Source organism: Neolamprologus brichardi, chromosome 13, assembly GCF_056152115.1.
Source record: "Neolamprologus brichardi isolate AB-2024 chromosome 13, ASM5615211v1, whole genome shotgun sequence".
In the NCBI taxonomy this organism is placed as follows: Eukaryota; Metazoa; Chordata; class Actinopteri; order Cichliformes; family Cichlidae; genus Neolamprologus; species Neolamprologus brichardi.
In genome coordinates, this window is record NC_142116.1 from 18,825,217 (window position 1) to 18,969,395 (window position 144,179).

The following is a 144,179-nucleotide window of genomic DNA, read 5'->3' on the forward strand; positions in this document are numbered from 1 at the left end:
TATTCAGTGAAATACCTTCTTGCAATGGTAAGTGGCATTAGCACCACACACAAGGTTCTGATTGGGCCAGCCATCCAAATCAGAGTCTTCACCACAAATGAAGCCATCTCCAGCGTAACCCGTCCTACACTCACACTTGTACATTGGATCACTGAAGTGGCTGATGTAGATGCATTCGGCATATTTGTGACAGTTGTGCGTCCTGTCCTTACATGGGTTCTCAGGCTCACATACCTAGATTAAGAAAAACAGAGAGGTTAGATGGAATTTCTTACAAGACACAGTTTTCTAACATATTTTCCATTTTGCTGTTTTTTAAATGTGAAGAGTATTTATTTTACCACTAGTCCAGGCAGCTTGTTTTAGGGACTAGCCCTCCAAACAGGGACACCTCAAACTGAGGTGACTGCTTAAAGAAATTTATTTTTCAAAAAAAGTGTGGAGCACTTGTGATTTTATGACATGGGTAGAGCATATATTCCAAAACAACCTACTGCTCTCCATTTTTTCTTCACAAACTATTCACAGCTGCCACTTATTACCAGATGATGAACCTAAAGTTTGAATGCCACTGCATGAGCTCATAGAGCCAAAAGAGACAGGGAGGCCTTTGATCAGAACTGTGAAATGGAGCCTCTTAATGCCAGCAATGAGACAATTCCCCTTTTCCCAAATCAATTACTGTCAATTGGGGCATCAAATCAAAGACAGGCAGCTGCAGAGGCCAAGAAGTGACAAAATGCCCAATGAGGAATGTTATGCAAGTAGTGGTCAAAGTGACACGTTTTTCAGTTTTCCAGGGACTCATTGATCAGAAAAGAGATGAAAACCGTTGTGTTCCAATCATGTAGTTAATGTGGCATATTTGACAAGTCATATTAAAACTTGTAGTAGTTTTGACAGGGTTGGAAAGAGACATATGTGGGCCACAGAGACAAAAGAAAAACATAGCTTTATGACAATGAACTGATACAGTGCAAGGAAGGAAAAAGAACCATTCATATACACCTCTCATTTTAAAAGTTTAAAGCTACTCACGCTGTCATTTTACTTACAAATAGTGGGTCAAGGTCAACCCCATTCATTCATTCCTATATACACAAACTCTCTTTTAAATCCCCTGAAGTGCTGCTTCAGTCATTTATAAATGTGACATCCAGAAATCCACACATGTGCTTATCCAAATCTCCCTGGAGCTAAATCCACATTATATGCTTTATTGTTGTTTGAGTGGTTTCATACCAGTGGTCTATTAAGAGCACTGAAAAAAAAAGCTAACATCAACTCACTTGTTTGTTCTTCTTGGCAGCCTCCACACCCATACCAAAAGGCTGGGTGCCCTTGTAGCGCTTTGGACAGGGCAAGCAATGGAAACCTGGATCAGTGTTGACACAACGCTGCATTCCATTCACTTTGTAGCAAACATCAGACACCATGTCACACTAGAGGAGAGAAAAAAAAATCATCAGCAAAATTCAAGCAGGTCTTTTTATGGATAAAGTGCAGCTAGGTTATGAAAAATAGTAACTTTTACCTCATTAATGTCTTCACAGTGGGTACCATTTCCACGAAATCCAGCAGGGCACGGGCCACACTCCCACGAGCCATCGGCAGAGCTGCTGCAGTCCACTCCCGCAAAGCATGGGTTGGACAGACAGCCATCTGCAAGAGGTTTAGATGATGAGAATGGATACATACAAGGGAAAACTTTTAATTTTTACTTTTAATTTGTAATGCTTATCTTAAGTTAATGCTTAATCACCTTTCCAAAATCTACAGTAGCAACACAGACAGTATAAAAATTGGAAGTAGCAACCGTGACATCATCCATTGGTTTCTGAAGGCGTGGGCGTGTCTAACTATGATATAATAAGCCATTAACTAATCATCTATGGTTAATCATCATATTTGAACTATAATAATATCACGATTTACAAAATAAGAGTCAATTTTTTTTAATATGACCCAAAGTGAGACCATAAACTCATCAGGAAAGTTTTCACTGAGGTCAATCAGACAGCCATTTTCCCATATACGTCTATTGGACCAGAAGTTTCTTTTGCAACCACAGCTACTGCCATCTGGTGGCTTTTAGGTAGAATGGAGGTTCAAAGCGCTTCCACATTGGCTTAATTTTTCTGAACTGGAAACTATATTCTGGTTTTATGCAGGTTTTGAAACCAACTCACAAAAACTTTCCTTTTATATTAAAATAAGGGTAAGGTTTTTGAATTTTCTTTTGCCAGATTTTTCACTTTAATGCAGTCGAGGTAATCAGTATGGTGCTGGTTATTGTTAACACAGAATTATTACTAGTAAGGTAATCTTTTTTTTTTTTCCAGTGTAGCTGGCAGAACCTAGATTTCCTCTTCCATCTGCCAGTCATTGTTTACAGGTGAAGTCACATCGTTAAACAAGCTCAGAAAAAAAATTTAATCTGTTTATAAAGACACACATATGGCAGCACAGCAAAATGGCTGTGCAAAACAGATGTTTGGATGTTTTTTCCATCATAAAGACTAAAACAATCAAGCTGATCATTACAGTCAACAGCTGACAGCAACTTGCACAGTACACATTAGGACATTCCAAGTACCTCAGCTGCATTACAGGAGAAATCCTAAAATCACTACAAATGCCAGAACATATGTCAGTGCAATCCCTATGCTACATAAAAATGTTTCAGTGTGGGCCTGTGGATCTGTGAACCCAGTCACCTAAGTAGCTAAAACCATAATGCAGAGTGACTAATGCTCACCAATAGGGCAGTCATTCTTGTTACAGCTGTCTCTGTCGACCGCTTCTCCAAAACATTTCTTGCCGCCGTATTGAGGTTCAGGGCTGTTGCACTCACGGGAACGACTTTTGTGCCCCCCTCCGCAGGTCGCTGAACAGGTTGCCCATGGAGACCATGGTCCCCAGCCACCATCAACTAGAAAAACAGGGGAGACAGATGCTTAGCAGCAAGTCACTTTGACATAAAGTGTTTTATTCATGCCACATTTTTATTCTGTTGTTTCTAAACAAGAAATAAAAAGTTCAGAAGCCTGGAACTTAATACTGCATGAGCGAACATACTGAACCGATCTGGACCAACGTTTGCACCAAGACTGACATGATGACAGTCCGAAACACATGGGGAATGTTGCCTTAGGGGAACCACGAGGCACGAGGGAAGTCCGGCTGCTGGGCACAGATGCTGGCCACTGTAACGGAGATGCTGCTTTTGGGTGTTTCCCTTCACAAGATGAAATACTCACTGGGACATGGCTTGGCAGTGCAGCTCTGGGTCTCTCTTCCACTGCCCTCACAGTCTCTGCCTCCCAGCTGTGGCACAGGAGCATTGCAGTGTCGTATTCTCGTGATCTGCCCCTCGCCACAGGTCACCGAGCACGACGACCACGGGGACCACAAACTCCACCCTCCGTCCTGGCGAACTGGGCATCAACAATCAGACATGTCACGCAGCAGTCAAACACATATGTGTTGCGTTATCCTCCAGATTTCCATTATAGTACTTACAGACATGTATAATTTGCCAGAGTTAGGAAAAAAAGAGAGCAAAGAGCACCATATTTTCTACAACATTATGCGATGCTGGCGATGACGGCTCACTTTCAAAGATGTTCTAAGACACTTGAGCCAGTATTTTTGTCATTGTGGGTAAACTATCTTCTAGTGGTTAGGCTGATTCAGTCACTCACACAGATGGAGTGTACTGCTAGCTTCAAGCAATGACACATGCTGATTCTATAACTTCTCAAAAAAAAAAAAAAACACACAACACAAAAAAACCCGTTCAGCAGTTTTTGTTTCCAGCACAAATCTACCAAAATCACCACACCTCACTTAATAGGACATTAATTATCAGATTCATTAATATTTTATAATATTGCATGGAAAGCTGCAGTGAGTCACTGCACTGTGGAACACCCTTTTAGCCAGTGATTTATTTGGAGTTAACTGTGACTGGGCACACCCTGCAGCCCAACCGTGAGATCCAGCTCTTCACTTAGATTCATCCACTCAAAGACGGATCCAGATTTATGAAGGAGAAAACTTTTGCAATTCTGAGGCTCTCATCTCATATTTAACTCACTGCTCGGTTTTTCCACAGTTTCATCATCTCCTCCCCCCACTCCTCTCACTTATCATAACGCTATTTGTTTTAGATTACTGCCAGTGGTGCATACTGTGGTTGAGATAATATCGGTGCAACAGTTACTACTGGATGCCACAGTTCAAATAAAAACTGAGTGAGTCAAGACAAAGCGTTGAAAAAAGAAGAAAGAACAAATCCTCACCACGGCTGTCGCATTTGCCCAGACTGCACTTGCGGGTCTGGATAGAAGGTCCCGTGCAAGGATTGCTGGTTGCGTCGCAAGAGCGGCCCCTCTGTTGAGTTCCTATCCCACAGGTCACTGTGCACTCTGTCCACTCTGACCACGGGGACCATCCATCGTCACTGTCCATAGCTGGAACATGTAAATGCAACACTTTTATGCTCCATCTTTTTGCACACTCACACATATGCTCACTGAACAGAACTGTGAAAAGTTAACAACTGCAGTTTTTAATCTTTATATCAACTCGTTTATCACATGACATCATCTAAAGAACCCACACTGGACATTTTGAGTGCCTGCTAATAAATATGTGGTTCGCGTCCAAAGACATACTGGCTGCAATAGTCCTGTAGCATTAAACTTTAATATGCATGAAATGCTGTGGTTATAGCACATTGCACCATTAATTTAGAATAGCGTGTATAAAATTGCGTGTTTATGTTGTGAAAGGTCCTGTCTACTTACGCAAACACGCGGGGCAACACTCGCCATCGATAAAGGACGGGCTGGCACAGGCCACCGGAGGACAGGTGATTTGGTGGCACACGATCTTGGATTCCTGCCACAAATGAACATTAATGATATGTGAGGCTCTTTAACATCCACAGTAAATCTGCATATATTTCCAGATGACTTGGCACTACCTGACAGGTGCATTTGGTGCAGCTGTCTACAACCCAGTCTTCCTTATCGTCAAACAGGCGGCCATCCTGCCAGCACATGTTTTTCTCTGAGGAGTTCTTCATCCTCCCAAGGGCCTCTTTCATGACTGAGTTTTCTTCTGTCTGAACATACAACAAGTGAGGAAAGAACAGTCAGAAATCTTTAAGACACACTCAAGATCAAAGGTACAAAGCCACTGACTGGGGGAAAGATAGTCCTGCTGATGAGCTGATTCATTGAAAATAGCGTGTTTGAGGTTAGTTTCACCAGGTGGGAAGAGGAAACGCGTGTGTTGCTTTTGCAAATGTTATTCTAATAAAAAAAAGATGACATTTGTTTAAAATCAAGCTTGATCAGAACCATTTCTTTTTGAGATAAAACAACACTACGCTAATAAAAACAAAATCAGTACCAACTGTAGCAACCTTGTAACTTTTCTTGGATTCCTTTGTACCAAGCTATTTCCCCGTCCAGCTCAGCTCATGCTTAGATGCTTTACTTTACTTCATCTAGTCATTGAAAAAAAAAATCTGACAACTTAAATGGATGAGAAACAACAGAAAAAGACTAAAAAGTTACACCCACTTAAAGAATCTACTCAGTTTTTCCCTTGTTGCTGCAGATTAGAAAACTCTGAACTTCTTTACATGCTCACTACTTCTTTGAAAACAGCTTACTGAAAAGTGCTGCTTAGTTACGCACATTACCTCCTATCCAATTGGAGACCAGGCTGAGCTCCTCAACACTTGGGAACTATCGGTGGATAAAGTACTGCCAAAGATTTTCGGGGGGATATGAGTGCGTATGTGTGTGTTCATCCTCCTCTTGGAAAAGGGGAGTAAGCAGTGTGCAGCACTAGAATCTAAGACACCACTTGGTCTGGAAGAGCCTCAGGGACCCTTCTCATACCAGCCGTTTCTTTTTTCCCCCTCAAGGTTTATGCCCAGACTCTCTTATTGCTGGGAGGCTCCCAGAGGAAACACATGAGCTGTTTAAACAAAGCCAGACATTAGACTGGACCCCATCACTGCCAGGGGAACACTTCCTATATCCACATGTAACATGTCATAAAATCTGTCTGACTCACGCTGCCACAGATAGCAGGAGTCATATGGGTTCAGCTGTCACAGGCGACTCTATAAACACTCCTGTGGCTACTCACTGTTTACTTTAAAACCAATGTGGGTTACCTAGTAACCTAATTCAGGCCTCTTTACCTTCAGGCTAACACGCGGAGGGCTGAGTCATCTATTTTCCTAAAATGTTGTTTTTTTTTAAAGAGTTAAATATTTCTTCCATCACACCAGAGCCACCAATTTTACATTTACTGGCCTGTAAAGTTCAACAAAACAGACAGTAACCCTCTCTAAGACAAATGCAAGTGTTTGCTAGGGTTGATTTATGTGATTTAACTCACCACTTTTTGCAATCCGTCAATAAGGTTGCTGACGACAATGCGCAGGCCATTGAGCTCCTGGAACATGGTGCTGAGCTCCTCGCAGGAGCGTTCACACATTTCTGCGCCCACATCATCCGTCTTCTGACCTATAACGTTTGTAGTGATGGAAGGACTCACGTCCACAATTTCCGCGCTCTCAATCACAATATTGGCATCATCTGGAAGAGCAAATAACAGATACCAGGGCAAATGGAGGAAAAATAACGCAGGCTGTTGATGGAAAACATGTTTGAGAGATATGACGGTTGAAACGCAAGGACTCAAACAATTTCCTGTTTTTCTGTAGCTGTCCAAAAGATCACAACAATGGCGTAATTGAAATGTTTATTATGTTCTTAAAACCAGATGTCCAGTCGGTGTCATTCAATTTGGAAAACAAAAAAAATAAAGTGTGTCTGTTTGAAATGGTGATGGTAAATCTGTCAGCCCGAGATGACGGCAGAGCTGGCTGTGGGAGAACAGGACAGGATGGCACTGCAGAGCAGAAATCTCTGGAGTTCCCCGTGTGATGCAAAAACCATATTGTGGACCATAAACCTCGCTAACCTTTCAAATATGTGACCACTTGTGATATGTACTTAAGAGACTGGGGGTGGCCACACAGATTTATACTTGTTATACTCTTGTCTTGATATCAGCACAAAAGAATTATGTGAAGAAGTATGTGGGCTGCAGCATTTATCAGTCATTATTAAGGCTGAGAACTTTGTAATAAAACCAAGTGTATGTTGAGATATTGAGAAAGGGACCTAACTTTAAACTGCAGTGCTATTAGAAGAACAAATATGAAGTTCTTTTGCAGTCTACATCTGACTGCTGTGATCTCGGTAGTCAGAAAATCCTACTGAACTTTAATCACATCACAGCTAGCTATACGAATATTCGATGCCCAAAACAAACACACGAGAGACAAATGGAAGCTCCGCAGAACGCCTGTCCTTCAGCCAAGGCACAACGCGTATCTGCAACTGGTTTGGATCACGCTATGTAAATTGGCGAAGATTAATAGCAGAGCGGGGACTCTAAATCAAGAAGTCATCCAAATTACCCGGTGGTGTCCTACTGTAGCCAACGCAATGTTTTCTTTCCTCTTCAGTCTGCTGGATTCATTCAAATCTCAGGAGGGCTTCACACTGTGTGCGCGTGAGAATGCGTGAAAGCTCGTCTGTGAAAGCAGTTACACATTCTTCTCTCCCCGATGGACGCTCTCGATTTTGTTAGAGTAGAAAGAGGAAATAACAAAGAGCAAAAACTGGGGCAATTTTAATACTGTCCAAGTTATAGGGTTGCCTGGATTTATGGGTGACTTTCGGCATGAATTTTCCTAATGGTGCCGAACCCTCTCTGGTACCAGCCAACCAGCGGAAAACTTCCAGGCGCTGGTGACATTTGTTAAACAAATAAACTCATTCAGCTGGAATTCAACAGTGCATGTGGTGACAGAAAAGCATCAACTGCATACCGCATGGTGATTTTCTCTGTCACAGCAAAACCAAAAGGCTCAATTTCCAAATCTGGTGGTTCTTCAGGATCTCTATCTTTTGAGCTGAAGCCAGTCTTTTGTGTGAGCCCCGCTGAGGATTGCGAGGTCCTTCAGCTGAGAAAAGCAACCCAATCAGCCAATTCGTGACTTCATCCTGTATGTTTGTGTGTACGTCTGTGTGTGTGCAGCTGGAGGTGGAAGCTCCGCACTTTGCAGTATAACATTCACTTTGTCTTTTCTATTTTCTTTCCCAGGGTATTATCCCAAATCCACTGCCAGTGGAAACAAATGTAAGCATCTGTATCTCCTTTTGTTCACCCTGCACGCTGCTCAACCTCAAGCCACTGCAGTGAAAAGCCTGTTGCTGTAAACATGAAGTAATACTGGGATATCTTGCCACATTTCGGATCTGTAAGCTTTTTGATCCATTAAAAAGGAGATAAATTCATGCAAATGGAGTTGACAGAGAATGCTAAATTGTTTGCCGTGGTCCAAGCTTAACAAAACACAGATACTGGGTGCAGGAGAGTTGCATGTGAAAGAGCTTTTAGATCACATCTGCTAGGTATCAGGCATCAAACACTTTGCAAATATAATTATTTTGACTCATCTGTTGGGTTATGAAAAAAAAAAATCACACAAAAGAGAAAGGGTTTGCCATTCATCCTGGATAGCAGGGCCTTCATAGACCTTAAAAACTAAAACAGACACATTCTTACCTTGCTTGGTAATCTCACAGTCTCTACTCAGCAGGATGTCTTCTATTGAGGTGTCAAAGATGAAGCGCACACTCTGAAGAAGGCCCTGTTTGGTGAGAAAATATGTGTCTCAATCACTTTGACATATTTCAGGCAGGACATTTTCTATACCTAGTGCAAGCATGAGCTGGGAATTGGAGCAAACATTTCATGGAAACTCTCTTTTTACCTAATAACATACGTCCCCCCTCATTTCTACACACAAGGGGCAAATTTAGAGTCTAAATTTAGAGTCCTTTCCACACAGAGAAACCAGGGCAACACAGGGAATATGTCAGTCTGTATTTTTGGAAACAGTTGTTTAAACTTTTATTGCAGGGTTAGTGAAGACCACAATTTTGTTTCTTGGACACTGCGAGAGTTGACAAATGCTGGACAAGTAAGGAGTTCCTAGATCCTGGGAAATCGTTCGAATCCACATCCGCTGTCTTACCCTAAAGTGGTTCTCTCGAATGGATCCCTTTGCCACATACATGCGGCTCCCTTCGGCCTTCAGGTGCTCGTAAAATGGCTCATCCAGGATGAAGCTGTCTATGAGGCTGCAGCCGACAAACAGGTTGGCGTTCTCCCCATGAACGTGAAGGGTGATGTTCTTCCACTGCGAGTCGGACAGGTCCACGTCCTCGAATGAAACCACGTTCTGCGAGCCGTCTGCCCAGTAGACCAGGTCCAGAGTGTTGGCGCGTCCGTTGGACACGATCTCAAACTGGCGCCGGCCATCGGGACCCTCCAAACCAATCAGGGTGCCTCGTGAGGAACGGTCCTGGCGTATGCTGGCCACAAATACAAAGCCCTCATTGTTTTGGATCTGACGCAGCATTTGCTTCAGTATGGGTGGGCTAACTGGGGGCAGGTGGTCAAAGCGGATGAAGCGGTAGGCAGGGGCATCTAAGTTCTGGCCCCTGAACTGTTTGGCCCCCAGTGTCCTGCGTGTGATGTCGCTGATTTCAAACAAGTCGAATGATGTCTCATCCTCCTGCTCACCATCTATACATCAGACAAGAGGAAATGTAACTGGAAAGCTAGAAGAAGAGTTCATGAACTTAAAAGCAGAATGGGAGCAACTGGCAGAGTTTTCGCTAAAACAAAAAACAAAACACTGGAATTGGTGACTCAAATGGAATAATAATAATAATTATTAGACAGCAATACCACAATCAATCCATTTACAACTCACCTTCAGTTAAAGCTTGAAGGTAATTAAATGACAACAGCAACAAGAAGAGACTTCTCCTGAGTATCATATCTGCTTCAAAAACAAAGACATAGTTTTTGTTAGATTTGTGCCTCTTTTGTCTTTTTTCCCATCCTTGGTCCATCTCAAATGCTGCACTCAAGTCTCTCAGTCACAGAATGACTGGAAAAAAGAAGAGAAAAAGCCACATGCAAATACAGGAATAAAATGATAAAAACAATAACTCCAGCCAACGAGTTGTTACACAGTTTACAGCTGATTAAACTTTGCAACATTGCACATTAGGTTTTATACCCTGTTATGTAGGAAAGAGTCTTTCAGCAGTCCAGCAAGTTTTTCACATTTATTTATCTGTTTTCACTCTGCAGGTAATGAATCACTTACAGCAGCCCTGGTAAATTTGCCCTGTACTGATTTCTCCTCACATAACATTTCAATGATAAGCAGTGTATGCATTCCTAACCTACTTACTTACCTGACGAATTCAGTATCTTAAAAAAAGAAATCCGTCAGAGATCCAGCGACAAGAGTAAAAACAAAAAGAGCCGAGGGTAAAAATGAATGAGCAGTGGTATCTCCTGTAAAAGCCCGTAAAGAAAAAAAAACAAAAAAAAACAAAACAAAAGTGTACAGTCCACTTTGGTTCACTACATCCACAGTCTGGAGGACCTGAGGCACAACAGTGACCGAGGCGCCCTCCTCCCTCCTCTTATATAGAAGCTCGCACAAAGTCTGTCAATCAAGTGTTTCGGGTCTGAGCAAGTTTGAGGTCGGCTGTTTAAGAGACACAGTTACATAATTATCTTCCGATTGCGTAATTTTCTTAGCCGCGATCACACGCGGAGGCTGCTAGGGGGATTCGTGACCCCTCCCCTCCCGTTTTTCGCCGAGATACCCGCGAGCCCCTCCCTTCCTAACAAACCCACCTTCCCACCGTGTCCGGTGCGGGCTTTCTCAGGGTAACACACGCAGGGATGTGGGCTGTTTTCCTCTAGAGGGACGAGACACCAAAGCTTCATTAAATGGATGCACTAACAGCAGGTGGACTTGATAAGTGTATTGATGTGCAGTTAAGGAGAGCAGAATTGGAATTCAGTCGTGAGGTGGAAAGCCGTTGCGCACTTTCCTCAATAATACTGATCTGTGGTAGATTTTAAAACACCTTTTCATCCACACTCATAAACTTAAAGGTATGCCTCATTTCTGCCTTTCAAGTGTGAAAACCTCAACGCTTGCCAAATGTCAATAATTCAAATTGTGAATCCCAGCTATGTCTGCAATGTGAGACAAAAAGAAAATAAAAATGACCCTTTAATACAACAGATTCCCTGGAAGCTTCAATTTTAGCTGGCGAGCAATGGCTTGCGTCTGGAAATTATCTGGTATTGCCAAAGCTTCCCCCTCTGTGTCCGGGAGAGAAACGCTGATACAACGGCTCATTCCTGGAGGCTTTGGAGGGGTCTTGTGGGTAGACCTTTGTGTACCAAAAAGACACAACTGGGGCATTTGGTTTTGGAGTTGGAGACGCGCATTCCGTTCAGGGCTGAAGAACACAAAGTTTCATACCACATGGAATCACTGCCTTTCAACAACATGGATTCACTTGACCTGAAAGATATTAGAAACTGCAGCTCCGAGTCAGACACTCAAGAGTATGGTAAGGATGGTGGATGAAGTGACCAGAAGAAACCTCTTAGGAGTAGAAAATACACCACAGACTTATTAATTGTGGTTCAAAAAATGTTTTAGTGGCTTCTGTGAAGAACTATATAGTTAGTTATACTGAAGCTGTATCTAAATTGCTAAACATTTTATTCCATTTACTTTTCTAAGTGATACCACCTTTAATTTCTAAAACCTGGATTCCCTCTTTTATTGGTAGTAGGCTTAAAAAGTAATGAGGTTTTACTAGGGTGGTGGGAAATGGCACAAAAAAAGTTTACTGGCATTCTAGGCATCTCTTTAATAAGTACAGAGCTACTGCAGGGCAGATTTAAACAGCGGAAATTAAATTGCAAAATTCTGTATTCACAAGGGAGAAGAGAAGAATAGGTAGCGTGTCCGTATCCATGCCATATTTGTTTGGACGAAATTGGCATGAAGAAAGAAACGAAGAAAAAGAAGGGTGAGAGGTTTTTCATCAGTGGTTCTTTTTTCAACATTTTTGCATCATTTTCTGGGTCAGTTGGACCACATTAACATCCAGTGCTTACTTAGTAAACAACAGAGATCAAACATTAATGCAGATTCGTCTATTAAGGCTATAAACACCTAAGATCTGGAAGGAAAGAAGAAATGAAGGTGATGGATGTCAGTTAGGCTGATAAACAACAATAGTTTCCAGTTCTCTTCTCCAAGCTGTGACTTCACCATGGAGGTTTTAAAAAAAAAAAAGAAAGAAAGAAAGAAAGAGTTCAGAGTGACTCAGGATCATAGTCTTAAAAGGAAATCTGGCACCCAAAATGTTTAAAGTACTGAGAACTGGAGAAAGTGACACATGTAACATGCTCAAATTTTCTGTCAAATCTCAAAATCTCAAAATTTCTGTAAAATACAACAGTTTTAGGAATGCTGAAGGTAGATTGCGCCCTTTTTTCTTCATAAGATTTACTTTAAATATCCCCTTTAGCACAATCGCGCCAAAAAGCTGAGTAATCCCAATGAAACACATTTGGCTGGAATGACTGGCATTGTAAAATAAGCTTGCATAATCTCCCAAATGCAATGAGGGCTCTGTTTGCATGACAGTTGCACTATAATGTATAGTGTGTCTTTCAATATCTGAGAGATGGGGGGGTGGGGGTGGGGGTGAGATGCTACTATCATTATTATGCATTTAATGTGCACTTCAAAGATTTCTATTAGTAGTTGGGGCTGCTCACATTTCCAGTAAGGTATGCCTGATCTAGAGCTGCATTTCAGCTGCAGACTCTTGAATGAAACTTTATACTTAAATATAGAATCAAACAGATTTAGTGCAGGACAGATAGCACACACCCTTCTTAGTGAAACAAGCTGGAAAACCACATTTACCTTAAAATGAAGCGAGTTCAGGCAGAGCTCGGAAGTTGCGCTTTTATAGGCTAATTAGCTTTATCTGGCTCAGTCACAACTGAGTGGCAAGCATGATCCAGTCATAAATATGCAGGTGTACACAATTATACTGTCTGACTGCACTGTCTGACTACACTGTCTGCTGACTGCACTTCAGGAAGAGGCTGTAGTTTAAGATCAGGATATAAGTGGTGTGACTGGGAGGCTGTTAGTATTTAGCCAAAAGCACTAATATCGCTGCTCAAAGCAATTCAGCGGCACAGCGTAAATGTGCAGTTGCATTTGTTTTCTTCAAGAGTTCACACAATAGCAGTTTCCAGTCTTTCTTTGCCAAACACGGTTCAGTGACTGTCACTGACTTCATTTGTTTTTTGCCCGTATAAACATTTGTGAGCTCTGCTTTATTTTCTTTCCTTACACTTCAGACAAAACGTGTCTTCCTACTTGACCTGATGAAAAGCTTTACGGTTTACACCATTGGCGACGTATAGGGCCACAACACAGCAACCCACCAATCAAACATCTGGGCAACAGAAAAGCTATGGAAAATGCAGGTCCTGTACAGAAATAGATCCTAACTCTTAAAAATGATAAACTTTTGGGTTTCTAAAAATGTCCTCGCTTCAGATCTCATCCTTAAAGGAAAAGAAAAAAGCTTTTTCTCACACTGAGATGAATTTTAACATGTAGTAATTTACAACGTTTGAGTTGCCCAACAGGGAGTTGGGCAACAAAACAAAGCTCTATGAAGGTTTTGTGAAGCAATTCAGAAGTCAACAGGAGAGCAAGAAGACTGTGGAAAACACTCAAAGACATGTGTGCACACCATTAATCACTGTATTATAATGTCACAAGACTTCCAGTTTTGACTTTTGGGCTTTGAGGGAAATTCGAACTGTGCAGTGACATGCTAATGCTGCCTGCTGGTCACCCTGTATCTCTGAGCAAACAGGGACTGATACTACAACGAGCATGGCTTATGCAGTCATCGCTTGAAAGGCCAGCAGCTGCAAAGAATCCGACATGACAAGACAAAAAACAGAGTTGGTTTCATTACGTGACACCACAAGTTTGCTTTCAAAGCATTTTAATAGCCAGTTTTCAAGCAAGAATGGCTCACATACCTTGGCTTAGAGCAGACATTGCATCAAAGTGAGATAGCCAGTGTTTGACTTGTTCTCCTCCCAAAGGTTTACGTGTGACCTGTGTGGGTGGGATTTGTTGACACACAATTTGTAAATCCTGCACAACAGAATGTTTCCTGCATGATATTATGCTTGGGATCATAAGTGGATCCGGGCAACTTTTAAATTGTATTGAAACAATAAGAGCAAAATCAGATGGTTCTGGCCTTTGTTTGTGTGCTCAGCCAACATCCTAAGCGGAAGGATGAACAGAGGGAATCTTGTTTACTTCTTTTGTTGCCTGCAGGACCGTTGAAGGATGGCAGGCTGTGACGGCCCCATTAATCGCCTGTTGGTTGCTCATGTTTATCGAGCGCCGAGCGCTGCCAGCTTTACGCAGCGTTGCTTGTCGCAGTGATGTAACCCGGCCTCGGTCAACTCAGCGGGTTAAGACTTATTCCCAGATGTGTATTTGAACCGTTGGACTCGAACGCAGGCAAAACGTCCCCAAATTGCAGGTCTCAAATACAAGTTTGGCGTTGAGTACTGAACTTCAAATAAACATGACATCCTTTCAAAGAATGAAAGAAAAAAGAGGGGGAAAGAGAAAGTAATAGCAGTGTTTCCCTAAATTTACTTTGACTCACACTTCCCTACATTTAGGTTAATAATCGAGTGATTACAAGAACAATCCCCATTTTGCTTTCACTCTCTTTTCTCACAAATGCATTTTCATTACTTAGATGCAATCATTTGGTAATGACTTCCAGATTCCCATTTTCCTCTTTGAGCTGATGGGATGTGTGGAGTCATAGCAGAACAGTAAGATCTCTTACTGGAAATTTATGAGAGCCTAAGAACTGTGAGAATTATGGGTTCTTTTTACAGAAGACTTGTGCAAGAGTGACTAAGAAATCTACAGGGAACAGCAATGTAAAACCTACAAAAAAAAAAAGATTGTAGGTATGGACAGTTAATGCAAGAACTAAGAGGAGTGTTGTGTGAGAGAGTGAACAAAGTGAGAGTGAGATCTCTTCAGCGGAGAGGAAAGGAGGAGGAGCTTTGGCCTTGGGTCCCTGGGCACAGAAGGTGCTGCAGCATAGCTGAAGCTTCGGTGCCGATACAAACTCATCCTGCATTTTAGTTGCTCAGGGACGTAAAATATAGGTAAAGGTTTGAGTTTTTGAGTACTGTAAAGTACATACATCACAACAAGGCATCCTGCAGAAGTGTTGGAGAGTAGATAGCACAATATTTCATGGCTTCCATTTTTCATTTATATCGCTCCATGGTTTTACTTCCTTACAGTTTAAAAGTATTGTTTTATATTATACTTTTCATTTTGATGCTTTGACAGTTACAGTCTCATGACACAAAAAAGAAACCTGCTTTTATGTACCCACGGAACATTTAATAACTACAATTTAAAAAAATCCACCCCTTGACCAGTAATTTAAAAGTTTGAGAAATCAAAAACTGGACTACACAATATTTTCTCCATTTGCAAAGGAAGGTGGTAAACGTGCCACACAGAAAAACAGGAACATGAGCACCACGCAGGGTTTTATTGTCTTTTTTGGTTGTTACAGTACAGGTCACTGCTCACCGCTGTTCTTCTTTCAGTAGCAATTTTCACACATGCACAGTAGCCTTGAACCTCTCTAGACTTCAGGCTATATCCAAAAAGATGTGTTCATCTTTCAGATCTGACAATTGAAGCCAACCGGAGACATTATAACCAGAATTCTGAATGTAAATCTATGGAAAAAATCCCCAAATGCTAAAAACTGACGATTGTCACACTCCTGTCACCAAGGAGCAAATAAACTGCTGGAACAGGAAACATATTAGTCGACCATGTTGTTTGCACTAATACAGGCATGCAGCAGAGATTTCAGAAGTTGTAACTGTACTTCATACCTTCTCTTGGCATACCGTATACATAGGGTCAATTAGGATGGCAGTCTGTTAAGTGCTCTGCTGGAATGAGCCAAACATATTGATTGTGGTGGCACTCCTAACTGGCCTTTGCGCATGTGTAGTAGAAGTAGTGTACTTGTGGAGGAAATATGAGCCTTTTAAAGCTTACTTTGGCCCACGTTGCCAAACTTGATGGATTTGAGAAGCAGTTTGTGCAGTTTCTATCCATTTATTTAGATAGTGGTTTTATAATATAGACAACAAAGTGGTGTACAGGAGGCCTCCTTGTGACAGTCTTATGAGCACTAATTGTCCTTGGTTTTTCATCAAGAGGGCAGCACAGAAAATGCTCCAGTCAAGTAATCTTTTACAAACAGTCAGTTTTTTCGGACATTACGGGAACATGCTGTATGTGACCAGGCAAAATGTAGGAACATCAACAGCGCCGTGAGTCCTGACTCCTGCACGCTGTGCTGAGGCAGCATCCTCACCTAAACCAGAGGGACTACTTCCAGGAATGAAACTGTATCTCATGCTATTACCTGTTGTGTGCTGCGTGTAAAAATGAGGAATTACGAGCAATGTCAAGGTCCGAGTTCACCAACAAAGATGTTTGAAAGGTATGGAAAACTTGCATATATTGCTCATTATTCAAAGTGAATTGCTTTATGAGCCACAGGTAATAAATCTATTTGGTATTTGAGCGGGGAAACACGGAGTTGAATTTGATTTATGAAAAAGGCAACAAACGTATGTGGTTTTAAACAATAACCTCATTGTTTTAACACCTAATTTGAAAGCAACAAATCCGTCAAGTGGAGGGGAGAATGTGCTGCATGCTGGTTTTTGATATAACAGAGAAAAAATAATCACTGAATCATACACCGAGGGTCGGTGCAGTTAGAAGGAATGTTCCAGAAGAGAATTTCCTGCTCATTATTGACTCCAGGTTTCATCGCTGGCAACCTGACTCTGTCTGTACACCGAAAGCTTTAAACATTTGAAGTGAGTTAGTGTGACGCAGCTATAGTTTCCTTCAAAAACCATCTAAAATTCAGTTCTGAGATGTTTTCACTTCTGCTGAACCAGAGTTCATTCGAGGGTATGAAAACCTTATGAAATGGAGTTCTGCCATATACTTACTTTCTTCCACAGATTTAAGTTACCCGGACAGGTGAAAGCCACGGCTAGTTGGCAACCACATAAGCTTAAAACTAGGCTCGCAAGGATGACACATGATGTATGTGTGTTTTTTAATATCTCTCACTTTGATGTGTTTTCAAACACTGCCGGCACACTAAATTGGTGCAGAAATATTGATCACATCTTCCTCTTCAAAGCTCTCCCATTGTTTGTTTTATGGCAAGAGTAAAACTCTAAGAACCAGAGCTTAATGTTATGTAACAATAGTAATATTTAAAAAAAATGACAGATTATCAGGCTACACAGAGACACGTGCACTGAAATGGAGCTCAAGCACATGTGCTGGTAATTTCCCAGCTTACTTAAACATGATTAAAGAGGAAAACATAAAATTGCCTCTTTAAGGAAATAAATTCAGCCATAAAAACAAAGGAATTCACTAATGGTAGAGGTTAATGTTCAAATGCTATCTTTGTTCAGTGAAAGGTTAGTTTAGTTTGATGAACCTGAGAAATGGGCAGAGACTTGATGGTTTATACTTACTTGCCAAACTACCATCTTATCTCACCCTTGCGCCTCGGCTTAATGGAGCTGACGAAGTGCCTTAACCTTATAAATACTGTGCGCTCAGTGAGGAGGTTCTTGTTTTAAGGTTATTATGACACCTCTGGATTTCATGTTACGTTTACCTTTTCGAACGATCAACAGTATTTGAATGCATTTTACCTCAACAGGGTTTGTTCACGGATCTGGAATCCTGTGTTACGTGCTCCTGTTTTTCCCATTTATCCCCCTAACTCCGCAAGGGTCTCGTGTTGATTTATCAGAGTGTTAAGGGTTTCAATGTTTATGCCTCGTACCCTGGATGACACCATCTGGTAATAATCTGTATTTCCGTTGTTGTCTGCACAACGCAGCCCAGAGCTGCTCAGGACAGAGTCAAGTACACTAAAGACGCTAATTGCTTGTCTGTCTTCCTGTGTGGCTCCATTGGGATATTTCACCAATATTTATTAGTGACTTTAAACCTTATCTTTCATGGTCATTATTTACAGTTACCTTGAATGTTGCAGGCAGAAGGGGTTAGGCTGGGACATGCGCTGCACCGTTCAAAATAGAATCTGTAATTTGTGGACCACAAAAGGAGAAGCAGAGGGCAGCGACTACACAGCATGTTATATCTGATGCATGAACTAATGTATGTACTCAGGGCCTCATACTAGATGGTTTTCAGGAAGGGTGGTGTCAAAGTCAAAAATGTTCTTGACTTGGCTGAGTGACAGATTTAATGTGAACTGGACTCCGAACAGCCATAGCTTGTTGTTTTACACAAAGTACCGTACACGGCTGATCAAAAACAAGCCTTCTAGCATTGACACCATTAGCAATAATCTTCCCTCTTTTCCCTCCCCCATGTTAATGAGCATTGATTGGCTCACTTTGATAAGACTTCAGAGTTTGTCAATGTGGTGGGGTGACTCACAAATAGGTTACGCCGTGCTAGTCAGAGGTCTCCCTTAGAGGAAGGATGAGAAGTTTGGCCATTTTGGAGAGTGTCAGATCAGAGCTCCAACTCCTCCACATGGAAAGGAGCCAGTTGGATGGTTTGGGCATCTGTCAGATGACTCCTGGGCACCTTTTAGGTGAAGTGTTTCAATCATGTCCTACCAGAAGGAGACCAAGGACATGCTGGTGAAGTTACGACTGTTGACTAGCTTGGGAACACCTTGGTGTTCTGGGTGTCCCACCAGAACTGCTGGTGAGATAGCCGGGAGGAGTGAGATCTAGGCATTTTGTTGCCATGGTGATCTGGACCCACATAAGTAGGAAAAATGGATGTATGGATGTTGTCCCCACAGGCTAAAAAGCAATGGAAGTAACATGCTGGTCCAAGTATAGCCAATCAAGTGTCACGAACCTGCTTGTCCTTATAATGGTCAACAGCAGGTGATAAAGAGGTCTACTTGAAAAGAATTATATGAGAAACTGACCCTACTTCTCGCTTGATTTATCTCCTCAGTAAACATTTTCCTAGTGAGTTGTTGATCTAAATTGCGAGTTGCGCGTCTTATTTAATAGAGAATTATGTTTATTTTGTAAATTATAATCACACTCAGAGTAAACTACAAGATAAATTGGGTTATGTTTCCAGACGTAGCTATTTGTGATTCCCAAATTGCTTCTGTATGAGAATCCTCTGTTGCTGGCTTCTCAGTCTGAGCCACCTCTGGTTTCAAGAAGATGCCAAAATGCCATCATCAGGTGGAACAAACTAAGATGGAAGTAGCTACCATAATGCATAAAGGTCACGTTAGCTACTTCCATCTTTTATGTACAGCTTATGGTTGTATGGTTGCTTCCACTGTAGCATACTGATGCTCGATGACTGATACCATCATTAGTGTCTGAACATTTGAAGACTCTCATTAAATAGATTGCGTATGAGCTGAATCTCAGTTATTTTTCCTGTAATTTATGTACAGAATATAAATCATTACAGATATCATCAGTTTGGATTTCTTTGGCACAATTTATAGAACATTATACGTTGTTCCGTTAGCTTTGCTTATACTAGAATGAACTGAGAGAGCAGAACAGCAGTTTTTGACACGTGTCCACTCCCTTAGCTTTGAACTCTTGAGAACAAAAGAGCAGAAATCCTCACGAGTCTGTAGATCATCAGTAAAGTTCACTTGCCTCATTATGACCCAAGGGAAATGTGTTCAGAGTGCTGATGAGACTGTGACCAGCGAGCCAAAAGACCACCAAACCACATAGCGGGGAACGACATCTACATATTTGTATATTATGCTGAGGGCTCTGCATATCTTCCTCCAGCGTTACACCATGTTCAGTGCTGTCATATCCAGCATCTAATAATTCCAAAGCTGGAGACAAAGTTCTTCTTTCTGTCAGTTTCAATGACAAAAGACTGTGAGAGATTGAATGTTGGACACTCATAATGTTTGGGTGTGGATATCATTGAAGTCCTTTTTATTTTCAAGTGTACTTCATTCTTTAGTGGTGAGCTCAATGAAGGGAGTGGACCCAAAATGACCTCACACAGACAAAGGATTTGCACATATGGCAATATATTACTTTGTTTTGAGAGCACATGCTCCCTGAATTCAGGTTAATTCAAGGAAAGACACTGAATACACACATTCCAGGACGAAAATGGAGAAAGAACATGGCTCCGTAAATTTACCCCAAAGACAATTTATCATTCTGCTCCGATAACAAGTGTCTCCTACTTGCAGGAACACTAAAGCTCACCGTGACAGGGAAAACGCAGCGTTGCCAGTACATACCTGTCTTTGTGGCATAAACACATGCACCTACACACACGCACACACACAGTACATACATAATGTAATGCATGACAAAGCAAGAGGTACCACCCTATAAATCCTATCCTATCCATATCTGGCAGCTGATACTGTGCAACTTCAAAGCTATACTTCATGATCTAGCTGAGGATCGCGCTGCACATCTTCACAGACAGCCTGCCTTGGTATCAATTAAAGTAAGCAGTCCAAAAAGGGCAGAGTAAATCAAATACAGAATACCGGACAGGGGACAAGACACAGATGAGCAGTTTTTGGAAAACAGTCTGAGGACGTTAAGACTGAGCAGACTATCAGTGGATTTAGCACCATCACATAATGCGTCAACTATGATATCTTTTCCTAATGGACAGGGGATGAGTGATGCTTGAAATTATGTCCCCCTGCAGATAGGGGATGAGCGTTCCTCCTTTCTGTCTGAAGACTGAGTTAAGGCTTACAATATGGTGGGGGTGACAGGAGCAGCAGAGCAGGAGATAGTAACTGTTTTTCCAAAGAAAATTAAACATCACCAGGAAACGTTACTTAGCAATAAACTGTGGTATTAAACTTGAGATAGAAAGAATATCTTAATGTTGAACCTAAGAGGACATGCGATATAGGATTGATGAGTTTGTGACTTCAAAAATAATTTTTGATTTTATTTCCAAATCAATGTAAGAGAAAACATATTAATCTGTCACCTTGTTTGGAGATATAAGAATGACACAAAAGAATAGAGACTTAGTGGCCTCTGGCTGGGCCATTTAAGGACATTCACAGAGTGGTCCTGAAGCCTCTACTTTGTTATATTGACTGTGTGCTTAGGTTTGTTGTCCTGTTTGGAGCTGAACCTTCAGCCAAGTCTGAGGTCCAGAGTGCTCTGGAGCAGGTTATCATCAAGGATGTCTCTGTACATTGTTGCATTCATCGTTCCCTTGATCTTGACTGGTCTCCCAGTTCCTGCTGCTGAAAAACATCCCCACAGCATGATGCTGCCACCACCATGCTCTGCAGTAGTGGCTGGTTTCCTCCCGACATGATGTTTGGCATTCAAGCCGAAGGGTTTAATCTTTGTTTCAGAGAATTTTGTTTCTCTGGTCTGAGAGTCCTTTGGGTGCCTTTTGGCAGACCTTTTGGCTGTCATGTGCCTTTTACTGAGGAGGGGCTTTTGTTTGGCTGTTCTGCCACACAGGTCTGATTACTGGAGTGCTGCAGAAATGGTCCTTCTGGACCCTCTCCTCTGTCTACAGACAATTCCTTAAACGTCATGGCTTGGTTAGTGCTCTGACATGCACTGTCAACTATGGGACCTTATGTAGACAGGTGTGTACCTTCATGTCGAATCAAATGAATTTACCACAGGTGGACTCCAATCAAGCTGATCAGCAGAAACAGGATGCCCCTGAGTTCAGTTCAGAGTGTCATGGCCAAGGCTCAGAATATACATGTTATATTTTAATTTATTATTTTTAATAGATTTAAATTGTTTTGTAGAATTTTGAGGTGAAGAATGAATTGAATCTATTTTGGCATAAGACTGTAACATCACAAATGTGGAATAAGTGAAGAGTTTTAAAAAAGATCACAGAAAATAATAAGGAATCTTGCATCAAACAGGAAACATTAGAAATTTAAGCTTGCCAGCTTTTTTGTAAATAGTATTGTTGCAAACCAAGAGGAAACCTAAAAGAGGTTAAAATAAAGCTAATTTATTGGTGCAGTTCCTTAACCGGCCACTTGAGGTTTGCTTCAAAATTGAGTCAGTCCTACAGGCTTCATGCGAAAATGTTTACAGCTGAAATAAGCATGTTTACAGTGTTGTGCAAAAAACCGTTTTGGTCCCTGCAGCTAATTTAATCTTTATACTGAACTGTGCTATGGAAACTATTTTATATAGGATTCACTGATTTATTTTATAATACATCTCAAAGGTATGTACAAATAGTTTGTGTGCCAACACAGGTGGCTACAGCTGGTAGCAGGTTCAAATGTCACTTCTTAACTGAGCAACAATCTTTGTGTTGTTATTGAGTTTTGGAACATTTTAAATGTTTTTAATAATCTGATTCATAACCAGAGGTAGGAAGTAAAATAGTACAAATAATTAATTATTGTACTTTATCTGTACGTGAGTACAAACTGGTTCATTGAACATGACAGTGAGTTTACTGACCAAAATCTCTGAGGAATGTTTACAGCACCTTGTTAAATGTATGCCACAAAGAATTAAGGCAAAAATAAGTCTGACCCAGTACTGATGTCTCCTGAGTGTAACATCAGAGTATCAGAGCAACATATTATTAAACACAACAATAAAAATGAGTAAATATAATACACACAACCAGGATGAAACAGTGTATTCATACGCCACACTCACATTAACTTCAGCAATGTAACCATGTCAAATGTAAATTTCACATTGAGCCTTTACATCCTCTACTATGTATTAGAGTACCTGACAGTTTGTTGTGACTAAGGTAGAAAGGACTAAACATCCAGCACAAACAATGGAGATGGGTGTATCAGTATGAACAGTAGGAGCATTTGTGTGTCTGGCAGCCAAAGAGGTTGCACCCAGTTGATGTCATAGCTCTACGTGCTGATCTGCTAAGTGGAGGTCACAGCCAGCGATATAAGAAGTACATCTGTTCCACATACTGAACAAACTAAACGTTATGCTTGACCATTCAGAATGTGCAACAGATGTGAATAACTGCTAATAATAATTGTTTTTGGCAAATTTTGCGATATTATGTTTAATTGACTAAATGTTGCATCACAAAAATGCGGCTAAATGAGTTCAAAGAAAGCACTGCGCTCCCTTTAAATAAGAAATGCACTGGAAGCATGGGCAGGAAGTTTAACAAAGACGAATGATCTGAAATAGCTGGTTTCTACTGACAATTCTAAGCACTGAGGAAGAACACACAAGAGCACATTTTTATATAACTCTACCTGTTTTTCATTAAACCAAGAGCAAAAAAAGAAAACGTTTAAATTCTTCTTTCCCAATGAAAATCCCACTTGGAACTGCATTAATAAAACCTGCATGGGCTCTGCAGGGGCCAGCTGTAATTACACAGTCTTGTTGAGGACACTGTGCACGGCAGCGCTGGTGTCACAGGACAAAGAAGAGCCACTGCTAGACTTAAACAGCCTGAGCTTCCCATCCAGGGTCCCAGTTAGCAGCTGTGAAGAAAAGAGAAAAAGCATGACATCATATTACGCTTTTATTTTTGCACTTTTTTTCTAAAACCGTGTCAGACATCACTCTTCTTTTTACCACCTCTCTATTTAGAATACAGAGTTTCATAATGGCACACCTAGATCCCCGAAGAAGAAGAGCACCACTGAGGTCAAGACCCTTCTGTGTTCCCCACCAAAATTCTTGATTTTCCATACCTGCCATTTATCACCAACCCCCCCCCCCCCCAAAAAAAACCCATCATACTGCCAGGCCTTAACTCTGTTATATAACTTTGTTTATTCAAACAAGGAGATTGAGGTTCCTGCCAGCAATACTCTCAGTGAGTCAAACATTTGGAGATTAATAAGGCACCCACACAAAAACACAACAATAAACTAGCATTAATCCACACCCTGCAGGCAAACACACACGCACACACTACACACTTAATGACATGTGCAGGCTGCACACAGACGAGCACAAATACAGACGATCAATGCTTGACTATAATTTTTAGTGAGACGTACACAGTGAATCATATGTCTCTATCAGCCAAGAGAGCAGATGAGGCTGAGGAAGCATTACCTCAGCACTCTGACAGTCCGTCAGAAGCAGTGGGAAACCCTCTATGTGGGCTTTGCAGTGAGACTTATAGCACATTTTTACATGTGCAATTGTTCAGAATTTAAAAGTATACCATATTATGGAAAAATAACTCAAGATAACTCACAAACAGCTGTTATAACCTCTATTTCATGCCACTTCAACCCAAGTGTATTTTTACCACCCAGTCTTAAAGTGATTATAGACTTTATATAAAGTAACGGCCTCCGGGGCCTGAAAAGTGAAAGTGAATGCTGAGGTGCCTGACGCCTCTGGCTTGACAAAAAAAAGAAAAGAAAGAGATCTTGTTGTATAGAAGTCAGGGGTAAAACAAACCTTAGGCTCACATTGACCTTTGACCCTCAGTAAACATCTACATGATGAGTTGATGTTCTTAATTGTTCAGTTCTCTTTCATTTTTTTAGTTCAGTTCTTTCTGACCTCGGTGTTAATTTAGTAAATGATGGTGTCCTCTAGAGTCTTAAAGGGCAATAAGATAATGACTCATATGTGATTGACAAATAGCTACCATGTGAGCGTGTCCAGTAAGATCCACCAGTTACTTTCCATGTTTCAAAAACCTCAATGATGACACTCAAAACACTCAGACTTCCCTAACCAATGGATGATGTCACAGTATGTCCATCTTCTATATGACACCTTTGTAGGTAAGTGGAGAAAAACAAAGAACCAATCAAAAAAACCCAACATTTTACAAAATGGGAATACCCCATCAGGGAGTTTTACCTATGGTGATTATCTAGACCTGAGGTGGCTGTAAAGACAGCATGTTTTTTAAAACCATGATAACATCAGGAATCTTGGCAAACAATGATTTGCCAAGTTGTGATAAAAAACACATTTGGTACAACAATGGTCCAACATTTTTTCCCTTGTACTAAAAAGGTTTTATGCGGGAGAAATAATCCTTTACCAGCAAGCAGATGCCTGTGCTGGGAAAGGGAGTCACAATAGCTGAGGTCTGAGGATGACTCAAACACACTAAACTGGGCTGGATGCATTCTTCCTTTGAAGGGTGAAAGTTGCAGTTTCTCTTCTATAGACACATTAAAGAATTCCTGGCGATTGTGAATCCCAGAGACAAGTTAACTTCCTCATAAAGGCAACCCAGTGAGCACAAACATATTACATCTAAATATGCATAGTATTGTCACGAGGAAACAGGGAGGACTCGGCGCAGACTGAAATCACAGAAAACTTAATTTTATTTACACACTCCCGGTGCACTATATACAGGTGAAGGAGAAGGGGGCCAAGGTTCCCAGGGGTACAGGGAAGAATCGGGAAAAGTGTCCTCTCTTGCTCCGCTCCACACGAACAGAACAATGCACTTGGAAAGGTCCTTTCCTCACACACGCCACTCTCACTGCGGCACTCACGAACAGGCTTCAGTGTCCAAACTTCCAAACCGAGCACGAAGAATCTGTATACAGAGATCAGGAATTAACACGGAAAACTTTCACGAAGAGAGCTCAAAACTGGCTTAGGCTAAAGTAGCACTGACAAGCGTTACTCAATAGTCCAGTGGAGAGGTGCTCTCAGTCACTGCCTTAAGTAGCGAGAGCAAACAAGGTGAGGAGCCACAGGTGATTGCTTGCAGGTGGTGAAGGCCAGGGGCGGGAGCCCACAATGAGCTCTGCCCAGGCAGCAAGTAGAGAGAGAGAGGAGAGAGAGAGGAGAGAGACAAAAGCAACACACGTAGCCACACAGGGCCAGCCGGGCAGGCACGGGGACCATGACAAGTATGTGATCGTGAGTCTTTGTACACCATGACGTCCACCTCAATGACCTTAATCAACAACAGCCAGGCTGTCTGGTTCTTGCTCCCAGGCAGCTGAAAAGCCTAAAACAGGGATGTCTAACATAAGTCCCGGGGGCCAGAATCTGGAAGGCTTTGGAAAATGTGAACTGTATTTTTATAGGTTTTATAGCTTTTCCTAAAAAAAAAAAAAAAACCTCCACCATGGCCATTCATATTGCACAAAAGTAAAGCAAAAAAAAGAAAGAAGAATTCCTGATTTTTATTTTTTGTTCACAACTGTAGACATTTCCAACTTTTCCAGTTGGGTCACAGTTAACAGTTAAAGTTAAAAAAGTCAGTTAACAACTTTCTACTTTATTATTACAGGACTTAACTGGGGAATGAACAACTAGAACATTTACTGCCATTTTACACATTTATTCCTGACATATTTCTTTAATATGGCAGATTTGTGGCACAATTAGGCAAGATTTTGTACTTATATAGAAAAACTGAGACTTATTGTTAAAATTGCACTTCATTTTAATTTTCTTAGGGATTAAATGTGTAGTTAGGTTTCTTTACACTAACAGAAAGGGGAGTTATACTGGTCCAGCCCACTTAAGAGCTAAGTGGGCTGTATACAGTCCACAATGTAAAATGAGTTTGACATCCTTGACCTAAAACTACAGCTACAGTAGCAACCATGGTTTTGGATCAACTCTGATCCAAAACCACTGTTACTGTGATAATACACCAATGTAAGCATGTAGTGTTAAGAGATAAACACAGAAAAGTCCAAAGGAATCCAACACATTACATCTTTGCAACCATAAACTTTTATTTTGCCCCAAACAAGCCCACATAATAAGGGTAGCTGAAGGTTTTATGTGACCTTTGGTATCAGATGTTTTTGTTAAAAATACTGACTTACTACAGAAACACAGAAAGGAGTCATTGTGGGTCATGACAGGTTTGGCTGACATTACAGCTTCATTTTCAAGACAGACACAGTTTTCATCAAATTTGATTTCTGTGGAATTTTAGATAACCTTATGCACATAACCTGAGGCTCCATTTGTGAGTTTTGTTCATTTGTTTTGAGGTTTGGTTGAACAAAGTCCAAGTCCAAACTTTTTAGGAATTCTGAGTAAGATCAGAAAATCCATTGCATGGTTTGTCACGCATGTTGCATAATTTATTGTTAGCAACTGGCTCAACACCACGGAAAAGAGACCACAAATCAACAGTTCAAAGCCAGAATAAAAATGCCGATTGAGAAAGCAATGTGGATTAGATTTTCAATGGTGAGTCAAATTTTGGCACTCTGGATGACAGAAAGTATATGTCTATAGAAACCGGTATGAACAAATGCTAAGGATTTGATAATATGGCGAACAATGTGTTTTCTCCTCCCAGAGGATGCCATTCATCAGCTGTGGAGCCCAACGTAGCAAGATGTTCTGTAGTGACCATGCTGAGAGTTGAAGGAGGATCCAGATGACAGATGGAAAAAGGGGCAGATGGTCACCACGGTTATCTCAGTCTTGACTTTACATAGACATGGGATCAATAAAAGAAATGTATAGTCTGTTGCTCGTGGTGATAAATAGTTGGTAACTTATGGATATATTCACACTCAGAACCTTTTAGACATTAGACAACAGACAATACCATCTGGGTGAATATAAGAAAGTAGTTATATAAAATATAATGTTTTATATCCTCTGCTTACCCTTATATTTTTTAAATGTAAATCTTTATATCTGTGTATCTTTAAAACATTACAATTGCATGAAATGAGGGAAAATAGAAGAAATTAAGAAATCTGATTGTACTTACGGATCTGTACTTAACATTTTGAGTACTGGGACAAAGGAAGTTCACCATTATTACCTAAGACCACAGCCAACTGAAGAAGTTCTGTCTAATGCATGTGAAAGGTTTTGATACTTAAAAATGTCTCTTGTGACTTTGAAACTTCCTGTTCATTGCAGTTCCAGCTGTGCTGAACACAGGCCAGGCTGTCTCAGCTCAGTCTGTGTCTCACTGTAATGTGACATTCTGGAGTAGACAGCAGTCCACCTCTGTATTTATTCTCTGGCTGCGACAGTACGAAGGGGGTAATGTCTGAGGTCAAGAGGAAACATATCTATCTATCTATCTATCTATCTATCTATCTATCTATCTATCTATCTATCTATCTATCTATCTATCTATCTATCTATCTATCTATCTATCTATCTATCTATCTATCTATCTATCTATCGTAATCAGCCAATCAAATGGGCAGCTCAATGGGCAAGTAGAAACAACACAACATTAAAGTTGACTTGAACATGTCTACTTGAATGAGGCATGGTTGTTGGTGCCAGATGTTTTGGTCTGAGTATTTGAGAAACTGCTGAATACCACACCCAGACCACACTGGGTAGCACTTGTGTCAGCTAACAATAGGAAGCTGAGGCGACACACAGGCTCACAAAAACTGGAGAACCGGAGACTGTAAAAATGTTGCTTCCTCAATTTATGCTGCAAGGTTTGAATGGTAGGGTCAAAATTTGAAGTAAACATCATGAAAGGAGAGCTCCATTCCACCTTGTATCAACAAATTAGTGGTGTTATAGCATTGAACATCACTGAATTGCCACAGTTTTCCTGCTAACTTTGTCATCCCTTTTATGCTCATTGTACTCATCTTCTGATGGCTGCTTCCAGCAAGATTATGCACCATATCACGAAGCTTCAAACAAACTTCATCCAACAGAGTACCTTTGGAATGTGACAGAATGGGAGATTTGCATTTGGATATGCAGCTGGCAAATCTGCAGCAACTGTGCTATTGTGTCAAACTCCCAGGAAAGTTTACAGCATCTTGTTTAATCTGCCTGCAGTAGTTCTAACGGCAAAATAATGGTCAACCCACTGCTAGAAGAGTGTGCCTAATAAAGTGGCTGTGAGTGTACAATGTACATGAATCAAAGTGTTGCGCTGACATCACTGGTATTCGTGATACACCAAAATTACTCATATATTGGTTTGTGTGGTGCTGTTAGGTAAAATAGGTAGCAACAACCAATGATTTTTACTGTTAAATAACCTAAAAACCATTGTAAACTAATAAAATAATAATGTAACAGCATCAGAAAGTGCATCTTATTTCACTGGAGTCCTCAAATGTGCTACTTTTTCCAACCAGCAGTTGCAACCACGAAGATATAAAATTGAATTGCTATTCATTACAGCTGTAATTGTGCTGATCGCACTGTGCTGCATCTCAGGGAAAAACTCCAGGGATCCTTTTATATCCTAGTCCATCCCTGCTGTGTGAGTAACAGCTGCCAAATGGCCACGAATTAAAAATGATACAGTAAAAATGTCTACTGGGACAACAGCTGGGTTTTTTTTTTGCCCGGCTGCGAAAAGTAAAGATAATAAAAGCTGACATAGAGAGACAAGAAAAGCACTTAGCATGAAAAGTCACAGATATGACTCACTCTTTGTTCATCTTAGTTTGGATGATTGTACGTGTTAAAGTTTTGCAGACAACTGATTGTGTCAGCAAGTGGTCATGGTTCTGCGCTACCTCCAACACACTAAGTGCAAATAAGAACCAAGTACCTCGGAGTTCAAAAACGTACACTTAGTCCAAAGACTCTAAAAGAAGACAGTAGATTATAACAAAAAACAAAACAAAAACAGATGTATGACTCAGAAACTGACCAGACGTGTAGCAAGGTGGTCCAGTAACTTACAGTAAGATACAGTGGTGTGAAAAAGTATTTGAGCCATTAGTGATTTTTTTAGTTTTTTTGCACATTTGTTACATTTAAATGTTTCAGATCATCAAACAAAGTGTAAAATTAGATACATTTTAAATTTTAAATTATGGTTTTATTTACTAAAGAAAAAAGCTATCCAAATCTACCTGGCTATATGTGGAAAAGTAATCGACCCCTAAATCTAATAACTGAATTGCACTGAATAAAAACAATTTGGCAAAGAAGAGTGGGCCAAAATTCCTCCACAGTGATGTGAAAGACTCATTGCCAGCTATTGCAAATGCTTGATTACAGTTTTTGCTGCCAAAGTGGTTAACCAGTTATTATGTTTAGGGGGCAGGGCTGGACTGGTAATCTAGCATACTACGCATTTGCCTGGTGGGCCAACGTACTTGTGGGCTGATGGGTCAATATTTCTTTTTTCCTTGTTGATAATTATACAGGCTACAAGCCGGCTTGTGGGGCTGCTGCACCCCGGCCATGCAAGCACTAACAGAAGCCCATTTGTTCATTAGTGACACTGGATTGCCCAATCAAATCTGGCCCCTACGTTCCCATTGCACTCATGCACCTTGTAGAGTTTATTGTTGAAGACGCTGATAATGATGGACAAACAAAAGTGAAATGGTGCAATATATGTCAAATTAAGTAAATTAAATTAATCATATAAGCAGCAATAGTACCAGCAACAACCAGCAACAACCCCTCATAGTCACAAGAGGCGTTAAACAGAGAAGTGCAGGAGAAGGGATAGCAGTCTCAACAACAGAGTGAGAAAGAGATGGAGGAAGGTCTAAATAACATGGGAAGAAAATGGATGGAAAGTAGAGATGTAAGTAAAAAAGTAAAATTAATGACTTCGAGTGATGTGTGATACCACAAATTTCAGTACGATACCAAGTAAATACAGGATCACTTTTGCCAATACTAATACTGATATAAATACTTAACCCATGAAGACAGCCTATGTAGAGGAGTGCAATATGTCATGAATTATGAGATGAGTCATCATGAAATGCATATTCTGAACACATTTTAATGACCACAAAACCACTGTGATTTTTACCTTTCACAATAGTTACCTATCAGAACAAAAGAGATCCAATCCCAGTGCGAGCATCAATACTATCAATATTTTGATCGATCTGTCTCCCGCTAATAACTGCTTTGACTAACAGTTAAAGAGTAGTTTTTCATTGTCGCATGCATGCACTGCTAAAAAGATGTCCGAATCCAACAACAACTTTACAACCTGATTGAAAAGAAAAACTTTCAATATCAATAATCCAACAAATTGAAATTGAAACATAATACAGTATGTGTATGAATATTATATATACATACAGTTGCACTGCAGTTTCTACAGTATGTGACAATTAAAAGCTACACTTTATATTTAACTAGTATCAGCTAAGATGTGCTAATCCAACGACTGTACCAACCAGATAAAAAAAAAAACCTGATACACATAATGATAGTTTCAAATATTTTTATGTGCGTATATTTAACTGGACCATTTGCGACCAATCATGGTGGCCTGCTTGGACCAAAAATGCTAGGGCTGATTTTTTTGTCTCAGTCCATACCTGTAAAGGGCCACTTATTATTTTACATACGACGAGATAGGCTGGTGGCTGATTTTTCCCTTGATAAATGAAATCATCATTTAAAAACGTTTGTATTTTCGTCTAATAATAAGCTGGAGCCAGGCCTGGGGAGGGAGCCAGAGGGGGAGCATCCAATGACTGAGCTGTAGCAGCCTTGGGGTCTGGCTGGGTGCAGCCCGAAGGAGCAAATTGGGCCCACCCTCCTGTAGGCCCAGCACCTGCAGGAGGCGCCATATGGGTCGGGTGCAATGTGTGCCGAGCAGCAGTCAGGGGCAGAGGCACCATGACGATCTGATCCCCAACTATCAAGGCTGGCTATTGAGAAATAGAACGTCACCTCACTGGTGGGGAAAGACCCTAAGATGGTGTGTGTGGTTAAGTTATAGTTGGGTTCACCTCAACGCAAGCCTTTGGAATTGCCTTCATTGAGAATTGGCGGCAGAGGAGGGTATTCTTATATCCCCTCAGCTTACTCAGTATATGGCACTAACTTTTTGGGGTCCCTGAGTGAGGTTCTTGAGGGTCCTCCTTCCGGTGACACCGTTATTCTTCTGGGAGACTTCAATGCTCATGTGGGCAATGACAGTGATACCTGAAGGAGTGTAAGGGAGGAATGGCCTTTCTGATCTGAACCCAGGTGGTGTTTTGCTATTAGACTTCTGTGGAACTCATAGTTTGTCCAAAATAAACACCATGTTTGCACATAAATATGTCCTTAAGTGCATGTGGCATCAAGCCACTGATCGATTATGTAATGGCATCATACATAGCCATATGTTCTGGACACTTGGGTGAAGGGAGGAGCTGAGCTGTCAACTGATGATCACCTATCGAGGGTTAGGAGAGGATGCTGGAAAGACCTGGCGCACCTAACTATATACTAACAGTGAGCTGGGAACGTCTGGGAAAGGCCTTGGTCTGGGAGATCTTTAACTCCCATCTCTGGCAGAATTTCGACAGCATTCCGAGGGAGGCTGGGGACATTCAGTCCAAATGGATCATGTTCTGCGCCTCCATTGCCGAGGCAGCTGCTAGGAGTTTTGGCCGCAAGGTGTCATGGTGGTAATCCCTGAACCTGATGGTGCACACTGTAGGTGAAGTGAGTAATCAAGCTGAAGACGGAGTCCTATTGGGCTTGGTTAGCCTGTGGGACTTTGGAGGCAGCTGATGGGTACTGGCAGCCGAAACTCCACTCACAGGGTGTACAGTGTAAGTGTGGTGCTGCTGAATTCAACTGAGGATATAGTCAGGCAGTCAGGGAATACTTTTAGGATCTCCCTAAACCCACTGACATGCCTTCTATAGGGGAGTCTGGGGACTAGGGGAACTTTAATTTTCGTAATTAAAATGAAAACTTTATGTCTACAGAAACAAAATTATCTACAACTGATACTAACAACTTTTATAGGAAAAAAATTCCAATGAGGAGCACAGAATTAGATGCAGGCTTTCAATATTCATCTATATTCAGTGCTAAACCAAATTACTGATAAGGCATCAGTAGGCAAAAAAACAACACAAACAAAAACACTTTAAGTATCAGCTGGCTTCAGTTTGTTTGCTAAATTACTCACTGAGGTTTAGATGAACAAGGTCCTTAACTTAAAGATCAAGTGTCAGAAAGAAGAGGGACATGTCTGTAAAGGTTCTCAGTCATCCAGGTCATCGTGGTCTAAAGAGCTTGGAAAGAAAAGCGTCTGGACTTCTTTTAGTTTCTTGAAGATGTTTCACCTCTCATCCGAGAAGCTTCTTCAGTTCTAAAAACTGAAGAAGATGAACCATTTTCTTTCCAAGCTCTTTAGACAAAGAAGAGGGACATTTTCACAAAGAGAGTAACAACTGGTTCAACAGATGCTTAGAAGAGCTCATCTACACCAATAATGAACCGTCTTTTGAAGTGAACTGCTGATAGTTAAGCTATCAGCAGGTCAGGATGACACAGCACAGAAATATGAGTAATCCAAACAGTGTGCAGCGCCATGAAATCTGTGCCCCTCATCTGACCCAGTGACCCGTTTCTTCACTTCTGGCTAAAGCATTTTTCTTTACATATGAATCCAAAATTCCAAATTCAGTGGAAAAAGTACCTGTGGATACAGTAGCATGATTGCCTTGTTTAAAGGCACTACTAAATTGTAATCTCAAAAAAGAAAAAAAGAACATCCTATTTTGTATTATATGCAAGGAATGACAAGAACACCCCTGTTGCATGTGAAAATCCTTCTGCTCTAATTTTCACAGTAGCACATTAAGGTTCAACACAGAAAAAAGCAAACAAATTGCAAACAAATTTACAGCTGCATACAATGCAACTCCCACACGATTTTATAAGACAGCATTGTGAAGTGACAATAAAAGCTAAAACCCCTAATTACAGACTAAAGTACAGGAATAAACCTAAGGGAATAAACCCTGAGGTGGATCTGTCTGCTTGATTCTCTTTTAAGTATTCAGGTGGAAAACATGAGTGATAAATGAGTGGAAAATATGCATTGCATTATCTGTCTGTGTCTCCCATCAGAAGTTTCTCACAGCTGTAAATATGGAGAACATCTGGCCCTCAAATGTAGATCAACAGCAAGGTGAACACAGGTTAGGGACATTTTTTGCCAGCACTTTGTCTTAGGAGAAAGCATGAGCACAGCATATTTCCAATATATCACATGGTTAACTTTAGAACTAACCGGCCATTTCTCAGGACTTCTTGAACTTAAAATGACTTTTGACTTATTGCTTTTGGCTCACAAAAATTAAACCACAGATAAGTAAGCATGCAATTCCACACACGCAAACAAAACTAGATAAACTGAGTAAAGTATAAGTTAGCAACAGGTGAACAGGCACTTCTGCAGGGTTAAAATAAACTATCTGCTTCACAAGTAAGCAAACAAGATTTGCTAATGATCACATCTGGCAAAATTATGGACAAAGGGAGTTACTGAACTTTTGAGAAACTGAGGAAAAATTAAAGAACCAGTAAATAAAGTCATACCAGTGCTATGGATGGAATCATAACATTTACTGAGCTTTTATGTCATCAGACCCATCTCCAATCACAACTGAGCAAAACTGCCTCCCTAAACGGGTTTTGTCAAACCACCCTGAAATCATTTTGGGAACAGCAATCTGTGGTGGATGCATGCAACTGTGCCCAGCTGTGTACTAACCGCAATCAGATAATTGGTTGACAAAATGCAGAAGACAATTTACCAGTAAGCTAAAACTCCACTAAAATTCAACAAAACAGGCAAAATGACTTGACTAATCCACAAGACTCAGATAAATTACCTAACTAAACATTTAGATGCCTGTACGTCTTAACATCAACATAATTCTTATATCAACTTTCAGCCTAGTTTGACGTAGTTTGTGGCAAGGCTGTACTGGTTTTTACAGCAAAACCCTCATTTTTTATAATGTATTCTGTATGCAAAGGCCTGTTACATGAATGTGAGAATTTAAATACTACTAGAGTATATGTTCATCATTAATACATTATATACATTTACTTTCTGATAAGATATATATCACTATTTCAATCTACAACCTGACACCTGTGGTGGAAAGTAAGATAAAGATCCAGTCTATTAATTCAACATGTCTTGTTTCTGAATTTCTAATTTGTCCCATCAAATAAAACAAAATGTACAGAAGTACTAATGTTGAGCAAGCACGCCCTGACTGATGAAGTGTGTCTTCAAACTCTGCAGATCACTGTACTTCAGCCAGATAATGGCTATGAACCAAGCTTTCCACTTTCAAGCTGGGAAATCTGAATGTATCATTGTGCTCCAAAGTTTCGCTGAATTGAGTTACAAAAATGGACATGCAGATTTAAAACATGTGCCTTGAGTTGACAACACAGTCAACAAATCTTAAAAGATGTTCAGCAAAGGCTGTGATATTATAACATAGAATCTATATTTTAGATTTTATTTTTTATAAGTATTCTTGCTTTGGATATTTTAAAAGGAATGCGTTGCTTTATTAAAAAGGCACTAGATATGTTGTTAGTCACTAAAAGCATGTTGGTATAAAGCACCACTGTAATGGCAATTCAAAGTAAACACATATCTTTTCTGTTTTCTTTGGTGCAACTCCCCACATTCCATGAATTGTTTTCTTCTAGATTGATGGCAGGCCAGGCAAAGATAACAAACAGTTTTAAATCCTTGTGGATAACTTTTAATAATTCATAGATCACAGAACAACCCCTGCAACACATTGGCAATCTGGGTAGGGTGTACTCTGCATCTCGATCCGTGATAACTTTGATAAGCTCCAGCCTAACCATTAGCAAAAGAAGATGGGTGGATGACAGCACAAACTAAACCCTTTCAATAATTTTTTTAATTGAAAGCAGCTTTGAGTCACAGGTGAGTAAAGTTATCACAGGTCACATGATTTTTCATTACTGAGGCATTTTGACCGGTTATAAAACTGTGGGTGATGTAACTTAGCATTAAACGATTCACGCTATCGAGTACAGAGCTCACAGTGTCTATGATCTGAAGATTCCTGCATACATATGCACCTATGCCGTGGCTCCAAGGATTGGATTCTGTAAGGTTTTATCCCAGTCAAACAAATGCAGGATCAGGAAGTTCTAGTTTCAGAGTTTTGCTGACTTATGATCACTTCAATGGGAGAAGCTTGCCCCAATAATAAAACTGGCTGAAGTGCCATTATAGTAATTCCAGTCTTCGGTGTGGTACTAGAATCCAGACTGAACACTTAGATCTATCAGACATGAAAATGTGGCTACCGGAAGCAAAGATAAAAAAACGAATGACAAAAGATCCTGTAGCAATTTGTCTTGATGTGTTACATTGTGTACAGCAATCAACCAGCTCGGAAACCAGCTTGTTTGCTTTTGCTTATTTAGGTCTGATGGCTGCAGTGTTTTGGTTCCCTGCTGTGTGTAGTCTTTCGTTGGCTCATTTTCATTCATCTTCAGTCCTGAAAGCCCTTGAACCTAACCACCAGAGGAATGTTTTTTCTTTGTTTGTTAAGCAACTTAACACAGGCCTATGAATCATTTAACCAAAGAAATACCAAACCCCCAAACTCGAGGGATGAACCAGTGTTGTATCTATGCATCACAGACAATTTAACCGGAACCAGTTTTAAACTTTAAATCAGGGAGAAAAGGATGAGTTATGCCAACTTACAAAAGAACTGGACTAAAAATCAGTGCCAACAGGTCTTGTGGAATGATAAATCCAATATTTTTATGGGGGCTTTTTAGCCTTTATTGTGATAGGAAAGTGCAGAAAAGACAGGAAAGCTGGGTGAAAGACTAGGGGAAGAATGCATAAAATGGCCTTGGGGCAAATTTGAAACCAGACCTCTGCATTAGCCTTATAATATATGGGAGGCTTGCTGAACTTACTGAGCTAAACTGGCACCGCAATGAATTGTTGTTCTATGTATGAAGGAGGTAAAGAGAGAGGTACAGCCATCTGTAAGACACAGAAGGCTCTGTCATGGCTCGGTGCTGGATTTCAGCCAGTAGCATTAGGGATATTGTCAAAACTGATGGAATTATGGATGTAGAAAATTACCATCAATGGAACACTTTCAGTCATGAATAGGCTTTCCCAGAGCTTGGACCTCCACACTATTGAAGCAGTTTGCGTCCATCTTTACGGAATCAAAGGAATCAAAGACAGCCAACATCCAAAGAAGAAGAGCTTTGGATGTTTTTAAGAAGCCTGGAGAACTATTCCTGAATACTACATAAAGAGGAGTTCAAGATGTGTTGAAGAATAATGATTGTCATACCAAAAATTTACTTTCAATCACTGGAATTATAGAATCTGTACTTTTGGCTTGCATGAATTCACATGTTTCAAAAAAATGCTGCACCTGTTTCTTATTTTCATAGCATAATGTAAAGAAATGAACAGTACCTCAAGATTTTTGTATAGCATTGTAGATATCGCACTATAAACTGCATGGTTACACAGGCTACCTTGCTCAGTAACCTAGCTAGGGTTAGCTCCCTACAAAAAAAAATGTGAATATTGCTAAAATGTTAAACTCAGTTCATTCCACAAAATGATAGGTGACATCAAGTCAATCATTTGTCACATTTAAAGTATTGTGTTGACTATACTACGCAGTGAGTACAGACAAAGACACCTTAATAAGTCGTGGCATGTCATGTTACCCAGAGGAGATCATTCAGTTTTCATTGGAATATGAAGCAAAGATATTTTATCGAGGCACATCATTGCATATTTATCTATACACAAAAACAAACAGTAATCAGAGTCTTACCTGTGGTGTAGCAGGGTTGAAGGCCACATTAAGCACAGTGTCTGAGTGGTTTTGTAATCTGTGGAGATAGTTGCTGCTACGGATGTCATACACATAGGCCTGCAATTAAGGACACAATGAATGTATACAGAAGCTTAGTGTGTACTATTGTACTTACAGCACACAATTATGTTCTGAGCGAGCATGATGATAATGCAGATCAACTTGAGTATCATTTCAGCTTCAAGGGTAAATGTTTATCTTTTTTTGTACTTCCAGACACAAATGACATTTAATATACAGTGCATGTATATAGTAAAATGTCCAGCCAAGATTGATTGCTAGGGGTAAATGTCCAAAGACCAAATTTCTTGTAAACAGGAGTATTAAAGTGATTAAAGCTTGTCCAGAAATCAGACATGTATAGCAACACTAAAAATCATGCCAAAGTCAATCATCCTTCGTGCTGGACTAATCTCAAAATAACTGAAGTTCAATAGAGTAAATAAACATGGAATTTTAGCAGTTTTTCAGTAATTAACAAAATCTGTAATTTATCAAAAAACGGTTTGCATTGTTTTTATGTCCTATGCTTCTTCTTATATTTACTGAGTAGTTTCCTGATTCCCGAGTGCTCGGATAACCTGTGATATAAATAATGGTAAACAGTGATGAAGAAGGTCACTTTAAACATCTGAGTGTTGGATGCTGATTTTCAGCTTTAAAAACTGTGTAAGCGTAAATTTTAATGTCAAAACATAAATACTCATACTGAAGTTTGTTGCACAGACAGATCTCAAAATAGTGAACATCTCAAAATCAAGCTGCCATTACCAATTATAACAAAGCCTTTCAGATACTGCGTGTTACTAGTGTATTTTGCTTTGAGGTAGTTAGGAATTGTTAATCACCCCTGTGGGAGTTGTGGATTTTATACTTCCTCTCGTTGATTTAAAAAAAGAAAACCCCCAAAAATCGTTAGTGTACTGAGTGGCTCCATCTGTTTCATTTGAGACCTTAGAACAGAAAGTTTGTTATTGTATACTTTTTCTAAATATAATCAGTAAGTTTTTAGAAAAATGCATTAACCTCAGTGCCATAAGGACAGATAAAAACAGATGTGGGGATGTCTGCTACAAGATGAAGACTCATCAAATTCCTGCAGCTGTTTTGTATCATGTTTCCCCGAAAAAAAGAAAAAAAAAAACCCTGCTTCAATTGAATCCTGTCAAAAGAGTGACTCCTGTCTAAGGCTTATGAAGTGTGTGATGCCTGAAAGGGATTTAGGTATATGGAAGAAAAAAGTTCTCTTAGGAATGTTTTAATATCACATGGATCACATGATGTATCAGTTTATGTCAATAGTAACTGAAACGGAGCAGAGCCCAGGGTCAGGAGGGTTTGCAATATATCACTGAGCATATATTCTGATTAATAAATTGATAATTAAGTCACAGTTTCATGATAAGAAATAATACATATTTCATCTGTATACAGAAAAGCTTAATATCAGCCATGCTAAAATGATATTCCACTTCGGTTACTTTTGGGCTAAGATTTTTGGAAAATGTGTAATATGATCTAGGGAGTCTTTTTTAGACCATTCAGGTTACTTTTTTTCCATGATTGCTTTTTGATATATTAAGACAAGTACAAATGTGTCTGGCTCATATAAGTCTCAAGGCAGCTACAAATAAATACGATGTAGCTCACTACCGTATACTCTCCCAGTTTCCAAGAAACGCTGGAAATGACCGATCTCAACAGAGATGCAAAAGTCTGTGCTGTGCTGAGTCCCCATAATTAATAAGAATCGGCAGCATGCATATATTATTCCACTGCTTTCAACAAGCACGTATACGAGAAGAACAGAGAGATGGATAAGGAAAAGGGAGGCTGTCTTCTGGAAACGTCTTGAAAGTAAGGCAAGTTCTGGAAAAGCAATTAAACAGTTGTGCTTCAACATGAATGTTGACTTCTTTGGAAAAAGGGTTGAATCCAAATACAAATCTCTGAGTCAAGCACAAACAGTCCTTTCCTTAAATGGAAGTAAAACTGATAAAGATATTAATCATTTTTGCTGCTATTTTTACCTTCCTAAGGTCAGTTATGTTGTAGTTTTAACTTGGGTGACAACATTTATTAGCCAAACATTAGCAGGTAGAGAACTCTAAAACTAGGGTGCCACATGTGAGACAGCTCTGGCATCCATGTGAGCAAGTCTGAGACTGAAAGTGAATCTATAGGAAGGAGGATCAGGGAGCAGGAGGTGAGGAGATACGGCATCTTGGGAGATATGAGAAGGTTAGGGTTTGGGAATTAATTTTTAAAGTTAATCTTGTAGGTCTCAGTGATTTTGCAATGAGTAGAGGTATTATATAATTAGTGGATTTAGAATCAGTCTTGTTGAAGCCATCACATTTTGCCAAACCAAGGCCATAGCTTTTTTTCTTTGTCCCGAACTGAACCACTTGGTTCTACAGTGCACAAGTCACGTGTTTGGTTTGCTTTCCTTCTTCACACCAGTTTGAGTGATCTTACCTGTAGTGTCCTGTAATGGTACAATTTAAATTTCCATTTCTACCAACTCCTCCAAAAGCCATTCTGAATACCTGTGCCATGGGCATTTCGCCAAGCAGGATCATATAACATAAATGTTTTACAACCAGGACATGTATATCTATTTTATGTCTAAAATACTTGGCCATCTCTCAGGTGCTGTGCCAGGTCTTTGCTGGATTATTCCTGTTTCTTAAGGACATGAGACTGTCTGACACTATACAATATACTATACACTGACACGATAACATTTTTTTTTATCTGTTTGCAATGTATACAGGTGGCTTTGATGGACCCAGTGAGACTGCTTACACAGTTATCCTCAGAGCCCGTGGCAATGAAGCGTCCACATGGCGAAATGGCTGAAGAGCAGGGCTGGCAGCGATTTACATGGTTCTCATAACGCCGTACACACCTGGTGAGAAGAAGCACACAGTGGTAAGAAATCACTGATGTTAATAAATTCAAACAACTTTATGTGACGTACAGACTTGATGCTTGACCAGTGATCCTTTATATTAGTTTGTATGTTATAAGGCAATCTAAAAGGTTTTACTGGGTCTAGTAAACTTAAAATAAATGTTTGGGAAATGGGATATCTTTGGTACGCATGCTATTTCACAGTGCACACATTACGATGCTGAAGCGTTGAGCTGAAGGTGCAAAATATATGGAACAGAAGGAGAACGGCACTCCATGGACTGCTTTACAAACAACTGAACCAGCTGAGCACAGGGAGTTGAGCATGACTCAAGGAAAACACAGGAAAGAGACTTCGTTAATGAAAAATGTTTCCCTCATGCAACTTCTGTGCTGTTTCATTTGGTTTGCAAAGGCATGTAATGTCTTTGCAATGCCACTAACAGGTAACTAAGCTAGTGCCTCTATATGAGCTGGCATAGTGGCAGGCCAGTGCTTTGACAGCATCTGGTGAGAGCATGTCTTTGACATTCATATGCTAATGTCATTAAGTTGGGCTAAAAGTAGGGCATATTCACCGACCATAAAGAAATCTGATATACCCAGTACCAGAACTTTATGGAACTTATAATGTTGAGTTGGTGCTAAACTGTGCCAGAAAACTGTTTGATCAGTTTAATGGCATGCTTTCTTTCATTGCTCTTCTCTCGTATTCAATGGGATTACTTAATTATCTATTTTTTTCAGGATGACGACATTGTCAGCTGACTATGACATTTGCTCATGTAGCCCTCAATAAAAAGGCCATATGATAGAACAGAAGCAACAAGATGGGACAGTCCATAGGTTTTCCTCTTCAGATTTTGGAAAGATTTCGAACAGTTATTTCTTAAATAATGAACTTTTTCGTCACAAAAAAACTTCTTTTCTTTTATAATACACAAACTTTCTGTCTGTGTTTGCTTCATTTTTCATCAACTCTGACAAGATCAGGAGTTTAGCAGCCAAACTTGACATGCAGTTACATTTTAGGCCCATGAAGGTTCTTATCTATATCAGCAATGGGGTAAAATGACCCTTCAGTTACAGGTGCATCTTCACCATATAAAAGTGTTTTATCAGTTTAAATTTACAACGATAAAGTCTTATTTATATCCACAAAAGCTATTTTAAAATCATACATTATATCTATATAGTGTTGCCTAGCAACAACCTAGCAACAAAACCAATTTTTGTTTGTATGCACTGAAAATTATGAAAGAGGATTAGGGCTACTGGGGAAAAAAGTGGTCACGTCTTTATTTTCTTCTTTTCCAGACTGACTTTTTTCTTGGAATTCTGACTTTTTCCTCTGAATTATTTTTTCTCAGAATTCTGACTTTTTTCCCAGAATTTTGAGATTAAAGTCAGAATTCTGACTTTTTTTCTCCTAATTCTGACTTTTTTCTCAGAATTCTGACTTTAATCTCAGAATAATTTTTTCTCAGAGTTCTGGAAAGAAAGAAAAAAAAAAGACTTGCCCACTTTTTTTTTTTTTTCGGTGGCCCTAATCCTCTTTCGTGGAAAATACCTCATAGAAACATCATTTGAATTTCAACAGCACAAACAGGCCAAACAATACTGTAGCACATACAAGTTATTACCTGTTCTGATTTCTAGGGCAACATTACTACATCTTAACATTTCTGCGCTGCAACAGTACTTACACAAATTGTCACTACTGCACTTTAAAAAACACTTTAGCAGTTCACAGTAAGCACTCATCTGGTTTTCTAGGCCAGAGCGTGAAGCTAATGTTTTGACTGAAGAAGGGAAGATGAGTTACACACATACACACTCTATGTTGCGTAAGTGATAACTATCTGGCATTTTACAGATCACTACACCAGAGGGTATGATCCTCTTGAGTGAGAGGCGATACAGTTATTGAATCCACTTGGGTATTCGGTGTCAGTCATCAAGGTAATCAGCAGGGTAATCCTAGCTCATTATATTCTGCCAATACATTTCAGAATATTATCAGATAAGAGCTGGCTTTTTCTTAATATTACTTCATGTAAATACATTGTTTATGTATTTCTTCACATAGATTCAGACTGATTAAATTATGGAAAGTGAAGCACATCACCATCTGTTCTCTATTTTTAGAATCAGCATGTCATCAATTTTGAATCATGCTTAATGCTGGTGTGTACACCCTTCAACTGGAACATTGCATACATATCAAAATACAAGTGGTGACTGAAAGGTTATGGCTTTAAAAGTACTTTAACCAATATAGTGGATCTATACAGTATACTAAACTAATTGTTTGGCAAAGTGGCCATGGTCATCACGTGCTGACGGACAACAGCTGTCCTGGCAATCCTGCAGCTGTCAAACGAAACATGACCACTTATTTAATCAGAACCTTCTAAGAAAATGCCTGGTCTGATTGAGTTCCTGAGTAATCTTATTCTCTGCTTGTCAGCACAAATTCAGTGCATCATCGTATAACATTTTTCGATGAAAAGACATTTCCATTTTAACTATTGTGCATTTCCTTTGAAAAAATTTAACGCCATTACAATTATCATGGGATAGAGACAACATTTGCGTCACATATCTGAAATGTCCCGGTACATATAAGGGTCAGTTCATCAAACTTACACACACGCACACAGTCGTGTCTTCATATCCTTGTGCGGACATCTAATTGACAAAATGCTTTCCCTAGCCACTTACCCTAACCATCAAAAGTGAATGCAAAGCCCTAACCCTTACCCTATTCTGAACCCATAACCTAATTGTATCCCTGACACTAAAACCACATTTTGAGTCTCAAAAATGTCTTCAAACTTATGGGCTGATAGATTTTGTCCCCATAAGGGACTTGTTGGGCCCCACAAGTTTAGTAAACTTCAAATTTTGGGTCCCTGCAAAGATATTTGATAAACAATTTTAACACTGATTTGATTACTTTGATTAGCAGTAAACAAGACTGAAATATTTATTTAGTGGCCTGGTGCCATGTTTTGTGGTTAATAGTCGTTAATTGTTTTCATCCATGCGTATGTTTCACCTCCAAAGAACTCTGCGTACTGAGGGATGTTTGATAAAACCTCTTAAAATGAGGGGTTGACCTAGAAACGAGCCACAAATATTTATCAGATAGCATTAAGATTTGATGGAGGGACGGAAGAGGAGTTACACATGGAAGCAGCTTCAGGCATGAAAGAATGAAATACTCAATAATGCCATTGAACTCGGCCCAAAAAAAAAGAAGAAAGGGAAAAAAAATCCAAATCACTGAGGAATGTTTGTGTAAGAAAATGTTGAAGTTAGTCGAATATAAGGTCATCTTCTTAGTCTCAACAAAAGAAGTGTAATAAAAATGATTTCTTTCCTAACGTTCTTGGACTTATGAGAATCTGGAGGATTTGGTGAAATAACACTAGACTCAGAAGCCAACCTTCATCCAGGTTTGTCAACAGGTGATAAAGGTTGAATAGGAATGTTACAAATTTTGGCAAAATAATTTCATAATGAAAAAGAAATTTTCAGAATTTCCAAGCATATTGATCACTATTACTTCCTTTAATGTATAGTATTAGGAGAAAATCTTGAGCTAGCCCTCATTTCCTTGTATTTTGCTAACAAGGAGACATTCTAATCCTTTCTTAAAGTAGTCTTGTGCAAGAGTTATCCAGGCTTCAGTCCAATGCTTGTACCTGACTGTCTTCAGAGGAATGTTGTTTTTGTTTGTTTGTTAAACCACTTAACTTTGGCCAATGAATCATTTAAGCATAAAAAAGCCACTAAATCAAGGGATGACCAGGAGTGTCTTCATCTTTATCTTTTGGCACTTTGTTACAAGCAGCCAGTTGCAAAGACACACATTTTCTTCCCATTTCTTTATCTGGCTTTATCAAAATGCTAAAGATAAAAGAATTTTGCAGATCTAAAATAGTATTTTTGCACTAACAAGGTAATTCCAACAGAGCTATTAGCTGAAAACTTGGCATGTCTCTACATGTTGTGCAGTATGAAATCAGTGCAGCACAAAAGATGAAGAGGCATCCGAAAAGAATTCTTTCATACTGATGACTCCAAATTTGACATTTTTAGTTCAAATTGTTGTCAATGTGTACAGAGGAGGTACAACAATGAGAACGTTAGCTACTGATACAACAGTGCTCATGGTGTTAAAAATATGAATGCCAAAAAGTACAATCAGATTGTGATCCACTCGTGAAATACCATCTAGAAAGTCGGCAACAATGCTTACCAATTTAAAAAACTAAAATGTTAAAAAAAACAAAACAAAAAAAAAACAAAAGTCGACAAACTGATCTGTGACATCAGGGTTACTTGATCTTTTATATACTTTGCTCAAAGCCTTTGCAAAAAGAAATCTTATGTAGTAAATCATTTACTACATAAGATTGTTGTAGTAGCATTTACAGCATTTACAGTAATTTACAATTACTGTAAATGCATTAGCTACTGATACAATAGTGCTTATAGGTTTTGAACATGATTTCCCTTTAAGAAGCAAGAGACTACAGTAGATTATAAAGCACAATTTTCCTTGCCTTATGATCATATTAAGAGTACATTCAATACAAATTGCACAGAATATGTTACAATAATACAGACCTAAGTGTTCGAAGGTCCCAAATCTTCATACCATCAGTGACAGCACTGGTCAGGAAGAGGTTGTATGAATCTGGAGCCTGTGAGCTAAACGCTGATCCCTTTAATGATACACAATGAACAAAACAGCTTAGTCAGCACAAGCTTTACCTGAAAATGGATATAAATCTTCTTTTTTTCCCTAACTTTTTCATGACTATACTATTACTATAATGTATACTACTTCAAAACAGAAGGTGATATTTAAAAAAAAATCATGCTGGGCTGTAAAAACAAATAACGGAAGCAAAAGTGAGGTTAGGTGGGAGTGTCTTTGTGTCATCACTGTTTTTTAGTTAAATAGAAAAGCAAAGAACTTCTACTACAAATCTATCCATCTATTCCACACAGCTCTTTCAGACCAACTTATTGAATGCTATAGGTAAATGTGTAAGAGAGAAAAGCTTAGGGAGAGCCGGAGAGAAAAAGAGTTAGAGAGAGAAAGAAGCGGTGGGGGGGATTGTTTAGATTTCCACTGAAAGTGTGAGAACGGCAGCCTGAGAGGGCATTTCCAGTTCTTTTTTTCCGAGAAGTCCTGCGCTGTGATGAGTTCCAGGTGAATTTTGTCAAAAAGGCGATGGAAATTTCAAGTAAGAAAAGCTGCTTCTCAAAATGCAGTTCCTGATGTTTGGTGAGCCTCAGGAGGAAAACCAATAGTGAAGGGAAAAAATGTGTGACTCCAAGCAGGAGCAATGCTACTAATCCTACGGCACCCAAAGGCCCCTTAGGCCCCCAGGCGGAGAATCCCATAGTGACATCAATAGCCAAGCTAAAAACAACACACCACAGGCTTTCCGCAATGTAATGCACACAATAGCTGGCGTGACAAAGAACAAGCACCTCTGGGCTGACGGAATAAAGTCAGCTGTGTGCAAGAGTGAATTGCAGTTGAATGCTTTAATGCACTTCATCCATACCACAAGGTACAGTGTATCCAGCTAATCCAGGCTGGCCTGAGTCTAAAGCAAGTTGAGGTAAATGTGACCAAAGTCAGTATCTAAGGGTCAGTGGGTACAAGCCTCCTTCACACAAAAACATATTCTTTTCTGCATCTACTAAGTTACATGAGCATCTGTACAATAGGTAATTATTTTTATATATTTTTTATAATAAACGTTAATGGGTTTGTTGCTGTTACAAAGCTGGCAAGCATTCTTATGACTCTTGTATGTAGAGATACCAGTCCCTCTATATCACTGTAACATGTGAGGCAGTAAAAATGCTAACTATAAGCTGAATAAATAAATGAGACTTGAATAAATGAATTTTATAGTTTCACTGCGAATGATGTAATATTCTTCATAGCACTATAATAGATGTGAACGCCGGCCCAAGCTGTCTACTTATTAGACACCAACAAATTGACTCCAGATTGGTTCAAGACAGTGATGTGGAAGTAAGGCCACATAAACCCAGACTGCATCATGGAACAGCTTTACTCCAAGGCCATCATCCAGCATGGAATCTCCTCCTGCCATCCCCTATGGCAGTCTTAATCCTCCTGCGCTACGGAGTAACATTCAAGATGAATGATACTGATGATGGCATGTCCTGTCTGTCTGTCACGGAAATGTTTGTATAACCATGATTTTTGTTTTTAACCATGACCTTTTTCATTCACACCACAAACTTAACACTTTTATTGCCTCAAAAACGATCCGTGTCTTGTGCCTTACGTAACTTGCGAAACACTCATAGATGCCTTATGTAAGACTATTACATCTGCCAAATAGTAGCCCCTTCAAGGGTAAAATGGAAGATGAGGCTCACACCAGTAATCGATTCCAAGTCAAGCAAATTCTTCGCTTTGTGGGTTAGATCTCAACGTCATCCAATCTGCGTATGGACTGAGGAGATGTCTCTGCCTCTATCAAAGATTGGAGGTTAAGGCCAGGTTTAGTCAGACTATGAATGAGAAAAGACGTGAAAAAGATTTGACAATGCTCAGCAACATAAAAACTTAAAGCCTTTCAAAAAAAATGCATTTGTATTAAAGAATACTATCATTATCAGGATAAGTGCAATGTTTATGGTTAAGGGTGAAAAATCTTTTTTAGTAAAGAGTTCTGTCCCTTTAGGCCAAGCAATGATTGAATTCAATTCACTTTTATTTATATAGTGCCAAATCACCACAACAGTCATCTCAAGGTGCTTTATATTGTAAGCTAAAGACCCTGCAATGCAAGAGAGAAAACCTCAACATCAAACAACCACCTGTGAGCAAAAACTTTGCGACTGTGGAAAGAAGAAAACTCCGTCAGAACCAAGTTCAAGCAGGGGGAACCATATGCTGCGACAGGCTGGGGGTGATGGGAGGAAGATGGGACAAAAGACAGTGTGGAAGAGAGCCAGAAATGAACTAAAGATTAAATGCAGAGAGGTGTGTAAGCACACAGAGAGCAGCCTAGGCCTATTGCACTAAGGGAGAATTTAGGGTCACCTGATCCAGCCCTAACTATATGCTTTATTAAAAAAGAAAGTTTTAAGTCTAATCTTAAAAGTAGAGATGGTGTCTGCTTTGCAAATCCAAATTAGGAGCTGTTTCCACAGAAGAGGAGCCTGAAAGTAAGCCTGCTCTATTGGGGTGATACAGTTCTATGAGGTCTTTAAGATAAGCTGGGGTCTGATTATTCAACACCCCGTATGTGAGGAGAAGGAACTGAAATTTGATTCTAAGAAAAGCCAGGATGGAAGAAAAATGCTGTCTCTTTCTAATCTCTGTCAGTATACTTGCTGCAGAAGTTTGGATCAACTGAAGGCTTTTCTCGGGGGGTTTTAAGGACACCCTGATAACAATGAAGTAATAAATGCATCAACTATTTTTCAGCATCACTCTAAGACAGGATGTTTCTAATTTTAGATAACATTGTGTGAATGTAGTCGTACATATTTATTTAACATACACACTGAAGGACAAAAATGGTAAAAAATGACTCCAGAATTCCTCACAGCGTTACTGGGGGCCAAGGTAATGCCATCAAGAATAAGTATCTGGTTCAACCCAGTAACATGACAAAACGTGTAATTAACATGCCAGTCCACCGTGTCCATTTCACGCTTTGGCTAGGCAAAGCGTGAAATGGACAGGCATGCAGAAGTTGCATTACCAGCAGGGGGAGAAGCTCCCCCGTGATTATTTTCATGTTTGCTTGGAATAAAATATCTCCCTCGGCTGTCACTGCACGTGACTGCAACTTACTGCAACGTCGGCATGCATTCATGTGTGAAATGGAGATGGTGGACTATCTGTTACACACTTTGCCGTGATATCATGCTCAATTGTCTAAGGTGAGGACATCCCAAAAAGAACGCTGGTTTGAGCGGGGAGTCAAGGAGGCCATTTATGTGACCAATGGTCATGACAATTTGCAGTCAGCCCATTATTAGTCAGTTGTGCTAGAGTCAATGATTATGCAAATGTAGTGTTTATAAGGTTGGGGAAACCTCAAGTGACACTGTGGAAGTCACTTGGATGAGTGACGAAATATTTCTCCAACTGGAAAAGCTACGTCCACATGAGCAGAATGAACCTTTTTTTGGATTGGGTTGTCAGGTTAGACATTTTTAAACACTTAAACTTACACAACACTTACACCTAAAGCTGTTTCTCTTAAATTATCTTACATTATCTGCTAAAATGAGAAGCAATTGGAAATAAATTGTTCAAGCACTTGATTTAGAGCCTGGAGCGTTTCCCAGGTGTCACAGGGCGAGAGTTGGGGTACACCCTAGACGACGTACCAGTACACCACAAGGAGACAAACATTGGAGGAAGCTGGAGTTCCTGGACAGGGTCCATGCATTCACAGGGACAACATACAAACTCCACACTTAAAGACTCTAGTGGGTATCAAAAAGTCCTTTCATACTGTAAGTCGCTTATATACACTGTGATGACTGACATTACAACGTAACCAATTATATATTATAAAGCTGGGTTCACATCTACTTCTTTAAATTGAATTTTCAAATATACCGCATACCCAAATGGAAATATTTTAACAGAATTCCAAATACAGATTTGATTTAAAAAGCAACATCTTCCAGTTTTTGAAACAATTCTGGTTTAGCATGTGGACAAAATATCACTTTACCGCTAAGTGGTTCACTGGTGAGCTGGTGGGTATTAAGTGATTAACAAGATGACATATAATAGTATTAGACAAAGATACAATCGAATGGAATTACTATTACACAAGACAAATACATGCATATACATAACAAGGGTAGTTTTTTTCACATGAACGGTCGAATCACCTCACCTTGTTCTGTGTGATGCAGTGGATGGCTCTGCTGTGGGCATCAGGCACCTCTGAGGCAACTGTACCTTTGTTCATGTCAAATACTTGAATAGACCGATCTGACCCACACACCAAAACAATGTCTGAAACAGCTTGTTAAGTAATGTTTTAACGTTTATCTCAGAGGACCAGCACCTCAAACAAAAATAACATATATTTAATCAACTATTTTCTATCATTTAAAACCTTGGTAGCTTTTTAGGGGCATGTGATGTATTCAGTCAAAAACTGAATACAATGGTTTGCCTTCCTGTAGACATCTTAATTCATTCCATGCTGTTTTATTTAAGTAGACAGAAATGAAAAGAAGGCCTTGTAGGCCTTCTTATGGTGTACATGGACACTCCTACTAAAGAACAGTGTTAAAATCTCATGAGATATTTTAACAGTTTTAAAAATCCAAAATATTTCATACACACTTTGACCTATGAAGGCTGCCATTATTTTATATGACCAATCAATTTTATGATGTAAACTTGTTGCATCCCACAGCTATCATTACAAATTCGCTATTTCTGACAGACTGGACAGTTTCCAGAAGAACTTAACATTACTCTGTCTATGCAACTGATCCATTTCACTAAGAAAAATAGCTCACAAATGCTGTTGGTTATACGTGACAATTTTCACTTATGAGTCTAAATGCTCTCAGATAGCAAATGAAACTTCAGTTTTTTGTTTTCTTACCCTTCCCAATTCAAGTGCATAATCCTTGCTAAAGTGGCCACTTCAGGACAAATAGCACTGGCTACCATTCATCTGCAATGAGTGTTGGCTGTCAGTTCACTGTTTACCTCAGCTGTCAATATGTGTCCATGTCTATTTACTATGTGAAAATAGTAAATAGTAAATAAAGTGGAGCAGAACTGCTCCTGAGAGGACCTCTTATTAGTGGATTTATTGGAAAATAAATGCATTGTAAACCCTCAAATTCCTCACATTCCTAAATAAACTACAGAAAACCTCATTCATTTACAGGTAGAATCCACAATGGAAGTCCTGGGGCAACATCTAAAGACACCATAGACAAACTGCTGTGGATGACATGGGAAATGTCTGTATATGTGCAGTCTGAACTGAAACACCTCTGCTGTACGGACAGTAACAACAGGAGGAAGGATACGGGAAAAAAAATCATTGATCGCAGACAAGGCAGTGATGTCTGTTGTTGATGTTGTCGTAAAGCATCCAGCCAATTTGCTGACACTCCGTTGATGATATCTAAGGAGAAAAAAACAGCTTGAATTTGTCTCACTTTCTTCACAATACATCCATGTATACAGCTTCATGACAAAAAAGATTATATAGGAATTCAGCTGAAGACCAATGAAGAAAATACATACATAAACCAATAGTTTACGTAGCATTTATAAGGTTCACATGGTAAACTGTTGTGTATCTATTTACATGTATAGATCACTTGCAGTTACCTTTTTATGTCATCGCGCGTGATGTCCAGGTTATACAGGTACAGGTACAGAGAGGGCCCGGATGCCAGAAGTACAAATTTGTCGAGATAATAAAATTGAGCACCTCTAATGGGTTTGGAGAACATTTTGTCACCCTAGCAGAGACAAAAATCAGCCTTAATAGTATGTTTTTTTAAATTATTGAAACATTTGCAAGACTTCAGTTTTACTTCAGGTTTTACTTCAGTCTTACTTATACCAGTATACCAGACCACATCTCATCAACACAGACTTACAATTTGGAGTGGTTAACAAACATTTTTTCACAACTGCAACTCTCAGAAGCCGTTTGTGATCCTGGCTCACCCAGACATAGCCCTTGTCCCTGAAACGACTTGTATTCATTGCCAAGTTGTTTCACAAAAATACCAAGCAGTCAAAGGCTGTAGACCCAGCCAAACTGTCTAACTGAGTGAAACAAAGCAGGGATGATAAGCATCAGATATGGGGAGACCTTGGAGCTTAAGGACAGACCCTTGTTTTTACTTGGCATGACAGAGCAACTGAGTGTCCCATTAAATATGATACCCAGTGAGGTAAGAAGGGTCTGCATACGATCAGAGTTTTGGATGCTCCAACTTCAGTTGAGGCTTTGATAGCAAAAGTGCTATCACTGCGCCAAGAAACACATTATTTCATAATTGCATTAATTTGGCTTTCTGCGTTGGCCTCCTTGTTTTTAAATTCCATTAGTTTTCTAATTAGCAGTGGAAACAGTGAATTGAGCAAGTTCTGTACAAACATGTCCAAGATACAATCTGATCATTACACAGAAATTGTCCTATTATAAAGGTGTGCTATGACTGAATTTTATGAACCACAGATGGAAATGGAAAAAGTTTGAACATTTTACCTAACCATTAACACATCGGAATGACATAAGGAGATCTGTAGGGGACTAAAATCCTTCCAACAATCACACTGATCTTTGAAAACACAAGACAAATGTGTGGAGCTATCTATTAGTTATGTAGTCATTTTATTGAACTTCTACATCAATTTAAATTTTTTTAGACCTTCGGAGAGAGGAGATTTTTACAATATGAGGTCACTCTGGCTGGTCTTTATTACACTGGTTTTTATGGTTAGAACTTGGACTTCCAAGGAATGAGGGAAATTTCATAAAGGCTTAAAGTAGGCCATGTAGTTGTGATGGGAGATTAAGGTGACAGGGAGTGAAAGTAAGAAAAAAAAAATAAGACACCGGTATAAGTGTATGCGCATTCACTGGGGATTTACCATGATAATGGCAGGCTCTGAGTTACAGTGAGTCCAGATTTGGAGTGACAGGTCTTCTGACGCACTCAGCCACCACCGTCTGCTAAGGCTCCAGCTCAAACTGCTTATTGGCTTGTCATGCCCTGGATAAAAGAAGGCACGACTTTAGTAACCTGGTAATACAGAGTGTGGCTACAACATCGACTTTTATGGTACTGCTAAGAGAGCCAGGCAGACAGAAGAGAATATGCTTGTGGTGACCTACGTGTCACCTCAGCTTCTCTCCTTTTATCTCTGCTGCCCCCTTGTGGAGACCTGTGATCCAGCTGCACTTCAGCCATCGAGTGATGCCTGACTTGTCTGTCAGTGTTAATTTTACTGCCCGGGACCACTCGTCTCAGAAATGCTTTAATCTTTCACACTGTATATAATAGCGACATATGCTTAGTTTAAACCTAAAAGGTCTCAGAAGAGAATGTGAGCCTTTCAACAATTATTGCTCTGGAACATAAGCAAACCACAGTATTCTGGTAACAGAGAGCTCAGTGTTTAGTTTTTGACAGTGATAGCTTAGTGAGTTAACTAGAATTTTCTTTAACACTCTCATGTCAAGCCATGCATCCATTTCAGAGTAGGTCCAGGTTATTCAGAAGAGCCCAAATGAGTTATCCAAGCCAAGAGCAGACTTATGATTATTAACATCCTTCTTATCTCTGTGAGGTGCCAACTCTTAAACCTTAGCATCATTTGAATCAGTTAAGAAGTTGTATGTCGAACATAAAAAAAACCTCTTTTGATGAGAAACACAAAAATATCAAACAAAAGTACGGGTACTCATCTCTGCATCGCACACCTATGTAGACAGCTGGAGCGCCAGTAAGGCAGGACTTGTACAGTAACAGTGTGCTGTCTCCAAGACCACACAGGATTTGTTTTCCATCACCTTGGGAGGGACAAGGAAACACGGGATTGTTTTATTAGGATTTTTCAGTCCACAGCTGATTTATTACAGCCAAAAATAGTAAAGCAGCCTTTAAGACACAACTGTGAAATGTTGTGTTTGAAAGAGGAACATTCATCTTGAGAAAACAGCAACAGTGAAACTGTTTCTAATATACTGCCAGCTATTTTTCATAAATTATTGTTACCTTACTTCACCCTTACAGCACAGGATGGACAACACTCCATGCAGTCGACAGTTATTAGATCTACTAACGGTTCGACATTGGCAGGTGTTTCTAATACAATCCCAAATCTGACTTATAACCTCAACCTTTAGCATTTCAACTGTTTAAATAATAGTTAAAAACACATAATAATAATAGACAAAAAGACAAAATTACTCATATTAACCTACCTGAATACTGAAGGCATGAGACATGCTTCTTCACGCTCACATCAGCACACGGGATAGCCGGTGCCACACCGTCTGCTGGGTAATCTTTAAGGAGGGAACCTCTAAATGGCAAAAGTATGTTCACTATTCATGTTTTATTAACACTGTCTTTTAAATGAAATTAGCTTAGGTCGCTTACGTATTTCCATCAGCCTTTTTCCTAGAGGAAGACTTTTTTTGAACATTTGTTTTGGGTGAAAACATGATCCTCCTGAAAAGAGGATAAACTAAATTAAAAAAACATATATACACAACCAAATAAAATATATATACATATAGCAACTATATTTTACCTAACAAAAAGGAAATATGAGATTAAAAAATAATTAAGCAAATAAGTGCTTTAAACTTTGGACAGACCAATAAACTGTAATCTGATTATCTATCTGGCAAAAGGTTATTCTGTGATCATACCTCGGGGCACTAGTATATCCAGATGACTTCACTTTACAATGGAAAACCAGAGGCTGGTCCTTTACACCTCCTTCATTAAAAGATAAGATGCTGATTAGGACACCAGCGAAGAAGTGTGTATTATAACGAGTATATATGTCTGCATTTCTAAAACACGAATCAATAGATGGTGCAGTGGCAGGATGAGGTAAGATTCTTTAATATTGCTAAAATGACAATAGTATCGTGAAGCAGTTTCATATTTTAAAAGGAGGATTCAAGATTTCTGGGTGACCACTCCATGCTGTAAGCATTAAGTGTATCCATAAAGCCATGAAGGGTGATGGTTCACTATGAGCTCACTTTTTCCACAGCCATTAAAATTTGTGAGCACTTCCAAAAACTGTTCTTCTGTCAAACAAAGGGGAAGTAAGAAAAGGTCATATAGTCTCCAGGGCCAGGCGTATATATACGTACACACTCTCTGGTCACATTAGGTACACCTTGCTGATACTGGACCTAACCCTCTTTTGCCTTCAGAACTGCTTTAATTTGTGACTATATAGATTCAACAAGGTTATGGAAAACTTCTTTAGAGATTTTGGTTCATGCTGACATGACAGTATCACACAGTTGCTGCAGATTTTTGCACTGCACATCCATGAAGCAAATCTCCCATCCCACCACATCCCAAAGGTGCTCTATTCGATTGAGATCTGGTGGCTGTGGAGTTGTTTTGAGTACAGTGAACTCACTTATATGTTCCAAGCTTATCCTGCTGGAAACATCCATCTAATGTGCAAACTGTAGCATTTAAATGATGCTCAGTTGGTACAAAGGTGCCCAAAGTGTGCCAGTGATGAGAGGATGGAAACTTCTGACCACAACTGTATGTTTTTTTTTTTTTGTTTTTTTTTTGTTTTTTTTTTGCCTGTCCCGTTTGGCTCTTTTGCCATCAGAATTATTGTCTAAAGGCGAAGAAAGATGCCCAACGGATTTTCTTTACCAAATTGACCATCCCAGCTTTGCCGTAATGGTCCATTTGATTCACCTTTTATTCTTTATTTTATTTTCACTTGCTGAATACGGGACAGACTTGACTGGGGGAAAGAAAAGGGAGAAAGAAAGAGGGAAAGAAAAACAGTTGAGAAGAGGGACGGGGGAAAAGGGCAAAAAACAGAATAAGCAAAAAAAAAAAAAAAAAAAAAAAAAAATACATGTATCGATCACCTGGATCACCTGTTGAGAAAGAAAAAAGAAAACAAGCAGAACAAAACGAGAGTAATACAATAAACAACATCACAATGATATATGGGAATATGACAGTAAATACTAAATATTAAACATTATTGTGCAGCACGTAAGATCGACAGCACAGTGTGCATTGAGGTAGGAGCCAAAAAGGGTGTCGTTTGTGTGTGTGATCACCCGTGTGTACACCTGTGAGCATGGACGCGCTTGTTTTCTTAAAAGGTTCCCTCATGTAATGATCTGCTAGAGGGTGTGGGGGGCCACTGCCCCGTCCTCCAGGGCATGAAGCAGGTATGGAGGAGATCAAAACTCCAGACATCCAGAGGCCCCCAGAACACAAGAGACCAAGGAAGACCAACAGAGGGGCAGCCGTGCCACTGTCCCAGAAAGAGCTGAGGAGAGTCCCAGATGAGGGGTCACCCAGCAGCCACGGAGCAGAAGCCAGGGGGGGTTGCAGCGACGTGCCCGTGAGCTCCGCCGGCAGCCAGCTGTGCCTGAGTGACCGAGCCCCAGGCCGAGAGGCCGGGGGCACCCCACCTCCGAAGTGGCCCAAGCGAGCCCCAGGCTCCAGGCCCCGATAAGCAGCCGCCAAGGAGTGAGCCGGTGTGCACCCGGACGCCCACCCCCGGACACAAAGAACCACCAACGCACCGATGTCTGAGGGAGTCCGCCCCCGGCAGGGGAAGTGGTGGGGGGAGATAGGCCTCCAAACCTTGGAGGGCCTGAGCTGTCCTCAGAGAGGTGGCGTCTGATACCCAACCTGACATATGGACACAGACATACAGGCACACACAGATACAAACATCCATTCCCACCCTCATGCTCTCATATGCACTTACTCCACACTTAACCAACGTGGAGACAGACATAAAGAGACGCTGTACACACAATCACACTCCCCAAGCGTACTCTACAAACCGGGTCTAGGTACCCTTGCCCCTGGAGGGGGGAACTGCACCCAGACCCAGGTTGTGTTACCCTTTTTCCCTGCGGTGGGGAGAAGCAGACCGCCCCGACTCCGCAGCAGCAGGGAGGCCCCACATTCCGGACCCCAGTCGGACGGCCAACTCCTCCTCCTAGCCCCCCTGCTCCAGCAGACCGCAGAGAACGAGGGTGAGAGAAGACTCCTAACCTCCCTCCACCCGCTCATTGTAGTGTTGATGCATGTGTGTTCTAAGGTGCATTTAAAACCCAGGAGGGCATGGAGCTACCTGCCAGAGAGCAGCAGGTAAGCGCATAGTCCCTCCTGCTAGCCCTCAATGTCTACGTGTATTTAAAATTGAGAGGTGGGCAACTGTATGTTTAAACATGTTTAAGTATACAAAACCTGAATTGCATAATTCACCTGGTATCACAACAGTTATGTAGTATTTAAATGTTAGGTAAAGCATTAGTCCTTTTAAGTTCTGTGAGACTGGTGGCTTACATGCAAAACCACCTTCCACTCCTCCAATGTGTTGTGAGACGGCATACTAAGTAGCTTTTGCTGCTCCAGAACAGATTACATGTTGAAAAGTAAGCATTTTAGGCCAATTAAATGGAGACGCAATCGCTTGGCGTTGCTTAATGGCCCTATTGATCTCCTGCTGATGTATAATGGTGCTTTAGTTTTACGGGGCAGTAAAAATCCCATAATTTACACTGACTTTACAGTAGACAGTTATTTGAAGCAAAGTGAGAGTTTCAGACAAATTTCCAAAGAAAGTCATATGTGCGTAAAATCACAGCAGTTTGCTGTGCGCTTGTTTTACGGCATTCATTATGAATTAGCCTAATGACAAAAATTATTCAAAGATGTTTCTTAATATTCAGATCCTTTAGTCTGGTTCAGCACATCAGGATGTTCATTGTGTAATGGAACAGCTACAACACCCCAAAACTTTCTGCTCACAAAGTGAGACAGCTGTATGCTCTCCTCAGGTGTTTACCTGTTTACCTCCTGAGTTACTAAATAGGACATTATTCAAATATTCAAACACTGAGGTCAGCATATGTGTATGTAAGGAATCCCTATGATCCAGATTTCAGGCTGTAAACACTCAGAATCTAATAGTTGTTCCACGCTTGTCTCTGTTTATCCCTAATATGGTCATCTGTGGCACAGATCTCTGGATCTGAGCACAGAAGCCCACCCACCCACCAACCTGTTGTTAATGGGAAGCCAAATACAAACAAAATTACTTAAAGGGAGCCAAAATGGCTTGCTACAGATAAACGCTATTCTAGCTGAGCTTAAAAAAAGCACATAGAAGAGCCCCTTTGAAATGTCCGATACTCTTTTGTTTGTTTATTTGTTTTATAAGAATTAGCCAACCAAGTCATGTTCTCAATCAGTCAACTCAGACCTCATTTTACATTAGCTGTGTCACAGCTGTACTGACCTGTGATGAGAAGAGCAGACAGTAGCAGACAGCAATGTGAGTAGAACTAAAAGTATCAGAGGCACCTTAGTAAGCTGTCACAGAACTACATTACAAACATGAAGCTAAAGTAAGGCCACAGTGTGTGGTCTGTATCAAGGTAACTGTTCTGTTTTATTTAGACCTTGTAAAACTACATGCCCACATATTTAGGTATAGACCAAGGTGACGTTGAGAACCTCAGTTTCTCTATCTCTCTTTGATCTGGTTTCACAGAAATTCTTTTTCTCTGCCATCCAAGATTTTACATCTTCAAAACAGTGGAGGCAATTAATATCGCTTGGATCACAATGTTTTATGGGGAAATACAACTCATACAGTGGGTCCAATCATTTTCAGTTCATTATTTGCACTATTTTCTGTTCATTCTGTGAGAGAAAATCCTGTAGATCACTGCAGTTTAGTGGGAATTTTAGGGCCCAACGGCTTCTAGTGCTTCAAGGAGGGAACTCTATTGTGCTCCACGTCATCTGCCTTTCTTTGTTTCTTTATTTCATTTTATTCTTAATAAATTGTGACACCTCAGGTCAAACAGTAAAGCTGTCTATTCTCCCTGACAGAGAAATCTAAATGAATCAGATTCACATCTGCAGTATTTTCATGCTGACTGATACTGATCTGATCACTCTATGGAAAATGTGTTTTGTGCATTGCTCGCAATTTATTCAGTCCTTCTGTTTTACTAGTTCCCTGAAATCCTTTCTATAAAATGACTTAATTCAAGCAACAGCACTCAGGGGTTATAGTACACATCATGCAAAAAGTAACAGCAGCTGATTATAATCATCTCAAAAAGCCAGGAGTCTTCAGTGCATGTGTAAGAGACCTTCAGTTGTCTTGCACACATGCAATAGAAGAACAATTCTATTTCCAAGGATCTTGGAGGTTTATTGCATAATTTGTATACAATTGTGTAGATAACTTTACGAATACAGAGGTGCATGGAGAGCAGCATGCTGGGTTAGTGTGTAAACGTTTGTGGTTTTTGGTCTGACAGTGCAGCCGCACGGCACCTCTAGACTCTTCAGTACACCCCCTGCACAGTCTGGCACTGTCAAATTCCTCAACTCCAGCTGTGAGGAGACAGCTAATACTGCCTCTCAGCACTACCTCTCTGTATGATGTATGTATGTAAATGTCAGTATTTAGTAGGTCGCTCCAGGAGAACAGTTCTAAGTCGCCAGATCCCAATCATAAACTTTATCTGTGATCCTAATGGTCCACCAGAGAAACACAAACAGGCTCACTTTACCTATGAATCCACAACAGGAAGAAGCAGCCAGTCAAAAAAATGGGTTAATGTAAAAGAAACCATCAGTCTGCATGTGCTGCTCTAACTGAAGTACCTGTTTATGAAAACAGACAGTCGTATAAAACCCCAACAAATTGAGGGAAAGGAATCTTTAAATTGTGAATGTTTGCAGATAATGAAGATGTTCTCAGTAACTCCTGAAATTGCCAAGCAGACTTTTATTAACCCAACAGTAAAATTTAAGAGGAACAAATCCCCCGAGATTGCATCAGGAAAGACCTGTTAAATAAAATCAAATAAAAAATTGACAAATCAAATATGCTGTGCTACCTGCTGTGGCAACCCCTTGTGAATAAGGGAGCTGTTGAAAGTGGCTTTTATATGTGGTCAAGCAAAAAAAAAAAAAAAACAGATAATGAGCCAGTTGTGAAATAAACTACAAAAAGGGTCATATTTTTAAAGCTCAAAGTCATCGGATAGTAGTAGGTTTCTTTTTATTCTGTGTGTATGAGTATAAGTGAGAGGTGAGTGTTCGGGGATGCTGACCTTTCTTTTTAGGATGGCTGGGCTCCTTCCTCTTGAGCTCAGTATTGAGGGGAGAATTGGGCAGCGGAGGAGAACTGAAAACAAGAGAGGGGTGAAATGGAGGGGAGGGCTGGGGGAGTTACTGGAAATGAACGAGCACAGCATTTTCCACTCTTATGGATTATTAGCCCCTCTGATTTCCAATGCCATGATATTGTTGACTCATGAAAAACCAGATGGCATGAATTTTTGTAATAGAGGAAGTTAATATGGAAATGTCAGAGTCAGAGGGCATTAGAGGCAGGAGGCCAACTTTAAAAAACAGCCCACAATCATATATAATACTGCCGGTGAGCTCAAATGACCAGACTAACAAAACTGTATAAAGGCATTGTTTTTGCAAGTTGTAACTGTCCCAAATGATTATGCTTTGGCTCACAAATAGCAAATTTGTTAAAGCAGACAAAAAGCACATTACGTTGATGAAATTAGTCCTTATTGGTGCTGCTGGACTTTGCTAGGTAATCATTTATGGAGTTATGGGTAATGGCTGAATGAATGTTCCTTCTTTCTCAGAGGACAATTTAAAACCTTTGGCATTTAAAAAGTAATCTTATTGTGACTGTTAGCTTATGTATGCAAATTTAAAAGTTTAGAATCGTATAAAGTGCAATCACTCACTAGCCAGAGCAGTTTTGTGCTTATTTCAAATAGTTAAAAAACACTTATTTTGTCTGTCATCTGTAGACTTTTTCATCTTTTTTTAATTTTATTTTTCACAAAACAAGTAGCTGAAATGCTTACTATTATACTACCCATAAAAATAAAAAGCAAAACACAGTTTTAGACCTCAAGTAGCTACACTACAAGGCCACAGTGTCCCTCATCAAGTTCTATTAAACTTGAATTTTGGTTTTGATCAGTAAGATGAAGTGAGTAGGAAAAAAAGGTTTTGTCACTGTAGATCATCAAAATATTGTATCGCTACCTAATATTTTTCAGTTAACTCCAGCTTTACCTTGGGAACACTGAAAATCCTTTGCCACAAGCCAAGGGCCTTCCTAGATCATATAGACGCACCTCCAACACGACCACACATGGGGTAAACAAAGAGCTCACTAACATCAGCATCTGTGTGGGAAATAAATTCAATCAATTAAAATTTTAATAAAAGAAAAAACACTATTCTTGTAGTAATAATATATGTGTTTTAAGTTGTTACACTGAGAGAACATTAAATACATATTGTTTTACATAAAAGTTAGCCATAGGTGAACCATAAACTCTGTCATTTAGTAGAAGTTTTAAGAAAAGAACAAAGCAAAGCTGTTTAGGGATCGGTTTTAATGCTGCAGCAATTTTCAAAAATATTGTATGTTTACATACCAGATATAGTACCAGACATGGGGAGAGGTGGTGGGTGCATTTACACTCCAACAATCATAAAAGTTAATTTGCTAATATTCTCCTGCTGAGAATACGTGTAACTGTTTACATTTATTTCCTACAGAGTTTATTATATTTGGCAATTATCCAAAAGCCTATGGAAAACTACTTTTTTCTATGATGTTGTTCTGGCCTGTCTACAAATAGACTGCTGCACTTTATTTCAATTTCTACTTAGAACCTTCAAAAGTTCAGTGACTGCATGTTACATGGTTGTGACACCAATGAAATCAGTTTTCAAATTTGCATTCAAACACACATTAAAAGCATTATATCGCACTATCCTAACTAGTAAATCCTATCTCTTTATACTAAAAACAATACCAGCAACACTGTATTAATGATAGAAGTCAAGCTGAAAAGGCAATTTTAATGGAAATACTCACAGAGTTATCACACCCTGGAGAGATGGTCCATGAGCCAGCCATGGTGATGCTCAGCTTAGGGTAATCTACAAGAAAGAAAATCATATTCATCATCATGTGGTATCACATTCAAAAAAGAAATGACAGCAACTATTAAATTTATCTTTTAATGTCTCACCAGTGGAATCTCTCAGGGGAAACCACATGTTTTATTGGAGGCATACCTGAGTTTCTTAAAGAAAGGCAGAAAGATGGGAGAAGGCATATCCCCAGCAGCCTACCTTTGAAATATAGTGCTGCTACCAGTTCAGACGTAGCCACATCGACCACATACAGACCATCAGAGCTTCCAATACAAAACCAGCTGTTGTCACTGCAGGGCCCCCAAACAGAAACATATGGAAAAACCATGTTAAGGGATTTTCTCACAAAAAGAATTTTTCATTTGGGGTCAGACAAATGACACAAAAGATCAACATACTGATGTGATGAAGTGGCAAGACATGTACACCATAAAAGTATAGGCCTTGATTCAAGTTGCCTTTGACTTCATGTAGTCTAAACTATATACATTCAGCACACTGGAAACTAATACCACAGAGAAGAAAGGAGCTCTGCTCTTTTATCCACTTCCTGCTCTGGGCTGCATGCTGAGGTTTTGAGTTTGCGGGCAATTTATGTTTGGAAGGTTTTACATTTTTGTGCATCATTATTTTCATACTACTATGTGGAATCTTACTTGAGCAGAGCCCGTGAGATACTTTAGTTTGGCACATCAAGCTGCACTGTGAGAAACATACATAACATGCTTTAGTTCCCTAGTGTCCCAATTTGTTTATATATTTAAGCTTTCCTTTTCACTCTGACACGTCAGCATCACTGCTCCTTCAACCCCTCCACCAACACAACATCCACAAGTCTCCAGAGCAAGATTTATTTATCAGTATCCAAATTTATAGAAACATACTCGCAGGGAATGATGAGCTGGAAGTCCAGATGCCAAACTCTGTTGTGCCAAACTGTACTGCTGTAATAAATCAATTATTTCAAATGTGTGCTGTCTGAATAGTGTCTAAACACTGATGCTAAGAGTGACTAGAAATGATTACTTTGTCTTATACAATGAATATGTGGCTTGCAAAGAAACTTCAACAACTTCAAATGATCACACACTGACTCTGCTTCCACTTGTTCTATAATTCACTCTAACAGTAAAGTGTGAAGTCAGTAAGTCGCTGAGCTCTGCACTGAGATCACAAGCTTTCCTTACAGCAGTTAGGAATCATACAAATCTAGTCATGTCTGCGTGTTTTTCAAGTGCCTGCCTCCTGTCACAGCAACAATATGTTTCAACGGTCTGAAACTTTATGCTTCGAGACAGCAGTTTCCCGCGATGTGTGAAGTTTCCTTCAGGTTTCCTGTGAGTGTGTGAACACGTGCAGCAATTAGTCCATACGGATGTGGCATGTCATAAGGACTTTTTTTCCAGGAGCTTGCGACACTGTGTTAATGGCAAAAATATGCAGCTTTTTTTTTTTTAAATTTGACATATGTGTTTTAAGTCATTTTGCTAATATTTTCCTGGATGACATACCATTTGCACTTTGTGGAATAATGAACAAAATAGAGCCCTTGAGAATATATATAGCTGACAGTCGTGCTTTATTAAGATTCCCTGTCAAAAATGAAGAGAACCAGATCTTCCTTGTGCTAAAATCAAACAATATGATCCACTGAGAGGGAGGAAACGTGTAAATGAAAGGCTTAGATCTTGTTTTTTCTTGTGACTAATGATTGAAAACTAATTGTAAACTACATCTACAACTCTGTGAACTAATCCATTCATCCACACTGTTTAGTTCATGTAGTTTTACCAGTTTAAAGGAAGTTATAATAAGGGTCAAGGCACCTATTCCAGCTAAGCTGTACTTACTTTTCTTGGTCACCATTGATGTCTGATAGAGGCCTACATAAAGCCATTTTGAGAACAGGTTTTGAAGTCTCCACTTTATCAGCAGACGATTTTAAAGCACACCCTGGAAGAAAACATCCAAAAGTAGCATAAAAGTAACTGAGTGAACTTTTCCAACTAGTTTAAAGAACTATCTGTTTCATGTCGCGTCACCTGCTTGATGGCTCCCAGTCTCTCGGTGCATTTGATGTCTTTTTTCCATCTTCTCAAGGTCCATTTTGGTCACAAGGTGACACTTGTGGTCGTCACTGAGAGAAAAGCACCACACCTAAAACAGACAGTTGTCTTTCAGCTTGTGGAATTTCAGTGTCTGAGCCTTTTGAGCTGCCGCGTACCTCAGTCACTAACCTGTCCATCAGTTGAACCGGTGATAAGATGCCTGTCCTCTTCCAAGAAGTATGCAGTGAGCAGTGGAGAGGCTAAAGGATTAAGGAAGTTCAATATTTTCAAACCTTCAAATTTTAGAAAATTGAAACCTATGGTTGAATAATCATAACTAATTTACTTTATGCTAATGGAGTGGCTTCTATCACAGGAACCCTGGGTACAGAAGGGAGAAAACCCCAGAAAGAGATACCAATCCTTAACCAACAGTCTAATCTGACATCCCAGTTTTTATAGTCCTATTTTAAAATAGAGTTATCATTTCTACTGTACAAAGTGAATAAGAGTATTGCAGGCTAAAGGGGCCAAGCTCAAAAGAATGAGTGTTTACTGCTTCACCAACATGATTTAAAATATTTACGTCATACCTGAAAGCACAAACGACTGGAAGAAAACAGCTTCAGTTTTTAAATCCCACACCTGACGAGACAAAAGTAAAAAGCTAAAAGTCCAAGTAAGGTGTGCACAATTTGTTTTTCTAAACCATTACACATCACTGTGGCTAAATAAAAAGTGTAAAATTTAAAGTAATACCCTAAAGGTGCGGTCTTCTGATGTGGTGACGAGGATATCGTTATTCCAGTGGCAGAACTCTGCTGATGTTACAGGTCCCAGGTGGCCCGTCAAGGTATGGATCGTTTCTGGTCTCTGATGTGGAAAAAACAACCGTAAAACTTGAGTAAGAACAAGTGGTGATTACTGTCTTGTAGTAAATATTTTTTAAAAAGTCAATGAGGTGACTGTAGCTCAGCAGGCAGAGCAGGTCATCTACTAATCTTAAAATCAGGTTTAATCCCTGGCTGCTCCAGCCTGCATACAAAATATCCTTGCACAAGATCTTAACCTCAAGTTGCTCTCTGCATCCATCAGAGTGTAAATGTGTATGAATGTTAGACAGAGCATAGAAAAAAGTGGTTGTATGAATGTGAATGTGAATTGGTGAATGAGGCACATATTTTTAAAAGCGCTGTGAGTGATCAGGTAGAGTAGAAAGTATAAAAAACAGTCCATTTACAACACTTTAGCTTAAATACATTGACCAAGTGGAAGATGTGCAGCATGATCATCTGGTACCTTTGAGCTGAGAATACATGCAGTTGCTCCCGTGCATGCAGCCACTCGTGCATCAGAGAAACAAAATGAAAGATGAACAACCTCCCCAAGCAAAGTCCCGATAACTGTTCCAGCTGCAACTTTACCTGCAAACCAAAATGTTTGTCTGCTTACATTTAAACTTAACTCGGGAAAATTATCATTTTCACTACATCACGTAATATGAAGCGTGTGTTAAAGTGGCTCTGCAACATTGCAAAACAGAGCTCTATAATGGGGAAAAATGTGTGTGATTTGGGATGGAGAAACGCTTTACTGCAGAGCACTTCTCACAGCATGCAACAATTCAGGGTCAAACACACAGAACTATGTATCTTTACCCTCCTGTGTTCTCTTCTGGCACAATTCAATATCCCAGACAATGACGTAATCAGCAGAGGCGGAGCAGAGGATAACAGGACTGCTTCTTTTTCCAAAAGTAAGGGCACTGATGTCACCATGGTGACCAGTTAGTACGAGGGGCTATGAAAAAAAAATACTTTAGTAAAGCATAAAGAATGGTCAATGGTCAATAAGGTCAATGACATAGCAGCTCATGTATCTCACAATCCATTACAATTCACAGCTAATCGCCTAAAGTGACAAACATGACCTTGATCTCTAGCACAATTTTAAACAAAGATCTATTTAGTAGGTTCCCTACTGTCTGACAAAAACACCAGGCCATTTGTGACTGTGCATAAACGTTTCACCGGTTTTGCCATTTTTAAATGCACTATGCTGGAATCCACATAATCTGGCCCAGGGCTAGTAAATGTGTAAGACAGAGAGGTTAAACAGCCACCTGCTGGCCTTTTGGGGTTAGTGACACTGTTTCTTCCAGATTAGTTCACCTTGAAACAAACTGGCTGGCAAAATGACAATAAAGTCCTTCGTGTAAGAGGAAAAGCAATCTGTCCACGCGTGGCTTGTTTCGCGGTCATGGCACGAGTGAATTAAGAAACGAAAAAGAAAGTTGTCTGAATGCAGATGAACTGTTTGTTTAGTTTGCCATGATATGCTAAATCTAACGTGCAAATCTGGTAGATTTATTGTAAGCTTCGCTGCAGCATTTCGGTAGGAATCCATCTCTTCGGGTCAAACATTCAAACAAATACTTTTTAATGACATTTTTGTATATATATGATTTTTTTTAGATGTATTAAATTGTTCTGACGCTCTGTAGCCAGAGTGCGGACCATGGTGCAGACACTAACAAATTACTTAAAAACTAACAAACCTTCTGCTGTCCGTCCTTTGTGCTGTAAACGAGCACTTCCTTGCCGTGCTGTGGTATGCTATAATAAGAGTAACAGCATGCGAGCTGCCGGTGTGACAGGAGTCTGTCACAAGTCAAACTGAGCTTTTCAGTCAGCATCTTTGCCATCTGTCACAGGCTAACACCGGGACACAACCCTCCGCCTGCTGTGTTACGATCGTAACGCTAATTATCTCCTGGAAAAAGTGCGTGGAGCGTCATTATTAACTGTGTGTGCGTACTCATACGGTTACTGTCGTTATTATTAACTGTCCATGCTCGTCGACACTTTAATCGCTTTAGAAATGTTGATCGTTGCTATGACACCGAACAAACTTCCGCCACGACAGATCGTCTATGTAGCAGCGCTTCACTCAAGGTGTAATACTAATGCTAGGCACGCAAATTCGCACTGATTCCTGGTTTTGTTCTCTCACATGCTTTAATCACGTTTGTTGTTTTAAAAATGTCTTCACGCAACATTTCGATCATCAAAACTGTACGCTTTGCCCAGTTTATGTAGCTTTTGCATCCAACTCCAGAAGTATTTGGAATTAGGGTTAGAGTGGAGGCTCTATAATAAATCATCCGTACTTGTACTTCACCATTTGACCGCAAGATGGTAGTCCCCGTTAGATTGTGTGCTTCTTTCTGTTTAAAAAAATAGAGAGTGATTTGAGTAACAATCTACAGCATACAACAGAGTTACTTAATTCAATTTAAATATAAAAACTTAGGTGGCATTATTGATTACAAGGTTATTTTGAGCTTGTTTTTATATTGTTAATGTTGCTCATCATCATTAAGGTATAAATAATTTTATATTAAATATTTTATATTATTGTTAGTTGTAGAATTAGTAGTAGTATGCGCACAAGTGTTTTTTTCAGGATTTTATTTTATTATAAGTTTTTACAAGGATTTCAAGTTGCTGGGGACCCACAGAAAAGATGATTCCATCAGAATTGTATTGTATTTTTAATTGCATAAAAAAGTATAATAAAAACACAGTCCGATCACATCTGTAAATAAGCTCGTTACAAATTAAACTTTGCAAAGAAAGCAAGTTAGCCCATGATAAACTGATAAACAGTGATAATATGCTCAGTGGCATATTCAGTCTGCTTAAATAAGTTCACTTTAAGCATTTTAAAGCAAAATAAAAGCATAATACCGCTTTTATTAATGCTTTTGTTGTAATTCACATTGCAACCTTGTGCCTAAAGTGTTCTGTAAAAAGAAAGTTCTTCATGGCGAAACGAAGAACCAATTTCTGCAGCAGAAGACATCAGAGGACAAGAAGTCTTAAGTGGATTTCGAGTCATCCTGTTTGCTAACAGTTTATAAAAAGAACTAACGGAAATGTGGGTTGCTGGGAATCGTAGTTCTCCCTTTGAGGTAGCGGATATGACGCATGTGTTGTGCAGCGGGTAGCTGGGTGTCGTCCGCAGTCTCCTTTGCTGTAGTTGGATGAATCAGTCGACGTTGACAGTCAATGGGATATGACAGTGCTTTTGTAGTACACCGCTAACTTTAGCTAGCCCGTTAGCTGGCTGTCAGGTCTTTAGGAGTGCGTTAGCCGAAAGAGAGAATTTCCAGTGCCAAGGCATTTTTGAACAAAGTTGTACAATTCGTCCGCCTTAATATAAGATGACGCTGATGATGTTTTCGGCTAAAGGAAGCTAATTTAACTTAAGCTAGATGGCTAGCTACCGTGTCATCAACTTGTGAATGTTATAACTTAGTCACTGTGCGGGCCATAATAACCTTATTCATTGGAGAGTGTAGCTAACTAGCCGTTGTATTAGCCGGGTAGCATTACAGCGTGAAGTGAGAATCGAAACGAAGTTAAAGTAGTGCTAGTGAAGCTAGCTAGTTTTAACTCTTAGAATGAAAAAGACACAGCCTGACACATTGGATTTTGTTCCTCAAAAAGACATCGTATACAACAAACTTCTGCCGTACGCGGACAGGCTAGACGCTGAATCCAATGATATTTTGAGTAAGATAAAGGGAAACTTGGGCCGAGCTGTTCAGCTTCGAGAGATATGGCCCGGTGTCCTGTTTTGGACGAGGAAACTTTCCACGTAAGTAACACTAATCTCTAATGTCCTAATGTAACAGTTGTTGCTCACTTGGTAATGTTTGCAATATTGAGCCTATTGAGAAGTAACGCAAACAACATATATTTTTACCACTGTAACTCGTAAAGTGTAAAATGCGGTGTGTTTATTATATAATACGCCGAAGTGTTTTGTAGGAACTGTGCGCACACTGATCAGTCAAACCGAAAACTTTGATTTGTTTTGCGTGTTTTACGAAACACGGTCGTTGCCTCACGGCCTGCTGTGCTTAATTACTTATAAAACGCTACACAGCTTTGAATGCCCGGTAGCTACAGTCTGTCGGGCATCTGATTAGGGACTCTACGGGTTTCATAATCAGGCCAGTGTCAAATACACAACCTGACCCAGACAGAGCGGCACAGTAGTGGGTCATTTAATTCCTGTTCTGCAGCTGACATTTTTATTTTGAAGCAGCGAGTCAGATGACGGCTCACCAGATATCGCAAAATTAAAATTTTATGGTTTCCTGTTAAACTGCCTCAAAGGCGGCCCTTGTGCATAACCACCTTTTGATATGCATTATAATAGTTTAAGATCATGTTTCAGTGGTCCACGTGGCTTTCTGTTGAATGTTTGTGCCAAGCTCTTCAGGTGAGGACATATATGGTCTTGCTTAACTCAGTACAGTGCATAAACATGACATTTAACATTTAACCCCCAGATTTCACCAGCAAAAAAATATTGTCGGTATGGATAGTTGATTACATTATGCTGTTTGATGTTGTACGTGGTTACAGGCCTGCTTTAATCCGTTTCAGTCCCAAAAGCTGGCTCATTGCACTTTTCAGGAGTGACTCACTGCCGGATCAGGCAAACAGAAAGTTGACTGTTATGCTGACCCAGATTGTGTTTACCAGTATTTTTGCACTTAAAGATTGATTAAAAAAACATTTTCATTTTAAATTGTCTACAAGCTTTATTCAAGTGTAGTATTTATTTTAAATATGACTTTTCTTAAATTATATTGATTACCAAGTTCATTACATTCCTGTGTCTTATACATGTAAACACTTTTGACCTCTTACTATCTGTCCTGAAACTGGAGTAATTTTCCCGCATTCTCTTCTCCTTAAGGTACATGAGACTGTATGGGCGCAAATTCAGCAAAGAAGACCATGTGCTGTTTATCAAGTTGCTCTACGAGCTAGTGATGATACCCAAACTGGAGATCAGCATGATGCAGGGCCTTGCTCGGCTTCTTATTAACCTCCTCAAGTAAGAGTGGTTCCTGTCTGGTTTACTTAACAACTTGTACAGATGTGTGTTTTGGTTTCTCCAAGAGTGAAGTTACATTTAAACATGCCGCGTGCTCACCAGTGATGATTTGTCTGGTGAAGACTGCATGATCAGGTAGCTTTTGCGTGTTTCTCAATTTCTATACATATGTCATCTTCATATTAACAGGAAACGAGAACTCCTGTCAAGGGAGGACCTTGAGTTGCCATGGAGACCGCTGTATGAGCTATACGACAGGATCCTTTTCTCAAAGACGGAGCATCTCGGCCTCAACTGGTTTCCCAAGTATGCCTGTGGTTTTAAGTGAAGGCTGCAAATGTTGTTATTAAAAAATAAATAAAAACAAATGAAAATTGTGCTTAAACTTAGAAATGAGGTATACTTTTTGGTTTAGCTGTTGAGTCAGATTTCACAAATTAGGTGGGATGTTTTTTAAAAGCAGCAGAAAATGTGCTTTAGGCAACATTTATTTCACGGTTAGTCTGAACTGCACATATGGCAGTCAAATTGCACTGAACAGCTCCTCCACCTCTACATTGTTTTAAAATATGTGATGCAATCATCTTTATTAATACTTCTTTGTAACTTTAAAAAAAAAAAAAAGCAACTATTTCCTATTCACAACCTCTTTAACACAGCACTTGACCAGCTGTGTGGAGGTTGGAGGAAGTCTGATTCCCTCCAACACTCCTGCTATTTATTAGTCAACTTTTTGTTGCAGTTTTCGTGTGCGCAGCAACGCTGTCTCAGAAAAAGAATGTCCTGAAATGTGCATTATCATATTTATTGTTTTAAAATGACTCATTTCTCATCTTTCTCTAAGTTGGCCAACTCTTCACTCTGCCTGCCAGTGCGATTGTCAAATGTTATCAGGAAGGATGTCTTAAAAAGAAAAAAAGCTTGCTCCGCAACATCACGACCTGGCCGTTAGAAGTCAAATTTTTACTTTTTTCATTTCATAACTTCAGTAGACTGTTTCCCTGGTGTTAACATCCATTTATTTATTTTTCTCAATTCAAATTAAAAGGGATCCCTTGTGATAGTTGCTGTTTAATTCAAATTATGGCCTGGTTATTTTCAAACAGACTCGGCATGTCTTCAGAATAGTTTTGTAGAGATTTTACAGTGTTGTTCTGTCCTGTACAAGACGTTCCCTGTGAAGTTCTTAGCAAGCAGTGCGAGGTGCTCTTTTAGGGTGCTATGGGAACATTGCTACTTTGCTAGCAAAATGCTTTCACATTGAGCCAATGTAAGCAAGCTGCTTTGGTTGGTCAGCTAATCCTTGTCCAGCCCATATTAATGCACACAAAAGATAATATGTTGTATAAGTTGCTGCACAAGTAATAGGCACTATCTTGTGTGCTGAATGTTTTTTTTATGCCTTTGTCTCCTTTTACATTCAGTTATCTACGGCCTCGTTCATCCTCTAAACACGTAATGATAAAATTGGTTCAGAGGTGGTAAGGATAAACATTTCTCTTTGTGTTTTTTGTTTTTTTGTTTTGTTTTGTTTTTACTTTGAATTCATCCTTTGAGACACCATGTTGCATGTGAAAGTAAAAACTGGACACCCCATATGCAGCTTGTGAGAGAAGGAAAAAAAATCAGAAGTTAATCAATGTTAACATTTCACCCATATTGGAGACTGTCGCACTGCAGCTAACAAATTTTTGTATCATTCTACTCTTCCCGATAGCAACCATTAGCTCATATTAATAGATGATTCTTTTATTTAACATGTTTTCTTACATGCTTCTAATCTTTCATGTTATGTTATGACAGCATCAGATTTTGATGACCATTATTAAGATGTAGTACAGTTTACAGTATTTATGACACACTGTGAAGCATTCATTATGTTTTATGCTTGACTTTAGTTTCATTAACTCATAAGCTGTCTAGCTTTTTGTTGTTTTTCTTGTTACACATCCCCACTCTAACCTGCTTTGAAGTCCTTGGTTTACTGAGCAGCATTTTCAAGAGTCTAGATGTTTAGGAGCCCACGTTTTTATAATTTTGTTTTTAAAACTATAAACATTTTTTCTAGTATTTGTAGGTTATATAGCGTGGTCCTTACCACAGAGTGCACTCGCTCACATTTTTCTGCTGTTGGATTTGCATATTTTGGGGGTTTTAGCTGGTGTGTTGTGGGCTTACAGTGTAAACAGTAGATCAGTAGGTTGCAGTTTGGCTTGCACAGCATCACCCATAATGCGGCTATCGATTAAGAATTAAATCTGTCGGCTACAGCTATCTAAAGACTCGAGTGATGCAAAGACGGATAACAAGCTGTTGAGTGGTATTTTTCAACCAGGCATGGTTTGACTTTGCATGTCAGTAGATAGATGGGATTGTAGAAAGGAGCCTAAGAACTCTGGTTATATCACTCCCTGTCATTCAGTCTTTATGTGAAGATAGTCAAGTCAGGAGTTTTTCATTATTTTTTTTTAAACTAGTGAAAAATTCGTAAACGACGCTAATGTATCATATTTGTAACTCTGTTATGTAAGAGTTCTGGTGGTGTCAGTTAGAAACAGATTAACGTGTGCATCTTTATTTTGGCTTGAACCCAGTTAGTAAGCTCAGACAGTACAGGTAACATTTACTCTGCTTGTATTATCACTATACACCAACCTGTAAACTTTCCTTTTTCACAGCACGTTAGTCAGATGTGTCAAGAAGTTTCTGTGTGCATGCAATTAAACTGAGATTGCACTGATGTGAAAGCTGATTAACTGTAACCAACATCAGTCCTTTACTGACAGCCTAATAAAAAACTTTTCACTCCTTTTTTCATTACAGCTCTGTGGAAAGCGTGTTGAAAACACTTGTGAAAAGCTGCAGACCGTAAGTACACCTTAATATATCAATTCATGAATGTCCTCATTTTACCTTGTCTTTGGATTTAGGAGTTTAATAGTACTGCAGATGTTTGGTTTAATAACTGCGTGTCAGTCAGAGAATGTCTTGTTTATATGCATATTGCGTTTCTTAACCCTTTGTTTAAAAGTTGGGCAAAGAAGCTCTATGTAGTGTCATTTTATTATTGCAAAGCTTCAGGTTCACCAAAATAGTACACTTGCAGGTATCTTAGGTGAGCACTAGGATTCGTCCTTAAGTTTGCACTTAGGCAGATAATCCTATTATCTTATCTAATTCTGTCTTGTGTGAGAGTTTCCTCTTAGTGTGAGAAGCAAGAATGATTTGTGGTTTGCTGCTGAGACGCTGTGGATCAGCACTGAGGGAGAGGGAAGGACACTTGGTTTTGTTTTATTTATTTATTTTTCCCCAGGATCACCAGTGAATACAAAATCACAGAGATGGCTAGGTGACCTGAAATAACCTGCAGAGTTTAAATAAACGCAGAACAGACCATGAAAATCCTCTCAGGTCTTTGACCCCTGTGGAACCGTAGGATTTATCCTAATAGCTAAAAATGTGCCAGGTGTATGACTTGTAATCTCCCATCTGTGGGACATTGTGCTCTAACACTGGAATTTCAGTAGCTGCTGCTTGTGTGTAGTTGAGTCACTTGTCTGTAATGTGAGCACAAACATGGCAGATGATGTCAACGAATAGATACTCAAATGAAGATAATGGTTTACAGTTGAATGCTTTTGCTCTGAAGCCATATAAAGTCTTATTCGGTACTCTAATGCAGCGGTCCCCAACCCCCGGGCCTCAGACCGGTATCGGTCCGTGAGTCGTTTGGTACCGGGCCGCGAGAGTTGAGGCTCAGGTGTGAAATATATAGTTTTCAGGGTTTTTATCGGTTTTCAGCGTTATTTTGTTATCGTTTTTATCGTTTACTCATTTTCCTGGGTCTTTTCACGTGTGTTATGAATAAATTTTCTTTTTTCGGTACCGGTACTAGTTTTATTTTGTTGTATTTATCCGCAACACTTTAAAGGCCGGTCCATGAAAATATTGTCGGGCATAAACCGGTCCGTGGCGCAAAAAAGGTTGGGGACCGCTGATCTAATGGTATTCTGAATAGTTAGAATAATGAGGAAATAAAATTTATATTGATTTATTTTTCCCATGTAAGCTTATTGCTCTCATGTAAAGAAAAAAAATATTGAATGCAGGATTTTTTTTTTCCCTGGCAGTATTTTTACAACGTGATATTTTCTGTTTTAATGAAGAAAAGTACTTTGTGTGCTTCTACAAATGGCAGTATTACTACAGAAAACCCCCAGAAAACAAAACAAAGAGTTTGCCTGGATTTTCCAAATTACCAGTTCAGCCCCTGTACTCTTAAATTAGATTTTCTGATCGATAATTCAGAGAATACTTTGACTATTTCAGGCAGAACTTGTGATAAATGGTCACCCTTACCAAGGTTATTATCGTTAACGAAAACTAACGAAATAACAAAAACTAGAAGTGAAAAAACATTTTCGTTAACGGAAATAAAAATAAAAACAAAAAAAGGAAAACTAACTAAAACTATGAGTGTTCACAAAACTAACTAAAATTAACTAAATTTATAGCAAAAATGTGTTTAGTTTTCATTGATGTGTCATACAATAGTCAAGGGTGAAAATGAAGTTTAGTTTACAGATTTTTTTCTTGCTGTGTCTAATTATGCCAGCAGGTGGCAAGTACGTTAGTCGAGTCGTCTGTGTTGCTGCTTCGTCCACGCGCAGAATCATGTCAGGAAAAGTCGGGAGCCAGAGTCCAATTTGGGATTACTTTGAATATGACTGTGTTTTGGATAAAGCAAGTGTCTTGTAGTGGAAAGAGACAAATTATGAGGGACATTTCTAAAGGGAAAAAAATCCCACAAACCTTAAAGTGCACTTGAAAAGCTCACACAAGAAGGCTAACCTAGCTTACCTTGAGAAGGTAAGGGAGCACACTCAACCCTCATCCCCACAAAACAGAAGCTAACCCCAGGCAAGGCAGCGTGATGCATCCAGAGACAACAGGACGGGGATATCTACATAACTGTGTGAGTCAATTGGCTTCAAAAAGTTTATCAATTCACTTGAACCAAAATTACGAACACCCGGTGCTGCGAGAGTTAATAGTCTCATTGAGGCCAATATATACATTTTATAGTTGCCTGGTATCAATGGTTGTTCATCTGCCTTTATTTATTTATTTATTTAAAGAACCCATAGGTGGGAATGTGAGTTGTCTGTCTCTGCGTGTTAGCCCTGCGACAGACAGGCGACCTGTCCAGGGTGCAGTATGGTAGCTGGAATAGCAACATACCCAAGGATAAGCAGAATGACTGATATGATGAAACTGGGATTTTGTTACACTTAATTATTGCAAACACAACTAAAACTATAACTGAAACTAATCAAAACTAAACTGAAACTAAGGATTTTCAAAAAAATAAAAACTAAACTAAACTAGCAAACAATTGGTAAAAACTAATTAAAACTGATATAAAATTGAAAATCTGAAGTCAAAACTAAATAAAAATAAAAACTAATGAAAATTGCAAAACTATTAAAACCCTGACCCTTGCATGCAAAAATGACTCCTTAAAGTTGCTGTAATGTGCATTGTCAGTATCAAATCGTGTGACTTGACCACACCTCTGAATGTTTAATTCTCTTTTCCGCTGTTCCCAAGAGTAGCCTGTGTATCTGTGTTTGTGTGTTTATCATCAATCTGCTCCTGTCCTGTCTGGATTTGTATTAGCAAAAATTAATGAGAGGCAAATGTCTGAACCTTACTACAGAGTCAGGGCTCGCAAAATCGCTAGCCCGACGTCCCGGGGCTAGCGATTTTTCCAGTTGGGCTACCAAAATCTATCTCTGCCCTGCCCGTCGGGCTATCATAGGAAGGAAAAATATATGTCAATGCTTTTGACATGTAAATGTAGCTGGGTAATTATGTCATTGGCATCGGTGAGCCACTGTCAATATGTGACATATTGAAATTGCGTTTGAATTTGCGCTTGTTTTTTGCTTTCACTTTGCAATCGCGCAAACTGTGTATAGAGAGCGACAGCACTGATTGGTGAGTGACGATAATTTGCGCACCAATTCCTCTGACATCGTCTTATCAATCGTTAGCTTACTATGCAAACATGACAAGTGAAATCTCCCGCAGCAAGCTTAAACATGTGAGAGGTTGATCGCGCAGAGAATCGCTGAGCGTTATGTGAGTGCGTGTGTAAAAGCAGCAGGATATATATTTTAGTTCTGCTGAGCCAAATAAGACAGGTCAGGGTGAAGAAGTGACAGCCAAAGAAAAGCTAACCACAAAAAAGTTATGACAAATCAGACTATAAGGCAAAAAGAAAGTGCAGCTTTATGGTTTCATGGACAAAATAATTTTTGTGGCTGCAATATGATGAGCTAAATAACCAGGGGTGCACATAAGTGGTCCGCAGGTGCGCATTCGCTGTCAAAATAAAAAACGCGCACAAGATAAGAAGTTGCAGTGCGTGTTTGCATACATAAGATTTTCTGGAGGAGGACATACATTTGTTTAGAACTCTTAAAGATGTGGAAGAAGCTCCTTTAAGCAATTACTTTGGTGTTCCTCCACCTCCAAAGAAATGTCAGAAGGAGTCCGAACCACAAAAGAAGCGCGTATTCTCGGAAAAGTGGTTGCAGGAGGTGAGCTGGCTTCTAACAAATGATGAACGCACAGAGATTTGGTGCAGAATGTGCTGTGAAAATGCCACTCTAGCGGACAAAAACACTGCCTTTTATATGGACGCAAACGCACTCTGCAACTTCTTATCTGGTGCGCGTCTTGTATTTTGACAGCGAATGCGCACATGCGGACCACTTATGTGCACCCGTGTAAATAACATAATGTTCTGTCGGGTGTGTTGTTGGTTTTCCCTCGATTCCTGAGTCGGCAAGCGCCTTTGTTACTGGGACCAGTAATTTTAAGAAAGGCCCCCATTAGAACCCATGAGAAATGCAAGAAATGCATTATTGCTCAGTCTGCAATATCTTTCCCAGAACAAACACCAATTGCAAATAACATACTAAAAATAAACCTGAAAATCAGTTTAGAACAGTGTACTATGTTGCAAAGAGTGAACTACCACTGGCACAATTTAGCAGTCTTTGCAAACTTCAAAAAGCAAATGGCCTAGATCTTGGTTCCACTTGCCTCTTACCCGTGACTTCAATGGAAATGTCAAATTCAGGATCTGACACAGACTGATTCATGTCCTACAGTTCTTACAAGTTCATAGAAATTTCTGTTCAATTAGAACCAAGTATTTGAATTGATGATTGTAATTTTTATACAATGTTGTAATTTGTGTTTCAACAATTTTTTGATTGTTTTTTTTCCATTACAATATTATACTTTAATGTATAATATTGTAACGGAAACAAAACATCAATCAAAAAATTGCTGTCTTTTTTATTCAGGCTACTTACATTTATTTTGGGCTACCAAAAACTGAAGAGTCCCTGCCCGAAGGGCTACCATGGATTTTGAAATTTTGCGAGGCCTGAGATTAGAATTCTTGTCTTACATTACAACGTAATAAAATGTATTCAGCAATTAGAAATAAGAAATCATATTCAGCATCAGGCAAACTGTTATTTATAATGTTGATAATTTCATAATAGATGCATCTTAATTCGCTTAAGTAGAATCAGCAGTTTTGAAGGTTATTATTAGTCTAGTCTTAAGTAATTCTGACCCAGGCCTTGTTTCATTGCTGGTTTTAAGTACTCCTTAGAAGTTGTCAGTCTCCAAACCTGATGTACATGTTCAGGTTGTCCATCTTTGAACCACACTTTAAGCTCCTTTGAAGGTTGAGATGTTTCATCTGTTCATGTACAGTGACTGGCCATTTTATTAGGTACAACTGTGACCAGCCGAAAACTGAAAATGTAAGAGTTTGTTGGTTCTAGTTGAACTTGTTGTGTTTTTGGATTACATATTAAACATTTCTCCAATAAAGTGGATGGTAGTGTATTTTTATGAGCAATCATGTGAATGTTGGTGGTATTGTCACCATGTGTATATAATAATGATAAAAAATAAATAAATTTAAAAAAAAGCAAAACTCTGATTTTGTTTCTCTCTCTACCTTCATGCAGGTACTTTTCAGAGGCGGCTACTCAGGAGATGCTGGATGAGTGGAGACCACTCCTTTGTCCCTTTGATGTCACCATGCAACGAGCAATCAGCTACTTTGAGCTCTTTCTACCAACAACTCTGCCTCCAGAACTGCATCACAGGGGCTTCAAGTATGAAACCTCTTTTATTCTCTTACATGTACACTGCTATTCAAAGTTTGATGCGAAATCAAAGAGAAAGTATTTAAAAAAGAGCTATGATATTTAACAGTATGTCTACACAGGCCTACACAGTCATGTGTTCCAGTGGCAGATAGTGCTACGTAATTCAGTTTATTAAAAAACTTCACCAGTTACGTTGGCAGTTCTTGTGTTGATAAGGAAAGATTTTCACTCTTCTTTCAACTTCAGCTGCTTGACTTTATGAAGAATCAGCCTTTGTATGTGAGGGGAGGAAAAAAGCTTTTCTTCTGAATAAAGAAGAGATGAATGGAAAGACAGAGTCAGCCTTCTGCAAAAGTAAAGGGTCCCGATACAGATGTCATGACTGCCACTCAGAACTGGCAGGCATAATGGAATAAGTGACTGTGATATGCAAGGGGCGTATCCCATAGTGAGACATAGAAACAAGTGCTATAAAAGAGAACAGAGGCACAGTTTTTTTTTCTATCCTAACCAACTACAGTGAGACATGTCGACTCTTTTTTAATACTCTGTAGTTTTAATGCTTTTTTAAAAAGGATTTTTTTTCAGTTCATTACTATATTAGGTATGTCCTGTCCTTGCACATTATTATTATTATTATTATTATTATTATTATTATTATTATTATAATAAATGATAAATCTCATTGAGATTTAGAACTTTTTTTTAAGCAGATGTGTACAAAAACAAAAATTAATACAATAAAAGTGCACATTACAGATGCAAATTAAGAAAAACATGTAAAAGAGTAGTTTCAGTTAGGCAAACCTTTAAAATGTTTCAGTGAAATCAGAATCCAGTTTAATTAAAGAAGTGTAAAGATTTTTCACCAGCAGTAACCATTACTGACTATTATCCTGACTTTTAACAATGTTTAAGAGTGCTGAGGAGATGCCATCTGTCCGCCTAAAGCGTGCTGCACTTCTACCAGGGCAATAAAATATCCTTGAACATACTATTAATGTTTTAATTTATATTAGGAAACTTTATCATTCATGCACAGCATACGTTTGGGCAGCCTGAAGCAAGATAATAACGCTAATGAGCTTTACTAAAGCTTTAGCTTTAGCAAAGAAGTAAAACGTTGTTTTTGCATATACCAGCTACAACACCATCAAGATGTCAACCTTCTGTTTCATGGGTACTGAGTAGCTTTTACTGCATTAATGCCCCTTATACACAGCATTAAACGCTGTTTGGTTCGGCAGTATTCTTTAGTACCCTTTTACTTGTAAAGCCTTGTTTTGTCTTAATTAAAACAGTGGACTCCTTTAAATGAAGAAATGTTGGTTAACATAAACTATGTAAGTCAAAAGAAGACCTGGAAAACTCTGAGGATTAAATTGCTCATTTGCTAATCAGAGAGACAAAGTAGGACTGCAAATAGATCAGCAGAAATTGACTGTAATATTGTAACTAGTGGTGGGAGTGATCTCCTGAGGTTTGTGTGACAGCCACAGATAAAAGGATGATGATCCACATGTTTAATTTGGCAAAGATTTTACACCAGACGCCCTTCCTGGTGCAACCCTCATCATTTATCTGGGCTTGGGAGCACTAGGAGTACTCCAGCACTAGGAGTACACAGATTTGTGGTGTTGGGTTTCCTAAAAGGAAAAACGGATTCCACTTAAGTTAGCTCCCCCTAAATTCAGATGTCAGTTGGTCAAGAGCTGAAAAACTGTCTGATACAACAGGGACAATGATCTAAAGAAGGCCTAAAAATCCACCAGGAACTCTTGTCAGAGCCACATGTTAAAGCTTTTGGCCCTCACAGCTAATTGACTTAAAAATATTTGAAACAGTGGGGAAGATCTCAAACTTGCTGTGTGCTTAAACTCTGACATCGTCAAAGAGGAGTAGTTACTAAGTGCATACTCGTGGGTGCTTCTAACTGCTACAATAATATTTTCGAACCAGTGGATTCATTCATTCTGTCTTCGCCATGGGGAATTATGTTACTTTTGCTGTTTCCAACATTTGTGAATTGACATAAATGTATATTTTTAAACCTGTAATCGAATTTAATTTGAACTGCTGTGCAGTAGATTGACTGACCCAAACATGGAAATGAGTTTTAAATTATTAATGCTCACTAAATTACAAAGTTCTTTGTAGGAAAGTTATAAATAATTCAAGATTATAGAGTTAGAAGATAAAACACTACCCTACATTGTTTTCTGCTTATAGTAAGGGATTCACATCATGTTTAACCAGTCCTCCTCTCCCTCTGCCTGAAGCATACTTTCATTGGTCAGTTAAATGTCACACATGTGTTATGAACTTGAAAGATTTATTTCTTGATTTTGCTTTTCTGACAGGTTGTGGTTCGACGAGTTGGTCAGCTTATGGGTATCTGTGCAAAATCTTCCGAGCTGGGAAGTTGTAAGTGCATGAATGTATATATATATTTTTTTTCATATGTACAACTTTTTTTTTTTTTTTTTAACCTTTCTTATTTAACATGTCGTCATACGTCTTTGCAGCATCTGGTTAATCTCTTTGCCCGCTTGGCCAATGATAACATTGGCTACATTGACTGGGACCCTTATATTCCTAAGGTTTGTTGCTCCTTCCCACTGCACATTACACAACTTAGCACTTGCTTGTTTTTGAGGATTTTGGCACATGCTCCTATGTTCTCTGGGTTTGTATGTCATGTCTATTGCTGGTTATCAAGCAAACAAACTATCAGGTTTCTTTGTTGAGCTTGCTTTCCTTCTTGCATCATGTTTGCGTATTTCCCCCAAGTGATACCAGTATCTGTCACAGATAAGCATTCAAAGAACTTGTCAATATCCAGGTAAACACACAAACAATATCCCTACTAATTTTGTTTGTCACATTGCAGATTTTCACAAGAATTTTGAGGAGCTTGAATCTTCCTGTTGGGACCAGTCAGATGATTGTACCACGATACGTCACCAATGCCTACGACATCAGCCATGTGGTGCTTTGGGTGTCAGCCCTCCTGGTTAGCTCGTAGACCATAAATCATATTATGTTACAATATACCATATAATTTACTGCATTTACTGTACAGTTTGCAATTACGCATATGTGATATTCTCAGTGATATTAACTGTACCAATTTCAGGGAGGACCCAGCAAGCAAGCTCAAGCTCAGCTCAGTGGCCTTTTCAACAGTATTACATCCTTCTTTCACCCGTCAAATCATGGCCGGTGGTTGGTGAGTCATTTCTTCGTACTTTTGGATGACTGGAACTAAACAAACCATAAATGTAGACTAGCTCATTATATAAGCGGCTCAAACTAGCTTGTAAATGGAGAATATAAAAATATATAATATATTTTATATATAATATATATAAATAAACTACTGCTACAGTTAAAAACCTTTTAGTAATGAAATATTAAGAGTTGTGCACTCAAATTGAGAAACTCTCCTTCGTTAGAACTTAGTTCAGCTTAGTTTAGTATAAATAGCAACAAAAAATAACCCCACAACATTTTGCTCGGCTCAGATTGGTACATGCAAATACACAACACCATGTTTTTATAACTGAAACCTTGTTACTACAAACTACCTAACTTAACTTACTAGTTCAATTCAGAGTCTGCAAACTCCATACTTTTTATATTATTTTACCATTGATGATAATGCAGGATAAGAAAAAATCCACATTTTCAATACAGACAGTCGGAAAGTGTTGAACTGTTGATGGTTAAAAACAAATTAAGACATTCTTTAACTTCTTGTCTTAATAAGTGAGTTAAAGCTGTTGTATAACATGAGACTATTATACTAAATCAAAAGAAATCTTGAGTCATGTTGTTTTGATTTCCTTCAGTGAGTGTGATTACATCACTCATCCAGCTTGGTCCAACTATAATTCCAGCAATTAACAGGGACAGGGGGAATAGTTACATATCTTTTTCCAGGAAGCCCCCTGAATCTTTTTATGGATTATGTCAGACTCTGGTTCAGAAATAACAGCAGGACACGTGAATGAGATAGCTGTGATACTATTAAAGGTCACTGGCACCCGGGTCACATGCCTTTCTGTTTTGAGGATCCTGTCTTTAATCACGGCAGGTAGCAACATGTCCTGGTACACAAACCTTTGTTTTGTTTAGGGCATGAGTATGTGTATTTAAGGGTGCTGATTGCGTAGATGTGAGATGTTGTTTTATTACACGTAAACACTGTTTTGCAATCAACTAAAAAAAGAGTAGCAGCGTGATTCAGCTGACGATCTGGTGGGATGGGAAACCGAGAGTTGAAAAGTTTGACAACCACATGACTGTACTTTGTTGTTGTTGTTATTGTTTTTGTGAAATTCCACTTACACTCTTCTGATTTTTATGGACCTGAGCTCATGTACAAACATATAAAAGTGTTTTAGTGTTATATTGTATATAACATATAAGATGGAAAAATCATAATGGCAGCATTGCTGTGAGCCAAAAAGCTATCATGATCTCTAAATCCTCAGCTGGTATGTTCATGATGTCATCTTCTAACAGCACCTGCTACCTTTCAATTTGTCCAGAGTACATGGAAGCCCCCCCAGTGTCATCTCTTTGTCATGCATCTGTCTTTCTCCCCCTCTGTTCGCATGCGCAGATGAAGCTCATGAAACTGCTCCAACGTCTCCCAGCCAGCGTGGTTCGGCGGCTTCACCGAGAGCGCTACAAAAAGCCCACATGGCTTACACCAATACCAGACAGTCACAAGCTGACAGAGGAGGATATCACAGACTTTGTGGAGAGTATGATGCAGCCAGTTCTGCTGGCCATGTTTAGCAAGACAGGCAGTCTCGATGCGGCCCAGGCCCTGCAGAACTTAGCGTTAATGAGGCCCGAGTTGGTCATCCCCCCTGTGCTAGAGAAGTAAGTTTGTACTGAAGTAGAGAATCCAAAACAAAAATTTGGCCCTGATTGTGCTTCAGGGCCACTACATTTTGTAATGAAAACAAAAGACTGATTGTTCCCTCGCTTTGCCACAGAACATACCCTGCTTTAGAGACTCTAACAGAGCCCCACCAGCTGACTGCTACTCTGAGCTGCATGATTGGTGTGGCACGGAGCCTAGTGTCAGGTGGGCAGCGCTTTCCTGAGGGGCCCACTCACATGCTACCCCTGCTCATGAGGGCTCTGCCTGGCGTTGACCCAAATGACTTCAGCAAGTGCATGGTGGGCACCACTGATGTTCATCTCTATATTATTGCTGAACTTCCTAAAACTGACACAAACTTCATTCGTGTTCCTACAGATCACATTCCAGTTTATTGCTACGTTTGTGACTCTTGTGCCTTTGGTGGACTGTTCGTCTGCCCTGCATGAACGAACGGACTTGACAGAGGTGAATTTCTGTTTTGTTTTTTTTTTCTCCATCTTTCTGTATTTAAATCAAAAGTGTTACATCATCCTTACGTATGACTTCTGTTCCTTTTTTTTTTTTTTTTTTTTTTTTTTTTTTTTTTTTTTTTTTTGGCACCTTTAAGGTGGAGAGAGAGTTGTGCTCAGCCTCAGCTGAATTTGAAGACTTTGTGCTTCAGTTCATGGACCGGTATGTGCAACATTAATACAAAACTGTCTACATTAAAGGAGAGCAACTGTTCAGCAGCAGTACAATTCTCCATCGTTGGGTCATAGTTCCCATTCGGTATTCTTGTAGTCAAAATTTAGTTTCATATCATGGCAGAGGAAATTAAAATGAGTGTGGTAACAAATTAGATAAATTGTTTTCCTCTTTTATTAACAAATAACTAGATATACTTGCTCTTTATAACTGATTTATCTATATACACCAGGAGTATTTTCTATATTCAGTATGTATTTAAACATTTTTTCTTATTTTTTCTCATTTTCCCCTGCATAGATGCTTTGCCCTGATAGACAGCAGCACTCTGGAACAGACCCGAGAGGAAACAGAAACTGAGAAAATGACTCATCTGGAGAGCCTGGTAGAGCTCGGACTGTCTTCAACCTTTAGCACCATCCTCACACAGTGCTCCCTGGACATCTTCAAGGTTAAGACTCAGTCTCGTCTTTTCATGCTCTTACTTGTACATAAACAGTACTATAGAAAAGTCTAATATTGAACAAAATGCTTTCTAAATAATGACGTGAGTCTTAGATGTCTGAAAGCATGTTTTGGGTCATTGTCAAGTTGGATAATGGATTTTGGGGCATTGTTTGGTGAATAAGAATTCAGTCATTTATAGTGAATTGAGGTTTGTGTTTACCTCAACTGCAAGAAGGCAACAAGTATTTGTTTTAAATTTCTGGAAGAAAGATGTCCCTAGATCTCCTATTAAAGTTGATGCATTATACTCAGCCCATCCTATAATTATTTCAAATTAAATACCTTCTCTGATTTGAGTTCAGAGGCATCCTTTGTTTGTTTTGTTTTTCTTAGTTTTTAATTGAGCTTTTATTGTGAAGCATTTGCAAGCTTACCACGTACAACAACATCTGGATGGGAAGGATGACATAGTGACGAGGATCTGAATGAATGAATTAAATAGCCTTATTTTGTCAGTTTGGCCCACTTAAATGTACCTGGCATGTTATTTGGAAATATCTAAGTATATAGCAAAATATAGCAATGCAAATTTGTCTTGCTTTAAACCAACACATTTTTATCCAGGGGCTTCTTTCTTTGCTCCTTAGAAGGTAAGCTGAGGGCCAGCTGTCATATGTTATAGTTAACTACCCCCTCGACATCATCTGAGAGGTGGCTGATATCTGGCTTATTAACTGATTCTTGCTATTAAACAATGACAGTGACTGATGTTAGTGGGCAATAGCAAATCTTTGAAGCTTTGCTCAGGGCTGAATCTTCAAAGACGGTTTAATTATGGCTTTAAGTTTCGTTACTTTCATTTTCCTCAAAGGTGAGGGGAAGAAAAAAATCATCATTCAGCTAATGGAGGCATTGTTGTTTAGAACATTGATATCTTCCCCAGAAATTCACTATTGGTGCATCTCTGCTTCTAATTGACTGCTTTGGTTTCTTTTATTATTAATGAAAATATGTTACGTGTCTTTACAGTATTTATACATATGAACACATTTGTCACTTTGTTTTAATAGGTTGCTCTAGAAAAGGTGTTCAACTTTGCAACCACGAACATCTTTGAGACTCGTGTAGCCGGCAGAATGGTTGCTGACATGTGTAGAGCTGCGGCTAAGGTAAATATCATTCACTCAAACTCCTCGTGGAGCTCCTTAATTTATTTGTTTCATTTTCATTCTGCTTCTGTTTTCAGTGTCACCCTGCAGAGTCACTCAAGGTGTTTGTACCACACTGCTGCAATGCAATAAATCAAATTGCTGTCAGTAAGTAATGCTCACACAGGAATAGCCATACGTAGTTGATATTTCCTAATACCTGAATCTGGTTTTCCCTCCCTGAATTGATATTATTTACCTAACGCACCCTTTTTTTGAACAGATGAGGAAGTGTTGAATGAGGAGGAGCTTGACAAGGAATTTTTGTGGAATCTCCAGCTGCTCTCTGAGGTGAATTCACTTCTTTATAATTCCAGTTAACTTATCTGTTTGCCAACTCCTTACTTAAATAATTCTGTGCCTTAATATTTATTTTACCTTCTTGCTATTTGCACCTGCAGGTGTCTCGTGTGGATGGCGATAAGATGCTGCCCTATCGCTCTGAGCTGGTTCAGATTTTGCAGTTGACACTCCACCTCAAGTGTAAACAGGGCTACACTCTGGCTTGCAACCTGCTGCACCACATCCTTCGCTCAACAGCCCTCATCTATCCCACAGAGTACTGCAGTGTGCCAGGAGGTTTCCATCAACCAACTGGTGACTACCTACCTATTAAGGTACAAATACCAAATATGCTTTATATATAATACACATTAGTCTTTTTGTCAAGTGCATTTACTGTCAGAAACTGGCTTCAAAGACTACTACTATACTCAACTGGTGAGTCAAGGTCAAAATCAGGCATTAGCAATTAGAGACATTTGTCCTTTAACCAGATAAGTCTTAGTGAAGCAATGACCTGGTTTGATTAATTGTCTACTACTTTGTTTAGTCCTTTGATCCTATTAAGTCTCTTCCTCGGTAGAGGCAGGGGTAGTAGATCATTTGGCTGGATTAGTGTCTTGGACCATAGAGAAAATGACTCTTATGTGGTTACCAAGTTAAGAGCAGTTGTCAAGTGAAATGTGCTGTGTGCATCTGTTTTAACCAGTAATAAAGAAATCACATACTGATGTCAGCTTTTCTGTTTATCCACTAAACACACAATTAGGGATATCAGTTTTTGGGTCAGTCAGTCTTCTAAAGAATGATTAGATGTTTTTTTTTTTTAAACTATTAGTAGTGAACATCCAAAAAATAAAAGAAGATTTAATATATGTAAAATGCGTAAAATCTTCAATCATTAAAGTTTTTTTTTCTTGAAAAATTTAATTTTTTTGTCTTTAGACCAAAGTTGCATTTGCAAATAGCAGCTTAAGTTGTTGCAGCTACACGTGGCCCAAACCAGAATAGAAAATATGAAATTCCTGTGATTTATCTTTCTTAATATAATGATGGTATTGTATGTATATATGTCTCTATGTACCTTATGTCCTCCTTTACAGGTGTGCCAATCTCAAATGACCATCATCACATATAGAGCAAATATTAAATTCGATATTTTGACTTTTTCATGTTCATCATTCCCCTGCTGATGCATGTTAACCTTGCGTAACTTAAATGTCATCAACATTTGTATCTGCAGCAGAATGTTCTTGATAAAGCACTGCAGGGCCATAGGGTGGGTTTTTGTTAGATTAAATAATAACTTATTGATGTTAATGTCATGCAGGACTGGGGTCGACCTGGGGACTTGTGGAATTTGGAAATCCAGTGGCATGTACCCAGTGTTGAGGAGATCTCGTTAGCATTTTATTTACTGGACCTTATTCTTCAGCCTGAACTTCAACGCCTTAAGAGATTTGCAGAAGGCGAACAGGACATGAGCAGGTAAGGAACTGCTCTGCTGCCAGAGGTCACTGGCTGTAAACTGCATTTTTATTTTTTATTTTGGTGGATTCTGCTTGTGATAGATTTGTGTTTGTTAATTTGTACTTTCAGAGATGATGTCCTACAGAGCCTCACCATTGTTCAGCACTGTCTCCTAGGAGCCGGGGGTCTGATGCCTCCACTGAAAGGAGAGCCTATTCCTGAGCTGTAATTGCTTTGATATGATCAAGAAAACCAGATAAACACATCAGTGATAGTCAATAAAATACAGGGGATACAGGGATCAGAGAAATCCTCACTTTATATCTGCTTAATTTTTAAATGTTGAACAGTTCTGTTTTTTGTTTTTGTTTTTTTTTCTCCCAGGGTTCATAGCATGGTGAATCTAGATGAAACCACCCTCTATACAGGAATGGAGTATGGTGTGTTAATCTCTTCTTAAGAATAAGTTTTTTTTCTCACATTAGATATAAATTAAAGGGTTTGTTGAAATATAAACTTACACTGTATTATTATCTCCACCCACAGATAAGTCCAGAGAGAACTACAGAGATGCTATCTGTAGTGTGATGAAACAGCTGCTACGTACGTTTTCACCCACTTATACCCCCTCGTAGGCTTGTGATCCCTCTTTATTCTACAGCTACATCCATAACGTCACTGTTCCACTATCTGACTTCTGTTTTGTCTTCCTGCAGAATATATCCTGGAGCACTCAGAGGATGACACCAAGTCTCTTTTCTCCATCATCAAGGTGGGCAGCCAGTAAAGTAACAGCCAAAATAGAAAATACTTGCATTATATCTGTTTGGAAAGCCACAGTGCAGCATGTCTGAGTTGTTAGGTGTGGGATAATGTGTGGGCATCGACTATCATGGTTCCTGTCTCGCCGAACACAAATCAGTATTTTTGTCTGTGACGTTTTAGATTATCAGCGACCTTTTACACTTCAAAGGTTCTCACAAGCACGAGTTTGACTCCCGCTGGAAGAGTTTCAACCTTGTGAAGAAATCAATGGAGAACAGAGTGAGACTTTTTTTTTCACTGCTCTTGTATATTTGTACTGATGTTATCCTGGAAGAAGACATAAAAAAAAAGCACATTTTCAAAAGTTACAGAAGATGCACTAGTGACTGTAGTGACCTCACCCTTTGTATTTACAGCTTCATGGCAGAAAGCAACACATCAGAGCTCTTTTAATAGACAGGGTCATGCTTCAGCATGAAGTAAGTCATTCATAGAGTAACGGTATTGTAGGTTAGCTTTGGCGTTTTTGCATTTCTGACTTTGATTTTGTCCTTATCAGTTGCGAAAGCTGACGGTGGAAGGATGTCAGTACAGGAGCATTCACCAGGAACTGATGAGAGATCTGTTGAGGCTTTCCACAAGCACCTACAGTCAAGTGAGTTCTGCACGGCACCCTTCAGGAAAAGCATAGTTTACATCTTGTTAATACATTGCCAGTGTGATTTACTAGCTTACTGATATTTGAGTAGTGTTTTGTAAATGATTAATAATTGAGACTTGTTGCCTTCCAGGTACGCAGCAAAGCTCAGAATGTGTTGTTCACTGCACTGGGAACCTACAATTTCTGCTGCAGAGACCTCATCCCCCATGTCCTCGAGTTTCTCAACCCAGACAACAGCGCTGTTACTCAGCAGCAATTCAAAGTATGGCAGTGAGCTTTGCACTAAAAATTCTTGAACAGTTATTTATATTTGTAGATTTATTTTAATACTGTATCTGTATTTCTCCAGGGTGCCTTGTACTGTCTTCTGGGGAATCACAGCGGCGTGTGCCTGGCCAATCTGCATGATTGGGAGTGTATTGCTCTGACGTGGCCTGCCATCGTACGGTCTGGCCTCAGCTCAGCCATGTCTCTGGAGAAGCCCTCAATTGTGCGGCTCTTTGACGATCTTGCAGACAAAATCCATCGGCAGTATGAGACCATCGGCATTGACTTCTCTGTGAGTTGAGTGTTAAGAATGCTTTCAAAAGTGAATCATGAAATGAGGTATTTGCCTTCCTATAGTGGTAAAAGCACAATAGCTCAAAAGTTCCCATCTTGAACACAGATCAGATCTTTTACAAAAATTTATTATATTTATATTTTTGAAAAAATGCAAAAGGTTAGAGTCATATGATTAACATAAGCTTAAAGTGCTGACTCTTAGCTTTTAGTTGGATAACTGACCAAACCATTGAGGAATTCCATCCATTTTAAACACACTTTCATATTTTCAGAGCTCAAACTTAATTGGGCAAATTAACATACTGATGACATTTTTACGTTTTGTCAAGAATCTTTATGGGCAGTGACTTCCTGATATGTGATACAAGGGCACCACTAAAAAAAGAGGCTCTTCTTCCTTTTTATGCTTTGCCAGGCCTTTCACTTCATTTTCAGTGCAGCATGTGAAATGCACTTCAGTTGCACTGAGATCAGGTGACTGACTCGAATGTTACAGAACATGCCGCGTCTTTACCTTTAAAAGTCCTAAGTTGCTTTTGCAGCATGCTTTGGATCTATTTGCACTGTAAGGCACTGTCACATCAACTTTGCTCCATTTGGATGAATCTAAGCACAATGTATATATCTCAGTCTGTTTCTGTGTTTTTTCACATAATTATTAATTGGAAGTTATACATATCGTGCCCTTCCCATGATGAGCTATTCTCAATACGGTCTTGTTATTATAGTTCCGGTTGAGCTTAGGTTTCTCTTTTCAAAGAATGCTGTTCCAGAGCTGGTCTAGCCTTTTTAAGCTGTTTCTAATCTATCTAATCTGCCCTTTGTGTTCTTGAGACTGATTGCTCCATGTGAGAAGAAAGAACCTTTCAATTTGCTCTAATGAAGTCTGGATTCTTGGACTGTATATCCTGACAAGAATTTTCCGGCAGACATCAAAAACAATGACGATCTGTGGTCATCTGAGTCTTTTTACGCCACCAAGTGTACTGGTTCCCACTTATATATCTGGTGGATTTGTTTTGTATTTAATGTAGCATGGTGCACTTGAATTTGGCTGTACGTTTTTGGGTTCACAGCAACAATTGTCCAATGCAGATGCCAGTCATAGCCTCAGAACTGTACATAAAAACTTTTAACTGAATTGTTCAATCCCATGTAATTCCTCAACAGTTACTGGTTCAACCCCATCAGAAGCTGCACTTTAAGCCCTTTTTAATGACACAATGACTTTAACATGGTTTGGTAGTCGAAGGAATTAGAAGTTTTAATTTAACAAACAGTAAAAGACACTGAAGGTTTCATGATGAGGTCTAATTGAACTAGATCAGAAGGTCTCCAAAAGTTGATTCTGTTCATCTGGACGTAGCGTTTTGTGGGAGAAATGTTTCGTCACTCATCCAAGATCAGATCAGCAGGCACAACTCTGAAATAAACACACATGTTGAATTTGTCCATGCATTGGAGGAGTTTTGAACTACACTGACCTTACAAAGGTCTCACTTAAACTTAAAAACTTGTCTGTTAAAACAATTGTGATAATAATTAATTACTTACTGTCTGCCGTCATTATGAGGCTGACTCCAACACAGTCATTATGCATACCAAAGACAAGAGTTTTTATCTGCTGTTAGTCTGAGTTTACGGATTACTCCCTCCTTATGGGGAGTAATCCGTAAACGTGTCCTTTACACGTTCGGACAAAATATTTTTACTATAAATTGTGTTTTATCCTTTTCCATACTGTTAGATCCCCGGTGAGTGCTGTGATGTGGCTAAACAGATTATGACTGCTGGGAATCCTTTACCTAAGGAACATGTTCCCTCTGAGGAAGAAGTAGCACAAGGTCTAAAGAGACAGGAGCTCAAGAACTCTGAGTCTGTCGGGTAAGTTTTACATCAACAAAAAGATGAAGATGACCATACCAACATCCTTACAAGTGAACACTTGAGCAGCAACATAAACTTCTGAACACTGGTGTAACTGTTCTATTAAAATGCTGTTTTAATCTGCATTCACCCTTACTGTAAGCATCATAGGTTCAACAACAAAATGCATGTAAATAATTACATTCTACATTTTTGTAGGAGATACAAGCAGCTCATTGGCGATCTTCTGGACTCTCTCAGCAACGGGAACTCGTGGGTTTTTTTAATGCACATACCATATATTTGTGCCAGTGTTTACTTGTGACTGCCTCTCACTGTAGTTTTGTTTCTCATTCCAGACCTTGGAAGTTTGAACACATTGCAATAGGCTTCCTTTCTTTGCTACTGAGAGATGACCACCAACTCCCTCCAGCTGCTGTTTTGTTCTTTGTGAAAAGCCTCAACCATGAATCTCTCTATGTCCGTAAGGTGCGGCATACACGCGTAGGAACAGAGCTGTGATTTCTTTTGTTTTCCCAGCAGCATATGGATGTAGTACAGCCATTGCTGTAAGGAGTTTGCTTGAAGTGTCACATTTTGTCCTTTAGGTGGCGATATCAGCTGTGGCTGGCATCATGAAACAAATAAAGAGGCCGCATAAGAAAGTCCCTGTGAGCCCCTTGGAGCTCTGTAAGCATATGTTTTTGTTTATCCCCCACTACTGTTTTTGTGTATTCTTACTGTTTCTAAAGGTCATCTCAAAATCTGGATTTTATCTTTGATAGGTGGCTTGAAACAGCTTAGTGGCACTGTAGCAGGGGATCGCGCAGACAACCAGTGGCTTCAGTATAACAGCAGTACCCTTCCACGCACACATGTGGACTGGGATCAGTGTCTGTTTGTGGAGAAAACCCATTGGGGATACTACTGCTGGCCAAGGTTATGATTTTATAATGCCTGCATTTCTTTGTGTTTTCCTTATGTGACTCTTTAGCTTTCATTCATTCATTTCTTTTGCTATCTGCTGCTTTAGCAAGAGATTCTCTTCCACACTTCTTCTTTTCTAACTTTGTAATTGTTCTCCAGAAACCTGATGATGTATGCGCCACAGGAGGAGCAGCCCACACAAAACCTGGCCAGAGAGGAAATGACAGAGGTGCATACAAACAAGCCTGGGAAAAATATAACACACACAGTGGTGTGAAATCATGGTAACTGCAAGTGCAAAACTTTTATTTTCCGCTCTTCTTGACAGTGGGAGCAGATCATCTTTGACCATTTCTCAGACCCAGTGTTCATTAACCAGTTCATTGAGTTTCTCTCACTTGAAGACCGTAAGGGCAAAGACAAGTTCAGCCCACGCAGATTCTGCTTGTTTAAGGTGAGGTAGTAGATTCAAAACCAAGGGGAAAAAACAGTTGAAGTGAATAAATGCAACTAATTTGCCTTCTGTTTTTCACCTAGGGATTGTTCCGTAATTTTTCCGATGACTTTTTGCCTCTGTTTCGGCCACATATGGAACGTTTAGTGGCAGACTCCCACGAGAGCAAGCAGCGTTGTGTTGCGGAGATCATCTCTGGACTGATCAGGGGCAGCAAGCACTGGAGCTTCTCAAAGGTACAGCTCCAAAACAAGTACAGTGACTAAGATGATCCTCATCATTCAGGTCTACAGACTTTCTGTATTTATCAAGCTATAACTTTGGGGAAATCCACATGTGGAGATTTTTTTTTTTTATTGGTATTAAACTACGTGTGGAGGCCATTTAAGTGATCGCACCACCACCACTCTTATTGTGGTTGTTTAGGTTAGTTATACTGTGTTAACATTGTCCTTGGTCATTCCCTTTCTTCAACAGGTCGAGAGCCTTTGGGAGCTCCTGTGCCCATTGCTCCGCACTGCCCTGTCAAACATCACAATAGAAACGTATGCAGACTGGGGTACATGCATCGCTACAGCCTGTGTAAGCCTTGTGTTCATTATTTTCTATCCTTCCACCTCCGTCAGTCATCGTACCATCCAAGTGATTGTTGTTTCTCACGCTGACAGGAGAGCAGAGATCCACGCAAGCTTCACTGGTTGTTTGAGATGCTAATGGAGTCCCCAGTCAATGGAGAGGGAGGCTCTTTTGTCGATGCCTGGTGAGTAAAAAGTTACACCTTTGAGGCGATGCTGATGCCGTTGTCGGTGGGACTTAACAATCTGACACTTGTAATGGTTTTTCTTTTCAGTCGTCTATACGTGCTCCAGGGTGGTCTAGCTCAGCAGGAGTGGAGGGTACCTGAGCTACTCCACAGGTTGCTGCAATACCTGGAGCCCAAGCTCACCCAAGTTTACAAGAATGTACGTGAGCGCATTGGCAGGTGAGGCGCTTTTTGCACCCAGATTAAGCTCAAATGTGTCATCAAGTTATTATAAATTCGTTTGTATATCATTTTTCTTTCATCCTCCCTCTCTACTTTTCTATCCTTCCAGCGTGCTCACGTATATCTTCATGATTGATGTCAACTTGCCATACACTCAGCCCACCACCTCCCCACGCATCTCGGACTTCACGGAGAGAATTCTGTTGCGGCTGAAACCTTTAAATGAGGGCGATGAGGAAATCCAGAACCACGTGATTGAGGAGAATGAGGTGGGAGTGCAGGATGAGAGGACTCAAGCAATCAAGTTACTCAAAACAGGTGGGTGGTTGATCTGTTGTCACTAACCAAATCAGTTTCTTTGCGAGACACACCCGACTGTGGCATTTATGAAATGATTCGTCCTGTGAATTTCTGCAGTGCTAAAGTGGCTGATTGCGAGTGCTGGTCGCTCCTTCTCCACTGCTGTCTCAGAACAGCTGCAGCTGCTTCCCCTGCTCTTCAAGGTGAAATATTCACATTCAGTCTTAGCTTAGCTACCTTCGTCACTACCACCTTCAAGTTTGTTTTTTTTTTGTTGTGTTGTATACACTATAACATTTAATCCGTTGCTGTCGTGTTTCAGATTGCGCCGGTTGAAAATGATGACAGTTATGATGAATTGAAGAGGGATGCAAAGACCTGCCTGTCTCTGATGTCTCAGGGACTCCTCTACACAGAGCAAATCCCCATGGTCCTCAGTGTCCTACAGGAGGTAGGTCACCTGGCCGATGTGGCTGTCGCTCAGCTTTTTACCTGCATCACATAACACTGGGTTTTTCACTAATTATCACTGATCATAAAAGAAAGGTTCAGTGGGAAAGACAAAAGAATCAAAGGCATCTGATTATACTTAAATTTCTTTATGACATTATGTAATCCTGTATCTGTCCATGCCTGGTATACTGTATTCATCATTGTTCCAATAAAAGGATTGCAAAGACAAACATGCTTATTGTGTACACCTGAAGTATGTTGCTGATGTGAGGCTGGCTCTGTTGCTGTGTGTTACAGATTGCTGGCAGCAGCTCCTGGCACGCTCGCTACACGGTGCTCACATACCTCCAGATAATGGTTTTTTACAACCTGTTCACATTCATGAGTGACCAGAAGGCAGTGAATGATGTGCGGGCGCTGGTGATAAAGCTGCTGGAGGACGAGCAGCTTGAGGTAACTTGAAATGTAAAGATGAATGCAGAAACATGTACCTGGAGTGGCATGAGCAGGAGCTGGAACCTAGCTTGAAGATAAAGAAACATGTGACTCTCGGATTATGTAACACTCACCAAGCAACTGGCCACTATGTGCTTGTTTATGCTAGCAGGCACTCGCACTGTCTTTCAGCTTCACTGTAGTGATTCAGCGTGCTCCTCGTGGCTCTCTACTCTCTTCCCCCTTCCAGTCCTCTAGCTGTTGCCATGGAAACCACAGGCTGCAGTAATCTGTTGCTATGGAGATAACGTTTAGGATTGAATGAGAGTGAAAGGGAGAAGGATGGAGTAGAGGCAAAGAAGAAGTGGGGGATGGAATTTTTGTTTGGCCACTTAAAGTCCCCTGAGTCTAATTTATCGGCCTTAGTGATGCAATACGTTTGTCTTGTTGTATTTAAAGATGCCTGTCCACTGAAAAACACCGGTCTAAGACTGAGAACTCCATTGAGAATAGAGCTAAAACAACGTGCTACAAAGCATTTGGCTCCGATTATAGAAAAGCTCTGAGTCCCCAGCTGGCTGTTTAAGTCCAGGTAGCCGGTGTATTTCCTAATGGGCCACCCTGCTTCTGACTTCGATACTGCAGCTATGGCATGCCTGGTACCGTACAGTAGTCATCGAGGTGCCAGAGCTCATGTGTCAGTATATAAATGTACTTATGCTGTGCCACTTGCGGCATTGTTTTGGGTGGAAATATGAATTTGAACCAGTGTTGTTTGAATATGAAATTCTTAAAAAGCATTCATTCTTTGATGGAGTCACATGCCTCTGGGAGCACCAGTAATGATTAACACACAGGGGTCCAGGCATTATCATAATTGGATGATGAGTCTTAAGCCTTTTAAATGCATCAGTTGGTCACCAGTTACCAGATGCAATCCTAACCCATTACCTATGAGCAAACGTCAGCTTTTTAATCTGTTACCTCAGTTGGATTGTTTTGCGTCTTGTAATTGGTATTATGTCCATCTCATTTTCGGCCTTTGTTTTCTAGGTAAGAGAAATGGCTGCCACTACACTCAGTGGCTTCCTTCAGTGCAATTTCCTGTCCATGGATGCCCCAATGCAGGCACATTTTGAGGCTCTCTGCAAGACTCGCTTGCCTAAGAAGAGGAAGAGAGATCTTGGCTCTATAGTGGACACCATCCCATCGGCTGGTAAGGAACTTGCTAAGAGTTACCTACCAACCAAAGATTGTGTGGTTTTTTTTTCAGTGTCATTTGAATGGAATCGCTACTCTTATGTGTTTGCAGACCTGGTGCGCCGCCATGCTGGTGTTCTCGGGTTGAGCGCTTGCATTCTTTCTAGCCCATATGACGTCCCCACCTGGATGCCCCAGCTGCTGATGGACCTGAGTGCTCACCTCAATGACACACAACCCATTGAAGTATGTGTGGTCAGCGATTAATCACATTGTATTATGGCATATCCAAAAGCTAACCATCACTTCTGTGGCGTCTCTTTTTAGATGACTGTAAAGAAAACTCTGTCAAACTTCCGACGGACGCACCACGACAACTGGCAGCAGCATAAGCAGCAGTTCACAGATGACCAGCTGCTCGTCCTCACTGACCTGCTGGTCTCTCCCTGTTATTATGCCTAAAACCTGGTAAAGAATTATTTTACACTGTTGCCAAATCATTAGTGTCCCTGACTGTATTGTCTTCATTTTAACTAACTTTTTACATTTAATCTTTTTTTGTGTTTCATTGGAAACAGTTTGGAACATCTCCAGTCTGTGCAGACATCAGCCTACATCGGGGAGAGGACCTGAGTGATTGACTGAGATAATACACAACATCCCAGCAGCATCAGATGAAGAGTGGCACTCAGAAGGATTAAAATGTTGTGTATTTATGTATTTAGCTCATTTGCATTTCTACTATACTTAATATTTAAGGATCCATCTTAGCAGGGATGAATGGCCTGCAGTTTGTAACATTACTGTACAGATTTTTTGTTTTCTTTTTCTTTTGTGGTTTGCGTGCATGTCCACGTGCATGTCCACGTGTGTGTGTGCGTGTGTGTGTGAAGGTTGATGGATGCTTGAAGACATCAGCCGGTGTCCCACACATTTCTCAGGATTATATCCCAAGTATCAGCTCTGAGCCAACACATTGTCCAGTGTAGGACATACTTTATCTTCCAGCAGTGAAGTGTTTGGTGAAAGCCAGAGAGAACTGAACAACGGTCTCTTTAGTTTAGACTTACAACTTGCAACACACAATGTTTGTGTGGTTGTTTGATCTATATATGGTTATATGCATCATGTATGTGTATATCATGGTATAGCAAATATGCACAAACATTTATTTATTTACCTTTTTTTTTTTTTTTTTTGAAGTGCTAAGTTTTCATTATTGTATTTTTTCTTTTCATAGAGAGTATATCTGAAATTAAGTAGATGGCTGAGCTGTGGGCAGCGGAGCCTGTTGTCAACTACTCCTGCAAAGATAGGGAGAGCACAAACTCCCCGCTGCTGTGCTGTGTGATTCGAGCACAGTGAGATCACTCTTTCACGTGTCTCTGTGCACGAAAAAGAAAAACTGCCTGTCTATAATTATAACCCTTTCCTTTTTATCACAGGTACTATTTACTTTTTAACAAAAAGTAATGACTTTGGTTTGCAGTATGGTTTCCCCTGATGACTTAAAATCAGTCTAAGCATCGAAGCATTTAGTACCTCACTAACTAGAGTAGTGCCAAAACTGCAGTGAGTTTTCTTTCCCTTCTGTTTTTTTTCTTTTTTTCTTGCTTTTTTGTTGTTTTTTTTTTTAGATATACTGTTTGCTTAATTAAAGACAATAAAATGAAAAAATGTTTTTAACAAAAATCTGCATATGAGCGTTTTCTTTTTTGTCACATTTTTATCGGGATATATCAGATACTGGACCAAAATTTAAAAAAAAAATAAAATCAAAGTGTGCAGCATTAGCTTCAGTGTTGATATTTTTAGAACTTGTTTGTTCCAACATGCAGAACACTTGATCCCTGCTCAGTGTTTCAGCTCTTTACAGAGGGGTTTGTGACCCTGCTTGAAGTATTGTCCGTGAGAAGCGGGAAAAATAATAATTAATGCTCATATTTATATTTGTCATATTGATCATGCTGAATGACACCTTTAAAAATTATATAAATTTTTGTAATAAATTTTAAAAATTTAATCAGTTTTTGTTGAAATCAGTTTAAATTGTTACAAGATAAATAGTAGTTAATAATTATATATTTATGTGTATAATTTTGTTTTGTTTTTTCACGTCCTTGGCAGAGACTGTTTAAATAGGGGGGCGCCATTTTTCGCATAAACTATAATACGTTACCATGGTGAAAGCAAAAAATAAAATAAATTGCTGCGGTAATATATTTGACGTGTCGGATAATGGCGCTTCTGTCAAATTTCAAATGTTCGAAATAAATCCCGCAAATTCTCCTTTCTTACTCCGCCAGCTGATTCCCAGTGAGGGAAGCGTTTCTATGGACGGACTACTTGAATGCAGTGGTTATGCTCATGCCCGGATACGTAGACGGTGACTTCATACTCATTTTTCAGTGCACGTCCAGTGGCCGTCGCTCCTCTATTTGAATGGATTTATCGTAAAGAAAAGAAACAAGCTGCCATCTACGCGTTCGCGCTGATTTACACAGACATGTAAGGAAACGTGAAGATTATCGATTCTTTCCGACGGACTGTTGCGTTTAGGTGAGCTGCTAAAAAACATTTTTCCTTCTTTGTTTCCGAAGCAGCGGTGCGTTCAATATCGCACTGCCTTAAAAATAATGAAGATGGGCTGTATGAAATAATGAGGATCGCACGATCTAGTACAGGTAGTGTGCTATATTTTCTAAGCATTAGTGAATCCTGGATTGTGCAGCCCGTTAAAGCCTTAAAACCAACATTCGTTTTGATATTCAGAGATTTTTTTTCTTTCTTTTTTATTAAGCAGACGCTGCTGTGTGTGTGTGAGAGAGAGAGAGTTAAAGGGGGGTGATGGGGAGGTAAGGTAATTGGCCAAATGCAGTGGTGCATAGCCTATTATACCCGTGTCTAACGTTTCTGATCAAATTGTAAGTTATCCATCCATTTCTCCTCATTATCATTATAACTGTATTGAAGACGAGCCCAGAGAGCTGATTGTATTTATATTCTTTGTCGTTTTCTACCAAGGTGGCAGCAATGGTGGAAGCATGTGCTCCTTCCTCTTAGAGGAATAATACTGAAATTGATGAATGTGGAGTCGCTCTAAATCATCAGAGTACAATGAACACCACTGTTACACCCTCGGACCTGGTAGATGTGCCAAGACTGCAGACCTTCAATGGCACCCTGGGTAACCAGACCCCCTCAGGCTGGGCCGTGATCCACACTGCTACCTTGACTTTTTGTTCCCTCCTCCTCATCTTTATCTTCTTCCTTGGCTCTTATGGGAATCTTGTGGTGTTCCTGTCTTTTTTCGACCCGGCGTTTCGCAAGTTCCGCACCAACTTTGACTTCATGATCCTCAACCTGTCCTTCTGCGACTTGTTCATTTGTTGCGTGACCGCTCCCATGTTTGCGCTGGTGCTCTTCCTGGATGCAGGCGGAGCGGATGGCGTGTCAAAGAGTTTCTGCTTTGCCTTCCACTTGACCAGTTCGGGCTTCATCATCATGTCCCTGGAGACGGTGGCCGTCATTGCTTTGCACAGACTCCGCATGGTTTTGGGACAGCAGCCCAACCGTACTGCTTCCTTCCCCTGCACGCTGGCCCTGACCGCCTTGCTGTGGACATCCAGCTTCACATTGGCTGCTCTCCTCACCATGCGCGCATACCCACGCAAAGATGGACCCTGCTTGCCCCACTTTGGCCTGGGGAGTGGGCAGGCCAGGGTTGTGTTGTACGTCTACCTGGCAGATTTTGCCTTTTGTGTTGCTGTGGTGTCTGTGTCGTATCTGATGATTGCTCAGACCCTGAGGAAGAACGCACAAGTAAGGAAATGCCCAATCATCACTGTTGATGCCACCTGCCCTCCACCCCCACCACCTCTCATTGCAGCAGGGTTTGAAAGCATGCAGTGTGCCGTTCAAGGCCCCTCTCTGTACCGTAACCAGTCTTACAACAAACTGCAGAATGTACAAACGCACGCCTATGCCAACAGGACAAACCAGCCGGTGGTTCCAGGGGCCGCCCAAGGAGCCACCTGCTGTCAGCTGGTCTCCACAGTCAACTTAGCCACAGCCAAAGACTCCAAGGCAGTTGTCACCTGTGTAGTTATAGTGTTCTCTGTGTTACTCTGCTGTCTGCCGATGGGAGTTTCACTGGCACAGGATGTTTTGTCACCAGAAAGCAGCTTTGCACATTACCAGTTCGAACTGTGTGGCTTTGTGCTCATTTTTCTCAAATCAGGCATCAATCCATTTGTGTACTCGCGCAACAGTGCAGGCCTCCGCCGCCGCGTACTGTCCTGCATTCAGTGGGCCGCACTTGGATTTCTGTGCTGCAAGCAAAAGACACGCCTGCACGCAATGGGGAAGGGGAGCCTGGAAGTCAATCGCAATAAATCCTCCCATCACGAGACCAACTCGGCCTACGTGCTGTCACCTAAGCCACAGAAGAGGCTGGTAGACCAGGCTTGTGGACCCAGTCATTCCCGGGATTGCGCTGGCAGTCCCAGGGCGACCGGTACACGCAAACCTCGCCTCCCGAGCACCTCTACACCCATCAACACCCGGATTGAGCCCTACTACAGTATATACAACAGCAGTCCCTCAGCAGGGCCCAGCTCCCCCACCAGCCTACAGCCTATCAGCTCTCAGACATTTGCCTTCGCCAAGTCCTATGTAGCCATGCACTACCACACTCACCAAGATGCTCTGCAGGACTTTGAAAGCACCTCAGTGCACCAGATTCCCGTGCCCTCGGTATAGTCAAAGAACAGAAAGCTTTGGACAATCTCTCCATGACTTTAAATCCAATGTGAATCAAAGGAGGAATGTGTAAACAGGCCATTTTTATGTCTTTGGACTCAGTATTAACATTTTTGTTCTCTCCTACAGTAGAACAATGTTGCACAAATGACAAGAACCAGAATTACAGTATAAACTTTGCCTTTGAAACTGAAATGAGAAACAGATTTAGAATAAAAGTTTATGTTCCAGCAAGTTATTTATTGATATTGAATTGATTTATTGAGGTTTTCACTGAACCCAGAGTCACCAGTTGCTAGTTTTAATCCCAGTTCCTCTCTGGCTGGAGATAGAAGTGAAACCAGCTTCTTCAGCATCAGGCCACTATGAAACCCCATACGGCTGTCAGTGGTACGTGGTTGCACCTGGATGGACTCTCTTCTCAAGAGAAAAAGAGTCTGAGCCTCATACACTTTTTAAAACACAATAAATAACTGGCAAGTACAAATGTAATGTCTGTGAGATCTACACCCGTTACTGTGCTGATGTTACTACACATACACATAGCATCAGCGCCCTCTGGCGGCCGAATAAATAAAACACTAAATTCTACACTTAACTTACTTCAGGGGTATCAAACCTCAGGCCCAGGGCCTGGAATCAGCCTGCTAAAGACTCCAATCCAGCCCCACTGGACAGATTTGAAAAAAATGTAGAGAAAGGCATATGTTTGGGGGCTTTTAGCTGTTTTTTCACAAGTTTAACAGCTTCATTTTTACTGATTTAAAAACCTCCCATATAACCACTCAAGCTACACCAAACACATTTAGTTATTAAAAAATAAATGACAGAAAACTTCCTGTGCTTTTCATTATCTACTATAAAAATGTGTTATATACAGGATACATTGCGTATCCATTGCTCAGATGGATGCATTTCTTCTGTAGTTGAACACATTTATGCACAAGCCATTCAATTACTACAGCAGAATTTCTTTATCAAGTAGAAAAAACGGACACTTTCTGTTAAAGTTGCACTTTATTTTTATATTTAGATACCTTGAGGATTAAATGTGGTCTTGAAATGGTCCAACCCACTTAAAATCAAAGCGGCCAGTTTGAATTAGATATCCCTGAACTACATATTTCCCTAATGTCTTAAATCTACTCTTTTCTGTGGTAATGGAAAACTAAAATAAGGTTTCATGTTTTGTTTTTTTTTTTAATTCTTTGCTGTAAATGCATTGGTTTTTATTCCAGAGATATAGCAGTAGTCGGATCCCAGCGTGCATCTTCATAAAACCACAAAACGAACCTTTTAAATAAACCTGCACACACTGTACATCCTACAACCTTACACTCACTTTTATTGTTATTCCACAGCAATCTCTAATGCATAAGTTACACTCACACAGCACACAGTCTCCCTGCTGTGAAGCATTTTCAGATGTTTTTCATATCTACAAGTAAAAAAGTGCCACAGTCAAGCAGCTAATCAATCCATATCACACACACACACACACACTCACACAGACACAGACAGACAAAACCACTATGAATATTGTTAATTCCCCTGATGATTCGTCACTCCTTTGCTTGCAATAAATCATCACAAAGTGAAGCATAGATATGAAGTTCAAGCAATAATTCCACTGCCTGAATTTGATTTAAGGTAGAGTCGGGCTGATGTGACCCATCGCACAGGTCATGGGAGTGTGGGCGGGGCCTGTTCTCCCTGGGCTACATGAGGTCCAGCCTCAGGATTGAGTTTATTCTCAGTTTTGGCTTGTAGCGCAGTCTTAAGGGCATCTTGTTTACTAAGTGTCCTCGTTCTATATGTCCTCCGTGCGCCGCTGCTGTTCCAGTAAAACTCCGCCAATTTAACTGGAGAGTGACAGAAGCCCATATTCATCAGCAGTGTCAAGAATCCTGCATATGACCGGTGACTCAACCTACAGAAAAAAAAAAAAGCCATCTTTCATTTATAGTTATATATTTTAATTTGTCACAGAGATAGTGCAGTTAAACAATCTGCAGTTTCTTCTTTATATTTATCCCTAAAACTGATATAAATGTGTTTTTACAAAGGACTAAACCTTCACATAAGATTCATAGTGTTACTAAGCAAATTTTACTGTTTTCTTTTTTTGCCACTCTGGAGTGAAACATAAACTTACCCCAAGGACATACTGACAAGTCTGAGGCTCCAGCATATAGACAGTGACAGCATGGGGAGACTCAGACTCCTTACATCTGACAGAGAGAAGAGAAATGATATGAGTGAATCAAAATGGGAAACACTGACAACTTAGTCTTACTCATCCGTGGACTCGGGTTGATGTGCTCCACCCTTCATCCCCTAGTTCTAGGTAACGGTTCACTCACTTGAGCTTGACGATGACCTGTCTGGGCTTCCCTGTCAGGTCACACACATCACCGTGGCCATAGAAGTGGGAAACCAACCTATTGTGGAGTAAAGGGGAAAAGAAAAAGTAGTGGGTGGATATTTTTGTATCCGTTTACAGCGATTAGTGTTCAAAAATCTGAAAGGCCTACTTGACTTTCTGCACTCCGTCCTCTCTGAGCTGGAGGGATCGGGCGACGTTCTTCTTGGCCCAGTCGAGGTGTTCGTCTGCATTCCAGTTCCCCACCACTACAATGTTCTTCCCTTGCTCTTTATCCTGCAACACAAAGAAAAGATCATCTGGCTGATACAGAAAATACTCTCGCTTACTGCTTTATAGCCAGCATACAATCTAAAAAGGTACTAGAAGTGTATTTGATTATTTACTTTGTCCACGTTTGAATACACTCGCTTACCTCATGGTACTGATGGACGTGCCTCCCGTAACAGAATTCATATTTCCACCATCCTACACCCTGAAACGCACATGTTAAGATGATTAGTGGTCACTGAGCAGTTTATGTATCAGTGCTCAGCTTCCAACACATAAACACGCCTCACCCCGTGCAGACAGTACGAGCCACTCAGGAACTCCTTAATTAGCTGTTCGTCTGTCAGGCGAGAGATGTGCGTGGTACCAACAGTGACCTGAGACTGCCCTCCGACGGTCATGGGTTTGTGGGTGGAGGTGAAGGCTTCTTCTCTCACTGCTGACGTCTCCTCCTATGATATATCACAAATGTAAATAAGCCACGTTTCGTGTGCTCAGGTGATCACCGTTTATCTTTGCACGTCTTACCTCTCTGGGCTCAGATGTGGCACCGAAAGGTGGTTTAAGCTGCTCCTCTTGTTCTTTGTCCAACTGGGCGAGCCGCTGAGGCCGCAGAGGGGAGCCCGCCAGAGCCTGGCAGAAGATGGCGTTCACCGGGGAGGATTTGAACCTGCGAACAAGTGACGTGAGCAGGTGAATTTTATAGTATTTATTGGGAAATATATGAAAAATAAAAAGTCTCAGTTTGAGTTTTTCCTTTAAAATGGTGTCTTTATACAACTTTCAGTTAAATATAAGGTTAAAATGATCTGCAAATCATTGCAGTCTGCTTTAAAAGACAAGCTACACCTTACTGTTTTACAGCAGCCAAAAACAGGCTTTAACTAAACAGCTCAGTGCCTCCACAGTAAACACATTCACCTAAACTGCTAAACATCTGCAGTTAAAGACTGAGAGGAGACACAAATCCCCGGGGACGCTGCATCAGAACAACATCTGTTGCAAGAATTTTGCATGATATTTAAAACATGCGGATCCATCAGCAGCCAAATAAAAGGCTATAACAAAACAGCTCTTCTTTTGTGTTTTGTGTGCTATTAAAGCGTTTTTCTATTTGCTGGTGCTTTCTTAATTTGCAGCGAGTTTGACCTCTCAGGGCCACCGTCTAAATATAATAAGACAAACTAACAAACAAACTAAATACGGGTGTCGCGCTCTATTAAAGTGTAACCATCTTAACAGATCTTACCTGTATTTTGGGTGTGCACAAAGCAGAGGCGTCAGCACCACCACCTCATATTCGCAGGTGGTGACCTCAGCGACAGACAAGATCTCGTGCTTGGCCTCCGGATGGCAGACGTACAGCACGGCTGTGGAGCGAGGCTGGTCCTGTTTCAGCAAACACGGAGTCCCGTTTCCCATCTCCACTGAGTAGTAGGGAGTCAGCTGACCTTCAATGTTCTTAGTGGGCACCTGACGTTAGAAAAAGGGGAAGGCAACAGGAAAGATATGTGAGACTGAAAAACTAGACGGCAGATTTGCTTGGTTACTCAGTAGAATACTTGCTTTGGTTTCGGACGGTTTGACACTGTCTGTCTTCTCAGCTTGATCTGAAAAAAAAAGAAAGGCCAAATATGATTAACGTTCAATTAAAAAAAAAAAAGCAGTGTAAGATATACATATATATAGACACTAACCTGTCTCTGTTGATTGGCTCTTTTGTGCCATATTTCCCAAGAAGTACTCTTGTACACTGATCTTCTGTGGAAACATGCAAACTTAGCGAACCGTAACGAGTGCACATTTTCCATTCCAGTCTAAAAATATTTAAAATAAAACAAAGCACTGACCTGAGAAGTCTCCTTCTCTTCGTGGTACTGCCTTACATGTTTTCCATGGCATACTTCATACGTCCAGTACGACTCAATCTGCATTGGTATAAATATATGCTCAGCAATACACTCAAACAACATGTTTTTTGTCATGCTCTGCTACTATAGTGTGACTGTGACTTTAAACTGCATGCAGTTTCAGTCTCTGTGTGGAGGGATATGAGATGCAAACAGAAAAGTCTCACCCTGTAGGAGCAGCTGCTTCGTTTGAATAGCGACTCGAGCAGTTCACCTGGACTGGGCCCGCCATACTCCTTTTCATCATCCTGCAGCACCAAACAAATGCAACAAGAGTGATGAGAGACAAGAGATAACACATGCTTTTTTTTAACTCTAGGAAAGGAGGGAAACTGAAACCTTTATTAAAGGCTTATTTAGCATTTTGTAACTGATGTTTTAGCATACCCTCCTATTAGGTTGTATTGGTCTTCATTCAAGACAGAATTACAGTCACAAATATTTTAGCAACCTTTTATTGCTTAACACAGCTCTATAGTGCTTCTTCTATGAGAGTTGCTGTGTCACGGCACAGTTACATAGTCTCTGGTTTCGAATATAAAAAAATAAAACAGTCAGTGCTTTCCACATAAACCCCTTAGAATCAGATGATTTTTTGGCACAATGCTTTTAGTATGTTTAATGAAACCACGCAAAATTTTGCCTTCACACCATGAAGATTTTCTGCGTCACAGGCTCTCAAGATACAAAGGGGTCGGTGGAAAAGCTGCACTTTTTATTGCCTTTTTTCCCCCGCTTCAAGATTTTTTGAGCCCTTATTACTGCGGAAGTACCACAGTGAGTTCTTTTCGTTCAGGACAAACTTTCCCATAGGCAGCAGTGAGAATCGGTAACACAGGATAAGTCACAGTTTTTGTCGTTTGCACCAACGTGACAACAATGACGCAGAGTAACAGGAGCAAGCTGTCGCACCTTGGATGTTTTGCCTGTTTTATGATAATTTACTAGAGATAAATATAAAAAAAAAAAATCTATTAGCAAACAATGCTGTTCACATGTTGTATGTAACAGTCTGGACATATCAGATTGATCAAACAACTTCAGGTCCTGAAGAATTCTGTGGAATGACTCACACTTTTTAACGCAACTGTATCACAATTTATCTTTTTTCCTCACATCTGCAGGCAGGTTATAATCACTTGTGCAGAAACAACACAAAATTGCTCCCTGCCTTGCTCTGCTAGTGCAAACTAGTTCAGTGACAAGCTCTCATAACTCTTTAGATAAACAGCTGTGCCATTCCCAGAAAGTGTTAGGAGTGCTCACCTCCTCTCCAGCCGTCAGTGAAGGGAGGAGACATTTGTACTTCTCCTTCTCTGTTGTGGTCAAGATGACAAAGTCTTCCTCACTGTAAAGTGCACCTGAAGTTGGCTGCGGGCGGGAGATAAACATCTGTTACTTCAACTCAGGTCTTGTGTGACAGAAAGAGAAAGAAGTCTAAAACAAACGCACGATAAAGTGACATTTACGTCTGCTGAGCCCGTTAGGGCAGATTAGTTTCTTTAGTGACACTAAAAGAGGAGACATACCAGCGTAAATTCAGCGCCAGGCCAGGTGATTTTGAAAGGGATTTCGTCTGTGAATGAGGGATAGCCTCCTCTGTTGGCTGAAACGCCGCTGCAGACCTCCAGCAGCCCCCCGACTAACGCCAACAGCAGCCCCGCCATCATCTCTCCTTCCCCGGCTGCTGAGCTCCTACAGCCCGCTCTTCATGTACGGAGAAAATGGACTAAAAGCTGCTACAAAGGCTGAGGAAGTCTATTTAACAGACCTAAGATATAACACGACCGTGAAAGACGGATGTCAATACGGTTAAAAAAAAAATACACAGGAAGTAAACTGCCACGTCGTGTTCCGGCTGCGCTTTGGGCTGAAAAAGAAGCAGCGCCACCTGGCGGCGATACTTGGCATGGACACACAGCTAGATCCAAATGACAGCAGAGATGTTCATTTCTGTCTTTCTTATTCAACAGCGAGCACTTTATAATATAGAGCAACAATCCAACTGTTTATTATTATTATTATTATTATTATTATTATTATTGATATTTTACAGGAAAGAAGACACAAATAATACTGTAATCAGCTTTAAATAGTTCACAAGTAAATGTAAATACTGCGTGCTTACAGTAGGAAAAGACTATTCTTTAGACTACAATACCTGAAGTTTCACACTACTTCAAATTACACAGTTATGTACTGCTTATGTATTACTTAAAATTATCTACAATATAATTTGTGTAACTTTGCATGTAAAATACCCAGAAACTATTCACTGCTTAAAATTACTTGGACTATAATTACTTTTTCACTCTTGCAAAAACCTTAACTGTTACTTACATCTTCTAGCACAGGGGTGTCAAACTCAAATACACAGTGGGCCAAAATTCAAAACTGGAACAAAGTTGCGGGCTAACATTAATATTTATTGAAATATATTTATTCCTTCAGATATGAGAATGAATCTTTTCTTATGGACTCAAACAAGTTTTGCTGGAAATCTGAATATGGAACAAGCAAAGCTTAATACTAAACAATATATATATTAGCTGTATAATACCAGTAGGCTCTAATAGTAATTTGGTATGGCTTCGCGGGCCAAATGGAATTAGGCTGCGGGCCAAATTTGGCCTGCGGGCCAGAGTTTGACACCTATGTTCTAGCATATCACCAGGGAAGCATTTGTAGGTAAACATAATTACAATGTAATTTTAGGTACATTGAAATTACATTCTTAGTCATGTGTCATATTATAAAATGCTACTCAACAGTTATATTAGGCTTTTGTTTTTTATGATCCCACTTTCTATCCCAAGACCATAACAAAACTTCAAATATAATTAAGCCCAGATAAAATATTTCCATATCCCAGTCTATTATGCACACTAAAATGAAAGTCAAGTCAAGTTTAATGCCAAACATTTGTAACCAGGCTATAACAATTGCAATAATGTCTCTAAACTCTTCTCATTAGTGAGGTAGTGTAAATTAATCTTCCACTTGACGTGAAACAAGGCTTATATAGTGACTACATAGTCATTGTAAAAGATAACGTTATGCTGCATAGCATGAGCCCAAATACATTTTATTTGTAATTTTATTGAAGATTACAAATTATCACCAATACTTTGCAGTTTTGTAGTAATCACATGATGTTTTTTTTTTTTTTGCTGAACCTTAAATAAAAAATAATATAAATGGATGATAAGGCATTTATGAACAGTAAAACATTTGATCTGAATCTGGTCTTTCACAAGAAGATGAAGTGGCTTCATGCAAGTCCTTTTATTAACCATTAGCATGGATGATGTATACCTACGATGCGGTGAAAAAGTATTCGTGTTCTTCCTGATTTCTTTCTCTTTTTTGAGGAATATTTGTCACACTTATATGTTCCAGATCATCAAACTACTTTTGATATTGGACAAAGATAATCAGAGTAAATACCAAATTCTGTTTTTAAATGTTGATTTTCATTTTTAAGGGAAAAGGCTATCCAAACCTACCTGACCCAGTGTAAACCTCTAGATGTTTCTTTAGATCGTGGGATGTTGTGTTGCTTTTTGAGATCTTTTAGCCTGCTTTAGTTTGTCAGACAGGTTGTACTGAAGTGATTTTGTGGTCCACTCGGTCTGGCAGTAATCAGGCTTCAGCGTGGCAGGTGAAATCAGCTTTCTAAAAAAAAAAAAAAGTGGTTACAGTTAATTCACGATGTAAGAAGGGGTCATCCACATAAGGCCAGTAGGTTTGTATAGGTCATTACGTAAAAACTGCACTATGTATTTACTTGGAATGTCTAATATTAGATTGATAGTTCGATGTATGTAAGTATGGCAAATGCGCAAAAGAAGGGAGCAAATATACTTTTTTGCAGCACTGTAGATATATTTCCAAGGTTATGATGTGGACATGCCCAGTGCATCTCATTTACAAGCTGAAAACAAAAGCATCCGCATGTTGCGCAGTAATATTTTAAATATGTCACCCTGTCCTTCAAATTTGCCTGTGTTGTGAGAGATCACAGATCACCACAAGATAAACTCACTTTGTCTCACTGCTGCCTCCCGGTGGAAGATTCGGGAAATTTAATTTGCGTTTGTAAAGTCTCTCAATTATTTTTAATTGCGGCTCTATGCAGGACTGAAGATGAAAGTCAGTATGGAGATACCCACTGAAGAGTCAAATGTCGAGAAGCTCATTTACCGAGCCTTCCGCATATAGCATTTCAGTTCACTTATGGAACCAATGACTGAAGCAGCTCTGTCCCAAAGTGCATTGTCCCATAATCCTCTGACGCTGTTGAGTCGGCATTGCTGCGTGTTGAACGACTATAAATAGTCTTCCTCCACTTGAACAGCCCCTAAAAAAATGTCACAGTTCACAGGAAATTTAAAACAGACCCTGAAAATGTGTGGCTGCTGCAATTCAGAGTCTGCATGTAAATGCACATCGACTTGGACAGAGTGTTCATTTGAGACTGGCATGTTTTCACCTGCTGGTGGAGCTGTTGATGTGAGAATGTGCAGTGTGTGAGCCAGGAGAAAGGGACCAGATTATAACAGAGATTTCCAGACAAAGACGGAGAGGATTAGGATATAGAGGAACAGGGAAGGATACACGCAAGAAAAACATGCCAGTGGATCATCCAGCTTCTGAAACCACTTTCCTCTGCTTGTATATATAGAGCTTATACTCTCAACTGTATATGAGTCTAAGCCTCCTGTGTCCATACAGTATCCGTATGGAAATATTTATGAGCCTGCCTTCATAGATACATATAGAGAGTCTTCTTCACCATTTCTTCCTTGATAGTCAACACTAGCAGACTTTGCAGGAGCCTGACTGATGGGAACTTAGCTGAACTCCCCACTTTGAAATGAGCATTTTCATTTATTTCACTGTCATCTGTGGGGTGAACACGATTTGCATAGATCCCTTCCTTACACCCTCACCTTTTGCATAATTGATACAACTGTCATCTCTCCAACCATAATAACATCATTCCAAAGGGAGCAGAGAGAAATGAATCTTGGCATTTGAAGGTCTCGAGCAAAGATTAAGATATCTCCTGAGCTGTCACCTAAAAATATACATAGAATATGTCAGGAATCAAATCAATACTGGCACTTTTGCTTGATTTTCCTAATGAAATTCAGTATTGATTTGCGTAAAGCGCACATGTTGAATTTCTTTGTAAGTTACTACTGCAGCGAGTGCTGCCATAGAAGCTTGAACAAAGGCATGAGTCGAAGTCTATGGAGTCTTTTTTTCTTAACTGAAATGGTGAAATGAAGTCACACACAATCATGACCTCATCTGTAACACGATGTTTCCTAGCAATATGTGTCTACAGACCAGCGTGCACCTGTCCATGTTTAGATGATTTCTATCAACTGCTATCAACGTTACGAGAACGATCGAGGGAAATGCAGACACATCTTATGACCCGAGCGATAAATTCCACAAATCTCATCACGATAAAAACTTTTTCCATTTGGATCATAGAAGAAACTTCACATCCAATTTGGTCTCGGTGTAGCTGCGTTGCCTGACAGATACTCTTATAAAACAATTATTACACCAAATATATTGAAATATGCCAATTCTGATGTGTTCGCACTCAAAGCCTCAAGCCTTTAATATGAAAGTTGGGACAGTTTTTAGATCATAAGTCACGACGTATAGCTGTGGTATGTCTACTGCTACCTGTAAGTCTGCAACCAACATGATGACTTCTTTAAATTAGCTCTGACTTAGAAAGTGCTAAATAAATATTAATGATAAACACTATACTGTTTTACAGATAGTCTGGTCTTTCTTTACCAGAAACTATGGATTTATCCTGTGTTATTGGTAGTTACTGGTAGTGTAGTTTAGTGTTTTAATCCTTACTAAGTTAAGAATTGCTGTTGATAATTTGGTAGGATTTGACCAGACGGAGCTTACACCCCTGCTGTTTGGGCAGTTTTATTTTTCATGTGCTTTGCTCTCTGTTTCACCATGTTTTTATAAGCTCCTCCCCTAAAACAGAGTGGAGCAGAGCTGATTTATCAGCCAGCTTATGCAATATATTTAACGCTTTAAAAGCACTTCCCTTTCAGAGTCTGATTTTCTTACAGATACTGATACCTGTGGTATGTTTAGTATTGATTGTGGTATTCATTAAACAATACCGTTTCTTTGGATTTTGTGGAGAATTTTTAAATGACGATAAACACTGTCAGTGTCAAAATTATCAGTTTGAAGACTCTTCAGTAAACTGGCAGGCCTGTTTACCGGTGTCAGGATTGTAGCGTCAGAACTTTTGATATTTACCCTAAAGCTGATGATTGAGGAAACTCTCCTAATTCTGTCAAATCTGCATGGACACACCTGTCACTCATTCACCTGTTGTGCTTCCATCAAACTAAAACACTGTGTAATAGGCTAAAGGAATCTTGTAAGGGGTTACTACTCAAATTCTGGAGAGGCAAAACAACAAGTCAGTGACACATGAAAGAGATGGATTTAAGCATGCCAGTGGATCAGAGTGCCGCTCTGCACCTCCCTGCAGAGAAGGTAATGAGAGAGTATTTTTGTTTGGATGAGTCTGGATGGGATCCAGATACTGACAGAGCTGGTCCTCGCTTATTTGTCTGAGATGGAGGATCAAATCCTACACGAGAAAAGGGAAAGAGCCCAGGATTGAAATGCATGCAGTATAAACCAATAATGACAGGATGCATATTTGTGTTACTGGACTGACCCAGTCCTTACGAGAATATAAACTTGGGCTTTGTTCTTTATTTTGACGCTATATTTTGTATTTATGGGCTTTTCTTTCTCGTGGGCTGGGGAAAATCTCCAGAAGCGGCTTCAACATAACTAAAACACCCTATGCACCATGGCCATTCTCAAAAGGTGACCATGGATTTTTATGTTAATACCATTATAATACCTCATTGTCTGAGACTTTAAGCTGTTCGAAAGAGTCTCGCAATGCCACACTTGAATACAAAAGTCAGTGAAACCCCAGAAGTGTCCCTTTTGTCTACAAGCAAGAGCAGAAAGTGGGTTAGCTGCTTGAAAATGCATCCTAAGCAGTGCGCATAAGCTAGAAGAGCTTAGTGAAGCTAGGAAGACTTTGAGAGTGAAAGTCATTTGGTGTCTCTTCAGAGTTTGACAGGGAACAGCACAAAAACGGAGAGGTGTGGAACAGAGCCCTCGACTGACTGGATGGAGAGCAGAAACAGATTACATGGCTACTGGATCAATATCAGCACATCAGCTGCTAGGAATAATGTACAATGAGAGCAGTATTAGTAAGTGAACATATGCTTAACAAGAGGAATCACAGCTATGACTTTAAACAGCATTTATTAAAATATTCTTAACACACATGCTGACAAAACTTTGTTGGCTCCAAGCAAATAACACTTGTGAAATACAGGATGGCAGATTCTGTATACTTTATTGATTCCTCTATATTAGCATATCTGGGAAAGATCACTTTAACAGTCAACAGCAACCCACATAAGCTATTTACAGAGCAAATAAATACATTGCTTTCCTAACACAGTTCTTTATCCCCCGCCGAAGTACAGTACGCGCTGCATTCACCAAGTCATTTATATTCACCCGGCTCTTGTGTAATTGATTCGAGCAAACGCCACACAATCCATCATCATTTGAATGCAGTCACAAGATTTCATTGGCACCAATTTGGACTGCAGATAGATTTAATTGGCTGAGATATGTGAGAGATGATGGCTTCTTCCATATTATGTATGAGTTCACTACAGTCTACTGGCTTGGCTCAGACAACTAAGTGAACTAAGCGAAAACAAGCGAAGGCAGCAATTTAATGCAAAGATTTGGAACGGTAGCTTTACACTTATATGAGATAACAAGGTCCTTAAAAAAAGGCTCCAAAAGTAATAGATATTTATATTTCAGCAGCAAGTTTGCATACTTGGTCCTTGGTTAAAAAAACGTCCGTATGTAATATTGAGCACATGAGGCCACTTCAAGTAATACGCAGACATTCCTCTTTCTTACTCTTTAGTTAAGAGAACGCTAGCCACACTTAATGATATGCATTTTCCAAATGATACAGGCATCAAGTAATTATTGCACTTAGTATGCAGAGCATTTTCCTCCACTACACTTAATGCTCATAGTCTTTCCATCTACTACCCCTGCAAATTAACTGGCTCACTATCTGATCCTAAACTGACATTTCTATTCTGCCAAATGAGAATTTCCATAACGCATGTCATCATGTACAATTGTTATCCTATTAATTTTGGTGTATTTGCTGTTGCGAAAGGGCACTCTTGGAGGCTTGTAGTGTTTACAAGTTATTCATTGTCTTCTCCAAATGCTTTTAAATGTTTTGGCTTTCTTCTAAAGTTCCTGTCACTTGAATATGAAAACACAAAAACTATGTCTTCCAGGTTTTTTTCCCCCCCTGCTCTGTGTACACAACTGTCGGAACCGCGGTGCTATTTTCAGTTCATTTTCATTCAAGAGCACGCGCCTTCCTTTTTCAGCCCCTTCAAAAGTTTTTCCCAACTTTATTCCAAACCTCAGTTTGCCAGCAGTCATGCAGCCACAGTAAACTATTCAGTAAACAATGTGTGGTGTTAACGCTGAGATGAAAAAGACGTGCTGGAATTATATTGGCAGGTTGGTATCACACTGCCTCTTTTCTAAATGGCACAGAGAATCTGACCTTCTCACGATCTCGGCGCTGTCAAAAGATGACCTTTGTGCACAGCATCACGTAGTCAATGTCTTCGTCTTTAGACAAGGCAAGCTTTGCCTTTTAAAAAAAATCACTTGTCAGTAGCAACACTGTAAGCAAAATAGAGGGGAAAACAGCAGTTTTATTTTGCATGTAGCCTGGTTTAGCTGACAATAATCTGGTGTTTAAGGACTCTGGGTTAGAATAACAGTGGGAAAAAAAGCAGAATGATTCAGAGGCTAATTTACTCACAGTCCAGTCTCTCCAGAGAATAAAAGAAAATTCACTTCAAACACCCACGTAAAATCTGTTAATGTTTTTTTTTTCCAGGACATTCTCACACCTCTTTTTTGGGGGACTTGTGAAACTTGGTAAATCAATAAACCTGTGTTATACTTATCGGGCTGTGGGTGTAACCTGAGGGAATTACAGGAGGAGGAGGAGGAGGAGGAGGAGGAGGAGAACGGCCAGCTTGGCTTCCCTGGTGGGTCAAGGTGAGTCTGTTAGCCTGATGGCTTGTTCACTCTGCAGATGTCACCTGGTCATTATCCTGAGGCAGCCATCTGCCAGTTTGTCCTGCAGGGCCTGGCCACTCAGTCTTCTGGGCCCTTTGTGACTGGCAGGATCTATGCCGCTTTCTCTTCTTACTCTGACCTGCTACTCCACCTGCCTCCAGTGACCAAAAGGCCAAGCTGGTCAGGGCCAGAGGGAAGAGAAAAGACACATATAGGAGATCCAAAAAAGAAAAAAAGAAAAAAAGAAAGAAGCAAGTTTTGAACTATCTGCCACAACGTAAACTGGGATAAATTAATGATGCAACCTCAGTTTTTACCTGGGCTAGCCTCACTGCCAACTGCTTGGCTTCTCACCCTCGGTGCCAGTGGGATGCACAGATATGCTGCCAAAATAAACTCCAGCCTCCCTCACCGTCTCACCGATTTCACTCGTTTCACTTGATTTTACTTAGAAAGTGCTTGACATGATTATTCCATTTCTTAAAAGTATCTATTGAGAAAATCCTCCGATACTAAAGCTAATGAAGACTGCGTTACATCACCAAAGTTAATTGCCAGGCCTTAAATCTTCCCGAAAGTGTCTCACAGCGGGTAATTTTGTAGGAAAATTAGAGCCTTACTTTTGGACATGCTTAATCATACCCTCCTTCAAGGTGCAGGATTTGGCTGTGGCTGTTACTTTTAAGATGTAATTTTGACTTTATGGGGTTTTAGCTTGGCTGGCTGACTACAATGAGATTTAATTCCTGAAGTGAGGAAAGGAATATTTTCTGGTATTGCTGCAAAACAGAATAGATTCTTCGGTGCACACATATCCACTTTCTAAGTAATTTCATTCGCTGCAAGCCCTGCTACACTGATGACTGTGTGTACGTGAATTTATTGAATTTGAGTTAGCGTAGACACTTAGTTAATAGTTTAAAATTGCCCTCCAAGACTGATGTGAGGCATAATGGCAACGTGAACAACAAAAGAGCTTGTAGATTAGCTTAGCATAAACAAAAGAAAGCCAAGCCAAATTCGGCAGGAAAAAGAAAACATAACAGTGTCAGTGATTTTTGTATCTCATGCTTAGCAATCAGAGCTATAGAGGCTTTGCAGACACGTGACTGCTTACCACTTTTTGCCCATTTTGGACCTGTAATAATCCTGAAACAGAGAAAAACCTTCTAAACATTAAGGAGATGAGATAAACTATGGCAACTTTGAGTAAACAAACAAGTATATATACTATAAAACAGTGGTCGAAGGGTGTTTTTCACATCTTTTAACTTTACTTTTGAAAAAATGAGAATTTTTCATAATTTAGCTGTTATAAATACTGACACTGACATATCAGCAAATAGCCCTGTTGTCTCACACATGCTGACAGCAGGAAATAGTTAAGGGCAGAGCCACAGATAACCAATCAGGAAAAACCCATAAACGTGCTCATCTTTTGCCTGCGAGTAATATCCAGGAGGCTTTGATTTATTTATATATTTATTTTTTATCATCTCACACTTTTATCATTTTTACTCCCCACAAAATACCATTACTGGCTAATATGCACACACGCACACTTGCGCACACCTTTGATCTTGTATGCCCAGTGATTCTGATATTTCATCCTTGACCCAGTTTGAACTCAGAACCTGCAATAATGTGCTGGACATGAATGGCTGCGTGGGCAATCTGCTCCTCCTTTCCTTCTGTTGTTTTTTTGGATCCGTTATGCTGTTGTTCTGGAGGAAGGCTCACCACAACTTGAGGCTTGGCTGTGTTTCCAGCCCCTGATATAGAAAGGAGAACCATGATTGTGGGAGGCCCACCCTCTAACCTGCCTGTGCCCCTGGCAGCCAGAACGGGCCAGCTGGTACTGTCAGGAACCTTGACAGATGACCTGCTGGGCAGATACTTTTAGTTCATGATTCACCCATCATTATACAAACATACAGATTAATGTATAATGCACTGAAACTGTAGCATCCTCCAAAAGGTGCAGGTCTTGCCTGATAACATTTACTTTAGAGCACCATAAACTGCCGCTTATGGATCTGTTTTGTTGTAGGTCACTAGATTTTTTTTGAGCCAAAGTAGGTAAACGTTTGCAGAGTGTATTTTAAAGTGGGATGAATATGAAAATAAATGTGCTCTATGATCTATTTGAGGATGAAATAGAAGAATGTATGTAACTGTCAAACAAATTGGCTCAAATGTTCAGGAGTCTCACAAGATTCCTTCATTAGCCAAACCAGCAAATTATACGCTATTTTTCATTTTCTGCTTGATTTCCAAGCCCAGTTGCACTTTCTACTGCAAACAGTCTTGCTCTCTTGCTCTGTTATAGCGTGTTTGTGCAATCTCTCTTACAACTCCAACCCACACAGATAACCTATGGCTGGATGCCATGTGCTGTAGTTTGCGACCATACTGGAGGCTGTCAAAAGGCATTATGGGGGGAAAGTAGTAATGCAAGTAAATAAAAAATAATAGTAAAAAACCTGCCACAGACTGCAGCAGTGTATGTCAATTTAATATTAATAGCTGTCATCCCCTTGCTTAGAAAAAAAATAGATTGGTCTCCAAAAGCAAAATCTGTTTAAGATACATAGGACTCTGCAAAAGGCTGAAGCCATCTCTTTATATTTTGAAAGGTAAAAGGAAATAGATGTAGCAATTCATCAAGACAAATGATGTGATTTTGAGGCGTGCTGCTTGTAACAAAGTGGCTAAAGATGCTATTTAAAACTGGTTCTTTGCTAAGTTGTCTGTTATGTTTGAACATAACACTGGTTAGGTGCCTTTTTATGCTTGAATGAGTCATAGATCAGTTAAGTGACTAAGTACTGTTCTTTAACCTCTGTTTAATTATTTGACCACGATGACACCTTTGATGAAATTTGATCTCATCATCTACCTTTGACTTGACCAATTTTATTTCTTAAATTAGTCTCAGTGTTCTCATACTGCAGGTACCTGTCCTCTGCATGTGTGTAGTGGCTGTAAAATGTATTAAATATGCTGTCTGCTATTATGATACTATGTGATGTGACACTTTAATCAAAATAAATAGAGATCAGCGTGAGCATAGCATAAATCTAAAGTGCATAAAAATGAATTTATTGAGCTTACGTGGAGTGGCTGACAGAGGGTTTTTTTTATGCAGCAATTTAGATCTGAAAGCAAATACTTCAAACTGCAAGTGACAATTATTGAAATTAACCAGCTTACAGTTCATTTCCCTATTCATATTCAGATTTTATAATTCAGACCGAGCTCGAAGCGCCAGAACATCTGGAAGGAACTTTTGTTCCCTGAGTGACTGGGAGACAGCTGCCTCCTCCAAGGTTGGTAACAGTGGTCTGACACTCTTCACGTAGCCGACTGTAAGCCATGTGGAATGGTGCCCTCCGCATGTCCTCAGCCAATGAACAAGTCGTCTTTGCACTTGTTGAAAGGGAAGCAGATTGCATCTTATAGCTGAAAAATACTTTGGTGAACAGGGCACCCTCATGGAGGGCATACAAAACAACATCTTTCCAGCTTGCACGTGCACAATTTGCTTTTTCTTCCATCTTTGAATAGCAAGCTACAGCCATACAGAAAACGGCTGGAGTGTACACACAGATGCGATTGCAGGTTAAACAAGAAAAAAATAGTACCAGAAATTTCAGCCTCTGCAGTATTGCAGAGTTGTAAATATATTATATACATATCATATATTTATTATCTATTTATTGTTAATTTAGTAAATTAAATGATGTTATGTTTATATATTTAAAGCTCTTATGATAATTTTTTATTTTTGTTTAATGAAAGGGCATCAGACAAAATGAGTGGGGGAAGATTAATAAGACACACGGACACATTACCTTTTACTAAATAACACTAATTTGTTTGACGGCTAAATAGTCAGAAATTAATAACTGAAATCAATTTGATGCTGAAAGATGAAGGGAGCTGGTCTCACTCTGTCAACTATACTCTGTGACCGAAGAGTTTTATTTCTTTATAATAGCCTGCTGATGTCAGAGGAATGCAAAGCGACTCCAGAGGATGTAACACAAGACAAAAACATCCCCGTCTTTAAAGTTTTATCTTGCTATTCAACAGAAGATCTAAATGCAACCAAAACAGACAGATAAGCAGAATTCAATTACTGGATGATAACAGAGGTGATGCTGACATGAAAGCAGCTTGTCGAAGATAAATTGCTGTTTACGTAGTTCTTCACGGCCAAATCTGGTATTGTGAAATATTTTAACATTTAAGAATTTTAAGAATTTTCTTCCCAGTTCCTCTATTTTTTATTTATTTATTTTTTAATAGACGCGTAATTATTCTCCTAAGGTTTCCACCAGTGGTGATTCTAGAGTCTATTGGGGCTCTGGTCAAAGATTCACAGCCACCCCCCAAACATCATTCATACCATTATGTAATAAATAACCTGACAAAAACAATATAAAACTGTAGGTTAAAAATTACTTTAGAAATGCCAGACACATGTTTAACGATGCCTAAAAGACCTTTAACCAGAGGGCTTGTTATCTTGTGTTAATACAAACAAGGCAAGTCTACCAGGTCGACTGCCTGTGTTCTGACTAGCTGCAGTCAACTTTGTCAGAAATATCATTACATGACTAGTGTAACATCCACTAGTGATGCCAGTGGAAGCTAGATTATTCAAGTGTTTGTACACCTTAGTCAAGGCCAGACTAGTAGCATTTAGTTATTTAGCATAGTCCCCACTTGGGGACTACCGCTTGATATCATCCATCATATTGTACTGTTTGTATAAGTGTTTAAATACCATAAAATCCCAGTAAAGTTATATATATAAAGTTATATATATAAAGTATAGTTTAATCATACATGCATATGAGCCTACCCCGTACCTATATATAAATATATACATACAAGATTCCAATACACAAAGGTGAAGACAGGTAATTTGGTACATCTGTCATAATGGGACCAAGACAAATGTTTTTTTTTTAAATCTTGGGCTTGCAGCCAAACATTTTATTAGAATGTCTCTACAAATGACCTTTTACATGAAACAATTTGTTTCACAGGTGTGAGATAACTCGGCATAAGCAATGTGGCATACTTATTTTCTGGCATATTCAAAGAGGCTTTCTTTTAATCCCCCACCCCCTCCAGAATAAAAGAAAAAAATCCAGAAGCTGTCATTTAATTATATATTAATACCAAATGAATTTTTTTTGATGTGAACGGAGCAGCTGGGTTCTACCGGTTAAAAAATTTATGAACAGAAACTCTGACCTAAGTGTGAAGACTCCCGAAACCCTCTCTGCAGCAAGAACCGCAGGCATTAACCGTGAAGATGTTGACAAGTGGTTTAGGCATTGCGGTGGTTTAGGCTCTCCACCAGGACCCGCAGATCACCAAGTGCATCTGTTATTGCGATGAATCTGGACTGCAACACCAGGCAGTTAGGCTACATTAATAAATTAATGAAACAAGCAGTAAAACCAGTATAAAAAAAAAAAAACAAGCATGAAACAAAACTGGTGCTGGTTTATTGTTCTGCATCCTTGTTAAACACCACTGGCTGATGCATTGTACCTTACCTGCAAATCTCATCTGAGTGAAGGTTTCTCGATGTGTCGAAAGTCAAAAGCTGCTAAAGTATTTAACCAACAACAGTAAAAAACAAAGATATAGGAGAAATTTATAATGTCTTTAATTTACTCAAAAGCGTCCTGATTTTCAACATTTTAAATAATGTCTTATTTAGCACAAGAATAGAGTAGACTTGGATTTATTTTAGTTATATAAAGTTTTCCATGTATGCAAGTATTAGCCAAAAAGGTATAATTAGTAATAAGGAGCAGTCTGGCTTTACTCAGTTTATCTACTTGTGCAATTGCACTCAGTAAAGCCTAGAATCAATAACAGAATTGTTAAATACACCCAGAAAAGATTTATTGAGCTCTCCAAGACCCTAAGGAAAGTTTCTGATATGCTAATTTAATCACAGCTGAACAGAGCCATGTGTCAGTGACATCAAAGCAACTGCAGGGCAATCCTGTACACACAGAGTGAGCTGCAACTTGGCAATGCAGTCATTTGTCTCACTAAGCATGTAGGATATCCACAACACCTGCAGGACAGACATACCATAAATGTAATGCAGATGCCCAAAACACAGGATAGTGGGTTTTGGCATTTTTGCAGTATTCACAGAGACTGAGCTAGGCTGTGAGTAGTGCTTTTAATTAATGTATAATGCAAAAGCCTCTGACAGGGTCAGTGCTCTTCCTGTTGTCTCCACTCTTTCCTGCAGGTAGGGATCGGCAATGTTAACCAATGCTCTTTATCAGGTTATTTATGCCAACTCCTCTTTTGGTCTTGCTCTCTGTCACCCTCACCATATAACTCTTGGTTTAGCTTTTTCCTTTGATATTTGCTCACACTTCCCTTACATCCATCAACACACCAGTCACTGACCTACATACAACGGATGTTTTATTGTTATTGTTTAAATAATTCCATTTCTGTGTGATCGCTCTCTCTTTTTGTCTGGACTTTGCTGGAAACTCAGTGAATAAATATGGTTAAAGAAAATTGCACTAAAGCTACAAATGCATGTAATTTGTGAATCATATGTCCTGTTTGCTTTCACTTTATACAGCATAGAAAACTGGAAAATATGTGCGCTGTCATATAAAATCATGTGAGTGGTGCTTGAGGAAACACTGTGCAGGGCACTTATTGTAGGGTTGTGTATGGTATAAAGAGCACATGCTTTATTCTCATAAGCACCGAGCATTACAAAAGGCTTTGTGAATTAAAAGCCCAAATGAACCACTGTCTTCTCATTGATGAGCAAAACAAAAAGCTCTTTAATGAATAAGATATGCAAGTGAAGTGACACTGGTCACAAATGCGCTTTCTTTTTCATTTTGAATTGCACTTTGACATTACAGGAGCAATAAATAATAAATCTTATTTGAACAGCAGTGTAAAGTCTAACAGCGCGGCGCTGTTTGCCTTTCAGTGGAAAAAAAAAATCCATCTTCCCTTTCGTTTGAGCTCTAAGGAATTTTTCTTTCCTTTCACAGCTTTACATCATTTATATTTTCATCACTTGCATTAATGAAACATCAGAACAACGAATAAACAAACACCACGAGCTCATTGCATGAAGGCTGCGAGTGCAGTTACTGGGCTTGTTTTATAGTGTCTGACATGCTCTTGTGCCATGACTGGTCATTTGTCAGCACTAACAAAATGTATCAAAAAACTGCTTCCGTGAGTGTTTTCTGAACTAACACTGTTACCCCATGCTCTGTGTGTTCTCTAAGAGCTTATGTGGCGTTTTGACAACATCCCACTGCTCCTGTCTTTGTCTCTCAAACTGAATAGATGCTTGATGCAATGGGCTGAGGCATTCCTGCCATGAAGCGTAGATTTAAATTTTTACAGTAGCAAGGGATTTCTTCTTTGATAGGAACGTGAGAAACATGGATATGTTTATGGCTTAGTGTCTTCAACTATTTCATTCATTCATTCACATTCATTGTATTTGTCAAAGCAAATTCATTTATTCATGGCATGCTGCAGAATAGCAATGAGGTGTGCAAGCGTGCACATGTTTTCCCCCATGTGCATGCGTTTTCCCCATCGCTTTTCCTACCGCTGCATTTCATTATGTGCTTTGTATCTATATTATGAAGAAAAAAAGATGTTCCTGGTTCTTGTTCCTATTTAAATACAATTCTATGTGTGCACACAGTTTGTTTTTACAACTTGCTTGGTCATGCAAAATTAATACATGACATTTGAAGATGAAACATACGCTAAACTTCCCGCCATCAGCTGTTTCATCAAGCTAGGTGATAAATACATTGAACATAAAAATAATAAAAATTAAAAAAAAAAAACATGCATATGTGCCTCATCGATATGTTTCTTAGGAATTGTGTCACTTTTTCTAGTGCATCAGGCCATCGGGTATCTTAAAGTTAAGTTAAACACTTTGATTTTGGAGATTTGGAGTCTATTTGATCAGTCATGTCCAGAATGGACTTTGTTTAAGGCACTGGAAGCCCTGGTGTCAGCTGGGGGGTTCTGCTGGTAGGAAGCTCTCAGACTTCCTTTCTTGTCATGTGCTTCCAAAATCCAACCCACCCATCCACCAACTTAGCACACCACAAAATCCCAAACTTGAACTCCTACCAAATGGCAAACAGTGACAGTGCACTTTTGAAGTGTTTTGTATAACTGTTGCCATTCATATCTGTCAGGGCACAGATTCACATCCACACAGTAATGGATATTTTGCAATGAAACGTAGCAAATTTTGTGGAATGTCTTTCTAAGCCTCAGCAGACACGTGATGCCCCCCCACATACATAAATGCGAATCCTGTCCAATCTCCATTTACCCACATGCAGCAACGTGTAACTGTGTAGTGCTGAAAAGGATATATGCCAAACAAAACAGGTGCAGCGCTTGGCTTAACCAAAGCGTACTGCTCTGCACTGACTGTCATAAGAAGCTTATCCACAGTTTGCATCAGAAGACAATTACAGTCAACATTTTTTTAATTCACAATTTAGCTTCGCATTTTGGGCTGTCATCGTGATGGTTAATGACACGTCCATAAAATATTTATCTAAAATCTTAATGTAAAAGTGTATTCGACAAGTGCCTAATTTAACACACTACACTTAATATGAAAATTAGAGCTGAACATTATATAACTATTAACAATGACCAAAAAAAATGGTGATCACTAACTGTGCAAAATGCTGTTAATTACTGAAGGAACTATCAAGTGTTCATGACATAGAGATTAGTTAATAGCTGAAGAAGTAATTGATTTTAGGCACATGAAATTCTTAAACATTGAACAATTCATTTGATTTGTTGCATTAATCTCTGTAATCTTTAGTGAAGTGTCTTTTTTACTATGTTAACAAACAAAACTATTAAAAAAAGATTCTGAACATCAAAATCTGAGATTTCAACTTCAACCTCCCCCCAAAATTTAAAGATAGGGGCTCCTGCTTTACATCTACAGGACAAGTATAGCTACTTAAACCATCCAAGTTTTTTATAAGACTACAAAATGTCAAAGCATCCTAACATTTAATATCACAAAGGTACACATGTACATGTGAAGGTCTTAGAACAATTTTCTGAACAGCTTTCTCAGCTGCTTTTATAAAATCTGACAAAAGGCCCAGCTTTTTTTGTGGGTGCTTAAAGTTTGGTCAGCGTGCCCTTTACACACAGAATATTTGATCTAACTAACATTTTATGAAGTTTATTTGAGTTCTAAAACATTCAAATTCTGAGTAAAAATCCAAACTTTTCCGTCAAGCTGGTTTTCATAGCCACTGAAGTACGGATCACCTTTGAAACAAAACAGAGTTGGAGTTTGGGTTGGAGTAGGGTGGGGAAGATCCATTAAGATCTGTCTGCTGTGACTCACCTAATTAAACAGACAGAATTTAGCCTAAGCAACAGTTTAATGAATACTTTTTTTTTTGGATAACTGTATTATTATTTTGTCAGCTTTATTGGTGCTTTATCATAACATATGCAGCGCAACTACTAATACATACAATACATAGGACTGTTCTGAAAACAGAGAGACTGAATATATGCTCAGTAAGATGAGCTCTTTAAGTCAACAAAATGTGTTTTTCATAAGAGATCTGCTTCTGTCTTTGATAACATAGTACATAAGTGTACTGAACTATGAGAGGCTGTGTTTTCCTGTCACACTATATCATCCCTACATTTAATCTTTATCAAAGAATGCAAAAAGCAGATCACTGGCCAAACGTGAGAGGAGCATCATAAGGGGGTTTATGATAGAAAACAGTGTTATCAGTAGATACAGGATAACTTTTAGTGCTATTAGGATGTCATATTGAATAAGGCAGACATAATTCAGATCAGAAGATAAACAATAAGGTTGACACAATGCAGGAAAAAATCCACACAGAGAACAAGTGTATAAATGTTAATACAATTATTTGAAGAAGCTCTGAGGTCACGTCTTTGACAACTTTCCAGCTCAAAGTTGCACTGATTTCTTAAAGAAATTAATAAATCAAAACACAGTCAAAACATGCTGTAAAGTTTGTTCTGTATCAAAAATAGAGGAAAAAACAGTTTGATGATTTGAACATAGGATATAATTATTTACAGCCTGTCAAAAAACAGAAAAGTGTAAATGTGAGAAAAATTAAATAAGATCCCACTTCACAATAATTTGCTGAGAAGATTTAGGTAATAATGAATAATTTCTTTCAACCCCTATCATGGGCCAAGATTAGTGCCGAATGCAGGATGTGCATGTGAGCACAAAACAAGCAGCATAGATGGGTTCATACCTGCGAAAGAAAGCCTGCCTCTTTTTGCTGTAGAGTTTCCCAAGAGAGGCTTCAGCAGTCAATCAGCTTGGACAGGCTGTGAAAAGTGGAGGAATGAGTGGAGGAACAAGTTTCATACAAGTGGCAACAAAAGCTGTCTGCTCCAACACAGAAGTTAAGGACTTACTGAGATGCAGTTAAATGGAGGAAGGCATTGCTAAAACCTGCCAGGTTTAGGTAATGGAGTCTATTTTATAAGGATCCTTGTAAAATAAAGGGTTAAACCCCAAAATCTGCTTCCACTCTCTACTTCTGTAACCACAGCTGCTACAAAAGGAGCATATTAAGGCTCAGAATTAATTAATACAAAAGGTGCAGGGACATGTGAGGCATGAAAGCTTAACATGGGAAATGGAATAAAACCAAGTAAATGTAAAAAAAAACTGCTCAGGAGAACTGTGGCTTCATCTTCAGCCTTTTAGAAGGGTTTGAGAAGAAGGAGGCTCTGTTCCGCTGGGCTCCACCAGCATCAAACCCGATCGATGGCTCTTTGATAGCCTTGCACTAGCTCTCTTCTCTCCTGCCTCAGCTCACCGGGGGCAAACAGGCCTCTTCATGTGAATCAAAACAGTCAAGAAATGGCTTTGGTGGGATGTTGGTAAGCGCCTGGTTTAGCCTCTTGCCTCACTCGGGTCTGGCAGAGCAACCACTTTCTTCACTCTCCCACATGCAGCTCCGAATGACAGGGATCACTCTAAATATATGTGCACTAAAACGTAACTGTGGTCTGCCACTGCCAGGAGAATGCATGTGTCATCTGCAGTCGCCGGAATTCAGAATGACATTTCTTCCAAACGATTGCCCCTGGGCAAACATGCCATGTTTGTTTACACATGAATAACCCATCACTCCTCATGTCTCCTCACTACGTCAGTGAAGATATTCCCAACTGTTGAACCATATACAGGTTAGGCTCCATACAGAACCACAGAGCGTTCATTAATACAGTGATAATATCTAAAGAAGCACGAAAAGACTCATGCGTGGAACTGCAGAAACATGCATATATTTAGATTTTTATGGCCCAGTCAAGCATAAATAAAGTGGCATGAGTTTATGGTTCATTAACACCAATTTGCGTGTCAGTATTTCCATAATTTCAAACTCACATTGGCTTCTAAGAAAAGTCAAATTTTTACAAATGCGTTCTTTATGTCAGCTCTGTTGGATTTCAATGTGCATTCATTTCTATTGTTCTGTTCACTCACTTTACTTTTCTTAGCTAAAAAGCCCGAGCAACAAAAACTAATGAAATACTGCTGTATCTCCACCATGATCTCATTTGTTGCCATTGCTATTATTGTTGTTTCTATGATTAGACTACTTCCACCTACTAAACTGTTAATCTTTCATGCATCTTAAAGAATAAACCAATGTTGTTCTGTGACATGATGTTCTATGTTTCAGTTTCAACAGGGTCTCTCAGAACTGTCAGGAAGGAAGAAAGAAAGGAAGAAAGGAAGAAAGAAAGGAAAGAAAGAAAGAAAGACAACATTATCTTAACTTTTAATTCAAGTGATAGATGCTAATTTGGGGATTAGTGCTCAATGCTCTCCAGCTTATAGCATAAAAAAGCCCATCCATTCATTTTCTTCCATTTATTCAGTTCAGATCCCTGACGGGTTGCAAGACTTGCACTTTAAATCATTTTAAAAAATAAAAATAAATAAATCACACAAAAATGAACAAAAGGTGCTCAATTCAGGCTTGTAACTTCCCCATTTGCATGGTTGCTTGTTTTTTTTGTTTTTCTCAGTTGCAGTGCGTTGAGCTCTTTTGGTCACCATAATTTTCAGCTGCAGATTAATATACATGGGATGCACTAGAGGGTATTTACAGCATCAGGATGATATATGTGACTCACAGTAAACCACTGTGTGCATATTCATGATAATGAAAGAACATGTCAGCCAGTGTAGCAGTGCAGTTCATTTGTGTGTTTTTAAACAGTGGAGCTTTATGGCAGCTCAGAAAAATAAGATATCACAGACTTGGGTTCACTGACAATCTTTTTTTTCTTTTCTTTTAAATGTATTATTGGTATTGTAATTTTTTGCATATTTGCAGGGATAAGGTAAACACATTAATTGCTGGATATCTTATTTAACTGTTTATTAGAAAATGAATTCATTGCTGTAATAGCTTAAAGGTACAATAAGTAATCTTGAGGTTGTTCAACAGAAAAAAATGCGTACTCATAAATATCCATTGATCAGGGTGTAATTACATCTTTAAACAAACTGATGCATTCTCATAAACTTTGAATTAATCCATAAAACATACATATCTAAGCAGGCACCACTTTGTACTTCCATCTTGGATATAGTGGCCAAGATTAACTTTGTCGTTCTGCCTAGTCCCGATTTAACTATGTGTCTAGAGACCGGCCGCTGCTCTTTCAAGGTATACATGACCATTTAAAATTCATACATGCATGTTTTCATCATACATAGACATATGATCCTCTCACTTGACAGCTGACAACAAGTTGGCAAAACAGCAATAAATAATATTATAACACCTAATGTTAGACTTGAGTGTCTCCAAAATCACTGTTTTACTCTGATAAACAGTTTGATGCTTAGTGAATAAACTCTCATACAAAGTGAGAATATTATCCAAGTCCAACAACGTCCGACAGTGGCCTCTTATCAACAGGAAAGTTTAGAATACCTTAAAAAACTCACTTCAGTGAAATTAGCTTCACTGAATTGTACTCCTTTCATAACGTTTTACAACCTCCTCCAGGGTAATAAGATGTGGACACCAGGCATAGTGACACCTGTGGTCCTATACAGTCACTACAGTGTTGTTTGTCCTACAGCCGCCACCATAATTAGAATTACGCGCCTGATTTGGGAGGAGCAAGAAAGCAGAATTTAATCTGCACCTTACTGACATCTAGTGGTGACATTTTACAGACTATAACTTTAAAGAAAAAATTAAAGACTGTCAACATGAGCAGATATAATAGGCTTACTTTATGGTATTAATCAAATTTTAACATGGCACCACATATTATTCCATTGGAATAACTGATAGTTGTAACTGATTACTAAATACCTAATAATCTTAATTGCTTTAAGATATTAGACAACTTTACTTAAAAAATCATCTGTTTTTAAGTAAACTAACTAGATAACTAGTTGTAAGTATCTACACTGAATTGTAACACTGGCGAGGTAGAACAATTTTTCATAAACGTGACTTCCTAACTCCGTTAACACAAATCAAACATGCCACTTTTATCTGGCAGCCGATTATTGCAAACACACACATGCTGAGAAACACGACACAGGAGCAAATAGGTGAAAAAGAAGCAAACATGATCTGTGCATTCCCTTTGATCTGAGACTCTGTGAACTGAATACCAACTTGTCTTGCCCCCAGGCAGTGCAGTTCATTTGAAAAAATAGCTGTCAGCATACTAAATAACAATTCATACTATTTGCGAGCACAGAGGAAGCTTTGCATTTGTAGCTTCTGATTTACTTTGCGAGGCCAAATGTAGTCCCTTCTTCTGCCAGTCGTTGCTGTCTTCTCACTGGCAATGACATGTCTCTCTGCATTCACGTGAAAGAGTGTTTGGTTAGTTTCTCAAGTTGGAGTTGCCCTCCTGCTTTCCTGAATTGCTCGTGTGCTGGGTTCACTGGAGTTGAAAGTCTATCAGATTTAATTGATGGAGACCCTCCAGAACCAATGAGGCTAGAAAAGCAGGACAGCCCCTCTCTTTGGCAAGCCAGGAGGCCATCAGTGAGGGAGGCAGGATGAGGGCTGTGTGTGATGTTCATGCGTGAACCTGGGGCTTTGGAGTAATGGTGTGTGTCTACCCCGGTGCCACGCCACATAAACTTAGGACCTCCCTGTCAGATGCAGACACAGGGCCTTCGGCAACACACAGGAGGAGTCTGCAAAGAATAGACTCAACATCCCGAATGCTTATCCTTTGTCACGTGGCTGTCACAATAAAGACACATGCTATGTAAGGATGCTGAAACGGTAATGGTGCCTGATTGCATGCTGGCTAAATTACATTTAGTCATGCTAACATTATGGGATTGTCCTTTTCACATGTTATATTTAGAACTGGGTGGCACAGTGGTGCAGTGATTAGCGTTGTTGCTGCACATCGAGAAGGCTGGGGGTCTGAACCCACCAGCTGACTGGGAACTTTCTGTGTGGAGTTCCTTCCTGGTTTCCTCCCACACCCAAAGACATGCATGTTAGGCTAACTGGTAATTGGCCGTAGGTGTGAATGTGAGCATGAATAGCTGCCCTGGGATATACTGGTGACCTGGTTATGATGTACCCTGCCTTTTGCTCTATAACAGCTAAGATAGGCTCCCCTCCCCCCAGGACCCTGTATTGTAGAAGCGCTTAAGAAAATGAATGGATTGATGGATGGATGCACTTTGTGGCATTTATCTTGCAGTGGTCCTAGAAGAGAGCACGAGTGGATGACCCTCTGACAGTCTTTAAATTGAGCAAATTTCAGAGCAAGCACAGTCATCTACTAGAGAGCCAGCAAGCAGCACTGGCAGTATCCTTAGAGCTCCTCAATGTAACATCAGCGATGTAAATGGACTGTGCCTGCTCCCAACAAGGAGCATCAGGACAACCAGTCACACCGCATCAAAATGATCGAGCTGCCTTGACAAACCATGGACAGTTATCAGTCCAGAACTGGAATTAAATGCTTGTCTGTGTCAAACCTTGGGCTTGGGGGAATAAAGTGACTGTCCAAGAGAAAGTTATGATTACTGGCATGAGTAGGTGAGGGAATATATGTAAATACGTCTGTGTATTTTAGATGTGAGGTAATATGTAAGTTTAACAGTTTGCATTAACACAATGTGCCAAGTCCGGCTTATACCTTGATGTTTTTTACATGTGGACTAATATAATAACTGCATAACTCTGTGATGATGGTACTTTCAAATGGCTATCATAATGTTAATGTTAAGGTTCACATTTTAGGTGAAATATTATTTAATTGGTTCTTAGACGAAATATCATTGTTAGAAGAGCCTGGCAGTTCATCACACTTATAATTGGTAGCATGATCTGTTGCTTGCAGTGTAGAACAAGCAAACTATGACAGCTGGAATTACCATACCACAGGCCTGAGGCTGACATGAAGTGTGTATAATCACCTGTCTGTTGTGTAGCTGCTATAACAGCCAAAGGAACACTGGGATGTTTTAGAAAAGTGAGTAATGGCAGAGAAATTACAGGAATAGTGGTTGTTAAGGCCAGCTGACTAGTACAAGGGTATCATTTGGTCCAGGAGGAAGTTCACGTGGCAATCAGAAATAAATCAGCCTCACCTTCTACATGAGGCTTACAACCCTCCGTACCCTTTCAGGAGCACCAATCATATGCAAGCATCCAGCTGAACAGCAATCAGCAGCAGCAGAACTGACCCATCACTTTGCAGAAACTTAAGCGTTCTGATAAATCCTACTGTGAAATCCTCAAGTCTGCATAAGCAAAATTTGCGTGTGGATCTGCTGTTATTTTAAGACAAATGCAAATGTTTTTACATGTGCTGAATTTAATTTACATAAAACTGAAAACCTTCCCCGACCTCACTGTCGCCTTTATCAGTGGGTAGACAAATATATCCAACCTCTGCATTGCTAGAGGTGCTCCTGAGGTTGAGCTTAATGTATAAAGATGGGGGATGTGGAGAGCATGTAGGATGAGACGTTCCTGAGTTGCACTGGACCCATAAATAAGGGAGCAGCACAAAGCTATCCCCCAGGACTGCTGTCAGTTGGCATCTTAACACACTGGATACTAATGAGAAACAATGCTGCATCATACACCTTATGCAACATGCAATACCCAGATGGATTAGGTCTTACAGGCATACAGTAAGATGGAGGTCTGCAGTGTGAGGTTTGCAGCAGACATGAAGGATATAACCCACATATACTTTTCTGTGAGTACAGTTTTCCAGATTTTTCCATTGTGTGATTACACAGAAACACACACTCCCATTACCTATTCAACTCATGAGTTCTCATTTAATTCTACATAGATTGGAGTTTCCTTTTTTGTTACATTCAGCTGTGAATTTTCTGAAAGAGTAGTGTTTTATAAAAACGGTATGAGATTAAATTAAACACTGGGCAGCAGAAATTTAAAGATGTCATCAAGGAAAGAGCGGGAAAGGGGTTATTATTGCTAGCGTTGATTTTTTCCACCTCCTTCCCTTTTCATGAAACAAATTATACATTATAACCGTCAAGTCCTCAGAAGCAAATAATTTGACTTCCAACCAAACTTTACATCAAATTAAATCCAGTATTAAGGCAAAAGATTACTGAAGGCATGTTCAATATAGATAAGCAATCAAAAGATTCAATTTGTGTATTTTAGGCTAAGTTGACTAAATTTTGACTTGGTAATTGTGGTAAAGCTGTGGTAATTACAGATTGTAGATGCCAAAAAAGATGCCAACTGACAGCATTATATTGTTCAAATTACACTTTTTTGTTGTTGGTTGGGTAGACGTTTAGAATGGCCACTGTTGACTGCAAGGTGATTGCACCTTGTGGGAGGCAACCTGTCTCCAAACATTTGTCATTGGACTCAGACTGACTGTAATAGCTCTCAAACAGATTTTCTGGATTTCTGTTTTAAAATCTCTGGGGTTCTTAGTGGACTCTGAATGGAATGGTTTTAAATGTAAATTTCTTTATAATATGAATTTCTGTCTATGTAAACAGCTAAAGATTTGCAATTAAAAAACAAACAAACAAACAAAACAGTTAATTGCTTTATTATCATAAACAAATAGCATGTAGTTGCCAACACAACCTTTTTGATGGACTAAAAACACTGACGATGGCAGCTACAGCACAGACCTGGTAAAATGGTTGCAACAATTTTCTTTGTGCCGCAGTCTCCAACCATGGTTTACTCTAGTGTGACTGTAGCATAAAGAATATGCTCAATCTAAATAAATTAAATATTCATACCAGATGTATGCAGTTTTCAGTCAAAATTTTCCAAAGCACCCAGTTAGCTCAGCATAATGGGTCAACATGGCTAGAGGACATAGCCTGAAGCTTTAAGTTTAGCATTTGGGCTGTAGCCATTTTTTGGGTATTATTCAAATTTTAACATGGCATCACATATTATTCCATTGGAAAATTTGATTTGTTAGATAGGATGTAAGATGTAGCTCGATTTTTGGGAGAAGTGACCATTCTTGCTAGCTAGCTTGGTTAGCTAGCATGAATGCTTTTTATGAGTGCATTTAATCCTGAGGCCCAGAGGCTGTGGTGTCCAACTAAACCAAAAGTGTAAAACAGCTAGCTTCCTTTGAATATAGCCAGGTTAACTTTGTGTAATCTTTGAACTAAATTAAGCTAGCTGGATTTTTAATTCAGCTAGCTTCAGTTCACTTTTATTTATGTAGCACCAAGTCACAGTAACTATTAACCCAGTAACTGTTAACCGAAGGTGATGATTGCCTTAGCTTTACATTAAATTTTAAATATTAATATTACTCTCCTGTCTGCAGTTGTCAGCCCTAAAAGTGAACGAGGTGCTAGATTCTTAATATTTTCACAGGCTATGACTTACAGTAAATATTTCATGTTTTTTGTCATGTTTTGGTTTTGCAACGTTATTTGGCAAAACCTACCCAATAGGCCTACAAGTAGAAACCATCTTAAGTGTCATTGTTGAAACTAGATGCTTTCTTTTGCACATTCCTGGTAGTCAGAGTTCAGGTTGAGAAAATGAGTTGCAACAGAAATGAGAGAAATGCTGTCCTCAGGCTCCGACTATGTCTGTCCAATGCAACCACTTTAACATGGCATATCCGTTCAGATCAAGGTTTCAGGAGAAGACATGGGTGGCAGCAGACTCCCAGTTAACATGATTGTATAGGGCTAATCCCCTACAGCCACTTCTGCACCACTGACAAAAAAAGGGAAGAAAACAGGAAATACAACAGCATAAGCTGAAACACGGGGATGAACATATTCAGTATTTCATTTTATATAAATAAAATTGCACAAAAGTCAGACATAGATTAAAATTCATTCTCCTTTTCTCCATGTGCAAATTAAACTGGCCAAACCTTAATAATGCTATGGCGGTGAATGCAAAGAGCAGCTGTAAACAATATAGAGACAAGAATAATACAATCTGAACAGAAGGCTTGGCTTAATGTAATTAGCAAAACCTTAATGCTCACTCTGAATGGACTCTCAAAGGGCTCGAATCTGTTTGTGTATTTTGTTATTTGTGACTTGAAAATTCCCCGGTGATGCACAGACAATGGAAGAGCAATAACTGCTTTTTACATTTCAGATCAGTGGAGCTCTTACGTGTGAAACGACTATGACGGGAGGGGGTGAGGCATTCTTAAAGGTCCGACGACCCAACAGCAGTGAGTTAGACTAAATCTGATTCTTGTTCATGGCTGGTGAAATAGCAGGAGTCTGGTTTAGTTGGAAACTTGGAAATAAGTAAAGATGGGACAAAGTTGTTTTTAGTAAGGGGGAAATAATAATTGACTTGATGAAGCATGAAGTTTAACATTGTAACTATTAAATTCTGAGCTGGTGCTTTAGTTCTTGAAAGTATCCAATTCATGACCTGATTTAATGCCAGATTTATGCATCTTCACTACAGCAATATGAGTGTGTAATATATGGAAATTGTGAAATTGCTATTTGCACATTTTTTGAGTGCTTTGTCAAGGCAGTGTGGTTTATTAAAGAAGATTTTAATGCATCCTCACCCCATCTGAGACGGATGACATACACAGGACCTGTGCAAATGACTTGAGAGTATGGCAACTACTATTTGTAGCCCTTTGGAACCACCAGTAAGCAAAGCTACATACTACTGGTTTGTGATAGTAAAAGATGCGAGTACAAGTGTTCAGATAGGACATGCAGATGTAAATCTTTGGATTTGACTTTTTGGATGCAAAGTTGCACACTGATAACCTTTATGTCCTATGTCCTTAGAGTGTAGTGACACAGAGAGATGGAGCCACTGGCAAAGACCAGCTTTTGCAAGGAGAGTTGCTGTAGTGTGGGCTGCGGAGAGTGAACACCAAGGCTACGTGTGTGGTGATGCGTAATAAAGACATGTCAGAAAAAATAAATGTTACATGCGATCACCAGATTCTGACACTGATGTTTGTTTACTAATTAAATACAAGTAGCCTTTTTGCAGATTACAAAGCTATGAAGGTATACTGGTCTGGATATATAGCTACATTACGATAACCTTGTGCATTTCTAATCTCCAAAAAAAGATGCGTGGGAAGTTCAAGTAGACCTGCTCGTATTATGCCCATTATAGGTTCATAATTCAATTTCTGCAGTCGACAAGAATGTGCACACCTTGCTACTGTCCTCTTTATATGAAATCAATTTACCTTCAATATATATCTCCCACAGAAATCAGTCCCATACGTTCGCCATAAGCTGCACTGACAGGCTCAGATAAGTGCATTGCACAAGAGTAGACAGTTGTAGGTGGGCATTTTCAAGATGTATTGCATAGTGACATATATAGAAAAGCCAGGACTTCAAACACTGAGCTTCTGTCACTTCAAAAGCGATGTTTTCTTCAAGGAGGAGTAACTTTCTTTGGAGTGGACTTAGGTTTTGTAACTTTCCACAACTTTCACAGTGATGCTTAAAGTCATGGACAAGGTTAGGTTAAGGGCATTGCTAATGCCATAAAATTATTTGTAAAGAAGAAAAAATGGCATACTAAAAGAATGGGAAAACATAAGAAAAAGACTAAATGCTTGAATAAATGCTACATTAGAGTTGTGGTACAATTTTTGCAGCTGGTACAATGTAAAACTGACAACTAGCAATTGTTGATCTCAGTAAAGTTTTCAAATTTATTTGACTTACACACACACACAAAAAGATTTTCCATTGGCAACGAGCAAAAGCTTATCAGTCAAACAAACTTCACCCTGTAAGTTGGCCTAACACACAATTTCAAAGCTGCATAACAAGGATTTCTGTGCTCTCAACTACAGAAGACTAATTTTCCCTTGAGGACACCCTGTACATCACAACATCATGCATCCTTGTGAGAGCAGCGCATAACCAAAATGATTGTTAGTGAAACTCAAGAGGATGTGCAAGGTTTAGCTGCTCTTGTTCATATGAAACTGAAGTGAAGTGATCTTCCACACACACTTTAGTTTTCAATATGCATGCCCTCTTTGCCTTTGAAAAAAAACATATTTGTGGCATTAATTAATTCGTACAACACTAACCTTTCACTTCACCACTAAAAATGGTTCAAACTCTGGATAACAGGGGCATAACCATTCTCCATAACCACAGTTGAGTTAGTACCCCGACTGCTGGGCAGTGTTGGTCAAGTTACTTTAAAAAAGGAATCAGTAACTAATTACTGATTACTTCCCCCCAAAAAGTAATCCAGTTACTTTACTGATTACTTATTTTCAAAAGTAATTAATTACTTAGTTACTTTTTAAAAACACGATTTACAACCTGAATAGGTGATAAAGCGATAGATCTTTGAGCCCAATTCTACTTTTTCTGCATAATCCATCATACAAAATGTAATCAAATGGAAAAGTCCCTTTTTAAAACTTGTTTTATTAGTTTTAATCTTTTAACTTTATGCATCAAGCAAAAATGTAATTATATGCAACATTCTCTGACTGGAAGAAATTTGTTTAATATTTAAACCTATTTTCTGCACATTCCAGCACATAAAATATTTTTTTTTTGTGTGTTTACACTCACTCTTTCAAATCAATGCAAGTAAAACACAGCAGAAAATAAATAAAGTCAAAGACTAGCGGTCCTTTTGCTCTATTTTCACCTGTAAAGCAGGAGTAGGGTAGGCGGAGGTTTACCCTGGTGCAGGTGTGCCGCAGCGGTGAGTGGAAGAATCCGCGAGTTTCTCTGTGAGAAGTTTCCCATTACGTCGTAGCGCACTCGGTGCTTGCTCGGAAGTTTAGGGGGTTTTTTCTCTGTAAAAAGAAGTTTTCTTCCCACGCACAACAGACACTAATGTTTTTGTCACTTTTTATGGAATCAAACTCAAAGTAAGGTCAGTACTTCCACGCTTTAAACGCTGCACGCTCACATTCTTTCCCGCACTCGATATATTGTTCGTTGTTGATCTGCACACAGCTGTTGTCACCAACGTCGCACTTGCTTACGTCACTGTCATGAGACATTCTCGCAAAAAATCACGGTTTTAGTAACGCAGTAACGCAGCGTTCCTACGGGAAAGTAACGGTAATCTAATTACCGTTTTTGCAATTGTAATCCCTTACTTTACTCGTTACTTGAAAAAAGTAATCGGATTACAGTAACGCGTTACTGCCCATCTCTGCTGCTGGGCCACAGTTTTTGTTGATACCTTGATATGTCTTTAGTGGGAAGGTCTAACATAAAAATAAACCTTTTACTATAGGCCTGATCACTTGTTTATGTGCGCATGAACAAATACAATAATCCATTATATTTAATTATAATTATATATAATGATTTTTTTTGTTTGCACACTTGCTAAAAGGGTTGCAAGTTTACATCTTTTACCAGACTTGCTTGCTTTAACTACTCATTGACACCTGCATGTGGGTGCCATGGTGTTAGCATGTATTTGTAATCGTTATCGGTTCACGTGAACTGATAACTCTTTTTCAAAGCCGAAGGGAGCTTGAATGCTAAAGATGTGACAACAACTTTTATTTTAATCAGTTTTCTGGAGTAATTGAAGCTCAGCAGGATTTGGATTGTATTCAAGACTTCATTCAACAATAGTGTATAAGACACGCATTTCATTTAGGCACATTGTACTTGAGGCGAGACAATAGGTTGTTTACCTGTTCAGAATCATGCAGTGTTTTCAGAATAAACAATGTTTCTCCTAACTTTCACCTGTGTCTTCTTCATATTCAACATTCCAGACAGCTGTAGCAACACGAATAACCTTGATTTGACAAGGAAAAGCTTCAATGTGCCATTGTTAATGTCAATATTGCGATTTGGTGAACAAAAAAAATCAAGTTGCTTGAACTTTTGTCTAAATCTTAGTCACAAACAACAGTTAAAAGTTAAGAAAAACTCAAAAATGTGTCGAGTGAAGTTCACTTGATATTTTGAATTTTTCGGCTTTTTTCCCCTTTTACTCTGTACCGTCGCCCAAATGCACAGTTTTTTCTTTGCTTGTAAGTAAGCTATAGAAACACTACCCTCATGAAATAAAGATATAAAAGGCAATATTTTTTTTTTTTTTTTCTTTTTTTAATACAGTTATCTCAAAAACAGTAAATAATGTAAAAATTGGGTGATAAGAACATTATTTTAGAAACCAAGTGTGGAGGTTTGCATGTTCTCCTTGTGGGTTTTCTCCAGGTGCTGTTTTAGTGATTGTAAATTGGCTGTAGGTGTGGATGGATGAGTGTCTGTGTGTAAGCTCCGGCACGGGCTGGCAAAAACTCCAGTGTCAGCAGGGATAGACTCCAGCCCCACTGTGATCCTGGTTTGGAAAACGATTAAGCAAATGGAATTGAAATTGTTCCAGTTTCACATCTGAAATCAGATGTATTTACTCTGATGTATGAAAGAGTGAGAGTCAGTGAAAGAGAAAGAGTCGCAGTGAAAACTGATTTAAATGATATTAAATGATAGAGATTTCTGTTAAAAGAAAAATGAAGGGAAGCTTTTAGAATAATAACAGTGAAACTGAACAAGTTTAGTTTGTAAACTAGACAAAATTGAAGCCTTATTAAAATACTTCAACAATGCAGATTTAAATGTGGGTAAAATGGATCATCTACTAATCAGAAAGTTGGTGGTTTGATCCCCGGCTCCCTTATTCTGCATGTTGACGTATCCTTGGGCAAGACCCTCAACCCTGAGGTAGCCCAATGCATCCATCGGAGTGTGAATGATACTTGCAGTAAGAAAGCACTTTGAGTGCTCAGATTGAATCTATTTTAAATGTCTTTACGACCTGTATCACAAGATATAATGTGCACTGTGACCTATGATCATTCTGTGAAAAAAATAATATGATCAAATATTAATTCTGAATTAAACATTTTGACATTATTTCCCACACAGTGTTATTTTTTGCCATGTTGCACAGTTATTTCAGGCAGAAATACCAGAATAAAATTCACTTTAATTCATCAACTAAGACTAAGACTGCTGCTTTATCACTGCATTACCACATCTTGACTTGTCTGAGAGTGAGTCTAGTGAAATGGAAATGGATTTCATATAGCAAACTACAGCACAGAAAAAAACAATCCTTAAATGTCTTTAAAAATCTTTTTTTTAAACAGCAATGGTGTGAATAATTTTAATTACCCGGTTTCGGTTCATTAGACATTCATTTATTCTTGTTTCCAATGTCGTTACCTGGTAATTACTTTACTTGTTATTAAGGGTCATGCAGGAATGGAGGCAATCCCAGACACGTTGCTAGTCCACTGCAGCAGAGCTGTGGAGTGTTTACATACTGTGGTATGTGCTGAACATAAAATCTTCATAGGCTGAGAATCTCTGATGTCATTTTAGGGGAAAAAACAAAACAAAACAAAAAAGCACAATTCTCATTCTCCACTTGTTACACGAACATAGATATTAGATAAAACATTTATACCTTCATCTCAGAACTTCACTTTTATCTGATACCAAGGGCATTTAGATGAAATAACAATGATTCTCCCTGATCAGTAGGCAGAATACACCACCCAGGAAGCTAAGATGTGACACCTGTCAGTGCCAATGCAAGAACAGTGTCAGTAGCTGACTAGTTATATGCTGTGGTCTGAAAACCGGGGCTGCTGATCCACTGTTCTGGAGGCCTTTGATCAGCCTGCATCCCTGGCCAGTCAGAGGAACAAGCACTGAGGCAGAACAGGGCCTTTGAAGATCTCAATCATCTGTTACTGATAAGGTTATTATGTTGTTGCTCTTTGCCTTCAAGGCTGTAATCAAATGTGACAGAGACTGCCCTGCTGTTGCTCCCACAGGGAGGCAATGAGGTGTACAGTAGCAGGATTTTGACAAGGGAGGCTGAAGGGTGGGGACACCCGATGAATTATTAGATGTTTTCATTTTGGTTGCAAAAATCAGGCAAACAGCTTCTGTGCTAGAAACCACGTCGTGCTCGTGTCTGCGGGCAAAATCTGTCAAAATCCGTGTTAGCTGACTACAAGCTGACTGGTGATTCCAAGATACATTAACACATGTGACAACAGAGTGTCTACACATTGTCCCAGGGGTCATAAGACATTTTCCTCTCTCGTGAGATGTTAAATGTCGATCAAACTGCAACCCTTACCTGTGGCTTTCCCCTACAAGCTGTCAAAACTTAAGCCAACAACCCCAAAAGAGCGCCTTTCTTCAGGAGTATCAAAGGCTTTTAAACAACGCTTTTATTTTGAAACGACAACTCAGATAAATCACGAAACTTTGCTCAGCTACCTTTAATGTGCCATTAGTTGTCTCTCAAATAAAGGCTTGTGTTTAATTCTCTGTGCTGCTTCTCTGTGTAAACATGAATCTGAATCAAACGGTCATCAGTCAGATTAAACGAATTGCTCTCTGTATCTTCATGGCTGTGTAGCGCTGTGTGTTGTATGTTCAGTAATCACTTTTAATAATTCCCTCTGCGGAATACTGAAGAGATCGATTTTTGCTGTTGAAGTTTGTTTATTTCCAAAATCCTGTGCTTAGCTCGTTCCCTCGTCTTTTTTTTCCACAAAAGAAAAATCCGCCTTTCTGACATCACAATAAACTCAGAGAAAAACAAGACGAGAATAACAAGTGAGGGGAGGACTTTAGAAAAAAAAAAGTTTTCCTTCTAATCTTCTCCATCACACATCCAAAATCCAATGGATTAGGCTCTGCACCCCTGAGCTCACTATCACAGTCGAGACTACTGGTGCATGAAACATCTCTTATTACCTTCGTTTTATTTCTGCTATTCATGCCAGGCATTCCTGCTCTGGGTCTTTAAAATGGATGTTATAGAGTCCACAGTTTTGGGAGATTTTTCAGCTGGATGCATGCAGCCCTTTTATAGGCGAGCTGACAATATTTACTTTTGAAATTAGTGCTTTAAAGAAAGCAGGGGAATAAAGGTTGGACAACTAGCTGAGTAGAAAAGGAGGGTGGTAGGCTGTAAACAAAACTCTTAGTCAGGGCAGACAAACATGAGTTTAGGAAACGGGAGTGAAGCCAGACAGGGCAGAGCTGAAGGTCACCAATCCATCATCTGCTTGTTAAATAACTAAAATGGAAATCAAAGAACAATAAAACAGGGAATCAATAGCGAGTGAAGCTCAGGGATCAGACCCACTCCTTTGACAGGGATTATCAGCCAAGCTCACTGGCTTTTAAATGGCAAGCAAGGCAGAGAGCTGTGCCGGCAAGGCAACTAACCATAGCCATTTCACGCACATTTCTCTCCCCTCTCTCTGGCTGTTCCTTCAGGCAATGACCTTTGCAGTAATATTTCCATAGACATGCTGTTAATGGACAGGGCTGACATATAAGTGTGCTTTGCAAAGTTTGACATCAAGGATTATATAACAACCTCAGTCACTGACAGTGTGTTTAGGGGGGAAAGTGCCTTTGTCCTTTTCAGATTTTGGTCTCAGGGCAGTTGTTTGCTCACTTGATTAAATGATTAGGAGTAATTAGATAATGACATTCTAATTATTTCATTACAGCGTAGAAACAAGGTGGAAACATTAAAGTCAGTAATGATGCTTCCATTAATATTGATTGGCTGACTGTTCTCGATTTCTCTTTATTTCACTTTTCTGTATTTCCTGTACTTGAAAAGGTTTCTGACAAACTTTGTTGAGTGCTTCAATCATGCATTTGTAGCAATATGTTTGCAGTTTTATTGGTAACAAAAGCAGACAAACTGAATGTAAGGTAAACCATTTATTTGCTTTATGCTGCATTTTATCATCAAGGAATTTTATCCAACGTGAAAAATTAGGTCTTAGGTCTCCCGATGTACAGTAATAAACAATGCCTTTAATTAAATGTAACATTTTACCAATATATATTTATACAGAGTTAAATGCGGCTAATTCAAGTGATTTTTCATTTCAAAGGTTTAGCCTTCATGGCAGTTACATAATTCATTTAATCCATCAATACCTGCGTTCCACAACTATGAATAATGACTAATCAATAGCAGTAATGGTCATTAATAATCTGCTTTAGCTATAATCTCATATCGATTTGGTTGAATGGGCAAAAAAAAAAGAAAAGGAAAGAAAAGAAAAAGGCTTTTAAAAGTTGTTGAAACTCCAAACACTTAGAAAAACTCAAAATACCCAAATCGTCAGTCTAATTAGAACTTGTTTATATGGCAGGTATGGCACAGTAAAGTACAATAACTAACAGTACCAAAGACCTTTTTTTAAAGGATAGTATAGCTAAGAAATTGGAGAGGTTAGTTGCATGAAAAACCAAGTATGTCCCATGAAAATTGTTTTTGACATGTTTAGGCCAGCCAATACTTGTACATTTTGAAAATGATGCCTCTGGATAAAAAGTGTTATTTTCAGACAATAATTGACATGAAAAGTTCACATCTCTTTCAAATTGCTGATATCCAGTCTATAAACTTTATGTTGTCACAAACCGGCTTAAAATATGACAACATGAAGTTTGCTTGGATAAAAGATTTACAAAAAAAACAGACACCAAGGGAGGTTGAATGGAGGAGAGGCATGAGCAATTCATCTCGACCAGCATTTGTAGTCTGGAAGGCCAAACACTCACAAGAGTAGCAGAGGAGCGGCAGTGGCATTGATATCGCAACGTCTTCATGCCAGACTCCAGATGTGGCCAGAAGTTCACATACACTTAATGTAGACATGAATGTGTCATAATTTAAATGATTTCTTTGAGCTGTTCTTTTTCCAGGGTGGAATTATGGTACAGCTTACATCTTTAATGACTAAATAACAAGATGTAAGTGCACAAGTTTGAGTTTATTTGGATTTTCTCAAAGCCACACATTAGTGATTTATTTGACAGTATTCATTGGATTGACCAATAGAAAAATGGGAAAATTCAAAGAACAACTGCAGATTCCAAGATCATCAGTTCAAACAGTTGCATGCAAGTACAAGTTATTTGGATGTCGCCACTTTGTCTGGAATTCTGGAGGAAGATCCTATCTGTAACTACCACCGCCAGATTAGAGGAAATTGGTTGACTTGTTCCGCTGACTCAAGTTTTACATTGGCAAGGACGGAGAGGGTACTAACCAAGAAAAGACGCCCCTGCTCCAAAATCGACAGCTTCAAGCTTGACTGAAATTTGCAGCTGCCCACATGGACAAGCCAAATTACTTCTGAAGAAAGTTCAATCTTTGTCCCATCTGACCATAAAACCTATTTGACCACAATGACAAGAGGTATGTTGGTGAGACTTTCAAACCTAAGAACATTGTACCAGCTGTCACGCTTGATGGTGGTAGCATCATGCTGTAGCACTGTTTTCCTTCTTGTGGTTCTGGTACACTCCACAAATTGGATGGAATAATGAACAAGCAGGACTACCTCCAAACTCTTAACTTCACTTCAGACAGCTTCGACAGCTAGATGGTTGAAACTCGGACAATGTGATCCACACTTCAGAACTACTAGTTACTACTGGAATGGATAAAGCAGGCTAACGTTAAGCTTCTGGGATTGTTTTCCCAAAGTCCCGATCTTATTTGAAATCAGGACTTTGTGTGTATACTTTTGAGCTTGTGTGGATTAGAGAACCCCCCCCCCCCAAAAAAAAAATTTGAATTTGTGCACACAGTTCTTATTTTTATATCCATTAAAGATGTACACTTTACCTTGGAAAAAGAAGAGTTCAAATAATAATTAATAGTATTCAAGCCCACAATGGAAAAACTTCTGATTACAACTGTAAATAAGGCCTTAAGAAAAAGAATAGATTACTTTATCTGTAGTCTTATTGGGCTTTGTCGACAAGGCCAATTTTTGTTGACAGTGTCATTACTTGTGTTCTTGTTTAAACACACAGTGTATATAAAAATGCCTGAAATACAAATGACTCAGTTATCTAAAGCATGATTATCAAAAGCAGGTTAAAAAAAATGGGAGAAGGTCTGACCAGTCTTTTGTATTCATTTGCCCTCGAGATGATGCCTTCGTAGAAAGTGTCTGGTCAATGGGTCCTCAGCATTCAAGTGAGAATGCAACACTTTCACTTTGTATTCAGTTTGATTACCGAAAACATGGAAACTTAATTACACTCATTGTTATGCTTTGTCACTTCACTGGTCAACATGCTGCTGAATATCAATGAGCCTCTGATAAATCATGTCTTTGCTGAACACTCAGAGGAAGAGAAAGGCAATTGCCCAGTGTTGCTCCAAGGACACAAAAACCTAAATTACTCTCTTACATGTGCTAAATGACAATAACACAGAAACTAGTTGGAAATCGGTCTTGCAGAATGTTTTCTAACAATTTGATTGTGACAAATTAAGTTAAATTTAACCTAATCATGGAGTCTAGGGTCACTGTTTTTGGTCTTCATTACATAGTCTGAAATGGTTCCAGCCTCTTACAAATTTTTCAAAGCTATTTTCTACAAATGTATTTTGGATAAATAATGTGAGACAAATACACACTTGATGTATGATTAGGTTGCTTTTCTTTTAAAGAACAATCACTCTGCACTTTACTCTGCATGAACACTGAGGCAAGTGCAACATTATATTCTCATGACAGATTTAAATGTTACAGATTTTTACCTTAATGGAACTGAATACACTGCTCAGAACAAAAACTGTATTTTAAATAGGAAACCCCAAACTCATGTTCCCTGCCTATAAGGCTGAAAAGAAAAGCCCCACACAAAAAAGAAAAACTAGCGTCAGCCATTTCCTTAAAATGACGAGGCACAATAGCAGCCACTTTTGAGAAATTAGTCTGGGATCATGCAGGCTGTCAGCAAAGCAGCAAGGTCTTTGGGCCAATGGTCCATGAGCTGTTTAATGAGGACTAGGGGATTCTTCCTCCATAGCTCAAAGGGCCATATGGCTTACAGCAGCTGCTTGCTATGACTGCTGATCACATGTGGTGCTCACAGCTCAGGGCGATCGTAACTATAGCACCACTTTATAGATGGGTTGTTATACGGTTAAGTGTTTAGAAAATATGCAAAACACTCACTTTCAGAAGTCCTCCCCCCTCCCCGCCCTTCAGTGTACTTACTGTATGTAATTGCACGCTTGACTTCAATGAATAATTGAATCAAGTCCTTATTTATGTCATGAACACTTGAAACTGAGAGTCACCGTGACAATACCTTGACTGTGCGAGTGTTTAATCAAAAGCGGCACGGTTAAAAACAGCTGGAGATCGCGCCTGTATGTAAATTAAAGCTTAGGCAAAAGGCATGAAAAAAGAATTTAGAAAAGGTGCTTTGAAGAGAGAAACAATTTATTTGAAATATATTTTAAAAACACACTCTACAGCGTTTAAATTATGCTCTCTGCAATTAGACATTGTTCATCATTTCACATTTACGAGGTATAAATAACTGATGAAACACGCAATGTTTGAGTTTTATTATGCAGTTGTGGGATTTACACGGCGTCTTTCACCCTCTGTTTTTGCACACAGAACTGTTTACAGTGCCTGGCATTCTTACAAATTTTTATTTTATCTTCCTTTTTGCGACAGGGGAGCCACTGTTAACAGCTGCATCTCTACTATACTGTAAAGACTTGCTACTTTTTTTCTTTTTCTGACAATGCCTTTCTAAGACCTCACTTTCCACCAGTGCAGGAAATTTAATGGCATGCGCGGTACCTAATCAAGAATGCTATCATGCATCTTCACTACACAATACTAAATTCAGCCTCTGCCACACATACACAAAGCAGGGCAGGCTGTTCTACAGAATGAGAATGTCATGGCTCACAAAGAGCAGAGTGGCCCATTTTCAT

General features: G+C 39.5%; 5 protein-coding genes across 11 annotated transcripts in view; 2 read left to right on the forward strand and 3 right to left on the reverse strand.

The window, feature by feature from the left end:
- Positions 1-10,732, reverse strand: part of thbs2a (thrombospondin 2a) — an 18,304-nt gene extending 7,572 nt beyond the window's left edge. Inside the window, exons 1-13 of one of the 2 annotated variants that reach the window (XM_035912084.2) lie at positions 10,380-10,731; positions 9,887-9,955; positions 9,143-9,696; positions 8,671-8,755; positions 6,427-6,626; positions 4,991-5,131; positions 4,812-4,905; positions 4,305-4,475; positions 3,261-3,437; positions 2,759-2,932; positions 1,535-1,662; positions 1,290-1,442; positions 16-234 (exon numbers count right to left, since the gene is read on the reverse strand). In XM_035912084.2, the coding sequence (XP_035767977.1) occupies positions 16-234; positions 1,290-1,442; positions 1,535-1,662; positions 2,759-2,932; positions 3,261-3,437; positions 4,305-4,475; positions 4,812-4,905; positions 4,991-5,131; positions 6,427-6,626; positions 8,671-8,755; positions 9,143-9,696; positions 9,887-9,953 (2,163 nt within the window). In that variant the 5' untranslated portion in view covers positions 9,954-9,955; positions 10,380-10,731. Of the gene's footprint in view, positions 1-15; positions 235-1,289; positions 1,443-1,534; positions 1,663-2,758; positions 2,933-3,260; positions 3,438-4,304; positions 4,476-4,811; positions 4,906-4,990; positions 5,132-6,426; positions 6,627-8,670; positions 8,756-9,142; positions 9,697-9,886; positions 9,956-10,379 lie in introns of both variants that reach the window. The other variant, XM_087850268.1, reaches the window with a different exon arrangement.
- A 12,071-nt stretch (positions 10,733-22,803) lies between these two features.
- On the reverse strand, positions 22,804-66,393 carry wdr27 (WD repeat domain 27). 2 transcript variants are annotated; one of them, XM_006800781.2, is made up of 24 exons: positions 66,054-66,393; positions 65,155-65,296; positions 64,796-64,920; positions 64,256-64,369; positions 64,090-64,141; positions 63,686-63,756; positions 63,491-63,605; positions 63,299-63,401; positions 61,647-61,738; positions 61,387-61,451; positions 60,573-60,685; positions 59,576-59,649; positions 54,128-54,197; positions 53,853-53,924; positions 53,675-53,775; positions 53,171-53,260; positions 52,339-52,460; positions 51,061-51,194; positions 50,754-50,851; positions 49,592-49,713; positions 45,294-45,391; positions 40,548-40,650; positions 37,698-37,796; positions 22,804-23,663 (listed from the first exon to the last, which is right to left on the reverse strand). In XM_006800781.2, exons 1-24 carry the CDS (start codon positions 66,198-66,200, stop codon positions 23,550-23,552), a joined length of 2,436 nt encoding a protein of 811 aa, XP_006800844.2. In that variant the 5' UTR covers positions 66,201-66,393; the 3' UTR covers positions 22,804-23,549. The 2 variants fall into 2 exon arrangements, with proteins under 2 accessions (XP_006800844.2, XP_006800845.2); XM_006800782.2 differs by lacking the exon at positions 22,804-23,663 and adding an exon at positions 25,507-25,708.
- Positions 66,394-67,454: 1,061 nt separating this feature from the next.
- On the forward strand, positions 67,455-96,876 carry psme4a (proteasome activator subunit 4a). 3 transcript variants are annotated; one of them, XM_035912077.2, is made up of 48 exons: positions 67,457-68,158; positions 69,272-69,412; positions 69,602-69,718; positions 70,837-70,893; positions 72,236-72,280; positions 77,473-77,622; positions 79,977-80,040; positions 80,142-80,216; positions 80,507-80,629; positions 80,753-80,845; positions 82,244-82,509; positions 82,626-82,812; positions 82,892-82,981; positions 83,124-83,188; positions 83,501-83,651; positions 84,718-84,816; positions 84,894-84,963; positions 85,079-85,146; positions 85,257-85,472; positions 86,468-86,625; positions 86,737-86,832; positions 86,992-87,047; positions 87,154-87,210; positions 87,324-87,379; positions 87,553-87,651; positions 87,789-87,851; positions 87,932-88,027; positions 88,164-88,295; positions 88,383-88,592; positions 90,345-90,481; positions 90,683-90,736; positions 90,823-90,952; positions 91,072-91,153; positions 91,249-91,402; positions 91,550-91,619; positions 91,719-91,844; positions 91,928-92,080; positions 92,322-92,426; positions 92,513-92,604; positions 92,695-92,826; positions 92,939-93,147; positions 93,247-93,332; positions 93,452-93,580; positions 93,880-94,035; positions 95,071-95,233; positions 95,330-95,463; positions 95,545-95,685; positions 95,796-96,876. In XM_035912077.2, exons 1-47 carry the CDS (start codon positions 67,962-67,964, stop codon positions 95,677-95,679), a joined length of 5,544 nt encoding a protein of 1,847 aa, XP_035767970.2. In that variant the 5' UTR covers positions 67,457-67,961; the 3' UTR covers positions 95,680-95,685; positions 95,796-96,876. The 3 variants fall into 3 exon arrangements, with proteins under 3 accessions (XP_035767971.2, XP_035767970.2, XP_035767969.2); XM_035912076.2 differs by lacking the exon at positions 70,837-70,893; XM_035912078.2 differs by lacking the exons at positions 93,247-93,332; positions 93,452-93,580; positions 93,880-94,035; ... (2 more) ...; positions 95,545-95,685; positions 95,796-96,876 and having other exon boundaries at positions 67,455-68,158; positions 92,695-92,806; positions 92,939-93,106.
- Positions 96,877-97,539: 663 nt separating this feature from the next.
- On the forward strand, positions 97,540-100,216 carry gpr75 (G protein-coupled receptor 75). 2 transcript variants are annotated; one of them, XM_035912040.2, is made up of 2 exons: positions 97,540-98,141; positions 98,242-100,216. In XM_035912040.2, the coding sequence occupies exon 2, from the start codon at positions 98,335-98,337 to the stop codon at positions 99,976-99,978; it is 1,644 nt and encodes a 547-aa protein (XP_035767933.2). In that variant the 5' UTR covers positions 97,540-98,141; positions 98,242-98,334; the 3' UTR covers positions 99,979-100,216. The 2 variants fall into 2 exon arrangements, with proteins under 2 accessions (XP_035767933.2, XP_006800848.2); XM_006800785.3 differs by having other exon boundaries at positions 97,540-97,776.
- A 766-nt stretch (positions 100,217-100,982) lies between these two features.
- erlec1 (endoplasmic reticulum lectin 1) lies at positions 100,983-106,377 on the reverse strand. 2 transcript variants are annotated; one of them, XM_006800788.3, is made up of 14 exons: positions 106,071-106,377; positions 105,808-105,912; positions 104,709-104,789; positions 104,482-104,559; positions 104,329-104,389; positions 104,198-104,241; positions 103,881-104,104; positions 103,160-103,301; positions 102,922-103,083; positions 102,777-102,836; positions 102,513-102,637; positions 102,342-102,419; positions 102,134-102,209; positions 100,983-101,908 (listed from the first exon to the last, which is right to left on the reverse strand). In XM_006800788.3, exons 1-14 carry the CDS (start codon positions 106,209-106,211, stop codon positions 101,837-101,839), a joined length of 1,449 nt encoding a protein of 482 aa, XP_006800851.1. In that variant the 5' UTR covers positions 106,212-106,377; the 3' UTR covers positions 100,983-101,836. The 2 variants fall into 2 exon arrangements, with proteins under 2 accessions (XP_006800851.1, XP_006800850.1); XM_006800787.3 differs by having other exon boundaries at positions 104,329-104,392; positions 106,071-106,376.
- Between the last annotated feature and the right edge of the window lie 37,802 nt (positions 106,378-144,179).

Coding starts and splice junctions, on each gene's coding strand:
- wdr27 (XM_006800781.2), bottom strand. CDS start 66,200: ATGGCAAAGATGCTGACTGAAAAGCTCAGTTTGACTTGTGACAGACTC. Junction 54,198..59,575: donor CAGCCATCCTAAAAAGAAAG/GTCAGCATCCCC, acceptor CTTTTAATGAAG/GAGGTGTAAAGGACCAGCCT. Junction 45,392..49,591: donor ACTGCATCACACAGAACAAG/GTGAGGTGATTC, acceptor GTATCATTAAAG/GGATCAGCGTTTAGCTCACA.
- psme4a (XM_035912077.2), top strand. CDS start 67,962: ATGAAAAAGACACAGCCTGACACATTGGATTTTGTTCCTCAAAAAGAC. Junction 90,482..90,682: donor AAGAACTCTGAGTCTGTCGG/GTAAGTTTTACA, acceptor ACATTTTTGTAG/GAGATACAAGCAGCTCATTG. Junction 92,605..92,694: donor GGCTCTTTTGTCGATGCCTG/GTGAGTAAAAAG, acceptor TTTTCTTTTCAG/TCGTCTATACGTGCTCCAGG.
- gpr75 (XM_035912040.2), top strand. CDS start 98,335: ATGAACACCACTGTTACACCCTCGGACCTGGTAGATGTGCCAAGACTG.
- erlec1 (XM_006800787.3), bottom strand. CDS start 106,211: ATGATGGCGGGGCTGCTGTTGGCGTTAGTCGGGGGGCTGCTGGAGGTC. Junction 104,242..104,328: donor GAGCCAATCAACAGAGACAG/GTTAGTGTCTAT, acceptor TTTTTTTTTCAG/ATCAAGCTGAGAAGACAGAC. Junction 102,638..102,776: donor ACGTCCATCAGTACCATGAG/GTAAGCGAGTGT, acceptor TTTGTGTTGCAG/GATAAAGAGCAAGGGAAGAA.